The 144,179-nt window shown below is 38.7% G+C and overlaps 1 protein-coding gene across 8 annotated transcripts; it reads right to left on the bottom strand.

Annotated features, from left to right (window-relative positions):
* Positions 1 to 36,866: 36,866 nt before the first annotated feature.
* LOC131221353 (general transcription and DNA repair factor IIH helicase subunit XPD) lies at positions 36,867 to 85,585 on the bottom strand. Of its 8 annotated transcripts, none has more exons than XR_009159208.1 (14): positions 85,294 to 85,585; positions 77,735 to 78,705; positions 76,311 to 76,393; positions 75,484 to 75,887; positions 74,815 to 75,008; positions 74,237 to 74,417; positions 65,184 to 65,308; positions 45,838 to 45,927; positions 45,263 to 45,341; positions 45,075 to 45,151; positions 41,439 to 41,547; positions 40,763 to 40,937; positions 40,500 to 40,570; positions 36,867 to 36,990 (listed from the first exon to the last, which is right to left on the bottom strand). XR_009159208.1 is itself a non-coding variant. In XM_058216591.1 (12 exons), exons 2-12 carry the CDS (start codon positions 78,547 to 78,549, stop codon positions 40,824 to 40,826), a joined length of 2,271 nt encoding a protein of 756 aa, XP_058072574.1. In that variant the 5' UTR covers positions 78,550 to 78,705; positions 85,294 to 85,585; the 3' UTR covers positions 40,468 to 40,823. The 8 variants fall into 8 exon arrangements, 5 of the variants coding, with proteins under 5 accessions (XP_058072574.1, XP_058072575.1, XP_058072576.1 ...); XR_009159209.1 differs by having other exon boundaries at positions 36,867 to 36,999; XR_009159207.1 differs by lacking the exon at positions 36,867 to 36,990 and having other exon boundaries at positions 40,468 to 40,570.
* Between the last annotated feature and the right edge of the window lie 58,594 nt (positions 85,586 to 144,179).

A 144,179-nucleotide genomic window follows, 5' to 3' on the forward strand; every position in this document is an offset into this window, starting at 1 on the left:
TAACGCATGTCAGTGCAATAAAAGTCACAAACTTTCTTTTTCTAATTCTTCTATTGTGTCTTCTCGGCCTCTTCAAATCATCTTCTCAGATGTATGGACTTCCCCTGTTTTATCATATCATGGTTTTAAATATTATGTCATCTTTGTAGATCACTTCACTAAATACATCTGGTTTTATCCACTAACGCATAAATCTGAGGTTAAAGATGTTTTTATCCGATTTAAAGCTATAGTGGAAAACCACTTCACACTCAAAATTTGCACACTTTATTTAGACAATGGTGGTGAATATTTAGTTTTAGCTAACTTTCTTGCTATCAATGGCATCTCTCATCTCACTACCCCACCACACACTCCTGAACATAATGGATATTCTGAGAGAAGACATAGGCATATTGTTGAAACAGGCTTATCTCTTCTTACCCATGCTTCCATACCTTTAACCTTTTGGCCTCAAGCGTTTGCTACTGCAACTTATTTAATTAATAGAATGCCCACCCCAACACTTGATCTTTCATCTCCTTTTGCAAAAATTTTTGGCACTTCTCCAAACTATTCAAAACTTCGAATTTTTGGATGTTTATGCTACCCATGGCTTCGCCCCTATTCCTCACACAAACTTGATGCTCGCTCCAAACCATGTGTCTTTTTAGGTTACTCTCTAACACAAAGTGCTTATCTTTGTTTCCATCCACCCACCTCTAGAACATATGTCTCTAGGCATGTTAAGTTTGTTGAGTCAATGTTTCCATTTTCAAAAGCATCCACTCCTTCATCTCCTACACAACCAGATCTGGTGTCTACCTGGATTCCTCAACCTCTTCATGTGCCCTTGCCAACAGCTGCTTCTTCACCAGCAACTTCGCCATCAGATGTCACCCCATTTGCCGTGCAACCTATTAGGCAGCCCTTGTGTATGGGACCAACACATTCTAGTGGATCTTTACCCTCAGTCACAAACAGCCAATCTTTGCCACCTAATTCCACCATCATTGCATCCTCATCCGACCCACCTCCTCTCCATATCACCACTTCCATTCCCTCTACCCATCAACCAACTCCCACCCACACAATGATCACAAGAGCCAAAAATAACATTCGCAAACCTATTCAAAAGCTCAATCTTTCCACTCAACTTTCTCCACCACCGGACACAGAACCCACCACTGCCACCCAAGCCCTCAAGGATCAAAAATGGCGTCGGGCCATGTCTCAAGAATATGACGCTCTTGTTCGAAATGGAACGTGGGAGCTTGTGCCTCCTGCTTCCAGTCACAATATAGTTGGTTGTAAGTGGATTTTTTGAATTAAACGACACTCTGATGGTTCCATTGACAGGTATAAGGCCCGCCTAGTAGCTCAAGGGTTTCATCAACGTCCTGGTGTTGACTATCATGATACTTTTAGCCCTGTGGTCAAGCCAACTACAGTACGCCTTGTGCTCAGTCTTGCTGTTAGTCGTAAATGGTCTCTCCGCCAGCTTGATATCAACAATGCTTTTTTACAAGGCTATCTTTCTGAAGCTGTCTATATGTCACAACCACAAGGCTTTGTTGATCCTGATAATCCCTCTTATGTCTGCAAACTAAGAAAAGCAATTTATGGTCTGAAGCAAGCCCCACGTGCCTGGTATACTGAGCTTCGCAAATTTCTACTAGCCTCGGGTTTTCAGAACTCCCTTGCTGATACCTCTCTGTTCATTCTCAAACATGGTGGTCACCTTATCTATCTCTTGGTTTATGTCGATGATATTAATATAACGGGTGACAATGATGGTTTTGTTCAACAATTTGTGACTCTATTATCTCAACAGTTTTCATTAAAAGACCTTGGGCAGCTCTCTTATTTTTTAGGTGTGGAAGTTATCTCACATCCTCATGGTCTGTTGCTCTCTCAAAGGCGCTACATACTGGATCTTCTTGCTAGTACCAAAATGATGGAAGCAAAACCTGTTCTCACACCTCTTCCTACTTCACCACCAATCACTTTGCACTCTGGTTCTCCACTGAGTGATCCATCTGAATATCGTGCCATAGTTGGAAGTTTGCAATATCTGCTACTTACTCGGCCAGACATTGCTTTTGCAGTCAATAAATTATCACAGTTCATGCATAAACCAACCTCAGATCATTGGCTTCTTGTTAAGCGACTTCTTCGTTATCTTTGTGGCTCAGTTAATGAAGGTATCCTTCTCTACCGTGACTCTCCACATGCCTTCCCTGCTGCTCAATTACATGCCTTCTCTGACGCCGATTGGGCTGGGAACAAAGATGATTTCACTTCCACCAGTGCCAATATTGTTTATCTTGGTCGAAATCCGATTTCCTAGAGTTCCAAGAAGCAGCGTTCTGTCTCTCGGTCCAGCACTGAAGCAGAGTATCGGTCTGTTGCAAACACTGCTGCCGAACTCAACTGGGTCTGCTCTCTCTTGGATGAACTTGGTGTGTCTCTTTCTCATTCCCCAGTGATTTACTGTGACAACGTTGGGGCCACTTCTCTATGTTCCAACCCAGTTTTCCACTCGAAAATGAAGCATGTAGCTATTGACTTCCATTTTATTCGTGATCAAGTTCAATCGGGTCGTCTACGTGTTGCTCATGTTTCCAGTAAAGACGAACTTGCTGATGCTCTGACAAAGCCCCTTTCTCGGACACAATTTCTTACTCTCAAGACCAAGATTGGACTCTCTTCTCGAGTTCCATCTTGAGGGGGCATAATAGAGCCATCGTATCTTATCTGATATTGTTTTCAATAAGTTTTGTTTTTGACTTTGTATTTGTTATTTGAATTCTGTTTCATTGTATTTAGGAGGATCTTTCTATTTCCTTAAATATAGCAGTTAGTTTAGACAAGCTGTTATATTTGAAATCCTTAAATATTGATCATGGAAAAGCCATCAGCGTGTGGCCTTTATTTCCTTCTCAATCATCTACGTTTCTCAATCTCTTTAGAAAGGAAACATACCTCGATGCATGAAAAGGATAATGTCATAAATCTTGCATTGCCAAGCCCTCCAAGAATCTTAAGCACAAGGTAATGATAATCTTCCTTCGTTGAATAAGAATAAGGCGATCCTTCAATCTTAATGACTGCATTAACTAGAGATGAAAATTTCTCTAGATTATAGTTTTGTGCCATGTAACTTGCATACTTAAAAAATAAGAGATTAGGCGCATTAACCTTAATCTCACACCCATTCAAACCATGACAATCACAAATAATCAAGCTCTTGAGTACATAAGCGCAAATGGTTAAAATCTTGAGATTGTCCATCGCTCAAATTTCAAATTTTCAAGGACAGGACATCCTATAAAGAGTCCTCTATAAAGAGATCATCCGAAATTTCCACCTTCGCAAGATGCAGAGTTACAAGACCGTTCAAAGTCACTGTAGAGGGCAGTTTGAGTAGAGAAGAGTTTAAGTTCAGTTTCAATACCATCAAAGATTCGTAAGTAAATAACCAACAAGGCAATTTGGACGCTTCTCCTACTGGGAAGTCAAGATCAAGCTCCTGGAGCTTGTGGCCCACCGCAAAGCCAATCCATGCATTGACACGTGGGGTATATCTTCCACATAATCCAAATGAGAGACAGAATTTTTCTATATTCAAGCCGTTATGAAGAGAGGGCCTTATCAACAAAATGCACAAATTGTTCTTGTGTGCGTCTATTTCTTGAGAAATGGGTGAAGTTGAAGTCCAGAGTGATGACAGACAACCAAACATGCCTCCAACTTCTCGATAAAAGCATTGTCATAACAGCATCTTCCATTTGAAGGAAAGAGAAAATGTGTGTACGAATTCCTTCGGGTAAATTACTGATTCTATCTTCATTCTCAGGCGCCATTGCCTCGTTCGGAGAAGAGTTTTCTTCCATCAGCATTGCCCTTATTTGTTGCAAGTATTCTATGCTCGTGTCCAAGTAACTTCTTACCATAAAACACTTGAATTTCCCTGCCACATACACAATTTATTAGTGAAGAAAGTTTCTTCTTGGTCGAGCTTAGGCATGTTCTATACCCAGAAGGCCCTATAAAAATGGAGAGTTTTTTGATACTCTAGCAATCAGTGTATGAAGCTTGATATGCAAGTACTCTGAAATGATACATGTGGGCATAGATTAGCTCACACTCCACATGGTACTCGAACCCATGACCTCAATGTTGAAACACACTCTATCTACCAATTATGAGCCATGGGTTGGAACCCAAAAGACAGATTGGTTAACCAATCCAAATCTTGGATTGATTAATCAATCAAAAACTATGATTTGTGGACACTTGTTATTGAAATTGAACCATTAGATATTTTCCATTGGAAACCATCAAATAAATTTCTACCTTTTCAGTAACCAGTTAATTAAAAAAGCATAAGTTTTAGTTCATGATACACCAAAATGTGGACTATTAATTTTGGATAGTTATTTATATTTAATTGTATGCCATATGCAATCTCTTACTAGTTTTAAGTGTTTGTGTATTGTCTACAACACTGCCGGGTGATGTTGGTCTCTTACAAAATAAATGCCTATGTTTGTTTGCCTCTGTCATGGCTCAAGGTCCAACATGGATAGTGACCTCAATTTTGAGGCCATTTATCAACATGGATAGTCAATTTCTTTGGTAAATATATTTATTTTAACATAAGCATATCTGAGAATTATAAAGGGCATGGCTTCGGTGGAACCCCGACTGTGGGGCCCACTGTGATGTATGTTCCTTAAATCCATGCCGTCTATGCTTTTTGAAAGCTCATTTTAGGGCATGATCCCAAAAATGAAGCAGATAATAAGATTAGTGGACCACACCAAAGGAAATAGTGGTATTTAACCATTAAAAACCACCTGTGTGGGCCACAAAAGTTTTGATCAATCTGATATTTGTATGACCCCTTCATCTAGGTCTTCATGATCTTATCAACAGGTTGATGGCCAATAAACATTTCGGTGGCCCCCAAGAAGATTTTAATAGTGGATATTCAATCTCGACTATTTCCTGTGGTGGGGTCCACCTAAGATTGGATATGCTTCAATTTTTGGGATCATCGCATAAAATGAGCTATCAAAATGGATGGACGGTGTGAATGTAAGTAACAGGCCCCACAGACAAGGGTGCATCGACATCGGTTCCACCAAAGCCGCACCTAATTAGAAAGGCATTACATGTAAGGGTGGATAAAAAATTGATTTTGTTAGGCGTGCTTGCCAAATATGCTTACTTTCTTCAGACGAATCTAATCAATACACTTCCTAAACGCATCACCAAACTGGCCATAATGGAAAAGGTAAAAATACATGGGTAAGCTTAATTATTTCTTCAAAACTAAAATAAATTGTTAAAGTGTACAATAAACTATGCTATAATAACTATAACTTATTTATTTCACTGAAGATAATATATAAGAAATGAAAGATATGTAGAGATTTAGAGAGACCTCAACACATATACATCTTTAACAAAATAAGGAAATATGCTACCCTAGAAGATTAATCTACTCTAAAATTAAATAAAAGAATAGACTGCCTCTTTCTCCTCCTTGTTCTTCTCATATGCGAAGCAAGCAGATAATAAATTCAAAAGCCCTTTCTACAATTTATGCATTTTCCAATCCAGATGAAGATATGCTTAAACTTTTGGTAATAATAAATGACTTTGGGTTGACATGCTTTGCTTAGTTAAATATTATGAGGCTTATTTGATAGTCTGACAGGGTATGATGCTTGAAATACTGGCATTTGAAATTTGCATGTGGCATATATTACCTCAAAGTAAACCGTGTAAATTGTGGAGCCAACCGTAATAAAGTCATGCTATCAGAATCAGATTGGTTGAAGAATACTGACCTCTGATCTATAAATAAATGACCATTGGATAATTTCATCTCAACCATTCAATAAATGACCACCAATCCGATAGGTATCAAATAAGTCTCATTTTTATTTTTATTTTATACATCCATCCAAACTGGCACTCATAATTTGGACAGTTAAATTTAGATTATTTGTACAGTTTTTCGACGCCTGCTCTGCCAGAGTACGATATCAAGGGACTTGTCACTACAAATATCTTATATTAGAATTGTTTAGTAATCAGGCCGGCATCACCATATATTTTTATATTTGATGCTCTCTGCCATTGTGCACGTAGGTTATATATGCCTGAATCCTGACCGTCCAAGTAGGTGGCCTCACTGTAGATGCGGCATAGCCCCAAGAAGCGAAATGCTTTGGATGATCATGATCTCTGATTAATGAACTTTTTGGTGAATTCATGTGTGAGTTTTAGCCGTCTATTGGATGATCACCGTTCATCGGGTTAAGATCATGTATTCAACTTTATGTATGAGCTACCAATGGGGGGGGGGGGGGCCGGCGGGGGGGGTGTGATTGTTTAGACGTCAATGCCATGTGCACAATGGCAGTGTAGGACATATTTAGCTTTATTTTTATTTTTATTTTTTGCTTTAGTAGGACACATATTTAGCTTCACGTGAACTATTAAATTGGGTTTAGATTTATAGTTTTATCTTTAAAAAACAAAATAAATTAGTGGGAAGGAGAACACTTGGAGAAACACAGATCCAGGTTGGTATTTGTTTTTCTTTCTTTTAAAGGATAGATGACCTCTTCTTATTTTTATTTCATTATTGTTGGATTTATCAATTCTTAGAAATGTATGAGTTTTTTACCAGTGCATCTACCAATATTTACGGATTCTACACTGTCTGTATATGAATATTCATATTGGCCTTTGTGGAAAGAAATTTTAATACAACCCACCATGGACTGTTAAAGTTTTTTAGTAACAGAGGAATTTCAACCTTTATTCTTTTTTCTGTTAAAGTTTCAATAATGTTTACAGATCTTTTTTTTAAAATTTTTTATTTTTTATTTTTTAAAAGAAGGTTCACAGTGCTTATGGATCCTTTAGAATCACTGCTGTTCGGAAATGGGGGCCCTGTTCATGCTATCTGATATTCAAAGAGTCATGAGAAAGTGCTATTTCATCTAATGCATTCTACATCATTGTGATATATGTTCACACCCCAAGTGCAGGGTTGTGATGTAGTAATAAACTCGGTAAGACCGAGGTCGAATCCACAGGGACTGAAATCTGTACGTTATCTGAAAATAACCAGATCTAGAACTAGGCTAAGATGAAATCTAAACCAATTGTGATTTGAGGAATAATGGTGAAATATTAATCTAAACTTAAAGAATTCAGAGAAAGGGAACTAGAGATTCAGAGGATCCACTTGTAGAGATCAGGGAGATCTTATGCCTACTTCATGGATATTATACTGAACTTGATATAGTTTTCAAAAGATGAAAGGTATAAGAATTAGGTATGATTCCATCACAAATTCATGCCTAAGAGACAAGGTAAACAACAGAACTTAGACCAATCCATAACCAACTAAAAGATGTATGAGTGTTAGGAAGGATTCCATTATCCAACCATGTCTATGAGACGATGGCGAATAACAGGGTTTCCGAACATCGAAATAAAAGGAAAGGAATTATTCAAGCCATCACAGATCTACTGTAATTTAAATCACAACAAACCATTAATGACTAAAAGAATTTCTTAAATCAAAACAGAGTCAATCAGTTCAGTTCAAATCAAACCTGTAGAAGCTCCCATCACGCCACAAGCTTCACCTCTTAACCCTAGCTAAGAGGTTTAGCCTAACATAATTAGACTAAGTCTCAACATAATTCATAGGAAAAAGAAGAAAAATAAAGAAAAAATCTACAAAACTTCCAAACACTTCTCTCTCCGCCTCTCTTTCTCTATCTGACGTCCCCTATTCAAGCACACCCTCTTCTCCATGTTTGGAACTCTTTTTTTAGCTTTTGGAGTGGTGGAAATCGGATTTGGGAAGCTATCGCACGCGCAGCGAAAGCCTTTTCGCAGCCAAGTTCGGGGCTTCATAACTCTCGCGTTCCTTACGTTATTTCTGTAAAATCAACGTCTCTTAAAAGTATTTTGGCTGGCCTACACGATGGACGGTTCAGATCTGCCATATGATCAAAGATGGTGGGCCACAACTGCCTGAAAAATCAGATTTCGCGGATGTACGTAGCCTTTTCACGTCCGGCGCTGTCGTGATCGGTGGGCCCCACAGAGGTATTTTCAAGGAAATCCACCCTGTCCATTAGATTGCCCTCGAAATTTCGATAAGAAACGGATGGTTTTTCATGTCCATTGACTCACAATCAGAGAAGAAATCATTCAAACATCAATTTGAACGTTGTAGGGCAGTCCACTTATGGCCTCTGTATCGCACACGTGTGCTTGCATGGGTACAAACAATTAGCATAGGTTTGATGAATTCGTGGCCCTCTACACGATGGACGGATTGGATCATCCGTACGGTCATTCTATGGAGTCCACTAGCATCCGCAAAAACGGACGCCGTCCGTCCGTTTCAACAGCGTCAAACGGCAATTGCCATTTTAGGAAGAAGATACGAGTCAGCGCCTGCTGACCCGCCTTAGTCAGTTCGGTACACGGCGGAACGTGTGCACATTATGCACATACGCTGTACATACAGGGCCCATTATGATCTTCAATCAAAATTCAATCCATTCATTCAATTAGTCCCCCTATTTAAGGCATTGAGACCAGATTTTAGGCAGCTCCAGATATCAGGCGGGCCCAGAATCAATGGTTTATAGACTGATCTGTCAGTTGGGGCACTTCCATAGTGATCCGAGGGCTGAAATTTGATATTTACGGTTAATTTATGGCTCTCAGGCCATGTATGAAGTTTTGAGCCAATCAGATGGCGAGAACTATGTGATCTTGCATTTTTCACCAATTTCGGGCCTCTTTAACGTGAATGGTTTGATTTCCTCGGATCCTTGGCATGTAAATTCTTCAGTCTTGGTTCTCTGGAGTGCGTCCCTTGCTCTGGTAACTTCGGAGTGTCAAATCCACACTTCTAGCACCCTTTTTCAATCCATGCTGGTAAATACACTCTACATCACAAACACGATTAAATCGGGCCATTAAACGGTATCATGCTTGTAAATCCATACAATAACTGGGTTTGATATGCAATATTTGACCCTCAACAATATACCATGACTAAATTTCATCTACACCTCAGGTTTCTTATGTATATGATTTTGCAGCTCAACTGGCATATATTTGAATGATCAATCGCATTGGTTAAAGATTGGTATGATGGCAACTTTTTAAATGAGTAAATGATTTTTCTTGTTTTTTTTTTTTTTTAGTTGTTTTCCTTGTTCTTATTGATTAAAAAAAAAAAAGGAACAGCAAAAAACAAAGAAAAATAGGAGAGGCCTCAAGGTTTCTTATATTTATGATTTTGAAGAATTTTTGAAATGGGGATTTTTCTGTCACCCATTTTGACTAGGAAATGCATGCTTCTTCCACTTTGGTTTTTTCATTACAACTTTGGACAATTGTGTAATCTAAAATTTTGTACTATATAGCCAAAAGTGGTAAGGATGGGTGTTTATAGTGGCCCTAAAGAAAGCTTTCTAAATTAGTACAATGTTGCCAAATGTGGAAGAATTAAATTGCTTGCAAAGAAAGCTTTCTTTAGGGCTGCACATTGTAATGTTATTCCTGCTTCATTTTGCTTTGAATTTTCGTGGCCTAGAAAAACATGTTGTTTAATGGTTACCTAATAGTTAGACAGCCAAGGGCTTTGGCCAAATGACCAAGATACCTGATGCGTGGTTCAGATGTCCTGCACAACCGGCACATCTTACTTTGTTTAGAGGTTTTTGGGTTGCTGGCTGTGGGAATATTATGTTGGATCTTGTTAGATCTTGCGCTTGGTGGTATCATGGTATGTGAGCTTCTCGATTGTTGTGTTTATTGTCTTAGATGTACAACTCTCTAAGAGAATAAAATTTGTTAAATGCTATTTTTTGACTTTTTTTTTTTCCTTGTGTGCAGGATTTTAATCAATTTTGCCTAAATTTAGGTCATCTATCCTTTACGCACAGCCTACTGATACTGACTGTTCATCTGGTGGACCCACGTCTGTATATATAACCCGTACTCACATCTCCATCAAAGCTTACATAAAAGCAAGATAAACTCAATCCAAATAAGACAGAAAAGACTTGTAATCACATTACCATCCCAACTTGTAGTTTGAAAACCAAAACCCAATTAAAAATAAGAAAAAATGAAAAGATTACAAGAAAAAACAGGCCCACAAGCACCTAAAAAGCACTTTCAAATTATGTGGAGATTCGTGTATCTGACTGTCAATTGCTGGAGGAACAACAGTTCTTTTCACTTATCCCCTTGATTTAGTGGTGTGGGAACAACACCAAATGAGACACCTCATGAAATTCCCTAGGTGGCCTGATCCAAAAATTTGGTAGGCCATGGAAACTCCAATGCCTTTGATTTGCCTCCCAACACTAAATGCAACAAAAATTGGATTAAAAGACCTAATCTACTGCATGGATTAAAATTCATCCTATATCTATTCCAGCAAGAAACTAGAAAGAAAAGAAATTGAAGAGACTTGCATCTTTTTAATATATGGTGTGAGACTTGATCTATATGTGGAATAGGCCCACGGATCTAGCTGTGCATAGGACATGGTGATCAAGAGGTTCGATAGCTTACCTAGCTAAGACGCCACCATGGAAGCCGGATAAGAATATCATAATACCAGAATTCCTGTAGAGCTTAGGGTCTTCCTCTCCTTCACACCCTTTCTGCAATTCATAAGATGGGACTCGAATTTCTGCCATGGTGTAGGATCGGGAACCCAGCTCTCTTTTATAGAGACTGTGGAGGGGGAGTTTGAAACCCATCAAAACTCTCTCTCCCACGCTCCACATTGTTGTGTCCTAGTTCGACTTAAACTGTTGTCTGCATAAACAACCATAGCATTCTAGCCCTAATACACACTACCGCGCAATCAGAATTGCACGGCGAATCACATGAATTGGGCCCACTGGTCTACTCAATCATCTAGTCCAACTGAATGACAATTCAGACTGTTGATCAGTAAGGCCTACTAAATAAAGTTCTTACATTCTCCCACTTGGGCCTCATTGAGCAACATCAATGATAGTCATATAGAATAATTTTGAAAATAAGTTTTGATCTTTTAAGAAAATATCCAAATGGTTAACCAATGAAATAGTTGGACAATATGAATAATGTTATTCAATCTAGTCTATTAAGACTATCAATATCGAAATGAGGTAGTCGTCACAATATTTAATTTAGGCGAAGTAAGACTAAGCACGATCACAAGTACTTTCAATCTTAACGACATAGATCACGAACTAGGAAATGTGGTATAAGAATTATACACTTTAGTGTGATGATATGTGTTTATCCTTAAGAGGTCCTGAAGCTTTTACATGTCTCCAACGAGACACGACTGTAGTACTACTTACTCAAAATTTGTGCATATATATAGAGAAGTAAAAAATAAATCTTCATATCAAAATCATCTAAACAAACCGTATAAAATGAGATCTCTAAGTGTCTATGAAAATTAAAATACGCTCAACTCCTACTAACTGAAAACATCTGTGGGATCAATGACTCCCATGGATGTTACATGCTCCTGAAATGGCGTGATAAGGAGCCTTTTAGTGAGCGGATTTACAATCATCTGCTTAGTGCCGATGAATTCCACCGACACTTGATGATTCTGAACCCTTTCCTTTATAATAAGATACTTGATGTCGATATGCCTCGACCTTGACGAATGCTTGTTGTTACTAGAGAAGGAAATAGTAGCCGAATTATCGCAAAATATTCTCAATGGTTTTAAGATATGCTCCAGTACCCGCAAACCTGAGAAGAAACTCTGTAACCATAGTGTCTGATTAGATGCCTCATGACAGGCAATAAATTCAGCTTCCATAGTGGATGTGGCTGTGGTAGACTATTTCATACTTTTCCACGACACAGTTCCTCCCATCATCATGAAGGCGTATCCTGAAGTAGACTTCTTAGTATCAACGCAGCCTGCGAAGTCTGCATCTGAATATCCGATCAACTCCAATTGATCAGATCTTCTGTATATGAGTCCGAAGTTTTTTGTTCTCTGAAGATACCGTAACACTTTCTTTGCAGCTATCTGTAACACTTTCTTTGCAGCTATCCAATGTTGTATTCCTAGATTACATAGATATCTTCCCAACATTCCAGTGACAAAGGCAATGTCCAGTCGTGTACAGACTTGAGCATACATGATGCTCCCTAATACTGATGCGTATGGAAATTCTTTCATTCGATTCTTTTCTAAATCATTCTTTGGACACTGGAATAGACCAAATTTGTCACCCTTCACAATGGGCGACCTTCCTGAAGCACAATTTTGCATGCCATACTTTTCGAGTACCTTAGTAATATAGGCCCTCTATGACAGGCTGAGCAGTCCAAGTATTCTGTCACGGCGAATCTCAATGTTGATGGCGTACGAAGCTTCACCAAGGTCTTTCATTTCAAACCTTTGAGATAAGAATTTCTTGGTATCGCTCAACATCCTGGTATCACTGCTAGCCAACAGAATGCCATCAACATACAAAATCATCATAACGAACTTACTCTCACTAGTTTTAATGTAGATGCATTCATCTGCAGTGTTTTCTACAAAGCCATATGAGGAAATTACTTCATGAAACTTATAGTACTACTGTCGCGATGCCTGTTTCAACCCATAGATGGACTTCTTAAGTTTGTAAACCAAATGTTCTGAGCCAGTAGCTACAAAACCTTCGAGCTACAACATATACATATTCTCATTTAGATCCCTATTGAGAAATGCAGTCTTTACATCCATCTGATGTAACTCTAAATCCATATGAGCTACAAGAGCTATTATGATCCTAAATGAGTCTTTCTTAGATACTGGTGAGAAAGTCTCCGTAAAATTAATGCCCTCACGTTGGTTAAAATCCTTGGCAACAAGTCTAGCTTAATATCATTCGACATTACCTTTGGAGTCCCGTTTGGTTTTAAACATCCATTTACAACCAATCGACCTTATTTTAGTAGGTAACTCTACAAGATCCGATACTTTATTGTCCTGCATGGATTTCAACTCATCTTTCACGACATCAAACCAACGAGAAGGATTAGTACTTTGTTTGACTTGTGTAAAGGATTCAGGATCCTTTTCCACCCCTATGTCAAAATCGTGCTCTTATAAGTATACGATGTAATCGTCTCGATTTATAGGTCTTCTCTCTCTTTCAGATCTTCTCAATGGTTCAACTTATTGGGTCTGATCTTAATTTTCCTCATCAATGGTTTGTATATGAGGTTCTACGTGGTGCTCTGTAGTGACTGTAAAATCGACTGTATCATTAATGTCCACGTGATCTGGATTGACTATGACAGGAGTCACAGTCCTTTGTTCCTCAAATACAAAATTTCTTATGTTCGTGCTCCCACTGTTTTTAATGTCCTCAATGAATCTGGCATTCCCAATCTCAACAATCCTAATGGAGTGGGAAGGACAGTAGAATCGATAGCCTTTTGATCTTTCTGGGTATCCAATGAAGAAACAAGTTACAGTTCTAGGATCAAGCTTCTTTTCATGCGGGTTATAAATTTTATCCTCAGCAGGACAACCCCAAACAGGTAGATATCGGAGACTTGGTTTTCTCCCATTCCACAACTCAAAAGGAGTTTTGTTTATTGCTTTGCTGGGAACCCTGTTTAGTATATAAACTATGGTTTTGATCGCATCACCCCACAAAGATTCTGGCAATGTCGAATTACTGACCATGCTTTGCACCATATCCATAAGGGTGCGATTACGTCTTTCAGCCACTCCATTTTGCTCTAGAGTACCAGGCATAGTGTACTGAGCGACAATGCCACAATCCTGTAAGTATTTAGCGAATGGCCTTGGATTGCGTCCTGATTCGTCATATCTACCATAGTATTCACCACCACGGTCAGATCTGACAACTTTAATTCTCTTATCGAGTTGATTTTCAACCTCGACCTTATAGATTTTAAAAGCATTCAGGGCATCTGATTTCTCATTGATAAGGTATAGGTACCCGAAGCGAGAGTAATCATCTATAAAGGTAATGAAAAATTTGTGGCCACTCCATGAGGCTGTAAGGAATGGTCCACAGATATCTATATGTCTAACCTCTAATAGATCTACACTCCTGGTTGCACTTTTCTTTCTCGTTCTAGTCTGTTTCCCTTTTATATAATCAATGCATACTTTATAATCAGAAAAGCCTAGAAAATGTAAAATTTCTTCTCCCACAAGCCTGTCTAACCTCTCACGAGATATATGGCATAGCTGCCCGTGCCACAACATAGAGAAATTCTCATAGTCTACTCTTCGCTTGGATCCCACTACATTTCTATGCAATGAATTAATATTATAGACATGAGAGGCAATCAAATCTAACTAGTATAAGTTGTTTACTATAGAGCCGGTTCCAAGTAAATACTAAAACTTTTATTTCCAAAGTGGAATGAATATCCCAACTTATCCAAATAGGAAATTGAAACTAAATTGCGCCTTATAGACGGCACACAGAATGTATTTACTAAATTCAAAAATTGACCAGACTTCAACTTAAGCCTATAGACTCATATTGCCTCCACGTCAACCTTAACATCATTGCCTACGTATACTGAGCGCTCCGCATCAATTGGTAGCCTGGCTTATAGTAATTCCTGCATAGAAGTGCATATGTGAATAGTAGTTCCTGAATCTATCTACTAAGAATCTGCTGACACATCAGTTAAATTAGATTCAAAACAGACAAGAACCGAATGATTACCTTTCTTTATGAGCCAATTCTGGAAACCTTCGCAGTCTTTCTTTAGATGACCCGCCTTTTTACAAAAGAAGCACGGTTTACCTTTAACCCGTTTGCATTTAGATCCATTTTCAAATTGATTCTCATGGTTTTTAGATCGAGGACCAGAGAATCCTTTATTAGAACCTTGTTTAATTTTCCTTTTACCTTTATTCCCTTGCCCTTGCCCATGACCTGAGGTCACCATATTAACATTTTGAACTTTTACCATCTGCCTGAACCCGTCTTCTTCTTAGACATACTGAGTGATGATTTCATCCAATGTCCACATGTCCTTCAGAGTGTTATAGTTTACCAGGAACGTGCCGAATTGGGGAGGTAGATTATTCATTATCAAATGAACCAGTTGAGCATCAGTGAGTACAAGCCCTAGAGCACGGATCTTAGAAACAACCTCGATCTGCTCTACAATGTATTCACGGATGTTGTCTTTTCCATCGTAGGACGAGCGAGTCAATTTAGTCAGAAGAATGACCACCTCAGACTTATCAGATTTCTTAAACCTTTTTCCCATTTCAGTCAGGAAAACTTTGGCCTTATCTGTTTCAGGCATGGCGCCCTTCATAGATTCAAAAATCAAATACTTAATGACTTTCAGGCATGTATCATTTGACCTAAACTATACAACCCATCGATTATATTCAGCTTCAGTGGCATTATCAGATGATTCTGGCGGTTCTGGCGTTATCAGGGCAATATCTAATTGTAGACACCCCAGTACAACTTCAATAACGTTCTTCCATTGAGCATAGTTAGACCCATTTAGGGCAGGGACTTAATGTGTATTGGTGGGAATTGAGACTGAAATATAAGAGATACATATATACTCACATTAGTTCATTATTTCACAAAACGATTTCGTGATTGTAAACAAAGAATATCAGGCAATTCAATTTAGTTGCTAAGAGAGGCATCTACTGAATCATCTAGGATGACGATGGGCCCAACCATCTCATCCTAGTGAGAATCTGTTACATCATCATCATTCTACCTGTGGGCGGTAATAACAACATGTTAGTGATCCTCCTGAACATGAAGCTAAGTGATGTCAGTCATGTAAATCTGAGATACTCAACACCTATGGGTGAGATGAGTCTTTCAGCTTTACATTACCAACACCATTTACTTCACCCGTTCATGTGACTGCCAAATGGTAATCGTCTGTGTTTTCATTACCATACGCAGAAAATGTGAACGCAACTATATGCAATCTTTCTTATCCCAATGTTATAAGTCTATACTTGTAAAATTTTCATTGATTGAGGTCACTATGGTGGCTAACACAACTAAATCCAACTCTACAAATATAGACTTAGGATCGCGTTTATAATCCTGCCTCTTAATGGATTATATCTTAATGAGTCTGATGCGGCCCACAAGATGGTCGGTATTGATCATTGGAACAAATGGGAACTTTAAAAGAAACATACGTATAGGTTTCACATGACATGTTCTAATGGTCTATATCAACTTCCAAGGATGGGTAATGGGCTATAACTGGGCCGAATCAAGACTCTGTATGATAAATGAACATCACAAGTCTAACCCATGACATTCACATGATAGGTAGAATTATTTAACTGGATGGGTAGACCCATGCATAGGTGTCCATATGACAGACAAATCAAGTCATATAATATAAATCCATATCCTGAAATTTTGTATATGTATGGACATCTAGTGAATGAGTTAGAATTGAGAATGTTTAATATCACACACTGTACAATCACCTAGCCTTAATAGGGCCCAAATATAACTGGAGTGTGTCCATAAATTCGGACTAAAATTCGACGGTTCTTAAAATTAGGCCCAGTCAAGGACTCATGTCATAAGGTGATCTACTCTAAGGCCCGGTACAGGCCCACTTCCAGATCTAGAAATCCGGTTCTGGCCTAAAGAATGGCCTCATAACAGATCCGGACGTCCGGTTCTGGCCCAAAGAAGAGGCCCATAACAAATCCATTCGCGGGTCTAGAGAATGGACCCAAAGTCCAAATAAATCGGGTCTGCAGACCCAAATGTTAATAAGGTCATAAACGACCCATCTGAGATGCATTTCATCTCACTCCGCAAGTAACAGAGGAGAGAGATCGTCTCTCTATCTCCCTTACGATGGAAGAGAAGGCCGACCATCTTCAACCATGGCTATCGCACTCTCAACTATGACATCAGGATGTCAACAATGGTTGTCGTCCCTGGAATCACACCGATCTAGCTGAAATCCAAGGCTCAAGGGCAGATGTGATGGCGGAAGTCCTGATGGGGTCGTCAACTGCCATGAGATAATAATGGAGGAAAACTCCATCTCCTAACGAAGGCGGCTGGAGAAATTGAGTCACAACCTTCATGATGGCCTGCTCATGTATGATTCCAGCCCTAGATGCCAAATCAATCATTGATCTAGGAGAGGCAAATCGAGATTGAAAGGATCGACTGTGGGATAATCGGAAAAGGTGCGTATACCTTGATGATGTTCTTGATTGGGTGTTAAAACCCTACTTCTAATTTTGATATTCGAAATCCCTTTTCTGATTTTGAGGTTTCTAAAATCCCTAATTAAAACTGGATTTAGGATTGTAGGTCTGAAATCCCTATTTTGGATTTGGGGATTTCGAAAAATCCCTAATCTGAATTTGGGATTCGAAATCCCTAATCTTAGCTGGATATGGGTTATAGGACTGAAATCCCCAAATTAACTGGTTTTGGTGTTCAAATAATCCCTAATCAATGTCTGAATTTGAAGCCCCTATAATTCAGATGGTTAGGATGTAAATTCCTAATCGGATTCAAAATTTGAAATCCCAATCTATCTGATTTGGGAATTTGAAATCTGATCTGGAATTTGAATCCCTAGAGGATGAATCTGAATAGATAATCTAATCATCCATGCCTTTTGCATAGTGGCTTTGATACCAACTGTGGGACTTGATCTATATGTGAAATAGGCCCACGGATCTAGCTGTGCATAGGACATGGTGATCAAGAGGTCGGATAGCGTACCTAGCTGAGACGCCTCCATGGAAGCCAGATAAGAATACCATAATACCAGAATTCCTATAGAGCTTAGGGTCTTCCTCTCCTTCACACCCTTTCTGTAATTCACAAGATGGGACTCGAATTTCTACCATGGTGTAGGATCGGGGACCCAGTTCTCTTTTATAGAGACTGTGGAGGGGGAGTTTGAAACCCATCAAAACTCCCTCTCCCACGCTCCACATTGCTGTGTCCTAGTTCGACTCAAACTGCTGTCTGCGTAAACAGCCATAGCATTCCAGCCCTGATACGTATTGCTACGCAATCAGAATTGTGCAGCGAATCACATGAAGTGGGGCCCACTGGTCTACTCAATCATCCAGTCCAACTGAATGACAATACAAACTGTTGATTAGTAAGGTCCACTAAATAAAGTTCTTACATATGGTCCATGCATTCTAAGACCCACATCAAAACTTCATGGATCTTGTATATGTGCGCCATGAGATTTTGGCCACTGAGTGTTGCCTAGAATTAATGTGCGCCAACATATAAACAGCCTAGATCTAAATGATGGGTACCTAACCTGGGTGTTATGCTGACCTAAACATTAATATAGTTGGGTAATAGTGGCCATTGATTGGATGACTTCAAAAGATTATAATTGGACTGCGATCATGTGGTTTAGAAATGAAGTCTAAATAATAGTAACCATCTGACCTAGCATGACTTTCGACGCGCAGTCCACCCACGGCAGGGCACAACAAAGTCCAATCAACATTCAGCAATTAATTAGCATTTTTATGGAAGCCTAAAGTTAGCCGATGTATACAAATTTTCAATCAAACACCACAATCAGCCAAAAAGAATGTCTTATTTAAAGAAATAGAAAATGGGCCAAAACACTAAATTTGCATTCAAGAAAAGGCTAACTGTTTGTTGAAAAAGGCCCATACGATATTTTTCATTTTTAACTGTTTAAAAATATTCATAAACCCATAAGCATAAACCTCAGTTTCACTTTTTCAACACGTTTGTTTTAACTGCTACCCCAGTGTTTAGATTCCCAAAGAGAGTTCACCCCATTTTTAAAAAATGGTGTGGGGTCAGGAACATACCTTTACCATGAACACTATGGAATGCAAAGAGAAGCCAGACCGGCTCAATTCGAGTGTCGGTCCCTGACGGGGTCACCGAACCTGTCACGTACAACTATGATCAAAGCATCATCCTTACTGACTGGTGGCACATAAGCACCTACAACAATGTCTATCTTTATGGCCCCAACAAAAAGTAACTATGAAAGCACAACCCCAAAAGGCTTCCCAACATTGAAAAAAAAAAAACAAATACTCAAAACTCCATTCCCTTCTTGTTACATGCTTTCTATCAACAACATGCAACATAAGTGAATCAAATCACAGCCAGTACAACCTCCTCCCCACATTGCTCTCAGCCTTTTTAAAGAATGCTTCCCAACCCCCACTAAAAGAGTGTCTGCAAGGCAGATATTTAAATACTGTATAGAAAAAAAAAAAAAAAAGACTCACATAAATGAATAGAAGAGACGATGATCAAATTCTGAAAAATAAAAAGAAATGGAAAGGAATCCAAACCGAACAAATTCGTATTTCAAATTTCCGAACTTCTATTTCTCAATCTATCAAAAAAAATGCATAAATCATTCCTTCTACTCAAATACGGAACCGAATCCCTAAACAATATACTGAAATTCCTCTAAGAGACGAGAAACAGATACCTGATCATGTTCTCCGTCGAGGCTTAGATGAGAAACCCTAGCCTCCAATGGCTAGGATTCTTGGATGAATATCTCAGGGTAGAGCTTGCGGCTTTCCTCCATCGAAGAAGAGATGGAGAGCTTCGATTGAGATGATGCATCAGTTGGTTAAAATCACCATTGAAGACGATTGAATAAGCTCTTGGAAGAATCGGGGTTTTTCTTTTTCTCCCTCTGAAGTGGAGAAAAGCAGGGTATCCTACCCGCCGAAGGAACTTGATTGATGGCAAGGAAGAGAGGGAGAGAGAGGGGCATACCTCGCCTGGGTATCCAAAATATGGGCCATGGAGTTGCAGTAAAAGGTGGTTTGCCGCCAAAATATCGGCCGTGGAGCTGCAGAGAGAGAGAGAAATATGGGCCGTGGAGTTGCAGAGAGAGAGAGAGAGAGAGAGAGAGAGAGAGAGAGAGAGAGAGTCGGTGGCGAGGAGAGGGAAGGAGGGTAAACGAGGGTAGGGCCTTTTCTTTTCATATTTATAGAGAACCATTGCCAGCGCCCGGTTTTACTTAGCGCTGGCAAAGGGTTCCCCCAAACCATCGGCAAAGCTATACTTTGTTGTAGTGCCTGATGTGTGAGATGAAATCCACATGGACCATCCAATTTTTGAGGTTGAAAATTTTGGGACCTCAAATATTAGGTTGATCTGGCCATTGGTGGACCACATTGATCAGGTGATGATTGTTAACAAATCATGTAATTGATAAACTGTATGGGTCCCAGGAGATCTAAATCAAATTAATTCTTTAGCCTTACTTTAATTATTTGTAGACGGGCTAATAATCGGTTTGGATCTAACCCGTATACCTCAAGTGGACCATAGATTTAGATAAAGAAATATCCAAAAACTTTAATTCAGTTTGTCAAATCAGAGTTGAGTTCCGGAGTTTGTCGATCCGACCTATAGGATCGTCAGTCTAACCAAGAGGATCTTCGGTCCGACCAACAAAGAGGTACTAACTAAATTTGACAGAGCATATACTTTGTCAATTCGGGTCGGTCCGACCTACAGACTATAGGTCTGACTTGTAGGTCTGACCTGCAGGTTGTAGGTTTGACTTGTAGGTCCAACCTACAGATTTTAGGTCCAATCGACAAAGGGTAATACTGATTGATTTCATTACAATTTTTTAAATCTAATTTATTAAATTATTAAACTTATGACTCATAATTAATACTAATTAATGGGCTATTTAAATAACAAGCTAATGGTGGAGATCACTTTCCTCGATCGAGCAAGTTACACTTGAGATTGGGATTTTTTTTTATAAACCTGGTATTAAGGGTTGGATCTGAAAGAATCTAACTAGATTATATTGTGGATCCAATTTGAAAATTGAACCTAACCTTGATCGATCAAAGGTGGGCCCAATCATATGAATTCTTATAAACTAGAAAAATAATTATCATTGGTACACTATATTTAGAAAATTCTTAGATCATGTTGAATCTTTTTCGATTATTTTAACGAAATCCACTTCACCATATTCTCAAGTGAGTGATCCCAACATATTTTTCTCTTCATTACAATTAGGATAGTATTGTTGTGCCTGTTATACCTAATTTAATGTTTCATTTTAATGCGTGTTTGTTTTGGCTAATTTAGAACTATTTGATTTGATGTTCGTCTTATTGCATGATTCGATTCGTCTAACTTTAGAACTATCTATTTTCTTATTACATTGATTCACATGTCTCAATGCCTGTAATGTGTTGGTTGTAAGTTGGTCCTTTCTATATATGTAAATCAACGTGTTTAAAATTGTGAAATTACCATAGAGTATTAAGATCATGAAAACACAATTCATGCCTAGTTTATCCTTGGGGACCTCCCTGGATGAAAAGTTTATCTTGGTAGCCTTACTTCCAGATACAAGCCTTACACAAGCACGGTGGAAGCCTACCTAAGCGGCAGATGCAGGTTGACGATATTCCAACTTAAGTGGGTGGATGAAATCTCACCTGAAGCACTTATATATTTCATGCATTTCAACATGACAAATGGCTATTTCTTGTGCTTTATGTTTATTGTTCTATCTTAATCATAATGTGGAATAACCATGTTGGGAATTCTCTCTATGTCTAGCCAATTTACATTTTCTTGATGAAAAATCATACAGATGTAATTGAGGCCAAACAGTTGGCACAAGAACACAAGGATATGGTTGAGCCAATGAATGACTCATGGGACACATGGTCTTATTTGACTGAAGAAGAGTTGGCTGCTTTGGAATAATTTGTGTTGTTCATTCATGTTGATTAATTAGGACATACTTGTTATTCCTTGAATTAATTTTTTATTAATTGTTAGATTACATGAGCATATGGCATTATTTAGATTTTGCATGCATTTGATTTACGCTGGACATGGAGTTACAAATCTTTGATTTGACTATTTATTTTACGTTGAATAATGACCCGAAATGGGTGGGTCCTATGAGCCTTGATCCTTCAATACTTGGGTATTGGGTGTCCTCGGCCATTACTAGTTTTTTTTTTTCCCGATCAGTTGAGTGCTCACCCGTGTATTCACATGTAGTGAGTGGTTCTAGAGAGTGAGCAAGACCCTAATTTAGGAAACTCTGAATATAGTTGACCATGTGGATCCGAATAACTTAGAAACCTGCAAGTGAACTCGAACTCTAAAGCCCTAGAATTCCAATAGACGAGGTACATGGGCATGTCAAGCCATGTGTTGGTTAACCAAACCCTCTGATACCAATTGTGGGACCTGAATCATCATGCGTAGCTAATTATAACTTGTACTTAAAGCTAGTTAACCAAGCCTTTAGTCCTTGTGCAACCTAACTAGTCCGTTGGCATGTCCCACAAACCAAGGATAATTGGGGTCCCACCAATTCAGTGTTTAAACCCTAGGCTAACCCAAGAAATCCAATTGAACAATTTCTCAAACAATAGACCAACAAAGTACCCCCATATTGAGTAGAAACTAGGCTATATCGGTTCGACTGATTTAGTTATTGGTCTAACCGATCTAAGTAGCTTCCAGAACCTGAAAAATCATGTTCGGTCGGTCCGACCGATAGTTTTATCAGTCCCCATCCGTTCCTCCCGGTCCGATCGATTTTACCCATCAGTCCGACCGATAGGTTGCAATTTTGCACTTTTTAATATACTCACAATTTTGTTGTCAAAACAAATGTCTTAAATCTATCTTGCTCGACCAGTCAAGGAACTGGCTCGATTGGTCGAAGCTCGGTCGACTCGAAGTCTAGCAAAGTAATGTATTTGGATGTCCGGGACGCTCAACCAATCGAAGCCCTGGCTCGACTAGTCGAAGGTTACATAGACTGCGCGTGGACTGCATAAATTTGAGGCAGTTTTTAGATTTTTCTAAAGTCAGTGCATAAGTAGAGTTTCCTAAACTATAAATAGAGGTCCCTAGGGCCTTTATAAACCATTCAAAGGCTTCCTAAAGGTTTTTTAAGGGTTTCTAAAAGGGTTCTAGAGTTATCAAAGGGTGTAGCAAGGGTGAGATTCGAGGTTGTTCAAATCAAGTAAGTCCTTTCTCTTTGTAATTTCTATTTTTATAATGAATTTTTGTCGCTTTGTGCCGTGGTTTTTCCCGAAAGGGTTTTCCATGTTAGATCTTTGTGTTCTCTTGTGATTACTTGGTGCTCTTGGATTGTTATCCTAGATCCATATCTGTGTGATTCCGCAACACAAATCCTCAACAAGTGGTATCAGAGCAATCGTTAGGGCACAAATCTGAATCTGCGGGATTAATAATAATGGAAAGCGGCAAGTTTGATATTAAGAAGTACTCAAGTTAAAATAATTTTGAGTTATAGAAAGTTAAGATGATTGGCCTATTAACCAAGCAAGGCAAGATTAAGGCTCTTAAGTAGTGAAAATCTACCATGAAAGATGAAGAATGGAAAAACCTTAATAGTAATGCTTTAGCTTCTATCTGTTTATATCTCACGGATGAGGTTCTCTATAATGTTTTAAGGGAGAAAACTGCGACTAATTTGTGGGTGAAGTTAGAGAACAACTATACCAAGAAGTCCTCTGAAAATTGCCTACACTTCAAGCTACAGTGTTATACCTTCATGACGGCAGAGGGTAGAGATCTGGAGGCCCACATCAGCAACTTTAATAAATTGATATGGAGGAAGTGGTTGAAGATGAGGAACAGGCATGTTTATTGCTAAATTCTCTTCCTGCATCGTATGAGTCATCCAAGAACACAATGTGTACCGCAAATAAAATCCTGAGTGTCGACACCGTTATCTCAACCCTTTAAGGGAAGGCTATGAGAAAGCTAAACGGCAACATGGGGGCATCTTCCGATACATTGATTACAAGGGGCAGAGATTCTGAGCGAAGTAAAGGATCTTCAAGATGTAGATCCAAATCCAAGGGAAAGGGCAAAGGAAAATTAAAGTGTTAGAACTGTGGGATGTTTGGACACATGAAGAAGTATTGTAGAAATCCTAAAGAGAAGAAAGAAAATTCAGCAGCTTCTTCCAAGGATGTCAATGTTATCACATCTGATGAAGAAACAAGTGGTGGTGATGTTCTGTCTATTTCCATGATTGGTCACTTACACAACAATTATAAAGATGAGTGGATACTTGACACAGGGGCATCATATCACATGACTCCTCATCGAAGTTGGTTCACTAGTTGTAATGAATGCGATGGCAGACAGGTTTTTATGGGTAATGACAATGCCTGTAATGTTGTGGCTATTGGTACGGTGAGCATCAAGATGTTTGATGAGATGGAGCGTACCTTAATTGATGTTAGGCACGTTCCTGATATGAAGAAAATTCTGATTTCTCTTGGTACACTTAAGGCTATAGGGTGCAAGTTCACCGGTATTGATGGTGTCCTTAAAATTTCAAAAGGGACACTCATGGTTATGAGAACACAAATGTATGAAAACCTTTACAGGTTGATTGGGAGCACTTCAGCAGGTGGAGTGGCAGCAACTATTATAGACTCCACGTCTCTACGTATGTGACATACTCGTCTGGGCCACATAAGAGAGCGGGGCATGAAGGTACTTTCTGATCGATGTTTGATTCCAGCTTTTAAATTTTCTAATTTAGATATATGTGAGCATTGTATATATGGTAAACAATCGAGATTGTCTTTTAAATCTGAAAAACATGTATGTAAGGGAGTGCTTGATTATGTACACTCTGACATATGGAGGTCATCGCCAGAAGTTTCCATTGGGGGGTCATCATGGTTTGTTTCATTCATTAATGACTACTCTAGAAAAGTTTGGATTTACTTCCTGAAACTTAAATCTGAAGTTTTCACCATATTCAAACAATGGAAGGCAATGATGGAAAAATAGTCTGGGTCAAAAATAAAAGTTTTAAGGACTGACAATGTTGGAGAATTTACTTCCACTGAGTTTAATGATTATTAAAAGGATGAAGGAATCATCACGCACAACACAGTGCGCCACACGCCCGAGCAAAACGTTGTGGCTAAACGAATGAATCAAACTCTCCTGGAGAGGGCAAGATGCATGTTAAGTAATGCTGCATTGGATAAGGACTTATGGATAGAGGCCATTAACATGGCTTGTTATTTGGTGAACCGGTCTCCTTCAAGGGCAATTAAATGTAAAATCCCAGAAGAAATATAGAGTGGTCAGAAAATCGACTACTCAGATCTATGCATATTTGGTTATGAGGCTTACTCTCATGTACCGTCAGTTGAGAGAGATAAGCTATACCATAGAGCTGAAAAGTACATCTTTATTAGTTATAGCATTGGTGTGAAAGGTTACAGGTTATTTGACAAGGTCATACGTAAGGTTATCATAGCCTTGACGTCAGATTCGATGAAAGCTCCATAGTCCACAAGAATAATCAGGAGGAGAAAAAGGAACCTAAAAGGTTAATCGTAAACGTCTAAATTGATAAAGATAATACTCAAGCAGAAACAGATGCACAGACAGATGTACAGGATCAGGTGGAGAAGTCACCTGTGAGAAGGAACCCACCGCATGATCACAGGTTACCGGCAAGATACAGGGACGACTCTAATATTGCATATGCCCTCATTACAGATGAGGAGGACCCGCCTACTATTCAGGAGGCTCTCAATGAGCCTAATGCAGAAAAATGGAAGGCGGCTATGGACGATGAGATGGACTCGTTACATAAAAATCATACATGAGAGCTGGTGGAGCTTCCTTTGGGCCGAAAAGCGATCGAATCCAAGTGGTTATTCAGAAAGAAACAGGATAGATATAAAGTAAGGTTGGTAGCAAAGGGTTATGCTCAGAGAGAAGGAATCGACTTCACAGAGATATCCGCGCCGGTGGTTAAGCAGGTGTCTATTAGATTCGTGTTAGCGATGGTTGTCCAATATAATCTCGAGCTGAAACAGATGGATGTTAAGACTGTATTCTTACACGGGAAATTAGAAGAGCAGATCTACATAAAGTAACTAGAGGGCTACGAAGTTAAAGTGGCAGAAAAAAAGGTTTGCAGGTAATGAGGTCGTTATACGGCATGAAACAGTTGCATAAGCAGTTGTATAAAAAATTTGATTCTTTCATGGTGAGTTAAAAATTTACTCAGAGTGAATACGATCACTGCGTCTATTACAAGATACTGGGTGATGGTAGATTTATTATCCTAGTATTGTATGTTGATGATATGTTGATCGTCAGTCATTATATGTCTGAAATCAACGTACTGAAGACTCAATTATCAGGGACATTTGAGATGAAAGATCTGGGGCCAGCAAAGATGGTTCTTAGTATAAATATTCGTAGAGACAGGAAGAAGAGCAGGCTTTGGTTATCATAGGAAGAATATCTTGAGAAGGTATTGATCAAGTATGAGATGGACCAACCAAAGCCAGTGAGCGCTCCCCACGCGGCTCACTTCAAGCTTTCCTTAGAACAATATCCTAAATTAAATGAGAAAAAGTAGGTTATCGCTCATGTGCCTTATTCGAATGTGGTTGGCAGTTTAATGTATGTTATGGCCTGTACGAGACCAGATATTTCACAGGGTCGATGTTGTGAGCTGATACATGTCAAACCCCGTTAAGCAACATTAGAAAGCAGTGAAATGGCTACTTCGATACATTCGAGGTATGAAAGACTACGTCTTAACTTTTGAGAAGACAGGGATAAAATTGGTAGGGTATGTAGATTCCAGAAAGTCTACTTCAGGATACTCGTTTGTACTAGCAGGTGTAGTAATCAGTTGGATGCCGAAACTTCAATCCGTGGTGGCTCTTTCCAACCCCGAAGGAGAATATATGGCAGTGACGGAAGCATTTAAAGAAAGTGTTTAGCTCAGAGGTATGATAAATTAGTTGAGACTTCAGCAGGAGGTTGTGCCAGTTAACTGTATAGTGAGAGCGCTATCAATTTAGCTAAAAATTTTGTTTATCACTCACGTACTAAACACATTGATGTTCGTCACCACTTTATCCGACATGTGCTTGAGGAAGGAGGCGTAACACTGGAGAAGATTCATACCAGCATGAATCCAGCAGACATGCTTACCAAGGTCATTCCTACAAAGAAGTTCAAGTTCTGTACAACTTCTCTGGGCTTAGCGATGACGTAAAAGAAGGACGGAGTGTACACGAGAAGCATTGATTGAATCTATGATATGATGCAGAGATAAGAGAATAAGCCAAGAAGCTATATGGTTAAAGATTGAAGATATGGTGGAGATTGTTGTCAAAACAGATGTCTTAAATCTGTCTTGCTCGACCAGTCGAGGGGCTGGCTCGACTAGTCGAAGATCCCTTCGACCAATTAAAGCCCACTCGACTCGAAATCCACCAAGCAATGTATTTGGATGTCCGGGACGCTCGACCAGTCGAGGGTCAAGCTCGACCAGTCGAAGCCCTGGCTCGACTAGTCGAAGGTTACGCAGACTGCGCTCGGGCTACATAAATTTGAGGCAATTTCTGGATTTTTCCAAAGTCGGTGCATAAGTGGCATTTTCCAAACTATAAATAGGGGTCCCTAGGGCCTTTCTAAACCATTCAAAGGATTCCTAAAGGTTTTCTAAGGGTTTCTAAAAGGGTTTTCGGGTTATCAAAGGATGTAGCAAGGGTGAAATTCGAGGTTATTCGAATCGGGCAAGTCCTCTCTCTTTGTAATTTCTATTTTTATAGTGGATTTCTGCCAATTTGTGTCATGGTTTTTTTCCGAAAGGGTTTTCCACGTTAGATCTTTGTGTTCTCTTGTGATTGCTTGGCGCTCGTGGATTACTATCCTAGATCCATATCTGTGTGATTCCGAAGCACAAATCCCCAATAAATTCATCCAACCAAACCCTTGGGGCTATAAAAGCCCTTAATTTTGATTTTCATCTCATCTCCATTTCTCAACCCTAAGAGAGAGAGAGAGAGAGAGAGAGAGAGAGAGAGAGAGAGAGATAGAGAGAGAGAGAGAGGATGTGAGAGGGGAGGTTAATTGTCACCTCAGGGCCATACTCTAACGCACATGGGTTATTCAAATCCCCTCTAACTAGAGAATCTTCGAGTGTAGGCCACGTAGAACCTATCCTAGCCCGATGGCTCACCTTCTAGCCCTTGCATGTAAGCTTTCCTCTCCTTTCTTCGTCTATTTGGTGTTTTTCGTCGATTCCTTAGTTTTTTCAAAATTCTACACTTAAGGTTCCTACATGTTAGATTCCGAGCATTCCAACTGTCTAGAGATGGCAGCCAGGCTGTATGCATGCACCACACGAGGGCATGACGGTGTTAGACAATTTGATTATAGACGAGTTTGGAGCCGTGTCGCCATAGCAAACCAATTTAGGTTATCAAGTAGCATGATTGTCCTAATATTTCCAATTCAAGTTAATTTTGATTCTAACTGCAGCCTATGATGTTAAGATTAAGTTTCTCCTAATTTCTCTTGACTGGCGACCATGGAATCCATTGTTAATAGGATGATCGTGCCAAAGCGCTTGTAGCTTAGAAACCATCTAAGCAGAAATTAACACACTAAAAAAACACTTGGAGCTACTAAACTCCCTTACTAGAACTAGAGGTAAACTTGCTATTCAAGTTCTGCCTTATAACTGAATTATACACATTTATAGACGAAGACATTTCGACCAAACAATTATCAAGATGGATTTAAAATAAGCTAAAGTCTGAAAGCTTATTACGAATGAATCTTCAACAGAGACTTTTATTGGATTCGAAGTTGAAGTCTGAAATTTTATCTTGAATGAATCTTCAATAGAGGATTTTGTAATCATCTGCTATAATAGCATTCATACTGACTTTTTTCTACAGTAACTCTAACATGAAAATCCAGTCCTTGCCGGCTTTCTCAGCTCTAGGGCTTCATTATAGGTGCTTGGCGACTCGGCGGCTCCAAGGTTTCATTGTATTGAGTCAAGTCAAAACATGTCTGCCTCTAAAGGTGTCTGAGTTGAATCAAAATTAGATTCTCCATGGCGAGAGAATCTCACGGCTTGATCTTTAAGCAGGGAGATTTCATAACGTAGACTCTTGATCTCCTCAATTAGGGCTAATTGTTGTTGAGTATTGAGCTCTGCAATAGTTGCTTCTTTGAATGATTTCTTCAGAATAGAGGCAGTGGGGAGAGCTGTAAATTGAATTGGTGATTATGGTGGAGTAATGTTCCTTAGGCATGCAGAGATGTCGAACTTATCCCACAATTTTCCAAGAATTATTCTAAGAAGGAATGTATTATTGGGTTCATTTTAAAGTAGGGGAGGAGACTTGCTTTGTGGATGACTCTCTCTCTCTTCAAAACTGAAATTGGAGTCCATGGTCTAATTCGGTATTTCGAACGAATAATCCATGGAAAAGCATATTGAGAAAAACATTTCATTGTGAATTCCATTGAGGGAGGCATACATTTGTTGAATTTAGTGATAAGGACCATTTTATATTGTTGTGGAATAATGTTAAGATTATGGACAAATGAAGCCCACCACCTTTGCACGAACTAATTTGGGATGTTACCGAATTTTGGAGCAAAACTCAGAAATCATGAGTGAAAATTTATTGAATTTTGAGAGAGAATGAAAAACTCCCAAGAATTTTGATAGCCATAATAATTAAAAGGAAATTAAATTCCTTTGGGGCTGAGGACGGATTTATTTTAGCAGAGAGCAGGGCCTCAATTTGCAGTTGAGATTATTTTGAGAATTTTTATTTTTGAAAAGTCTATTTATGAGGGGTTATTTGATTTCTTGGTATTGGTTATGTAGGTTGATTGGGTTTGGATGATGATTGCTTCATAAAATTAGCAGGGAATTTTACTGATTGATAATTTTTAAGGATCATAAAAAATTTAGACTTTGATTTTTCCTTTGTTTTTTTGCATTATGGCCATACAGAAATTCATGAGACAGGAAATTTGATAAAGAATTTGAAAATCCTTTGATCAATTCAATTTCAAAGTCAAAGATTGCTAAAGGAGCTTGCCATCTGGCAAAGATTTGTTTGGAAGCCAAAATTTGAACATCATTTTCCAAAACACTTTTATCTTATTTGCAATCTATTTTTAGCATATATATATATATATATATATATATATATATATATATATATATATATATATATATATATATATATATAATCACTCTAAAATTTAAGCATACAGTTAACAGTAGACAAATTTTCATTTTTAATTGTTGACTAATTTTGTTGAGTCTGATTCCAAGTTCCTGAATTGAATCGGAAATTTTATTCTTTATTTTTATCATTGATTTGCAATAGGATTCCACCAAATCCTATCTCTAAAGCATCTATTTGAATAATTTTCTTGAATTTAAGGTTAGCAATGTTAATACATGAAAGTGTCATGACCTTCTCTTTGATCCGTTTTACCGCATCTGTATGAGAAGATTGTTAATTTTAATTATTGGATTTTTTAAGAATATTTTGCAAGATTTTTCTGTCCTTGGTTATGTCCTGATAAAAATCAGAGACATAGTTGAAGCAACCAAGGAACCTTTGTAATTGTTTCTTTTCTTTTATTTCATTACGAAATTTTTCTACAAATTGGATTACTCGACCAATTGGGGTGATTGTATTATTTGTGATTTGGAATCCTAAGAACCTGATAGATGTTTGAAATAACTTGATTTTTCTTTGGGATAGAACTAACCCAATGGTTTTAATCACATGTTCAAAAACAAATAAATGTTTCTAATGTTGATCTAAATTATTGGAAAAAATGATAATGTCATCTATATAATTGATTATAAAATGTTTGAAATGATTAAAGATTTCATTTATAATTTTTTGGAATTCTAACGGGGCATTTTTTAATCCAAAAGGCATTACATTCCATTCATAATGTCCTAAAGGAATTACAAAAGAAGTTTTATAGCGATCCTTAGGTTTAATTTAAATTTGCTGAAATCCTTATTTCAAATCAAATTTTGAGAAAATATTAGCATTGAATAGTCTTTTAATTTATTAGATCATTCTTATAAGGTATCGGGTGTAATGCCCCTGAAAATTTGAATTTGAGATCCATATCACTTATCTTATTTCGATCTTATCCTCTAGTTTATCTCTATCTTATTTTTATCCTGTTTTTATTTTCTCTATATTATCTATATCTTATCTTTATTTTATATTTATCTTATCCACTATCTTATGGTTATCCCTAATGAACCTTTCTTTTAAGGAGTGTGTCGTAAGAGAAATTTTACTCTAACTTAGATTTTAATAAAAAGACACTCTGAGATAGGGAGAGATAGTGAGAGGATTTTGGAGAGCTTAGATCCAGTAAGTTTATTGTCATTCTTTTAGTATTTTTTATGCATTTTATGTAATTTGACTCGTATATGCAATTAATGGTGTGAATCGGCCACATGTTCATTGCATTGATATGTGGGTATATACAATGTAAAGATAATGGAAGTCTAAAATTTAATGCAAAGTTTCTTGTCACAGATATTGATTGGTATGCATCTGGACAATCATTTTAGATATGTACAGATCATACAATCACTAAGGCCAAAATATACAAAAGCCCTAATTTCTAAATCAATCTATCCATCAGATGGGCTACACTAGTCAGATTTGAAAATGTTTAATAAGAAAAGCTCAACTTTTTATACAAGTGCTAGTATCACTCAAGATAGAATGTGTAAATGGGCCATCAGTATATGTGCGGTTAGATCCACACCATTCATCTAATGTGTAGAGGTAAATTATGCCAAGACCTCGAGAATCCTGATGATCCAATCATCCAGTGGGCCACCCCGATCAATCATTTTCCATTCAATTTCAAAATCTCTAAAAAAAAACAATTAAGAAAAAATTTAAAAAAAAAAAAAAAAAAACAACAACAACAACAACAATAAGAAAAAGAAAAGAAAGCTTAAATTTTAATAATTGAATTTAAACATTTAGGACTTGACCACTTAGGATGTTAATCAAAGGTGGGCCCCACCGTGTAATATAACCGAATGAATAATAATGTTTTTGATATAATTGATATGATTTCTGAATTCAAACCAGTCTCATTATCTTTTGGATTCTACACTACTAAACTCAAGTGAGTAACCTAACATGTTTCATGATTCATTATAATTAAAATAATTGTTTGTTATGGTTTGATTGATTAATGTACTGATTGGAGTGTTTTGTTACGATGTTGTTGATTTTAACTATTGTGAATGTATACAACGGTAAATCACATACTAATATGTGTCAAATTACATGAATTATAATAATTGTATATTGAATTCACTTATCATGACAAGTATCTATGACAATTATGAAAATGATGCATTTATACATCATCCATCATTCATTACATTTGCGTATTGCATATTCGATCCTAGGATCTCTTCCTGGAAGAAATGTTTATCCTAATAGAGCGTTACCAAATGCAGGCTATGCCTAAGCCTACCAAAAGGTGGAAGCCTACCCAATGAATGGATGCGCATTGACGATCTCTAACCCAAGCTAATGGACGATCATCTCATCTGATGCATTCATACATCATTTACATTCAGATCATTGTGCATACTCTGTTTCTATTATATCCTAATTTCAATAAGCATGAATCATGCTGAGTTTTCTCACTAAGCTTAGTCAGCGTACATTTTTATTGATAGAAAAATCATACAGATGAGCAATTAGCTAATGAGTTGGCATGGGAATAAGAAGTTGTGACTGAACTAGTGCATGACACACGTGAGACGTGGTCATACCTATCAAAAAATGAATTTAACACATTTGGACCGTTCCTAATTATTTAATTAGAATTTTATTTGTTAGGATGAGCTGATTTATATATAACGAATGATGATATTAGTTGTATGAATTTAAGTAATTGATTGGTTTTATTTAATTGAATTGTCCTAGGTTTGTAGCAAGTATTTATTGGAAAGTTATATTGACTAATGAATGATACCTAATTTATGTTGATTGAATGTTTATGGATGTTGAGAATGGACAAACATTGGTACTTAAATCATTTTGTGTAAATGATTGTGAATGGACCTAGTTGAAATGTAAAAATGAATTTACTTTTGCCTGTGAATAATCGTATAATGAAATTAAGTTAGTACACTTTGTATACGAGCTACGACTTGAAACTCGAGTCTGAGGGTGCACAATCTGTACTCAAATTTCAGAGCGTGACATCAGGTACCTAATATCTTGTAGTACTTTATTAAGAGATTTTTAATTTATTACAAGTGTTGTGGCTCCTTCTAATTCTGCCACATTTTTCACAAAGAAAGAAAAAAAAAAACAAAAAAAAAACAAACAAACAAACAAAGAAAAAGAGTAGCACACCTCCAAGGGAATTTTTATTTTTTGAATTAATTTTTTCTTTAGAAGATCATTGATTTCTTGTTCAAAGAGTTGAAAAATGCGAGATTCCATTTGAGTGGGGGCCTTACCTTGGTGTGAATGTTTCGCTCCTCAAATCCTTTTATTTAAGGAAGAGAAACTTGATGAATCCTTTAATGCCAAATGGCAGTAGGAAGATCTAAACAATATTGGTTTAATGATTTTTTTATATTATTCAATTTGTATTTGAGTATACTTTTGATTTTTATTGTTATTTTTATTTTTTGAAGGCTTAAAGTTCTAACTTTAGCTTTAAGGATTTCAAGATGGCTTTCTTTATATGTTATTAAATTAATTATTTCATTGATTCTTCCTATTTTAGGAGGATTAATGAATTCAAATTTTAATTCATTGTTATTTTTTATGGTAGTGATTCATGTTGATGAAACAATGAAGGGTTGAATTTTTAAAATAAATGGAGTTCCGAAGATTACATCGTAAGTTAGATTTTTACCGATGAACAAAGATGAGGGAATACATTCGTTATTCTTACATATATGGATATTATGAAGTTTATATTGAATTCTTAAACTTTGACCATTAGCTATTGATAATGAAGTATTTGTTCTTTCACATAATAAAGCATTATCAAATAATGAAGCATTTGCATTATCAAATAATGAAGCACATTTGAATTAAAGCATTTGCACAAGTTAAAGTTTAAGAACAAATACTTCATTATCAAATAATGAAGCATTTGCATTACACATTTGAATTATTTGATATTCAGAAAGACCATCAAGATTCCACTCATACACTTGATTTCCTTCATAATGGATTCTTGGAATATTTCTATTTTCTTCAAATTAAAGATCGACCGGAGTTAGTCTTTTATATATAATATTTTTTTTTAATTGTGTGAAAATTAATTTGTTTAGCTATGGGTTTTGATTGGTATCTTCATATTCTGAATGTTGAACATCAATTTTTTCCGTCTGGGTCAGACAATTGATGGATTGTGTTTATTTGAGATGTATTTTTAGTCAAAGTTGTATTTTTCATTTCCTTTGTTAATTCTTACATAAATTCTAGAGATATTTGTGTACCCGAGGATCGAAACATTACCTTTAGGACATATTTTGGAATGAACATGGAGGTTTTTTTTTATTTGTATTTGATGAAGAATGTTGATTTGATTGAGAGTCTTGAGTTATTTGAAATTTTTCATTTTTTATATTCTATTTTTTTATAGGGCAATATTAGTATAATTACTTTGCTCAATAATGTGTGCATAGTCCTTTTTAGTGGATGGCTACACTTCTTTGAACTGTGATATGTCCTTTACAGGACTAGCAGTGGTTTTCATATATTTAATTGATCTGAATGGGGGGAGAAGCTGAGATATTTTTTCGCCTCTAGTAGTTTTCCATTCTTGAATCTTTTTATGCATCATTAAAATGTTATAACATTCTTCTCTAGTACTTTCCGATTCTTGAATCTTTTTATGCATCATTAAAATGTTATAAGATCCTTCTGTAGGAAAGAAGGAAGAAAACCAATCAAAAAAGAAAGTATTTTGTTGATGGGTTTCCATATCTTTAAACTATTGGGTTTGAGATTTGTTCTCTCTTGATCATTAAATTTTGCAGAGAACCATGTTTTTAAAAGATGTGATTTTAAATCCTGAACTCAATAATTTTTTTAATCAATTATAAATCATTTTGGATTATTACATTGATTTGAAATCCTGCTCCGAAATCCTTTTCTGTAGGATTATAGGAATCTGGAGAATCTAGTATTTTATAGGTTGCATATGAAATACCAGAGGGGACAGGATTAGACATCCTCAATGATGAGAGTTCAGAAGGTTTTTGGATTGCTTTATTATGTTTCATGAAAACAATTTCGACTAATCCATCGGGATTTGCATTTATATGATCATATTCATTAGTTTCTTTTGGAGTTGGTTCTTGGGCTTGAGGAATTTTCTAATGTACTGACAAATTGACATTAGACTATTTGATTTGTTTGGGGATTATAACAAGATTAGTCATATTAATTTGTAAGAGGGTAGTAAGTCCTCTTGTTTCATTTGCGTAGGAGACGCATGGGGTTATTGTTTTTATTAATTTGTAATATACTTGGTATATTACAGATATGTTATCAAATCTTGGGCGCATATCAAAGCCTTGTGTTTGAATGCCAAGTCTGAGACATAGACCCAAATTCCTATCTATTAGGGAGATAAAATAATTTGGGAGAACATTTAAAAATGTTGGATCTATGGTTAGGCTTGCTTTTACAAGGCCCAATAGAGAATCCTCAAATTTATTGAATCTTGTATCTCAGACACAAGCCACCATGGTTGCATTCAATCATATTCTTATTAATGGTTTTATTGCCACTTGGACAAGTCAAATGTAGACGTAACTATATTTGTCTGATTGAAGTAGTTCCTGCTTGGTTAGTAAGGGAAGATCTTCATCTTCTTGAATTATGGGTCTTGTTTATTCAATTGTTTTTATTAAATAGTTTAATTCTTGATTTTCGATTTTCTAAAGTTCATTGTCTATATATTTTAGGGACTGGAACCTTGGGAATATTCTATTCATTAATTGTTTGCTCAACATTATTGTAATTTATTTCTTCTTTATTTTTTATTGAAATGGTGTCTTTTATAGAAATATTGTCTATGTTAAGAGATACATTGATTTCAGAGATAAGAGCATCAGAAGGAGAAGAAAAAGATTTTCTTGCTGAGAAAAATCTTATAAATTTATCAGATAATTTACTCTTTGATTTTTTGAGGATATTTTATTTTTATTATCCATTAATAGTATTTGTTTTGGAATAGTGGCATGTCAATAGTATGATTATCCAGACAACGCCTCAAGGCCTTTTGCGACTAGACAGCAACATAGGAGTACTACGACAAGAGGCATTGAACCTCTTCTAAAATATCCACCAGGTCGTGGCAATAGAAGCAAGATAGCTTGTAAAATTCAAATAGTATATTATCTTACAAATTAACAAGATATTGGTTTAAAGAGAGAGAACAAAAGAGCATAAGGAGATAGTAAAATTGTTTAAAACAAAGTTTACAAAATAAGATAAAAACAAATAATCATGAGGATCGTAAGACAACTTGAAGTGACCAGGGCTACCTTATGTCACGATTTATATAATTGTTACACTTAAAAATAAGTTAAAAACTTACAACAAAAATTTCTGCTCTGGCTCTGACACCAATAAGGCAAGATCTAAAGCAGAAATTAACACACTCAAAGAAGACACTCAGAGCTACTAAACTTCCTTTCTAGTACTAGAGGTAAACTTGCTACTCAAGTTATGCCTTACAACTGAAGTAGAAATTGCCCGCAATTCTTATTGCACTTTGGACGCAGTCTAAGAAGGACAAATTTGGTTTCAAGCTGCTGACTAACTCAGTCACGCCTTAACTCAAAACCAAAAGTCATCTTTACTATATTTTCTGATTATTTTGATTTCTAAGTTTTAAAAATAAATAAATAAATTGTCAACTTTTTTCAACACCAATTTCCAACAAAGTATCTAAGCTTTCAATGATATATGACAAACCTTCAGATCACCTGCCCAAATGATGAGTCAGCCACCATCTGCAAAAACTGATAATAATAAATAGTGCAACTAGAAAAATATTATTTAGCCCTAATTTCTAGCGCTCACTTGAGCTTTGAAAAAATATCAACCGTGAATTGGTCCACTTGAGGTTTGGATATTCTTCAATTTTGGGCTTATAAGACACATAAATCGTGGTGGGGCCCACAGAGTTTACTCAGCACATACGCTTAAGTCATGGTTATCATCATCTTCACTTTGGAAGAAGTATGCACCAAGCATCCTCCATACTGGAAGATGGAAACCATAGAATATTAGGCCTTTTGTTGGTTGATTGCTGAATATCTTTCTCAACGGTCTAATCGTTGGCTCCTATTGAAGGGTTTAATATTTTCTTTTCATTTAGGAGACTCATGGTGCATGAGCGACCCATACAAGGGCAGGGCACACAATATCAATGATCCGTGAAAATCATATTTCCAAAACTCAATGACTCAACTTGAAATTCGGCCAAGTCAACTCGACTCAACGAGCTGGAAATTTGGTCCTGACATAGACTTGGTTCGAACTGGAAAAGACACGGTCGATTCGACACGACATTGCAGTAATCCAACTCACTCAGTTTGTGAGGGGGTTTTATTATTATTTTTATTTTTATAAGGGTTAATCCTAACTGTGTAGGACGCATGTTGCAATTGATTGTTTTAATATTTTATATTAGTTTTATGAATTAAAAAATATAAACAAATATTACAAACAGATTTTATTTTTTTTAATTATTAATATCAAGTTTATTGGAGTTGAGTCTTCAGTTGCTAAACATTGAGTCGAGCCGAGTTTTCAGGTTTTTTAACTAGGTGAAAAGACGTCTGAAATCCAATCCGCTGCCTTGATCTGATTAGATTCACGTCTCGGGCCTAAAATATAAGTAGCCCAAGAATCAGACCGGACGATCTGTTAGTCTCGGAATGCAATTCATGGGCTAGAGAGAATCCCATTGATTGGATGATCATATTCATCAATAACATGGGCTTTTTTGTTATAGCCCCAGTTTTCCAAATCCATGGATGGGAAGGTTGGGCTTCTTTGATAAAAGTGATTCTTGAAAGTCACAATCAATCATGATGAGACCAGTGGACTACTCATATGATTAGTGCACCATCATTAAGCGAAACATTTTGTATGCCACTGATGGGAGGGAACAATACCTTGAATTTGTGTGAAATTTTCATATTGACCATGGAAAATAATTCAAACTAAATGGTTTGTTTAGATGCATGATTTGACTGTCCACACATTTAAAAGCATCAGACACGCTAGTAGCATCAGTGCCAATCCAAGGTTTGCTGGAATTGGCTCTTATAATTGCCGTCTTTCTTTATATATATATATATATATATAGCTAAATTGGCCTCGTTCCTCGATCATTTGGAAGGGTCTTAAAATGTCATAAGATGTAGTCCCACATCGGCAATAAACTATAGTTATGATGAGATTTACTATTGTAGTAAGAAATATATATTATATAGGTTTATAAATATTTAAAATAAAAAGAAAAAGCTCTGATACCATAATGAAAATATTAATATATTTCTTACTTTTATTAAAATTACATGAAAATAAATTTGCTTTAAATTTAAATCTCTTGATATGCCTTGCCGAAATCTATATGAATTTGACAATACAAAGTTCACACAAGGTTGCCAATAACATTCAATAATTAGAAAGGGTGGTAATGGGCCAAGCCAGGCCTGGGTAGCCCAGACACTATTAGTCCAAGACCTAAGCTGATCATGTGCCTAGCCCAATCCCAAACATCTTATGTTGGACCCATACACTCAAGTTGACCACCATGTCCAGAGAGAGAGAGAGAGTGAGAGAGGGATCTCAAATACCTATGCCAAAATTCAGCCCAAGCCGAAAGCCTGTTTGGGCTCACCTTGTCGATGGGCTGCCTGCCCATTGCAACCCTTGCTAATTAGGTGCTCCATGCAATTTTAGTAAATAGTACAGTTTTGTACAGTGTGATTATAGATTTCTTTGGATGACATTTTCATAGTTTGTTTCATCTAAGCAATATGGATTTCAGAGGGGCCGGACCATTGAAGAAGTGATCATTTCGATGGATGGCCTGGATCAGTGAGCACCTTTCACCAATAGGGGCGGTGAAGGTGAAGATCAACCATTGGGAATAATTCGTTTCGTAGTGCCATTGTTGGCAATCGGGTCACATTGTCCATTCCACAGACCACGAATCAGAGTCCACTCATCCAGCGGCCACAATTCAATATTAAACATAAACCAATGATCATCCATTTTCTAATCATCCATTTTTTTCTCATACGTGGTTCACAGTGTTGAGTCTTGAGCATCCAATCCTCATCTTTAGTTGAAAATACGAGATGATGGATGGCCTCAACAAGCACAAATATCACTAGTTGCCACTGCAATCTCTCATGGTGCTTTGGCACTTCATATTGGGGGTGTACATGAACCGAGCTAGCTCGGTTAGCTCGCTCGACTCGACTCGAAAAAGCTCAATTCGACTCAGTTCGAAGCCAAGTTCAAGCTGATTTTTTGAGCTCGAAAATGAGTTCGAGCCAAGTTCAAGCTGGCCCCAACTCAACTCGAATCCAGCTCGAATCGAACTTGGATCGATGACGCGGTTACTTTGATATTGATGTTGCTCACCAAGTGTTTGATGAAATGACTCAACCAAGTGTGGCTGCTGTCGTGGCTGCTGGCATGGAAGGTATGTACATGAAATACACTAGTGGGACAATGGGTGTACTAACAAGCTAACAAAAAAATAAAAAGGTATGTACATGAAATAAATACCCTTTTTTCTTGGGTTTTATTTTGCTTAGAAGGTATTTGATAAAACACCTTGAAAACCATTGCTGTTATTTCCCATACAGTGGGATTTTGAAGGTGCAATCCAGGTGTTTGTGGAAATGCTGCACAGGCGAACAGAGCTCATCTAGGCCCAAACTGGTCCGAGCTGCTAACCGAACTGAGCTGAGCTGGCCAGTCAGGCTCGAGGACCGAGCCGAGCCGAGTTCGAGCTGAGGTCAGCTAGTGGCTGAGCCGAGTCAAGCTGAGGCCAGCTCGACTCGGTTCAACTCGATGTACACCCCTACATATGCAAAGATCCCAACCTCGAGTGACAGAGAAGTTCAATTTTATTTGAGATCTCATACAATACAAGTTTTTTCTAAACATCGAAAGCAATTCCATATCAATTAATCTACTTGATTAGATTTTAATCCCTTCTATCTCCAAACTAACCTTTTTACTCCTATGCTAACCCCACTAAATTCAGTTTTTTTTTTTTTGCCAAATTCACTCCTATCAAGATATCTTTGGTTTCAATGACACTTAAACTACTGAATATGTGAACCATGGCCAACTAAACTAGATCACCCATCTGGTGGGGGCCTACAAAGTATGGGCCATGGCAGAAAGAATCACTTTAATGTGAATCATGTGTTTCTACTTTTTTCTTAAACTTTAAATAAAAATATAATTAAAATGGTGAAAAACTTACGAGTCTATTCATCAAAGTCTTGAGTTCCTGGTTTTCAAACAATGGTAGGCACACCATGAAAATTGCTCCACCTGCCGCAAAATCAGGCCAAATCCACTCAGTTGTAGCTTAGCAATATACAACCCCATTAAATCCCTGCCCTTGGATGCTTCTGACACACCCACACACATACACACAAAAAGGAATAATTCACCTAAGAAAGGAATATTTTACACCACCTATCATTAAATAATTTAACAAAGCTTTATGAAATGAGAAAGCACCATAGACTGTTCCCTGTAGAAACGAAACAGTGGAAACCGTTCTTCAAAAAGGTTTGGCTGCTCAAAACATCTCAGGTATGCCATCCCCCATCTTCTCCAAGTCTTCTTGTGATAGAAGGGTCTTCTTGCCGTTCGCACCGGCTTTATCATACGGCTGGGCCATCTTCCTAAGGAACTACATCCATCACAAAACCCAGTTTTAAATACAGCTTGCAACATACTGACTGAGGTGGTTAGTATCACTAATGACAATTGGAACTAGCACTAGTGACACTATAGGTCTACCATGTGCCGCCCAATTTACATAATTGTGACACATTTGAAAGTATGTGGCAAACATGCATGCCAATCAAGACCATCCAAATCACAGGTCACATGGTTGATGGACCACAAACCAAAAATAAAATAACATACTGATTGCAATCAGACTATCTTAATGCCATCAGATGATTAGTTAGAAAATAGTGGTCAATACCACAAGTTCAAACAGGTTGTTACGATTATCCGGTCTATGTTTACTGACTATGCAGTCCACAGTGAGATATTATTTTGGAAAGCCTGGATTAACTTGCATGCAACATGCATGACTAACACAACAGTGTAACCCCATGATATGAGTTCAAAGAAGTTGATAGTGGGTTTAAGAATGATGCAGCAAACCACCATAAAAACGTACCTCCCGTGCTATATGTAAAGCCATATCTGTACTCAGATTGAGATGCGCATCGCGTAAGTGTGATAATATCCACCCAGGCAATTTAGAACGCTTGTCATGGCGACTATACCTGCGAGACCCAAGTTTCTTATCAGACTCCACTCCAACAGATGAAATGAGTGAAAAGCAAAAGGCTCTGTTACAAAATGGCATTTTCCTGGTAACAACGGATTTTTTATTTTTATTTTTTTGGGCATCAGAACTTCATTGAAAGCAAAAATAGAGAAGCCCACATCAATGGAAATGAGATCCTGATATACAAAGCCTCATGCCGTGCTCCCTCTTTGGCTAATACATTGGCCATCTTCTTAGCTTTGCCAGATATAGAGGAATACAAAATGTTTTGCGTTGATGCTGACTCCCTCGAATGAAAACAGATATGTGCCTCTATGATTTGGTTAGTGTTCTAGCTTCCACCTCAGTAGACTCACCCAACCTGATGGGGCTGGCGAATGAGGAAGAAGATTACAGGCACTTGACGCATCAGAAGGTGAATGGTGTCCTGATGCCCCAGTTTGTGCATGTAGGCTCCCAACTGTTGATCTGAAGGAACCCAAAATGGATTGGTGATCACAAAAGAACCTCCAAGATTAGAAGATTCTAACCTTTGTATCAGTGGAATAAAAATTAATGGCCAGATGAAAACAAATCAATGGTCCAAACTGACCATCAAAGAGAGGACAGAGAGAATCATCCAATCTGGAAAACTTTTCAACTTCATCCATGGTGGAGTCAGTCATATCAATGCTCTGGATCACCAACCAATGGGGTCCACTCATGCAATGCTCTGAATCACTAATTGAGTCCACTTGTGCAAAATGGATGCATAAACAGACTATTAACATTCTGGTGCATAAGAACCTTGTATTTCTTCAGGAGAAAATATGTTCCTGTTTTTTGTATCTTTTTACATGCAACTAACCCCCAAAAGACCCAGATTGCCAAAAGCATAGCCACGAGACTTGGTTTCCAAATCCAAACTCCCAACAGAGTGCTACACCAAGGATATTTCTCCTGGTGATTCTTGAAAGCTGAATATCAATGGCTCTTTCTTGGACAACCACAACTGAACGGTGTGAATGGCGTGGTGACAAAGGTACCTTCCATTACTTGTAGGGCTGTCACCAGGTCAGGTTTAGGCCAGATACCACATACCTATATCCAGACCTAAGGTAATCAGATGCCGGTCCTCTCAGGTTTGAATACAGTTACTATATATGGGTACGGCAACTAAATTTGATTGGATTCTGGTATTCAATTGCTTCCAACAGGGTCTAATTTAGAGCACGAAATAGGATTTGAATGGGGCTTAGATCCAAAAGGGGGTCCAGATCCACATTCGAGCCAACACTGACCATGCCATTTGTATGATTTTTAAATATAATATAGGTTTGTTTGGAGAGCACTACTCATGTATTGCCTAATCAGATATAACCACCACTTTCTGTTGAGTTTTAGACATAACCACCCCATATTTTAAGGCCACTTTTGAAGAAACAACTTTCTGTAAAATAAGATTTATGGTCGAGTAGTACTTTTTTGAATTGGCGAAAATGCCCTTATTCCAAAACCCTCGCTCATCGTTTATCTTCATTTTTCTAAACCCCTAAAGGCTGTCCAGCAGCTCAAATCTCCCTCCAACCTGACCGGAAAAACCATCTTCCATCTTTTCTTTGGTTTATCTTTCATACTCTCATTTCTCTCAACAAAATTGAAATCCCCTCCCTCCATCCCTTGATCTATCTATCTTTATTTTCATTTGGGATCTAGGAACACACACACAATTAACAAAGAATAAGATGGTCTCATTGACAGAAAATAATGACTTGGATAGAGGTGATGAGAAGGGATATGAAGGCTGATTTACTTACTGAGGATAGGGCCTTAGATAAGAATCAACTCCAGAACAAAATTTGTAAAGATATCCCCAAAAGATCAGGACAAGTCTAGGATGGTGATGATAATGAATGTGATAATTGTGAGGGGGAATCGCCAGCCTTATACAGTTAGTTTTCACTGTATTGCAGTGCACAAACTGTATCAGACACATGAATAGAAAGACATTGATTGCAAATGTCACGTGGCCCCCCCCTCCCTCTTTAATGTGTCAACCATACTAAAATCAGACTGAATGAATGATCATAACCATCCAACAGTGTCTGTTTTCTAAGACAGATTGATGGTTAGTATCATCTGAGAGATCCTTGAGAGACACTAGGAAATCAAGGTGGGCTACTCCACGGACATCCAACGCATACTGACCATTTTGCAAGCTATGGATAGGATGGTTAGGATTGCCCGATTAGTGTGATTTTAGCTAAGTTGAATGAACCAAATAGACAGCCGAGATAATGATCAGATTATCAAGGAGCCTCATACAACTTATTTGCAGTATAGTACAATGCAAACTAATTGTAAAGAACCATTTCTCTTCTTACAAATATCATGTATCCAGTACAATATTAGAGGATAAAAAATGCTTAAAATTGACCAACCTATAAGCTTTATCATTCATTCATACTTTTTCTAAGTTTCCTTTTTCCTGTTCTTTTTTTCTTTTTTCTAAAATTATTCTAAAGATGAACATTACATATCACTGCCTCTATGAATGAGTATGCTGTCTCCAGCTGGGTAGCACAGCAGGTTATGGATGACTGCTTGCCAAGGCATGTCCCAGGTTCGAGTCTCTGCAGGTTTCTTGACCTTAAATTTTAAACCAAAACATTAAAAAAAAAAAAAAAAAAAAAAAATTTAAAGAAAAGAAAAGAAGGAAAGTTTAAAATAATAATAACGAGCTATGCTCACTGCCTTTTGTAATGAATCTTGAGTCTTCTTGACTTGAACAACCTTGGTAAACATATGAAAGGACTCGTCTTCTTTGAAAAACTAGTATAGCAAAATCAGCAAAAAAAAAAAAACCAAGTAAAATCAGTAAAGAAAGCTCACCTTTCTTCTTATCTTAAATAATCCTATATATATATATAAAAATCAAGAAAAACAAAATACACATTTAAAATCAGAAAAACATCACAAATAAGATTAACCCTTTTTACCCTTTTCCTCCTCTCCTTCGCTTTCATCAATTGGGAAATGAAGTTTTCAAGAGCACAGGGGAGAGAGGGAAAAAACCTACAGAGAGGCAAAGGGACTCAACCATTTTTACCCTTTTCCTATTCAAAATTTAAAAAAATAAAAAAATAAAAATTCCAAGAGTATACTTGGCTGATCCATTTTGACTTGCCTGAATCAACCAAGTCCTAGGTGGACTCGGGAAGCCAGGCCCTAGTTGCACACTGACCAGTGTAGGCCTTGTTTTCCCAACCCAGTGACCAGGTTCTTGACCAGGCCAGGTTGACTCGACCGGGTCCTGAGTCAACCTGCCTGATTTGAAAACTATGGTTCTAAGAGATGGACCTACTAACATCTGCTTTGATGTTTGCATCACTTACATTCATCATGAAAACAATGCAAGTGGTTGACCCACCATTGAACTTTGCCAACAACCAGAAGCTTAGGCAGGACTAGGCTATGATGTTGATGATGATGACAGGTGGTTGATGTGAAAGTATTGAGAGATAACAAAGAATGTGGAAACACCTCTTGTCGGCAAAAATCATCATCCCATAATCTGACTTGGAACGAATAACCCGACCTACGCACTGTGCAGCTTGCCTCTGCAAAGATAGAATTTTAGCCTATCAATGAAGCATATGACTTGGCACAAAAAGAGCTGAAATGGATTAAGAACCATCCAAATTTATCAAAATGGTGGTGGGAAATTATACCAATGCATCAAAAGTCAGAAAATCGCCTTCCTTTATTTGAAATGTGTCTCGTAAATACTCTAACCTGGCAAGCAATATCCTGCAATACAAAAATATAAACTTACTATGCAATAACAGTAATCAAATTTTGCAGAACTCTGTACCTCCCACTAATGTGAGAATAACTAAATCAAGGAAGAACCCACTGGCAAGCTAAGGGTGCATTTGGATGCGCATCTAACTGAATTACTATAGTTATTTCAAAGTGGAAATGACCATATTGCAATCACGTTCACCGGTTTTTCAAATTGAGAGATTATGCTTCAAGAAACAATATGTTATTCTTAGCTTGGACTTGAAAGAAATCTAGCTGCACACTAAGAGCTACTTCATTATGAATGATTGGAAACATCATTATAATTTGATCATTTTCCTTTGATTAAACTGGATGTTTACAGCTAAATTCAGCCATCTATCCAAATGCAGCCTAAAGCATATATATATATATATAAAACCTACCATACTCGCAGTAGCCAAACTTAAATTGTTAACATACGAATGATATGCATATCATAGAATAAGAAAGCATACGGCACCTGCTCAGTGTGTATTGGAAAGGAACTCCAAACATGATCACGAGTCTTCCATAATGTCGATCAAAATCAATACCTTCTGCTACTTTTCCCCTGAGAAAAAACAACAAATATTTTTTATTTTCACCTAACACCAAAGTTTTTCATATATATCCTGCTACTTTCCATAAAATATAGACTATTTGCATGTTGTCCTTAACAGTTGAATCTACTTTCCATAATGTATTCACACTTGCTGCTAGTTTTGGATGCTGATATGGCACTAAAATTTACAATTTTGAAAGGCTATATTTGCTGACTTTGGCACTTTGCTGATTCTCTACAGATCTTGGGGTTGTAGTTATGAATCTTGACATACTATTCTTCGGCAATTAGAAAATGGCCAAATTATTTTAGATAAGAGTTAATGCTACTTAGTATCTTAGAATAGATTTGATTAGATTTGATTTAAGCAATCAGATTTGATTACATTGATTTAAGCAATCTAAGAGTTGGAAAATCCTTCTAAGGATTTCATAGGATTCTAAAGTGTCTTAAGGATTTATGAATAGGGTTGTTCTAGGAGTTTGTCTCGACAACATAGTTCCTGGGCTTTGTTATCTAAGTACTTGTAACTAGTGACGAGATCTAAATTTAACAAATTGACCTCCTCTTTTTTTCAATAATCTTTTTGGTGTATGTATTTCATCCATTCAACTGATGTGAGTATTAGATTGCCAGTAATTTGATAACTTGATTGCATTATCCAATGACAAAGCAGGTGATTGTCAATGTTGTCAAAATCATTATCTTATTGCAAATCGTAATAAGGGTTTAATCATATCGTAAATCGTAAGACTTTTTTATGATTTTCTTAAAAATATGAAAATAAATAAATAAATCAGAAAAAAAAAAAAAAAAAACTTCAACACTATCATGACATGGTATTACTTGAAAATTAAATCATTCTTATCTTTTTTTCTTTTTTCTTTTTTCTTGTCTTTCAAGAAATTTTTCTTAAAAAACATACAAGGATCATTTAATAATTTATGTTCTTGGTACCTTTCTTGAATGTAGAATCGCATTGGAAAAGTGCCATTCAATTTCGTAGAACAATGAAAAAAAGATATTTTGATTTCTAGAAAAAAAAAAAAAAACCTTCAACACTATCTGACATGGTATTACTTAAAAATTAAATCATTCTTACATTTTTTTTTCCTTGTCTTTCAAGATATTTTCCTTGAAAAACATGCAGGGATCATTTAAAATTTATGTTCTTGGTACCTTTCTTGAATGTAGAATCGCATTGGAAAAGTGCCATTTAATTTCATAGACCAATGAAGCAAAAAAAAAAAAAGATATTTTGATCTCTAACTGTCAGTCCACAACATAAATGAGTAATTAAAAAAAAAAAAGAGTCAACGTGATCGTAACCATCCATAAAAACATTCCAGATAAGTAGTACATCAATTTGGTGTTTCGACCAGCTAAAAAGTAAAAAATCATAAAATAAAAAGCACTACGATTTAATCTTCTTATAAAGAATAAAATAAAATAATTACCTTTTCTAAATGATTCTTTTTTCTTTTTCTTTTTCTTTTTCTTTTTTGAAAGTTTCTTCTAAATGATTCTTAAAGCCCCGACCAATTTGAAAACATAAAATGAAAGCCGAGTGAATCTTAAAATAGAAGAAAACAAGTATAATTTGAATCATAAATCGATATTTGAATCATATATCGTAGGGTTCAAATCATAAAATCGTAGGATTCATATAAAAAGGGATTCAAAGGTGGGATTCAAATCGTTTTGCTTAAGATTCGACTCAAATCGTAAATCGAAGGATTTTGACAACGGTTGTGATCGTTACCTTACGATACAGGTTGTAATGGCCATTACAGCCCCCCGTATATGGCTGCTATGGTCACTTTTTTATTGAAAAAAATCCGAAAACACTGTATTAGCCCCATAATGGACTGTCACAGCCTTTAGAAGAGGGCATAACAGGCCATTACAAGGGTTGTAACAGTCGTTACAGGTCATTTTTTTCCATAACGGCCATTGCAACCCCGTAACGTGTAACAGTTGCCACTGTTACCTTTACATAATGGCATTTGCAGACTGTTACCTTTACATAATGGCATTTGCAGCCCCAGTGCACATATATAGTAGGTCGTATCACTAATCAAGTGAGATTCCTAGCACGTGAAAGGAACCATCACTGCTAGAGATGATAGGCAATCTCTCTCTCTCTCTCTCTCTCTCTCTCTCTCTCTCTCTCTCTCTCTCGTATCACAAATCGTCGTATCATAAATCATAAGCATTTTTACTATTTTCTTAAAAATTTGAAAAAATATGAAAATTATAAATATATCGGAATTTTGTTTTCAGATTTGTTTTTAAAAACTCATCAATCTTCCTTTTGCCATCAGTGTGCACAAAGTAATACCATGACGTGATAGTATTAAAGGATTCTTATCAAGGAATGCCAAAACGGTTGCGTATCGGCCGTTACGGCCGATACGTAACGGTAACGGTACACACCGTTACCCGATTCGGGGCCAAAACGGCCGATTCCCGTTTTTGTACCCGTATCGGCCGATACGGGCCCGATACGGGCGTAACGGCCGTTACGGGCGTAACGGTCACCCGTAACGGTCAGCGCCGTAACGGTCGAAAAACGGCCATTTTTTTTTGCATTTTAAGGTCCGTTTTTGATGTTTTTTCGAAATTTCTTGCTTCCAAACTCCTCCTCACTCCTTCTACTGCTAATTTCGACCAACCTTGGGTGAATATTTGAGGAAAAAACACATTATATTGGCGGATTTTGTTGAATCAAAGCTTGGTGGGCCATTTTTCATAAATTTGTCAAAAATAGGTATTTATACTTTTTTTAATATGTTTTGCTGTTTTAATTATCTCATATGATGTGTTAATCATAGTAGAACATGTTAATATGCATTTTACAGATTTGGGGTGCCATTTAATATTTTTTTAATATTTTTTTCTATTTACGCATGAATTTTGCCCCTTTTTTTTAAAATTCAAAAAATCAATTTTTAATGATTGTTTTGCTGTTTTAATCACTCCATATGATGTGTTAATCATAGTAGAACATGTTAATGTGCATTTTACAGATTTGGGGACCCATTTTATATTTTTTAAATATTTTTTTCTATTTACGCATGAATTTTGCCCCTTTTTTAAAAAATTCAAAAAATCAATTTTTAATGATTGTTTTGCTGTTTTAATCACTCCATATGATGTGTTAATCATAGTAGAACATGTTAATGTGCATTTTACAGATTTGGGGACCCATTTAATATTTTTTTAATTTTTTTTTTTATTTACGCATGAATTTTGCCCCTTTTTTTTAAAATTCAAAAAATCAATTTTTAATGATTGTTTTGCTGTTTTAATCACTCCATATGATGTGTTAATCATAGTAGAACATGTTAATGTGCATTTTACAGATTTGGGGTCCCATTTTATATTTTTTAAATATTTTTTCTATTTACGCATGAATTTTGCCCCTTTTTTTAAAAATTCGAAAAATCAATTTTTAATGATTTTTTTGCTGTTTTAATCACTCCATATGATGTGTTAATCATAGTAGAACATGTTAATGTGCATTTTACAGATTTGGGGTCCCATTTTATATTTTTTAAATATTTTTTTCTATTTACGCATGAATTTTGCTCCTTTTTTTTAAAATTCGAAAAATCAATTTTTAATGATTGTTTTGCTGTTTTAATCACTCCATATGATGTGTTAATCATAGTAGAACATGTTAATGTGCATTTTACAGATTTGGGGTCCCATTTTATATTTTTTAAATATTTTTTTCTATTTACGCATGAATTTTGTCCCTTTTTTTAAAATTTCGAAAAATCAATTTTTAATGGTTGTATTACTGTTTTAATCATGCCATATGATGTGTTAATCATAGTAGAATATGTTAATGTGCATTTTACAGATTTGGGGTGCCATTTTATAATTTTTTAATATTTTTTTCTATTTACGCATTAATTATGGCCCTTCTTTTTTAAATTTAAAAAATAATTTTTTAATGATTGTTTTACTATTTTAATCATGCCATGTGATATGTTAATCATAGTAGAACATGATAATGTGTATTTTACAGATTTGGGGTGTCATTTTATAATTTTTTTCTATTTTCGAATTAGTGACTTTATGTTTTTATTTGCTTATATTGGATAGAGGTTTTGCCTTGGAGCTTCTTAGGGTTTAGTTAGAATATAAAACCATCTTTATTAACATAGGTCATACACTCATACTCAAATCTAATTATCTAGTGTCTACCTAAGCCTAAAGAAATGTCTGGATCTGGCCAACAACAAGTTAGTGATGATATTGGATGGCAACATTGTGAGAGGGTTGGTGATACTAGGCACCAAATTAAGTGCAAGTATTGTGATAGACTAGTGACTGGTGGAATTACCCGTCTCAAACAACATTTGGCACATCGAAAGGGTCAAGTTGCGCCATGTAGTAGAGTACCGAAAGAGATAATGCTTTTAATGCAAGCTAGTCTGGATGAGTCGAAGGGTAAACGTGCTGCTGTACAAAAGAAGAAAGATGATATTTTGGATGCAGCTCGACAGGAAGTGTTTGGTCCTGAATATATGGGCATTCGTGATGAAGATATTATTGATTCTGACGAAGATTCAGATCGAGAACTTACTATAGCTAGGAGAGAGAGCTTGCGTCTAGCTCGTGAAGAGGAAGAACGTCGCCGCATGTTTGGCACGCAAGGGTCAGTGCGTGATACAGGGGGGGGGAGTGGGAGTGGGAGTGGGAGTGCGACTGGAAGTGCAACTGCTTCTGCAGGTGGGGGTGGGGGACCTGGGGGTGGGAGTGGGGGGGGTAGGTTTGGTGGGTTACGACGTATGTTTGGGAGCCGACGACAGACATCTTCACATGATGCCCCTATACGTTTGGATGAAGAAGTAAATGAGCCTAGGAGACCCTCTATTGATCCAATCCTATTTAGGAAAGAATCAACTAAACAAAAGAAGATAAAACAAATGTGGAGTAGAACTTCCGTTGAGAAATTAGGTAGAGCAGCAGCAAAGTTATTTATACATGCCAACATACCTCCTAACGCAGCCAATTCTCCATATTGGCAGGTGGTAATTGATGCAGCAGCAGAAGCAGGTGAAGGAATAAAAGCTCCCACGGCTAAGGAGATTAGGGGAAAATGGACAGATGCAGAGTATGCGGATGTGAAAGCATACGTGGCTACCTTTAAACCTGTATGGCAAGCCAGAGGATGCACAATCATGTGTGATGGTTGGACTGGCCCAACCAGACGCAGCATGATCAACTTCATGGTATATTGCCACTTAGGAACTATATACCACAAGTCAATTGATGCCTCAGAGGCAACAAAAATTCTACTTATATTAATGGACTAATGGATAAAGTTGTGGGACGAGATTGGAGAGGAGAATATAGTGCAGATTGTGACCAGATAATGAAGCAACATATAAGCTTGGGACATATGTTGATGGATAAGAGAAAACATCTTTTTGGGTCACTATGACGCCCATTGTATTGATCTTATATTGGAAGATATTGGGAAGAAGAAGAATGTTAAGGAAATGGTCGAAAGGGCAAGGGAAGTGACGACGTTTATTTACAACCATAATCAAATAGTTGCAATAATGAGAAAGTTTACGAAAGGACGAGAGTTGTTGAGGCCTGCGGCGACTAGATTCGCAACAAACTTTATAGCATTAGAGAGTTTATTCCAGCATAGAGAAGAGTTGAGTGAGATGTTTGCTTCCCGAGAATGGCTCAACACAAAACATGGGAAGAAGACATCAGGAATACCGATTGAAGTTGTGAACACCATACGGGACAACAAATATTGGAAGAAGGTCAAGGCGATCCTAAAGGTGATGGAGCCACTAATGAGGGTACTCCGTCTTGTTGAATCCGATGAAGCACCTACCATGGGCTTCATATATGATGCCATGGATAAGGTAAAGCTTGCAATTCAACGTGATTGTAGAAGTTGGCAGACTTATTGGAAGATGATCGACAAGAGATGGACAAACCAACTCCATCACGATCTTCATGCAAGTTACTACCTAAATCCTAGGTATAGATATGCCCAATCATTTGTTGCGGATGATGAAGTTCGTGTCGGGCTAAAAATGTGATAAAGAGATTAGAGCGACTTAGATCTGCAAATAAAGGCATTAAATGAATTAGATACATTTGGAAATCGCCTTGGTAGCTTTGGAGATGCTCTTGCACAGCATGTCAGTATCTAGATTGCAACCGGCCGAATGGTGGATTAATTTCGGAGAGAGTACGAAGGCTCTCCAAAAATTGCAGTAGAAATTTTGAGCCAGACAACATCTTCATCTAGTTGCGAAAGGAATTGGAGTTGTTTTGCGCTCATTCATTCAAAGAATAGGAATAGATTATCGACTAGAACATTAGATAGACTTGTCTTCATGCACTACAATATAAAACTAAGAATGCGACGACATCATAGGAGCATTACAACTGCTGATGACGGAGACTACTGTCCAATAAACTTGGATAATATTTATGATGAGGATGACCCACTTCTACCTTGGTTGGAAACAAGGGAAAAACAAATTGAAGAGGATAGTGAAGAATTGGAAATTGATGACCCAGAAATACGCAGAGCGCAACAAGAGAGTCGTGCAGATGTGTTGGACCCAGTAAGAGGGGCAGCGTTTATGCCACGTACAGATACGGCTCAAGATCAACAAAAGAGTACGAGCAGTGGTAGCGTGACCGTGTCGGATGAAGACGATGACCCCCCTGCCCCTGGTGCTGGCACTTCTGGTGTTGCTCAGTGCCCTATACAGCCGTCTACAGATCATGATGTCGATGAACAGCGACGAGGTGGTACACGAGGTCGGACTTATGAGTGTACCGAGTCACGATACAGCCAGCAGGAGGTGGGTACATCTAGTGGTGCACCGGTTCGAGAGGTTCGGAACATCAGCAGGCTCATGGTCTTGGTTATTATGATGGATATTCTTATGGTGAATTGAATTATGATGGTTATACTGAGCCTGTTCCATCACATTCATGTTGGAGTAGCCCTCCCAATCAATATCCATATGATTATAGATATCCAGATCCAAATCCAAGTTACTCATCACAGCAGACGCACTCTCAATCTAAAGATTCTCAACACTGAGTATGGGCACCAGTATGGCTATTCGACGGGCACGGGTAGATATCCTTATTCCGGGTCAGAGTCGTTGCCTAGTCAGGATCAGTCATCCTCTAGTTTCGTTGATCTAGTATTTCCTTATGGCACTGGATATTATGGATATGTAGCACCTACACCTATCGGACAGCCTCGGCCTGATGGTGACGATGACGATGATGTGGAGGTCGAGCAACCACAAAAAAGCAGATTTTCATTTTGGTGGTGACTTGTGAGTATATATTTGTGTTAAGGTAAGTATTTGTTGCAGCAGACAGCTCAACAGTATTATTGCAAGAAGCCATGCACACACTTGACACCGCCGAACTTGTATTTAAAATAGCTCCCCCGACAACCAATCAAGTAATCCTTAATCAAGTTGCAGGGAGTATATCAGACACTACTAATTTTTTATTTTTTATTTTTTAATATGAGGATGTTAGGTCATAGAAAGGAATCACACTATCACAGTCACGTGCACCACACTGCACAGGACCACCGGTATGTTCGAGAAATTCCTCAAAAATAATTGCAAACACCTGATGTAAGATATTTTCATTTTACATTCATTCTAATATATCTATCATTGATAGTAGATAGTTAGAAAATTAAATATATGATCAAATTCAGGTTATCTGGTTCATAAATTCATCAGACAGTCCGATACAACTTCTCACCAAAGAGTGGACCGTTACACCACCATAAACATGTTCCAATTTATAAATGAATGCATATTTGGAATGCTTAGAATATTCTGGATTTAATCCATATTTTTTCATATTTTTTTGGCAAAAAAAAAATTTTGCGCCGTTACGCCCCCGTATCACCGTTACGCCCCCGTATCCGTATCGGTTTTGGAGGACACCGTTACGCCAACCGATACCGATACGGGATACCTTGATTCTTATTCCCTTTTCTTTTCTTTTTTTTGTCTTTCAAAAAACTTCCCTTAAAAGAATACATGGATCCTTTAATAATTTATGCTCTTGTTACCTTTCTTGAATATAGAATCACGATGAAAAAGCGGCCTTTGATACTGTACACCAACGAAAAAAGATATTTTGATTTCCAAACATCATTCCATAATACATATAAATCAGTATGATAGTAACCATCCATTAAAACATTACAAGTCATACATCAATTTGGTGTTTCGACCAGTTAAGAAGTAAGAAACCACAAAAAAAAAAAAAAAAAAAAGAGCTACATGATTTAATGTTAAAGAGAATATATATCATTTAAACTCTTATAAAGAACAAATAAAATAATCTACCTTTTATAAACGATTCTTAAAGCCCCTATCAAATTAAAAACATAAAATGAAAGCCCAGTGAAGCTTAAAATAGAAGAAAGTATAATTTGCATCTTAAATCGTAATATTCAAATCATAGAATCGTAGGATTCATATAAAAAGGGATTCAAGGTTGGATTCAAATCGTTTTGCTTAAGATTCGACTAAAATTGCATATTGTAAATTGTAAATCATAGGATTTTGACAACACTGACAAATATCACTGATATTATCGCAGATGCTCGGAAATGTATCGTTGACTAAGGGAAACATTGGGGAAACATGAGGAAATGGTGGAATTTCTCAATAAAACTTCAAGAGATGCTAATATATACATATTTGCATATTTAGGAATCAAATAATTGCAAAAAAGATGCAAGCATAATAAGTTGCTCTTTAAAGGGAGCCAAAAAGCATGTAAAGTTGATTCAGGAAAAAATTAGAGGAACACGAGGAAAATGGTGGAATTTTTCAATGATATTTAAAGAGATGCTAAAATACACGTATTTGCATATTTAAGAATTAAATAATAACGAAAGAGACATATTTGCATATTTAGGAACTGAATGATAAGTTTACCTTTAATGGGGCCTAAATATATGCATCTTTGACTCAATGAAACATTGGGGAAACATGGAGAAAATGCTGGATCCATCCATCCATGCGTGCACATACATACGTAAAAACGTACATACATGATCCATTCATCCATGCATGCATGCATCCACACAAACACATGGATATACATGCGCGTGCGCACCCGCACGCACACATCCATCCACCCAACCATCCGACCACCCATGATCCATCCTTTCAGGCATACATATACACACATACAAAGATGTACTTCATCGCACAACCATGCACCCATATAAAAAAATCTGAAATGGAAAAATTTTTTAGTAAACAGATTTTTGGCGATATCGATACATTGGCGATATTGTCGAAATATCGCCACTTGCATTGGCGATACAAGAGATATCTAGAATTTACACAATCGAAAATATTGGCGATACAAGTGACACCTAAAATTTACAAAGTCAAAAATATTGGCAATACATTCGCGATAACAATGAATTGGCGATACTTAGCGATATATCACCAATACCTAGAATTTTCGATACTACCAGTGTTATTAGAATTGCCAAGCTAGAGATACGGATAATATCATGGATATTATTAATAATATCAAGGATACTCCGAACAATGAGTAGAAGAAGGTGACCCTATCGTCACTCCACTGCAAATCAAAATGAAACAAGCAACAAAGAAAATCCCCCCCCCCCCCCCCCCCCAAAAAAAAGAACAAAACATCGGCCATGAGCACTGGCCATATACACAATAAACAATTGAGTCCCAATTGCTTCGAACATCAGCAACAAGATCCCTAAAAATTTAGGGAGGCTAACGACCCATCCCAGAATCAAAGAGACAATAGATAGGCCACTCTTGCCTTCAAAATTTCTTACATTCCTTTCCTTCCATAACCCCCATATGATGGCAAATGGCAACACAGCTATAGCATCTTCCCCACGCTAAAAAAGGGCCACGGGGCCTGCTAGAACCTCAAACAGAAGCCTTTCTAGTACCCATCTAACTCACAAGTTGAAAAAATGGTCCCAATTGTCGTTGGCTACAGAAACAATGAGAGAGAGATGATCAATTGATTCTTCACTTTTCCTAGACATGATGCATACGTTAACCATCAAATCTTTCAAAAAGACTCCAATGGTGTCTACAAAGTCAAGATTCCGAGTAAGGGCCTTAGTCATAAAAAGGAAGGGGTTGAGCACACTTGTTGATGCAATATCAATGCATGAACCAAATATTATGTGAGATCAAGCAACAAAATTAAGGTAATTAACCAAAGAACATAAAACTTGTCATTATCATCACTGATACCAAGTAAACCATAAGAACATCATGCATAATCCTAGCTTAGGTTACCAACATCGTAGTACAAGATCATTAAATAAAAGTTACTATGATTTAATGGATGTAGAGATATCCAATTAGCATAGGGTAAAGCCTTTTTTTAAACAGAAGACCTAATACACTCTAGGGTGAAATTAGGGTTAAAGAGATTGAGAAATATAGGAATAAATTGGGTGAATTGGTTAAGGGATTGATGGACTTATGTATTGGTAGAGGGGAATTAAGGTTTTGGATGAAGAGAAGTGAGGGATTTTGAGAAAAAGATAAGAGGGTTTTGATTTAAGGGTGATAGGAAACCAAAAGGGTCAAGGTGTTGTCGTACAGTCACACGTGTGTCTAGGTTGAATGGGTTTAGGTCTTTTAGGATTTGCATTGTCAATGGGTGTGGGAAGGTTAGGTTTAGGAGAAGATAAAGAACTGGGATGGGAGAATCGAAAAACTTCGAAAAAAATACCTTGATGGAGAGTTAAAGGATGATGATGTGGGGATAGATGGAGACCCCGCACCTCCATTGATGAAGATTAGCCTCACACCAATCTCCCTTCCAAATCACACGGACATTTTCAAAGCTCATAAAGATGGAAGAAAAGAAGAAAAAGGAACAAAGCTTCTTTAATTTTTTTTCACAAAATCCAATGAGGGAGAGTCACACGCCCACCATCTTTTTATAGCTCTAACAAGTTTCACTAATTACAAAAAACACCATGTCTTATAAAAGTTTAATACAAATGGCCCTAGTCTACAGAGAATCTACTAAATCACTCATAAAGGTGTCCAAACATAAAATAATCAAAACTAAATCCTAAAATATGATAAAATCTAAAAAATTGATGTGAATGATCCACGATCAATGACCCAATCATGTGATCCATGCAATCCAACGGCCCAATCATCACGTCCCTCCAATCCAACGGTCTAGATCACTCCATATAGCAGCCCATGTGCATCTTCCCAGTGTGGGGTCTTCCGGATGCTCGCACATACACATGGGGTCTCCAACTCGATCACAGGTAGTCACCTAGCCACAGGGAAATCAATGTGGCCTGCCTCTCCTTTAATACGTAAGAGAAGGTGTATGCGAAGTGATGTCCTCATCACTTCCCCACCTGTCTCATACATGGTTACTAATTGGGTGAGAAATGAAATTTCTAAAAGGGAATGTTAGCAAGGTCTATTTTGTTGTTGGCTTAAAAAAGACAAGGAGAATTTGGAGGATTAGAAGTAGAATGTAAAATGAGAGAACAAGATAATGAAATTCAAACAGCCTTGTGGTGGATTGGACGTCGGAGCTCCTCCTTTTAGTGTTCTTGCTCTCCTCCTCTACGTGTTTTAAAATCTCCCTCTTCAAATGCTCTTGATGTCCATAGGAGGGTCTAGTCATGCTTAGTGTCTCCTTATGAATCAGGCCGACTCAAGTTAGACCCACACACTCCACAAGACTATCCACGCCCCAGTGTTCGAGTTGTCGATATCGCTACAAGTTTCGTTGGCCAGAGATAAAGATATAATATCGTTATCGCCGATAATATCGTTGATAACCGGAAATGCAAGGAAAGAGGAGGAAATATGGAGAAAATGGTGGAATTTTTCAGTGAAACTTTAGGATATACCTAAATACACATATTTACATATTCAGGAATGAAAAAATTACAAAAAGAATGTATTGAATAATAAGTTTCCATTTAATGGGGGCCAAAAGTCATGCATTGTCGTAAGAAATCACTCAAATAGTAACCACATGAGTTTATATAATATAAGTATAGCTAAAATATAATAATTAAAACAAGTAAAAGTAAATGAATTAAAAAAGTTTCTGGATAGCTTTGAGACAATGCTGCTTTTCACTTCCCTCGTCCAGATGGCTTGGATCGTACAATTGTTGTTGTTAAACAACTAACATCAAATGGGCCACTGCCAAGAAAAAGGAAAAATAAAAAATAATCCAAAACTTTTGTGGCCCCATGAATGTTTCAATGGTGGGGCTTTAATTTGCATTATTTCCAGTCATGTGACCCACTTTGAGTTTTGGATATGCCTCATTTTTTGGCCCATGTCCTAACATGATCTAGAAAAATAGATGGGCGGAGTGGGTTTCTCACAAATATCACGGTGGGTCCACCTACCATTCATGGCAAGCCCTTCTTTGAAAGTTGTGTAGGAGTGGATTGCAGACCGAGCAACTCTTAATGTACTAAGTAAACTCCATGGGGTCCACCGTGATTTATGTATTTTATCCACTCCGTCCATCCATTTTACCAAACGATTTTAGGGCTTTATTCCAAAAATGAAGCATATCCATTGTTTATTCCAAAAATAAAAAGTACAATGGGCCTTAAAAAAATTTTAATGGCAAGCATTCAATCACATTGTTTCTCGTGGTGTGGTCCACCTGAAATGTGGATCTAACTCATTTTTTAGCTCATTCCATAAAATAAGTGTCCAAAATAGATGGACGGAGCAGATAAAATACGTTACATCATAGTGGGGCCCATAATACTGTAAGTAGCTGCAACTCACGATTGCAACATGAGCATCATCAGCGTCCCCAAAAAAAAGGACGCAGACTAGATACTGACAGGTTGAGTAGCGAGTGGGCTACTGAAGTGACGTCACCAAGTTCTATGGGCCCCATTGATGTATGTGTTGTATCCACCCCGTCCATCCATTTTGAGATATCATTTTAGGGCATGAACCAAAGAATGAGGCTGATAAAAAGCTGTAGTGGACCCCGCCACCGAAAACAGTAGGGAAAGTGATTCCCACCGTTGAAACTATCCTAAGGCCCACCATAATGTTTACTTGAAATCCAACCTGTTCAAATGTTCCAAAAAACATGAAATAAGGGAAAACACAAATATCAGTTGATCTAAAACTTTTGTGGCCTTCAGAAGTTTTTAATGGTGGGTGTCACTGTCCCCACTGTTTTCTGTGCTAGGGTCCACTGGAGCTTTGGATTTAACTCATTCTTTCGATATTGTCCTAAAATGATATCTACAAATGGATGGAAGGTGTGGATACAAAACATACATCATGGTGGGGCCCACGGAACTTGGTGACGTCAGCTACTAAACCTGCCAATAGCGAGTCTAGCTACTAAACCTGTCAGTAGCTAATCCGCCCCTGAAAAAAAAGGGGTCTGATGCCATTTCGAAAGGGGAATAGGGTTTCCCGTTTCTATTTGGAACCCAAATCCCAATCTGAGGGTTTCCATTTCGAACCCAAATCTCCAAATCAAACCAAAATTCCCAAGAGATCATAGATTATTCGCCGGAATTCTCGTTGATTTTGAAAGTTTTCATCCATTAGAAGAAAAAAAGAAAAAGGGGAGGTTTTTTCGTACCTGCGGAAGACTGAAACACAACTATTGTCGATCAAGGCCCACCGAACTCTTCTTCCAATCAAGCGTACCTCTTCTACAGGTATCGAAATCACCTTCTTACAATTTTTTTATATTTTATATTTTATTTTTTGGCATTTACGATGCTCTCCCCAAAATTTCTAATACTGCCTTTTTATCGGCGAAATGGAGTTGGTAGCTACAACGAATGTCGCCCGACAACTCTGATTATCGCGAAAACTCTAAAAAATCACCGATAATTCGCTGAAAATTGGCAGAGAAACGAAAAAAAAGGGGTTTTCAGTGTCGCAACGCTGGCGACACCGATAGTATCGTCGATATTATCGACTTTTCGCCGATAACTTAACACTGCCAAGCCCAACCCAATTATAATCAAGAGAGATTTTTAAGCCCGGGCCCATCCCTCTACGCCTAATCATAAATCCAAGCCTTGCCCATGACAAGATATCCCAACCCACTGATAGCCCAAGGAATAAGCCCCATTCTGAATACAAAATGGATTACGAGTAACGAACTGAAGAAGTTGGGCTGAAGCTCTACTATATGTATGTAGTATGAAATCGCCATAGTGAAATTCTTTCTAACCCAAGAAGTGTCACCTCAAGCCCAACACCCACCACAAGGAACATGTTGAATTTTGTATTGTTTGCTGCTGGTTTTATGGGCAGAAATTCTGGTACTAGAAGTAACTATTTTTTAAATATTATATTTTCTGATTTTGAAGATAATAATTGCAGATTTTGCTGACTCTGAAGATTTTGGGGATAGTTCTATGAATCCATACTATTTTAGGACATTACAAATTTCACCAAATCTTTGTAGATAACAATTATTACTACTTTGTAGATCATCTTGAACAAATTAGATTGAGTTGAAATTGCTATAACGGTGGGGAAGTTCTGGTTAAGGATTCCATTGGGATTCTAGACTGCCTTTAGGGTTCATAAAGAGTATTCTTGTAGGAGGCGCGAGGAGGGTACCCTAGATAGACCAAGGTTACCTGGAACATGGGTTTGATTGGTAAACGGTACGGGAATGGGTATGCGGCTACTACCTCCAATACATGGTACATTAGAGGTAGGATCATGCACATGACTCTAAAGCATACATTGTCTATGCAATATAGTTTTGTGCACGAAATCGTATTGCAAATTAGATATGAAATTATGAATGTGATTGATATAGATTCTTCATAGTCAGTGCCATATTATAACTAAATAAATAAAGATACAACCTCTACATTGTCAATATAAAATTGCATTGAATAAATAAAGATATAACCTCTACATTGTCAACATAAAATTGCATTAACTTAATCAATAATAAGAACAAAGAGCACCAATTTGGGCTGCTAAAAATATCGATATGGATAAAAAATTACCCATGATCCGGAACACTTGATCCAGAATGTAAAACACAGGGTTTCTACATAACATTGAGATAGGCGATTTACACAACCAGCACTCCACTCTTTTTAGTAGGGGTGTCAATAGGACAGCTTGGCCCATTGGGTTTCCAGCCCTGGCCCATCTCATGCCACACTCATGGTTGAAAATAAAGCTCGTTTCAAAATCGAACCGGGCTTGGACATAGATGCTCAAAAGCCAATAAAGTCTGTTTCTATTAATTGATTGATGAAAAAGAACTTAGTTTAATTGTTTATTACTGATATTGGGTTTTAGACTGATGATATTTCATCCTTGTATCTCTTAATTCTATCTACATATGCAATGGATTACACATAATGTTGTTTTTTCTGAGAGAGGTTTGAAGTTTGGGATTTGTAGTTTGGTTTTCGCATGTTTTGCTCAGGACTAGCACAATGTTGGCGGGGGGTGCGTTGAGTGTGAAAATTGCAGATCTCCCCCTTATTGTGCATTGGTTTTATAAGCATAAATGCGCTAAACTGATCTAATTACGTGTGCTTTGCTATGCGAGATGATTTGGAGAGATAAGATGAAAATAACAATTAAGATGAAAATTTAATGCTCAAAGAATGATCAGGGGAAGGATTGGGTCTATGGAGGTCAATATTGAAGAATTAAAGTGTCAAAGATCCAGGAAAACCAAGTGCAAATGAGAGAGAAAAGGCTGGATAAATTAAAAAGTGTATTAACAAAAATAACAAACTGTTCGGTCCCACCTGAGGTTGGCTCGGTCCGACCAAGAAAGTGCATATAACAGTCTAGCAATAAATTGTGATTTTCATATGTAATTCGGTCCGACCAGAGGGAGACAAGAACATTAGAAGAAGGGTTCGGTCCGACCAGAGGGAAACAAGAACATCAGAAGAAATTTGAGGAAATTCGGCTACAACCGAGAAGCAAATTCGATGCAACCGAAGTGATATTCAGTGCGACCGAAGGCTACAGTCAATGCTGCCAAAGTGTAACAAAGTGCAAAATTTTGAAGTCGGTTCAAAGCTAGTGCAAATCGAGTATATTTAAGGGCGTGATTTAGGCTCTCTAAGTACGATTTAGGGTTTGGGAGAGAGAGCAAGAAGTTGCGGAAGTTTACGGAGCCATTCCTCCTCTCCAATCTTTTGGTTCCAAGTTTTTTCATATTTTTCGTAGAGTTTAGTTCAATCATGACGATGGTTGGCAAAATCTCTTAGATAGGGCTAAGAGGTGAAGCTTATAGTGGTTTTTAATGTTCTAGTTTACTTTGATTCAAGTTATTTGGTTTGAATGTTGAAGAATTCATTGATATTGATTTGAATGAAGCTTTATTTTTAGTTTACTTTGATCAACTGTCGACTCCGGGCACTTTGGAAGCTTAGGAAGGCTAAGATTGGTTGCTTATCTATTTTGCAATGGATTAATATGTAAAATCCAATGATTTATTGTAGACTAAGGGCACGATAAATGCTTTGAATTCCCTGCAATCAATACTTTGGTGCTTCATGTGGGAACTGAATCAATTGAAGTTCAAATTTTATTTTTGGTTTGTGAATAATGAATTAAGCACTCTATTATCAGATTGGATAGGATAGGACTTCGATTCCAGTTTAGTTATCTAACTTAATCGAGTGAATTGGGCATTAAGGATGGCTAGAAGTGGATCCTTGGCACTTTAGTGCTTTACGTTTATTGATATCTTCTTTATAATACTTAATTTCAATCATTACTTCTTATCATCCAATTCCATAGTTTAGATTTAATTCTAGTTATAAAGTGTTTTAGAGAACGCACAAATACAAGTCCCTGTGAATTTGATCTCGGTCTCACCAAATAAAAACTACATCGCAACCCTGCACTTGGGGTTGTCATCCTTTTGGATAGATCACTATCCGAGAATGAGGTTATGGAACAATTTCGAGTTTTTGTAAAGTAAATATGAGAAGATGAGGGAATGAAACCTTTCCCTAAAATACCAGTGAATGTGACATATGTTGCCTTTACTTTGCTAGGTATAGAATAGGTGGAGGAAAAGACATTGGACATACCGGACATGTGGTTGGTGGTACCTGAGTCAAGTACCCAGAGAAAACCACAAGTAATATGAAGGGCGGAAGGCTTTGTGCCTGTCTGCACAAGGTTGGAAGACTCAGTCACAAAACCCTTGAGACTAGTAACCATCTTTTGGAGCATAGTCATATTTAGAACGAGGGACCTAAACCACATCATTAGTGGGAGTGTTGTCATCTGTCCAAACAAGAATGAAGGCGTCTCTTGTCTCAACAGTCATGTGATGGACTTCACTTAGTCATTGAAGGCAGCTTACGATGTAGCTTCCAACAAACATTGACAAAAATGGTTCCTTTGCTTGCAATGGGTACAGAAGCGTTCTACTTTGCCACGACCACCACGAACCCTTCTCTTGGCTAACATTCTTATCATGACCTAAAGATCCTTAGGAAATAAGAGCAATTTTTTTGTAGTCGGAATTACCAACCACTTTTCCCCCATTGCTCATCTCTAAGAAGTAAAGCTATGCATTGTTGAGGCTAGAAAGGGTTTGTTGACCAAGAATTTGAGCACGAATGGATTAAATCAGGATTCAGATAAAATATTCTCCGCTTTTCCATTAAATTTTTCTGGGCATCTACATCTTTCGAGGAAGCAACTGGACATCCTCAAAATGTTCCAATTCTTGCCAGGACCTTTTAAATTCTGTATAACATTCAACAACCAATTTTTCCCCCTAGCGAAGAGAAGCAATATCCTGATGTAATTTCAGAAGAAGATACAGATGCAATGACTATTATGCTCCCTATAACTGTCGCTACAGCCTCATAAAGATTGAAGGTATTTTTAAAGGAAAAAACAAATAGGCCCTGTATCTGCCACGCATCGGCTCCTTACAGGCCCATAACAGTCGTTACGACTGTTACAAGCCCATTACAGGCCTTTTTTTAATTGAGCATTACGGCCCCGTATCATGTAACGGTCACCGCCGTTACCTTACATAACGGCCGTTGTGGCTGTAATGTAACCATTTTTAAATACCATGCAACAAATCTAGATTCCCACAGATCTATGAAGAAAAAAAAAACACAGACTTCAACCAGCTCAGGAATGAATAGTGAAAATACCACAGATGATACCGTTCAGATCTGATCGAGCCACCAAAGAGAAAAATATCCAGCAAGGAAAAATTTTCATTCTAGGCGTGTGCAGACATCAATAGATGACTGGACCAGAAAACCCATGGAATGGATCCCATTCACTGATCAGCCTTCATACACATATCTGGCAAGGAACCCAAAGAATCAAACTGAGATCTGATTGAGTGACAGAGATAAAAGATCCAGATGAAAACTGAACAGTTTTTCTAGATATGAGAGAAGAGGGGGGAAATTGACAATTTTTTAAGGAAAAAATGCAGTAAAAATTCCAGAAGTCTTGAATGGCCATCTCAATCAAAAAGTAGATGTAAATCCAGTCACTGATCATCCAAAGTGAGCCTGCAGTAGATCAAGGGGCATAGCTGAACGTCATCTCAAATAGAAGAGAAAAAGGGAACCTTAAGCTACAATACTATGATGTCAAATAAAAGAATGAAGAGAAGGATGGAAGATTAGAGAAGATGATTTGGATGTGTTGTTTTATTCTCTCAAGAATACAGCTTTATAGAGAGGAGATTATCTATATTTAGGAAAATAGAAGCTATGTCCTAATAAATACAAGATATTACAAGAATGGTACAATAGAGGAGAAGAGTAACAAAGTGCCCTAAGATACACAGTGTTCTGCAGAAGCATGCACGAGATGAACTCCAACACAACCTTCATTAAGCAGCAGAGAAGAACATTCACGAGGCATTTTCAAATAGAAGGCAAATCACAAAAAGAAGCATGGGTATGTGGAAATGGCATCAAATGGAAGCAGGCTAACAATAAAATTGAATTTGTTTCTTTTTCTTTTACCAATCATCAACTCAGAAACTAAAAGAGTGTTGCATTCATGTTCCGTTTTTCTCTCTACAATCTGAATAGTTAAGACTCTAAACAAGTAATGTCCACCATCAAAAACAAACATCCTGCTTGGCAGTTATATCTAGAAAAATGTTCGAGTTGGAAGATGTTAGTATGCATTTGAGTTCTCAGCTAGTTGGAGGAAAAGTACCTGGCAACAGAGAAAAACACAGCCCCCCTTCCACAATCACAAGCCCTACGATAGTTGTCCAGAGCCAGTGTAGTTTCTACGACATCCTGAGTTTCAATGAATACTAACTTATGCTGCATCACATCCTGCAAAACAGGGAGACATTGCAATTGACTAAAAATGAACTGGAGATTTTGTAGAGAAAAGATGCAATTGTGATACAAAAGAAGAAACCAATTAACAAACAACTCCAATAGAAATGGCTTATAATACAAAATGTGATCAGCCTTTACACAATTCAAGAAAAACTTCCATGAGCAAAACAACAACCAAAAAAAAAAAAGGAAAATAATGAAGAAGAAAACATGGCACTTTTGAGAGCCTTGCTGATGGCATCGTGCTGACATCAACAATGGCAACATATGCCATGATGTGAAGAAACTGGTTTGGGTTATATTTTAGGTAGTTAAAAAACATGAAGAGTGTAGTTTGAGGCCTTTCTGTTGGACCGGCAAATTCTCGATGTGGCTCTGTTTATGCATGAATGCAATGGTTTAAGACACAGAAAAGGCAAACCAAGGTTGATTTTCAAACTGACATGGAAAAAGTGTATGATGCTATCTATTGGGATTCCTTCTTCACACGCTGAGGATGGGCTTTGGCGTAAGGTGGAAACAATGGATGGCAGACTGTTTCAAGTCAGCTCATTGTTGTATCATGATAAATGAAATCCTAAAGGATTCTTCAGGGGGTCAGGGGGCATCAGGCAAGGGGATCCCTTATCGTCCAACCTGTTTGTGGTGATTGCAGAGGCTTTGAGCAGAATGATCATATGAGCTTTTGAGGCTGGTTTGATGCCGGGGTTGAGTAGAGACGACTCCAAGTTGCCCACCCTCAACTTTAGGGTTGAGTAGAGATAATAATCACCTCTCTTCTGATGCAAACTGGGATCAGGTTGCTGATCTTACTAGAAGAATGGAGACAAGTGAGACACATTGAAGTAGCATCAGATCAGAAAATTAATTTGAGAAAGAGTGAAATGTCCGGGGTTTGCTTGAATGAGGAAGGGATCTAAACATTGGCCAAGGTATTCAAATGTGAGGCTACTTGTCTTCATACGATGTATATTAGTTTACCAATATGCATAGGAAAGCCTGCTAAAATCACTATTGGACTCAGCAATCGAGAGCGTAGAACGGAAGCTCTCGGCCTAGAAGGGTAGGCATTTATCCTTCTGGGTGGATTACGCTGATCAAAGCCACCCTATCCGATTTGCCCATATAATGCATGTCCTTGTTCCAATATCCAATTAGAGTTATGAACCAAATTTTGAAGTGACTTCTTGGGGAAAGGTTTGGAAGGAAACAAAAAACTACACTTGGTGGGGTGGAGGGGCATGCAAGCCAAAGAAGCTAGGGGCATAGACATTACAGTTCTGAGGGTTACGAATTGGAAGCTTCTTTGGAAATGGCTCTGGAGGCATGGGATGGAAGAAGAAAGTCTTTGGAAAAAGAATTATTGTCAGTAAGTATGTTAATCATGGGGGTGGATGATTTAGCATTGTCTCTTCTCAACATAGGCCTTCAAGGATTTGAATGGTAATAATGGGGGGAATTGAGTTTCTCAAGGGATATTATATGTGGTGTGAAACAGAGCTCGCATCATATTCTGGGAAGATCCACAGTGTGGTGATACTCCACTTCGATATGGGGTATATTTAGTGTATCATTTGGTCAATGGCAGTTCATCTGATAGTGTTTCTTAAGTGAAGAGAATTCGGTTGCACGGTCCCTTGATTTTGCTAGAATCCCACGGACGAGGAGATTAATTAGTTCACTAGTTCATAGGATCGCATTAACCTCATCATTTCCAATTCCTCAAAGGCTGATTCTTGGTGTTGGAAGTTTGTATTGACAGGGTAATTTGTTTGCTCCTACCATATTCTTAAATGTGGTGTCACAGTTGTGTCATGGCAACTTCAGCTCCTTTATGGCATTACCCAGCCCCCCGTGGTGGTATTTGACTAGTCAATAGCAAAGGATAAATCCATTGACCACTTCCATAAACAGGTGCTTAATATGCCTTAAGTGTTAGTGTTGTGCCCTAAAAAACCAATATTCATGTTCTAGACCTCATTAATTGTTTATGAGTGAATCATTCATTTGCCTCATTAACGTGTGTGAAACTTTATAAACATGTGGAATTAATACAAGTTACAGACAAGATTTCCTCTGGTTGTCCTTAAGGGCCCGTTTGGCCGGTCGGATTGGAAGGTATTGGAGGGTATTGGAAGGGATTGGAAGTTAAATCCCAGGATTGGCCGGGCATGCCAAACAAAGTCGGTGATCTGATCCCAATCCCATGGGTCTTGAGACAATCCACTGACGACAGCATCATTACCTTTAAATCCCATCCAATCCACATTAATCCATACAAATTTGCCTGAGACGTGTTTGGTTCGAGGGATTCAACGGGATGGGAAGGTTCAATCCTGGGATTGGCCGGGCGTGCCAAACAGACTAGATATAGCAATCCAGGGCAGTAGCAATCCCGTGTATCTCAAGGCAATCCACTGACAACACCATCATTACCTCGAAATCCATGCCATCCACCCCAATACCATTCAATCCCTTTCAATCCACCCGGCCAAACGGGCCCTAAGGAACATGAGTTTGGACCAGTGTTTTAAATAGCGGTAGCGTGATGCGTAGCGCTCAGCCCTCTATAGCATGTAGCGTAAATACGTAGCGTGTAACGTAAGCTACAAGATATTTCTATATTTTAATTTAAAAATAGGACAAATATAATAAATAGTGAAAAAAAAAAAAGGAAAAAAATATAAAAATGCCTAAAAGATGATTCATTTTATCAATTATAAGCATGTTCAAAAAAGTTATTAGTTATCATTTATCAAAAGCCAATCCACATATATAAGCCAAATCAAATAATTATCACATCAACAACTTCCTAAGCAAACCACTTTAATTAATAATGTCTAATTGAAACCACAAGTCACAATTATGAAAAGAAATAAAAATCCCATAGGTTAAAAGTATCAAGTACAATACAAGTGTCACATTCCTCAACATTAGAAACAAAGAAAATGTGAAAAAACAATTAAAAAAACTAAAATAGTAAAAAAATACATTGTAGCTTATGCTACGGACGCTACGCGCTACATAGTTGTAGTGTACGCTACGACCCCTGTAGCGTGCGCTACAGGGGATATACGCTATTTGGGACGCTACGTAGCATACGCTACGGGCGCTATTTGAAACACTGGTTTGGACAAAATGACTACTGGCCAAGGGATAGTTGGGGCCATGGGTCTCAGAACCCAAAATATCCATGACTATCTAAGCAAGATTGGGCAACCTATGATTATTCACATATGCCCATCATGTGTGAGGGAACCAACTACGAGTCTTCACCATTGGGCTCAATGATGAGTCGGTGCCTTTTCCTACCCCACATAGGAGCGTGTGTTCATAAATATGGGATACTACTATTAGACCCTTTGGACACTTACATTGGAAGATCACTTCAGTCTCTAGACTAGGAAACCCATCATCCCTAAACTAGCCTAACTTATGTAATAGCTTTGACTAATCCTCAAAACTAAGGAAGTGTGGGAAGTTCAAGGTCTTGGTGTAATGTGGTTTGGCTCACTTTACATCAACGGCCAACATGTGAGTATGGTTGGGTGCATGCATCAGGGTCCGGTTGAGGCTCTCATGATCCAACAAGAGATCCACTTAGTTACCTAGGATATGATAAGTGGATTGATCTCATGTGCTGGACCATCCATCAAATGATTTAAGCTTGTTCAATATAATGGGAAGTTTTTAAATGATTATGAATGCTATCAAGCGTTGATTTTTATTTTTATCCATTGATTTTATTTTAACCACTCTTGATGGACATCTAATGGTTAATATTCGTTGACCCATACCTTGTACCTGCATGGGATAGGATGGTGGCCACAGTAAGTGGAGGGATTCAATCAATTTGGGTAATAAATAAGGAGGATCTTGGACTTCAAATGTAGTAGGGCATACCAAAATCTTTAGGGAAGAGGAGCACCATAACTATTGCCTCCCTTGAAACTCTAATTCCTCCTTACATATATAGATCCTAGCCCCATCCCTAGAACGTGGACGTCTCTCAAGTGCACAAACCCCCAATCCTATTGTGGGGGTGTGTGCAAGGCTTCTTGCCCACCTCTTATTTGGAATAGATCGGAAAGAGACCTGCTTTGGAGGATTGTCACCAAGCTACTGCATCTGATTTCACGGCATTGACCACAAGTAATCCTAGTTGTAGGATTTTATCTTTTGTGGATTTGATTACATCTATATGGAGATCCTAAATCCTAATTAGTATTAAAATATAAATTTTCTAAAAAATTTTGCCTCAGCTTTCTTTACAAAAATTCTAACAATGAGGACATGGTATTAGTTAATCACTTGTTTTTGTTATCCAGGTCACATGGAGCAAACTACTTCACCTCTTTGGAACAATTTTGATTTCTCTAGAGCCCATCGACACTTTCATTCATTAATGGAATTGGAGATAAGGGACAAAAAGAAGCTCATTCTTTGGTGCCTCTTCCATCTTGGCAGCGGTTTGGTTGGTATCAGTGTGGGAAGAGCGCAACATTAGGACTTTCAACACTATATCGGAATCTCCTAAGGCGATCTTCTCAAGAGACAAAGGCTGGTGATTTATTAGGCTTCGGATCTTCTCCAATAATAGGGACGATTCTACAAGGCTGTTGAATGTCTTTATATGATTCCATTTTAGCCTCTGGATGATCCCTAATCATCCCTGTTCTCTTGTTTTCGTTTCCCTCATTTAAGTGGTAATAATGAAGCTTTGCATTACCACTAGAGAGTAACTATGAGTTTGTTTCAATAGCCAGACATTCTTGGCCAGGTTTCAGAATGGAAGAGAAGTCATGGAAGGAACCGAATTGGCCACACACGATGAATGGATGGACAAGAAAAAGGATAGTTTAATACTCAAAGATCTTTATTTATACTAGAAAAAGTTTAAGATGGGGGTATATAGAAAAGGTAAATTAGGGTTTTTTAGATGTCCTTTACGGGTATAGACAAATTAGGTGGAGGGTCCAGATTGCAAGGGAACTTAAACGGATAGTTGAGGGTTCTAAGTCTCTCTCAATTGAACTTATGAATATGAACATTCTTTCTAGTGGAAAAAAAAAAAAACAATAATAATAATAATAAAGATAGATGACATTATTAAGGAGGCAGATACTTCAAACTTTTAGTGATTCATCTACTGGATAGGATGCGCAAGTCGAATGTTATCATGTTAACCCTACATGTGAATGCATAAACCTGCAAAGTTATTTGAGTTCCATAGAAAAGGGAAACTAGGTTGTGTTACATGTCTTTCGAGGGTATGACCAAGGTATTCTGTAACGGCAACAGTGGCCATAACATCCACCACCATTACCATTCTGATACGGGCCATAACAGCCATTACAGCCCCTTTTTTCTCTAAGAAAACTTGCATCGGCCCCGTTAAGGAGCCTGTACAGGTCATTTTTTTTCCGTAGCGGCTGTTATAATGCATAATGGTTATCACTGTTACCGTTAATTAACAGCCATTAGGGGGGCATAATAGCTGTTACGACACACCATCGGTATGACAAATTAGTTGGATTGTCTAGATTGCATAGGAACATAATATTTAAAAATGGTTACTTACAGCCGTTACATAATGGGTAACAGTGGAAGCATTACATGAGACGGGGTTGTAATGCTAGTTCTGAAAAAAAAAAAAAAAGAAGAAGAAGAAGGGCCCGTATAACCCCTTTAACAATCATAACAGCCCATAAAAGTCAGATATATTTTCTTCCTTTAAAAAATTTATTGACAATTACAAGGCCTAACAGCCGCTCTGAAAAAAAAAAGGGCCCATAATAGCCCCATAACAATCGTAACAGCCTGTAACAATCCGATATATTTTCTTCCTTTAAAAAATTTTTAGACCATTACAAGGCCATAACAGCTGTTAACAGCCCATATCGTAATAACTGTTACAGCCCATGTCATAATGGCCATAAGGCTGGCAATTATTTAATAACTCAAACAGGAACTTTAGAGGATAGTTTAGGGTTTTGAGTTTCTCACAGTTGTGACTTACAAATATGAACATTCTTTTGGTGGAAAAAAGATAAAGACAGCTAACATAGTTTAAGTAGAGAGATACTCTAAACTTTGAGTTGTGATTCTCCAATTGGGTGGGATGCCCAAGTTGGTTGTTATCATGTTCACCCTACATGTTGTTATCATGTCTCCAGTTTGTCAGATGAGCTGGCGAAGACTGTATTGTGGGTGAGTGATCCAGGGTTCAATCCCTAGTAGTGTTACCTTTCCAATATAAAAAATCATAAGCCTACAAATTTAGTTGATATAGAACAACCATGAGTTCTATAGAAAAGGGAAACTGGGTTGTGTCAGATGTCTTTAGAGGGTATGACAAATTAGTTGGAAGTCATGAATTCATAAACCTACAAATTTAGTTGATTAAGAATAACCATGAGTTCTTGTAACAGGGAACACTACCACGTAGGTGTCTAGACCAATGTTATTAAAATCGTACGATTCACAATATGAATAGTACAATTCATAACGTATTGTATGGGTGTAAGATTCAAATCGTACACCCAAATGCAAATCCTTAATAATCATACAATTATCGAATCATACGAATCATAAGATAATTGTAGACTGTATAAATGGGCCTAAAAAATACTTTAAAAAAGCAATTTATTATTATTTTTTATTCAAATTACTTAGTACCCATTTGCTCATAAAATATGAAAAAGGCTCTCCTATTAAAAATGTCCTATTTTTTTCCTTTTGGGGATTTTGATGTTAAAAAACCCAAAATAAAGAAATCAAGATATCTTTTGATTCACAATGGAATTGAATGTCATGTTTTCTAACATGATTCTACACTCAAGAAATATACAAAACAAAATTGTAAGGACTCCGGTATGTTTTTTAAGGTAAATTTTTCGAAAGACAACAAACGAAGAATCCTTTACTATCATGATATGTATACCATATACATTTTCTCAATTGATAATATCATGGTATGTATACCATATACATTTTCTCAATTGATAAAATCATGATATGTATTACTTTTTGATATACCATATATACATTTTCTCAATTGATAATATCATGATATGTATTACTTTTTGATACATGTTGATGGTAAATGGATGATTGATGAGTTTTTAATCTTTTATGATTTACATATATCTTTTCATGTCTTTTATGTCCATTTTTGTAAATCAGAAAAAATCTTACGATTTGCGATTCGATACGATTCAACCCCTATTACGATTTGCAATACGATAACGATTTTGACAACATTGGTTAAGACAAAAGAAACAAAGTTGTTTTAGGCATCCACAAGGTATGCAAAAATGGTTATGTAATTGTAACCGTGGGCACTGTTATGCGGACAGGGTCAAAATGGCCGTTATGGAAAAAAGGCACATAAGAGCCCATATTGTAACAGTAACAAAGGTAGCCATTACAACCACTGTTACTGTTATTAAATACCTTGGGTGTCCCAGGGTGTTTGGATTGGTGGAAATCCATGGAAAGAAATCAATTCCCATAATGTGACATTTTCCTCTGATTGTGCAAACACAATTAGGTGTGGAGATCAATTTCCATTTACATGGTTTTCCTCAAAAAAAAAAATAATAATAATAATTGTTAAATGTAAATTTCTAAGGTAATGAGGGATAGCTCTAGTTGTTTGACCATCGACCTTTTAACATTTCTATCAATAAACACCAAATCCAAACCAAACAATAGAGAAACTGTTGGATGCTATTGTTTCCCTTTTTCTTGAGGATTCCATAGGGGTCTTCCATGTGCACATTTAGGATTCTCCCTATCCAAACAGACCCTTATAGATAGATTAGGCAGATAGTACAGATCAAATAAGAACTTTAGAATATAGTTTAGGTTTCCAGGTATCTCACAACTGCAACTTGAAAATATGAATATAGGTAGTGAAAAAAAAAAAGCAGAGAGTTGATGGTTTTAAGTGGCGAGATACTATAATTTTTTACTAGTGATATCTCCATGTTGCTCAGGTTAGTTGACATTAATCCTACTTGAGTTGTGAATTCATAAATTTGTGGTATTGGTGCTTTAAATATCATTCTTGGGGTGTTAAGGATTAAGTGAGAGATTGTGGCAGACCATCATCCCAACAATCCCACAAATAGTTATATTGTGTATGGCTGACAACAACCTAATCATAAAACCAAAGGTCATAACTTGTCAGATCTTCATCGGAATTTTCCACTTAGAAGATTTTCTGAACATGGCCCAAGAAGCATCACTTGGAAGAGTTTTTATGCATCATCTTTGCATTATCAATGCATCACTTGCAAGCTGCATTGATAGTTTGCTCAAGCATGTCCAAATGTTTCAAAGGAGACGGATACAGAATCCAAAATACATTAAAAAATAAATTTTCAAGTTCAAATACATAACTCGCAAAACATTATTTTTTTTACCCATCAATCAACAAGATAGACTACAAAAGACAGAAAGAACAGCTAATCAACCATAAAGACTGGTGACAGATTTCACATGCTTTTGTTCTTTCCTATGGCAAATCAGCCCTAACTCAATCAAAGCATCACCTTTCTTTGGACAAGAAAGCTTTGATAAATATAAAATTAAACTTTCTTAATTCAGCAATTTTTCTCTGTTATTCAGCGTAATTTGACTATTTAGACTGCCTACATTAATCAGAAGTTAATACAATTTTGATTGTTTTGTAGCTTTGGTCTACTTAACTAAAAACCGCAATTTAGCAGTGATTATGGATGCTAATTGCACATGACTTGAAGAAGTGACATTAGTACCCATGAGATATTTGGCATACATGTACTACACATGGTTCTTACATTTTCTTTTTCCAGCACATTAGACTTTAAAGAAAAACATTTAAAACACCCCAGTGCATACGCATTAAATACTTTTTTTTTCTTTGATGAATACCTGTAAGATACCCATTTCATTCCAACTATTGACAATTCCATCCATATATGAGTAACTGACGAAGAAACAGACAATGCCATCTGGGACAGCAGCCACCATCTCCAGCAAGAGCCGCCCATAATTCCTCACCACACCAGGATCACTACGCATATCAAACTTTGTACTTACTGGAAGTTGATCGCTGAAATAACATGGGGAAAGGTAATCAACACAAAATAGTCTAATATGAAATAAAAGATAATGAAAGAAACATCAAAGATCAAATGCTACAACAGTAGAGAAAAGTCTCAAGAATATTGTGTTGATAAAGGCATTGAATAGAGAAACTCGGTTGTCATTTATGCAACCTTAAAACTCGAGAAAGAGAACTAGCTTTTGAAGCACTTTTTGAATTCAGTCAAAATCATAAGAGAAACAGGATAACTTTTAAATTAAGGAGCAACAATGGCCCCAATCTTCTTGCATACAAGTGTTACATTGGAATGAGTGGGTAGAGTAGAATTAAGAATCCATGTACAAACCACAAAAAGAAGTCCTATAACAAGAAACAACTACAGGTTAATCACAACAGGTCATACCTGCCACGAGTAAGAACCATCGGACATATGCAATCCCTTGTCAAAGACATTGTAAAACTTCGACTGATAACAGGATTGAAGTTAAGAAGACGAGGGTATAGATCAATTGGGCTTAATGTCCCAGAAGTTATTATAACTGACTGGAAGCGTTGGAATACTGGCTGTATAGCAAGAGAAGCATCATGACAGCTAAGCTGGATCACCATAACACAAAAATGAAAGACAGTCACAAACATGGATAGAAAGGACAAATGTTGTGAAGCCTAAATACATCATTATGCACAGCCAACCTAGAAGACTATGGGATATCGGAGTCATGCCCCAGGTAGGCACCACTGTCTAGAAGACCTGGGCCAAAGATCAGGCAGGTCAATTCATCAGGTAGGCCACACACACGAAAACAGTGGAAAGTTGAAAAAAAAAAAAGTTGCCAATAGATCAAATTAAATGTACACGTGTGACCTGCTTGATGAGTTGAACAGATTCTTGGGAAAGGTCATCTACATGGTGGGCCAGCCTGATACAAGATCCATATGTCCCACTAACATGCTAGGTTGGAACATGGGTCTGCACGTAGATGTTCGTGTGGACTTCGTGTGGACTTCACAAGAGTAGGATTAGATAGGGCATCTCGAATATTAAACATGAAGCACAGAGGCACAACACTACCTGCAATACAGGGTCTGGTATATGTGGCATTCTCTCATCAAAAGGTTCGATAATGATGGAAAATCCCTGTGTATATGTCCCAACCAATGTTGCAAAGTCACAGACAGTTTGGATATGTAAAAATTCATCTGTGTCTGTTATTTCAAGCGTCAACATGAGGGAGTGTAGGCGATCGTAACAGAATTTCAGCATTTTCTGGTCGATTCCAGCCTGAGCATTTATTGAAGCAACAAATGCAACAGGCCCTTCAGTCTCCACATTTTCAGTTTGCAAGCGGCCCTTCAAATACTGCACTAATCTCCGTAGGACTGATAGAAAATGCTCTGCACGTCGAATGTTTCCAGGCACAGCCTCCTTCAGGATATCATCTGGCAAGGCAGGATTGGCAAGCCAGGTATCCGTTACTGCAATTAGAGAGCAATGAAGGGTCAGCAATCCTATAAAGGAAACCAAATGACAAAACAAAAGGGACAGCATTTAAGGCCATGCCCATGTGCCAACAAATGCCAAACTATCACCTTTGGGGTACATCTGACATCAGGTTGGCTCCATTTCATAGATTACCAGCCCAAGAATCAGGATGTTCAACACATCAAGCAGGCCTATTGTGTACAAAGACAGTGGATGGTTTAAAAGATTGTCAATCATCAATATTCAAAATACACATGTGGCCAGCAAAAATGCCCAGACCGATCTGATTTTTGGACCAAGGTCATCAACACACTGGAACCCACCTCATGCATGATCTGATGTCACACACATGCCGCATGTGGCCATGTGTAGACGTGTGTGGGCTTAGAAAATCTCAAATAGCATATCGTACATACAGGGTAAGTTCCCTCTTTGTGCTAAACCCTCGACAAGCCGATTGTATTCTGCACGCAACCTGCCCGCATCTGTGGCCTTGAACCTTCCTACCAGATGATAGGATTGGAGAAGAATCAATCATCGGAACTCTGTAACTGAGAAACAACACATACACAAACAGTCTCACAGAATACCTAAACCTGAAGGCCTCAAACCTTCAATCTTACCAGCATTTTTGTTTTAGAACACTAACCACTTGTACAATTCAGTCAAAGAAGCACAAAATAATACCTGATGTGGAGCATCAATTAAATAATGCCCTTACCCATAAGCCCTGTTAGTGGATCGTTAAACACAACAGCATTGAAAGTTACACACATGAGGAAAGATTGGTCTAATTTCAAATCGGCAATGCTACAATAGTCCAAGGTTTAGGGAAATTTGAAAACGTCTTATCAACATGCATAGCTTGCACAAAATAAACAACAAAATATTGATGCACTAAAACATCTCAATCAAGCATACAATAATGCAGTAAAATTATCTCATTCATAGATTCCATGCACAAATGAATGAAGAAAAATCAATGCACTAAAGTATCTCGACTACCCTCCCTCAGAAACAGAGAAATTTTTCTCTATGAAACTTCGTCCTAGAACCTCCCTCCCTGACTTGTCTGCATTGAAATCTCCCTTGAAACTTTCTGGATCTTCCAAAAAAAATCTCCCTTGGAACTTTCTGGATCTTCCAAAAAAAATCTCCTTTGGAACTTTCTGGATCTTCCAAAAAAAATCTCCCTTGGAACTTTCTGGATCTTCCTAAAAAATCTGTATTGGAATCCGGACGGAGATCTATTCAGTGTATGCAGCTGTACATGGAGCTAACAACTCACAGGGAAAACTCTCTCTCGAAATGCTTTGTTGGAAACTACACTCTTACACGTGCCAAGATCTGTCCGTTACTTAATATTTTCTTAAATTTGACTCTTGATTCGACATGCCTGAGTCTCTGGTGCACTTGACTTGCCAAGGCTTCAAGCAAATCCAGTTTTCAAGTTTTTAAACACTGGTTTGTGCAGCATGGTAAATCTCAAGCTTTTTTATTGTTTACCAGAACTTTTTTATCCTAAAAGGTAAGTGTTTGGTTTCTACAAATCGTCCAAGGTGGAAAAAGCAAAGACGCTAAAAGGTGTGGTTTTCAATTGTTTTCCATCCATCTCCCGCTTGAAACAAAATGGATAGAGAGTACTCAGTCAGATTCTATCCGTGCTTACCCCATCCAAACAGAGGCCCTTGGGTTCTACTTCAAAATTCATGAAGGAAAAGAAAGCATCCAACAAGATTTTTCTTAACATTGTTTGATCAAAATAATATTGACGTAACTATCAGGGGAAAAAAAAAGACAGAAAGAAATCCAGCAGAATCAGAGGGAAGAAAGGCATTACCTATCGATCTCCTGTGCCATCTTGTTGAGATTCCTCGTGGCCCCCTCAAGCGTCTGACGCCGCACACTCACGCTAAGAGCCTCGATGCAGACATTATCAATATTGTGGGCCTCATCAAACACCACAACGCATTCCTTCTGCATCTCCTTAGATATCACACCTGCAACTTTTGGATCGAGCAGATATTGGTAGCTGTAGACAACGACATTTGCAAACTGTATCATATGGCGTGCCAAGAAATATGGGCACCAGCCTTTTTCCTTCCCAAAGTTTCGTAGATCCTGTAATGTGTAGACACCAGGCGGGAGGATGACCTCAGAGTTGACCTTTTCGTAATTCTCAAAGAATGGGCAGGTGGGTATGTTGGGGTTCTCAGCAGCAAGGGCACGGACCCAGCTTGCTGTGAGCTTGCGGCAGCCGGCATCAACGGAGTCACGTGTGGCTGAGGAGACGACGGTGGGATTGATGCAAAGGTTCTTGCGGGAGCTGAGACCAAGGGCGAGGATCTGAGCAGAGGGGCCAAGGTGGCGTAATTGGTAATCGTAAAGGAGGCGAAGCTCAGCTAGAGTTTTCTCCATCTCATGGACAGTTCGAGTGCAGTACAGGAGCTTGGGAGTGTTGGAGGGTTTAGCAAGGGCATAGCTGGTGATGAGAGACAGGAGAGCTATGGTCTTTCCGGTGCCAGTGGGCATTTCCAAAAGGCAATGACCTTTGGCATCTAAGGCACGCTTGAGGTCTAGCATGTAGGAGTATTGCTCCGGATAGATGTGATCGTATGGGAAGTAGACAGTCACGTCTTCCATCTGGAACTTCATGGTAGGCTTTATTGCTGCCCTTTCGTTTCTAGCCCTCTTTTAGGAACTAAATTTTTCCTTAAGTTGCAAAAATCTTCAACTCAAGGATTGCCTCTAGCTTGCTCTTCAGAATCCCATAATTACACCTAAATCTGCTCCTGCTCTCACTTATGCATTCTGCAACTAGGATTTAGTCATGAGACCTTCAGATCCATTTCAATATAAGCATTTGCATACACTTAAAACAACTAATTGCTTATGTTACAATCAGTAGATTTTAAGAAAATATATGTAAAAAGAAACAAGAATAATTAAACAAAAAGTAACGACTTGTATATCAGATGACAGATGAGGATAGTAAATTAACAATATTCTGTCCATTTGCATATAAAATGAGACCATAAAGCAAAAGAAAATCATCATCATGTTTGAACATAAAATCCAACACAAACAAAACATAATCATCATCGTCATGGTCTTGTCCCAGATAATTGGCATCAGCTTTATGGATCCTGTTTTTCCATACATCCTATCTAAAGGAAAACAAAATACGCAACAAAAATCACATGCCACGCAGTTTTATTAAAATGCCAAAAAATTACAGAATTTTATAATAAGAAAACCTAAAACAAACCTAAAAATAGAAGTAAAGAGTAGATGGGTGCAGAGGACATGCTCATCTAAAGGTAACAAAGTTATTCAATTATAACAATAAAGATTTATCACAATTGTACTAATTTTTCAAGATTGTATGTTCTAGTAGAAATACAAAGCATTTCAATACTACATCCATTCTTTTTTTCCTTCTCTCAACAGACAACCAGTCTGCTACTAACAAACACCAAGAGAAGAAAAAGACCTTCACAAATCACCTTCATTTTAGCAAAAATAATGCAGGACATGTGATTTAACTATTTGGATGCGGAGATTATTAATGGATTAATCGAAGTAATTCAAATAAGATAACATGCTATCATACCATGATTAAAAGAGTACCAAAGAGGCAATAAAATTCAGATTTACATTAACATCACAATCCCACACAAGCATGAATCATGTAAGCATGTAAGTGTGAGAGTTCCAATCTCTCATGGGACATAAGGCTTTCATGCTTACATGATTCATGCTTGTGTGGGATTGTGATGTTAACATAAATCTGAATTTTATTGCCTCTTTAGTACTCTTTTAATCATGGTAGGATAGCATGTTATCTTATTTGAATTACTTCGATTAATCTATTAATAATCTCAGCATCCAAATAGTTAAATCACACGTCTTGCATCAAATTTTGGTACCAGAGCTTAGGATTTTAGCATAAGTTTACATAGGGTCAGCACACTCATCACATCTAAGGTTTTGTTAGTGCATTCATTGCATATAGTCTAGCTTTACATATTGTGGCATCTAGGTTGGTCACTTTTCCTTTGTCTTAACATAGTACCTAGAGTCTTAAATCTTAGGTCCCTTAGTTTGTCCCTTGTTTATGCCCACGAGTTCTGGGGCAAGGATTTGGTCTTCACACTACCACCATGAGCCAAGATCAAATTCTCGAAACTAGGGCTGAAAGTCAAGCAGGTTCAACCCAACCGACCCATGACCGACCCGACATTGGGTTGGGCTCGGGCAGGATGTATCAGGTTCGGTCTCAGGCTTGGGCTATACAAACACCAACCCGATAAAACTTGGGTCAGGCTCGGGTTGAGGTCTCAGGTTGCCCAACCCAACCCGACCCTGATCAATATATTACCCAAGAAATCAGTCCATTACCAAACTCAGGTGGACCATGTCATGCGATTTATCAAATTTAGACATGATTGTACATAGCAGTGTTTTAAATAGCGGTAGCGTTATGCGTAGCGCTTAGCCCTCTAGCATGTAGCGTAAATACGTAGCATGTAGCGTAAGCTACACGATACTTCTATTTTTTAATTTAAAAATAAGACAAATATAATAAATAGTGGAAAAAAATATAAAAATCCTAAAAGATGATTAATTTTATCAATTATAACCGTGTTCAAAAAAGTTATTAGTTATCATTTATCAAAAGCCAATTCACATATATAAGCCAAATCAAATAATTATCACATCAACAACTTTCTAAGCAAACCACTTTAATGAATAATGTCTAATTGAAACCACAAGTCACAATTATGAAAAGAAATAAAAATCTCATAGGTTAAAAGTATCAAGTATAATACAAGTGTCACATTCCTCAACATTAGAAACAAAAAAAAACATGAAAAATAATATTTTAAAAAAAAAAGTAAAAAAAAATACAGCTATTTGGGACGCTACATGGCACTACGGCTATGCTACGGGCGCTATTTGAAACTCTAGTACATAGCACAGCCCACCAGTGTTGTGGATCGGGTTGAGTTTTGGGCTCAGAGTAGAACATGAGGGGGCATAAACGATGGACGGATTAGATGCCTTGCAAACATTACGTTGGGGGGGGGGGGGGACCACAAACCGCATGGTGTAATAAGCTTTTTCTAAAAATGTTCTGAAGGATCCAGCCTCAATTAGGTATTCACAGACAGTTGCCATGGTATGATAATTGATATACATGTACTCCTAAATTGTATGCACAGCATACATAAACTCGAACTAAACCAACTAAATTGCAGAGTGCACCGTTTCGAATCACAGTCCAGAAATCAGAACAATCCAAACTTCTGATTCGGGGCTACTTGTTTGTTGAAATAGGACCATTGACCACAGTGGTGACTCATCCTTCTAACATGTGGCACTTAAAATACAGTCATCCGCATTGTCTAAATGGTTGGACACATTGTGGATGGAGCATATCATTAAGATTATAGCCATCAACAAATCCTAACCATCTTATTGGGACTGAACAGCTGATATAAACCAACACGGTCTGTCAAAAATAATTTTGAACCTTGGTCCACAATATTGCACATGAGGTCCACAATATTGCACATGACAATCATGCATCCATCATCCATGAACAACCAAGTAGGAGGCGAAAAGGTCTCATTGAGATGACATCACACCATTCTTTTATCCTAATGAATAAGTCACCTAACATCAACAGGTCACTTGTATAGGCTCGCCACTTATTCTACAACCTGATATGATTGTGTGCACCTTTCTGCTCAAAGTCAGAATTGACTGACTGCTCCATATGAAACAATGTTCAAATTGCTGCCATTGTTGACGATGACCTTGATAGTCTTTCTTTCATATAGGTGCCCCATGTATGGAAAACATGGGTGCACACCAATTCTAATGTCTCCTTAGATAAAATCACAATCTGTTTGGTCATACACAACATATAGAATCATTTGCCTTTAACACCATCCTCAACTTCCTTATTAGCTTCATATACCTCAACTTCCTTATTAACTTCATATACCGGCGCTTCATCCTCTAATAACACCATCCTCAGCTTCGTTATTGAATTCATATGCTGGCTCTTCATCCTCTAATAACACCATCCTCAGCTTCCTTTGTAAGTTCATATGCTGGCTCTTCATCCTCTTATTTGTCTTCTTCTTCAAGAGGTCCATGATAATAATTGAGGTTTTTGGTAGGACACGCTGTTGCAAGATGTCCTATACCTCCACATTTATCACAAGAAAAACTTCCAATCTTGAGTTAGTTTTGAGGGAAACTATCTTTCTTGTTCGTTAATTGGATTTGCAGGCATGTGCTGCCATCAGTCAGGCATGTGTGGCAAGATCTATTTTATTTTATCATCTTCTTTCCTGCCCTTTTTTCCCCGCATATAAAGACTATCCAAATTGCGCATACCATTATCGATGGAGTATATCTCTAAAATCACACTGAAAAGAAAGCCAAATCACCATTGGCAAAATGATGCCAAGCGCATGGTTGAGAAGTCAACCATTTTTTAAATGGCGCAAAACTAACACAAGAGTTTGGCCTTAAAACATAAAGGATTTTAAAAGAAGTCGTTTGAAGGACAAATGCAAGGACACCCTCACCACTTGCCCCTCACTTAAGATGCTCGGTTCTCTCAATCGACAAAGCAAGACTGAATTTTAGCTGTCACATCCCCAATCGCCGCTAGGAGAAGATCATTTGTCTAAATTTTTAGGGGCATTGGAGCCAAAATGAAACAAATGAGATATAGTTCCTCCTCTTTTCCAATCCAGCATCCGTACAGTTGATTAATGCATCTGACTTCATCTTTTCTAAAGCTCAAGACAGAAGTATTTTAATATCCTTAATCATCCCCTCTTGTTTAATTTTGGATGAAGATTTAAAGTTTTAAGCTTTTTCCTCCATCTGATTTTTAGCTTATGCTACGACATTTATTTATGTGGGGCCCACTATGGTGTGTGTAATGACATATTGCCTTCCCAGGAGGTTCTATCCAACTGTCATGCCAACCACCATGTGATTTGGGGGTTTTTTGGGTGGTTGTGGATTGTTTTCTAAGGTGTGGCCCACCTGATAATTGGCTAGGCCTGATTTTTGGTGCATCTCATCATCATGGTGAGGCTCATTGCGTTGGTCGAACACATGCATACAATAGAGTGGACCCCTGCCATTGAGAGTTTGAGAGCTGAGACTATACTATGTCTGTTGTTGATGTTTCATTAAGACATTAACTAAGGGTCATTTGGATACCTGTAATTTTTTTAGTTGTAAACACATTACACCTGAAAAGAGTTTTAGGTGTAATCAGTTTACATGCTATTCCGTTTGGCTTTTAAGTAGTAATATGTTTACAGGTAAACAGATTGTGTGTTTGGCTAGCCTGTAAAGTGTTTACAATGAATAAAGTAGGTATTCATACTAGAGAGCTTGGGCGGCAAACCTTCCAAAATCTGCAAATTACATAAGAAAGACTTGGTTTTTTTTCTTAGGGCCCCAAGAGAGCATTAAAGCATGCACATACTAAACGGATTGGATGTCTTCCACCCATCACAGTGGGCCCCAAATAAAATCTAGAAGTTTTTAATGGCGGACGTCCCATCCTTACCTCGTGTGGTCCATTTGATAATCGACGAGCTGTTTTTTGGGCCACAGGAGAGCATCAAGGGAAGTACATGATGGATAGATTGGATGTACCATACACATTACGGTGGGCCCCACATATCATGAGTGTATATTAACCATTGTGTTCTAACATATTTAATGCCTTTTTAGTTGTAAAGACTTTACCTGTAATCCGAAACATGGCTTTTTACCAGGTTTCAAATTACAGCTAAAAGTTGTAATCTGTTTACATCCTGTAAAGCCTTTATAGGCAAATACATGCATCCAAACAGCCCCTGTAATCAGATTACCTGTAATCCCTTTACAATTTAAGGACTTTACAGGCACCCAAACGACCCCTGAGTTAGCAGGCTTAGAAAATTATTGGTATGTTTTTTTTGGCTTGAATATGGGTTTTGGCTTTTCATAGCTTGTTTTGAATATGCTTTTACTTGAAAAATCAAGCATATCTTTATAATTTTTTTTCTTTTTTGAGAAATGATGAGATATTGGTTCCATCATAAGTTACAACACAACTACTGCATCCCCGCAACATGTTACATGTATAGAATATCCAATCTGGCAAAATGTGTATCATGCCATGATTATCACCTCAAATGAAAATCAAGCTGATTCACTCATCGCATGGGCCACACCAATACATTTGAGTCATTCCATTGGTTGTCCATCGATTTTGATGTTGTGTCCTGATTGATGAGTTGATCAGTTAAATTTCAAATGATCATCATGGTGTGTCCCACCTTTTTTATGGTTGGATTTTCTATACACATGAAATGTTGACAGGAAATCCATGGTTGTTTCATAACTTATGATCAGTGTTTTAAATAGCATGTTTAGTGTTCAGCCCTCTATAGCATGCAGCATAAGCTACATAGTGTGTAGCGCAAGCTACATGATACTTTTATTTTTTAAACATAAAAATAGGGAAAATATGATAAATAGAAAGGGGGGAAAAAAAATCAAGAATATGCCTAAAACTAAGACCACCACATTACAGTTCCCCACCTCAAATGAAAATCAAGCTGATTCACTCATCGCATGGGCCACACCAATACATTGAGTCATTCCATTGGTTGTCCATTGATTTTGATGTTGTGTCCTGATCGATGGGTTGATCAGTTAAATTTCAAATGATCATCATGGTGTGTCCCACATTTTTTATGGTTGGATTTTCTATACACATGAAATGTTGACAGGAAATCCATGGTTGTTTCATAACTTATGATCAGGGTTTTAAATAGCCCTCTATAGCATGCAGCATAAGCTACATAGTGTGTAGCGCAAGCTACATGATACTTTTATTTTTTAAACAAAAAAATAGGGAAAATATGATAAATAGAAAGGGGGAAAAAAATCAAGAATGTAGAGAATACAAAAAAAAAAAGACCAGCACCATTATCACATGGACACTACACCACAGGGCAGCCACTTAAAAACCAAGATGTGGCCCATATGATGGACTGGACAGGTTAAATCCATACCATACACATACCACAGTGGGCCCCACATGGGCCAAACCATAGAAAACAATGCACAGCCACCTAAACACCTTCTAAGAAGCATGGGTTGCATCCATGCCATACAAAAACCACAGCAGGCCCCAGAAACAAAACAAGAAAAAAAAAATTGCATAGCAACCCCTATCATCAAACATTGCATAGTAACCGGCATTCTAAAATGAAAATTAAAAATAAAAAAATCCAAAAGAAACCATAAATCTTCATCCGAAATGAAAAGGAACTAATTAACAGATATTAAGGTGCAATAACATACTTCTATCAAGCCCGAGGAGACTCAATCAATCAAAAAACTGAATTTTTGAGATTCGTTGTCGTAAGGATATGAAAAGGAATAAATTTGATTTTCTCCTTTGTTTGAGCTCCAATAATCTTGAAAATACTGCGAAATGACCTTCTTGCACGGTTGATTGATCGGCCGGGATCCCCCCTTCAATAGCTTTACGGATCAAGAGAATCGAAGAAACTTATTTGGTGCGGAGGGGTGCTTGCGTCGACTGAGTGTCTCAAAGGAAGCCTTTCGAAAGCTCGAAAACCCTTTTGTTGGAATTTAAGGGGCCGTTTGGATGCCTGTAACTTGTGTAAAATGTAAGAAAGTTACAGGTGACTTTCTTACAGTTTGTGTTTGGGGGAGAAATGTTACAGGTAACAAAGTCTCAACCTGTAACTTTCTATCAGGTAAGATTGCAAGAAATGTAACAGAGGAATTAGGTGTTTTTCAAGTCACAGGTTACTTTGTTACAGGCAACGGCTATCCATTTCGAATTTGGGGGAGGGTGGTGGAAACGCAGCTGCATTGAAAGTGCACCAACCTGCTCTGACCCAACGTCTCCTTCTTCCTCTCTCAGCGTCTCCTTCCCTCTCTGCTCTGGCAACGGAAGCCCTAACCCTTACTGATTTTCTTTTTTATTTTTTCCTCTTCTTCATTTTTTTATTTTGCGTAAGTGCGGCACGGGGCTGTTTGGCAGCCGGTTTCGGATGCCTAGCTGTGGGGCCCACAAGGATGTACTTTCCTTACATCCACACCGTCCATCCTCATTGAAAGCTCATTTTATCATATGGTCCAAAAAATGAAGCTGATCCAAATCTCAAGTTCGCCACACCACAAGAAACAATCTTAACTAAATTCCAACAGTTAAAAACATCACGGATCCACTAAAATATTTATTTTCCATCCAATGGAAGCGGGCTTGCCTAGTGAGTAACTCACTGCCCTAGTAAACTCTACTAAGTCCACCAGATTTATGTAAGCGTGTATAACTTTTCAAAGGACCACACCATAGGAAACAGTTGACTTGAACTTTTACCGTTGAAAATTTCTCAGGGCCATAGAAGTTTTGGATCAAGCTTATATTTTTGTTTTCCGTTCCTATCCATGTCTTCCGTTCCTATCCATGTCTGTATAATCTTATAAACAGGTTGGATGACAAATAAACATTACCATGGAGCTTATAAAGGTTTCATAGTCGGAAATCATTATCCTAACTATCCTGAGGTATAATCCACTTCATCTTTATATGTGCTTCAATTTTGGACTTAACCCTTTAAATTAGATGCAAAAATGGATGGACAGTGTGGATAGACCATGTACATTCAAGGTGAGCTTAACTGAGTTTACCTAGTATAATAAGAGCGTAATGAGTAACTCAGTATGCAATCCGATTTCTCATCCAACCTATAGACAAGGAAATCAGATCTCTTATCGTACTGAGTAAACTCAGTTGGGCCCACGGTGAATGTATATGATTTATCCATGCCATCCATCCATTTTTCCAGCTTATTTAGTGGTTGAGACCAAAATTGCAGCAAATCCAGAGCTCAAGTGGATCATACCACTGGAAACAGTGGGAATAATGATTTCCACCATTGAAACCTTGTTAGGCCCCACAGTGATGTTTATTTGTCATCCAACATGTTCACAAGATCATAGAAACATTGATGAAGGGAAAAATCAAATATAAGCTTGATCCAAAACTTCTATGGCCCCCAAGAATTTTTCAACGGTAGAAGTTCAATTCACATTGTTTCCTGTGGTGTGGTTCATTTGATATTTGAATATTCTTCAATTTTGGAATCAAGACTTAAAATTATATGGTAAAATGGATGGACGAATTGGATACAATACACAAATCATGGTGAGCCTTAAAGAGTTTACTGAGCACGCAATCCGCTTCCGTCGATAAGGTAACAAAGACTTAGATGAAGATACCAAACAAATATCATCTTGATCCAAAAACTTTTGTGCCCACAAGAAGTTTTTAATGGTCAATTACCATTGTTTCTTATACTATGATCCACAAGAGATTCAAATCTTCTTATTTTTTGCATCATGTTCTAAAATGAGCTTTCAATACTGATGAACGATGTGAATGTGAGAAAAATACATCACAACGGGCTCCATAATTTGGGATCCCACACACCTCAATGGATCTACTCAAGTTTAACTAGCGACAATAGCCAATAACTATATCACTACTAGTTGGTGCTTTGTGAGCCTCACCATGTTCCCTGTGTTTTATCCATGTTATTCATCATTTTTTTCATATCATTTCAGGGCTTGATTCCAAAATGAGCAAACATTGGCAGATCTTAATCTTAGGTGTTCATAATTAAAAACCTCATAGTGCCGACTATAATGTTTATTTGATGTCTTACCTCATGATTAGGATATAAAGACCTAGATGAATGGAGAAACAAATATTAATTTGATTTTAAACTTAGGTTAGAGGTCGTCAACCCACATCCACCCATTGAGTAGCCTTCCACCTTTCGGTAGGCTTGGGCATAGCCCGCATCTGGTAAAGCTCTACCAGGATCGACATTTCTTCCAGGAAGGGCCCCTATAATCGACCATGTATTACATAAAAGCAATGAATGAGGGATAATGTATGAACGTATCATTTTCATAACTACTATATATAGTTGTCTTGATAAATAAATTTAACGTACAATTATAAATTTATACAATTTGGCACAGATTAGCATATAATTTACTACATTATAAAATATTGTAACAAAACATTCAAATCAATACATCAACTTACTTAATCTGCTTTAACCAATCTTCTGCTATTGATGGGTGAGATACACTATTGAATACTGGTCGTCGCAACTTCATAAACTTTTCAAGTAAACCTACCTCATGAGGCTGATCAAACCTTAGTGGAGATGTGTTCCGATGATGTTGGGATGTCTGGTTCAAGATGGCTAACATATCCCACTGAATGGCGAACTGATTATGTTTTTGTTTTAGCATTGTTGCCATCCGCACTACCAACCCAAAGGTAGCAGCATCCCACGGCTGAACATTTGGTTTTGCAATGTTAGCTCGAATAGTGGTTGTGAATAATGAGAGTTGCGTGCTATGCCCAACATCTGCCATGTTAACTGAATGTGGTGGTGGTGGAAGAGCTAGCCTTACTTCATTGACTTCATTCTCATCTTGCTCGTCAAGAGCTGTTTCAGATTCTACGAGAATGTAAAGATTTGGTAAAGAATTATTTGAGAGAAGTGCACTTGCAGAGAATATTAAATCACGAACACTACATGTCTTCTTAAGGGTGAAGACTCCTATAAAATGAACTAACATGCATGGTTGCATATATGAATATGAATGTATATATGTATATGTATACATACATACATATATATATATATATATATATGTATGTGTGTGTGTGTGCGTGTGTGTATGTATATGTTATGTATATGTATATATATATGTGTGCATATATATGTATCTATGTATCTATGTATCTATGTATATGTATGTGTATATATATGTGTACATGTATGAGTGTATACGTATACATACATACACATACACACATATAGACATACACATACATATACATGTATACATATATACGTACATACATATACATATACATATGTGTGTGTATATATGAATACACATACACACACATATACATATGCAGACATATACACACATATATACATATATATACATATACATGTATACATATACATATACATATGTGTGTGTATACATGCACACACACATATACACACACGCACATATACATATATACATATATATACATATACATATACATACACATATATACATATATATAAACATATATATACATATACGCATGTGTATGTATATATATATATATATATACAGACACATATACATATACACACACACACATATACCCGCTTGCGGGGAAACTCAAATCCTCCAGGTATAGCATAAAATACCTGCGTACATAAGACCTAACATGTATGAAAGCTTTTATTTAGACTTATATTTTATAATAAAAATAATGTTTCTCACATAATGATTAGTTTAGCTTTAGAATCAGTCCACCTAGTCATATAAATGAGCTTAATAAAATGACATACTTTTATCCAAATTTTTCTATGTGACAATTTGATTTTTTAACAATTTCATACTCTAAACTCCGGTTGGTGTGAATATAAAATATCTTACATGTAACTAAGTTACAGGTTATCCAAACATAAAAACTAAATCACCTGTAAGTTAGTTATAACTTACACCCAAACAGGATTACCAGTAACTTTCTTTCACGTGTTAGTAGGTTACCTGTAACTTAGTTACAACTTAAAAAACTTACAGGCATCTAAACATAGCCTAAAGTTTACAAAATGCAAGTATTTACATCCCGCTGCCTTAAAAAAAAAAAGATTTCCAATAAACTACATGTGTAAACGAGCTGGGTAAGGGCCGCCCCAAGCTTTTGCCAAGCCCGGCCCGCAATATTGAGTGTAAGTCCAAATTTGATGCCTTGCATGCCAGCCCCACTTTATACATAGACCCAGCCCGAACCCGACCGTGGAAGACGCCAGAGAGAGGAAAAAATACCCGATTTGCAAATGAAAGGGCGTTCTCAGCTGTCCAGGCACGAGGCAAACGTGGCAGGAGATCGGACGATTTGTGGCAGAAACGGACTGGCTACTCCCCCAGCTGGTGGTCGGTGCTCTGTGGGCCTCACCATGATGTATGTCTTTCATCCAATCCGTAAATATATTTACCATGATGTATGTCTTTCATCCACTCTCAAAATATATTTTTCTAGATCACTTTAGGCGTGCTTGGACGGGCGGATTGGAAGGGATTGGATGATATTAGGGTGGATGGCAGCAATTTTAAGGTAATGATGGTTGCGTCAGTGGATTGGTGCCAATCCCATGGGATTGGTATATCCCATGGTCCAATATGTGGCATGTTTGGTTAGGCGGACTGAAGTTGGGATTGCTTGGGATTGCAACATGTGGGCGTGTTTGGTTAGGCATGGGATTGCATGCAATCCCATGGATTGAATCCAAAGGCTGCCAAGGGTGGACAGTCGGTTATAACCGTCTCTGGACAGGAAACGGATTGGCTTCTCCCCCTGCCACCAGCTCCGTGGCTGGTGGTCGGTGGTTTGTGGGCGATACCTCCCAGATCCTTGATATCAAAGTAGGATAATGTAATCAAGTCTCTTGAGTTTGGATCCATGTAGGCTGAAATTGTTGTTTTCTTGACGGATTTTCTTCTTTTGAAGAAGTAGAGACCAATTTCGATCTGAATTGCAACAAAGGCGACAAGCGTGCCTGAGACTGCTAGAATAAGACAAGGTGCACAAAACCCACGGGATCGTCTGAGTAGAGGCAACTGCGGGGAAGATGGGGAAGATGTAGGAAAATTGGTGGGCAATGCATCAACTAGATCTAAACAGACCTTTATGTAAGAGATTGATGCTAGGGAGGGATCTTCGTAAGCAGTAATGAAGGGAGTTTTTTTTTGTAAAACATCGACCGGTGCCATCATTGGCTACTGTCATAGAAGTGCAAAGTTAGTCTTGCAGGCATGAGTTCCTACTAGAGCTAAGCATTGGACCGAGTCGGACCGAATTGGGTCCAACTCGACTCGGATCGAAATTTGCAGGGCCTGACCCAAACTCGATCCGATCCAGGGCCGAGTCCGGGTCATCTGACTCGAACCGATCCGAATCCCTCCTGGCTTGAACCGATCCAAGTTCGACTCGGTCAGGAAAATCGAGTCGGATCGAATTGGGCAAGGTTCGGATCGTCCATTTTTTTCAACGGTGTGGAAATCATTATTCCCACTGTTTCTTATGGTGCAATCTACTTGATTATTAGATATACTTAAAATTTAGCATCTATCCTTAAAATGATCTAAAAAAACTGATGGACGATGTGGATAAACCAAAAAAAATTCAAGACGTGCCCACATAGTTTACTCAGTGGGATAAAATAACTCAGTATGAAATCTGCTTCTTAAAGAAGCTTTGTAATTCCATCAAGTACTTACTGTATATAGCTCACACCAACTATACAACTGCTCTAGGTACGTGTCGTGCGAAGACTAGCACTGATGCTCCTCAAGTTCTGAGTTGTACGAACGGTTCAAAGGAGATCAAAGTTACATGGCCCCACAGTGATGTATTTAGTATATCTATACCATTCATCTATTTTTAGAGATCATTTTAGAGCATTATCCAAAATATGAATCATATTCAAAGATCATCTGGACCACACCATAAATAACAGCGAAGATGATGATTTTCATCGTTAAACAATTTGTAGGGCCCGCCATAACGTTTATTTTCCATCCAATCTGTTCGTAAGGTCACGAAGACCTAAATGAAGAGGAAAAACAAATTTCATATTGATCCAAAACTTCTGTGAATCCAAAAAGGGTTTCAATGGTAGACGTTCAATCCCCCACTGCTTTCCGTAGTGTGGTCCACTTAATAGTTAGATCTGTCTTATTTTTTGTCTCAAGCCTTAATACGATATTGCCAAATGGATGGACAGTTTAGATAACACATACCTCATAATCAGACCCACAGAACTTGCTAACGTTACACCAGCCAATCCACTTCGTATACCACCCAATATGCTTCTGTCAACTTGGGGTCTGATTGTCAAGACGACAGCCTGTAAACAACTGTATGCCAACCACCTGCTACGACTCTCTCTCACTCTTTCTCTCTCTTTTATACACAGCTATACACCATTTCTCAATGTATATCTCTCCAACCGAGAAATCCCATAAAGCTCTAAAACCTAACGACTCTCAATGTATATCTCTCTCTAATAGAGAAATCCCATAAAGCTCCAAAATCCAACAGCGGAAAGAGAGGGATTTGATCTACCGCAAGACATCTAGCTACCATTTTTCTTGCCTTCTTCTTCAATAGAAAAGGAGAGACAGATATAGGGAGAGACAAATATAGAGAGAGAGATAGACAGATATAGAGAGAGATAAAGAGAGATAGAGAAATAGAGTTGGGGGCTCAAGTGTACATTGGGTGGGGTTTTTTGGTGCCAAACGAAAAGCTAAAGATGCGTGGGTGGTAAAACTTTATTGAGAAAGAGAATTTTGCAAAATAGAGGGATGTTTTGTAACACCCCGTACTTTCCAGTCCTCGAGTGTTACCATGAAGTTTAACTTGATACGTACATGTGTACGACACCAACCTACCTATCCTGACCTTACGTCCATTCCTTGACACGAATCTATCAATTGGGAATGATCTCCATTCATAGATCAAGCCATCTGAACCTTGAATTTCAAAACAGGGCCATTCGTCCCGTGATTTGATGTAAGAACTTTCCCTTGAACGGAATAACGAAGAAACTCCCTATCCATAATGATTTAGATATATGTTCTTTTATAAGAATTGCTTAGAAACATACCTATAACCATGTGGGGTCATTAGATTTCCCAAAACTCACAGATCAACAATAATTATGAAAACGCCATTGACCTATACCCTTGATCACTCAGAAAACTCACTTTGTGATCACCCATTCACAAAACTGACCATACATCCACCCTTATGCATGGTTAGAGTGCTAACCATAAAACTTTCTTATTTTTAGCAAGTCACCTGACCATCCATTAGGTTTGGATCCGCCAAATGGGCCATTCGAATATCAGGATGAATTGGTCATTATGAAGATCTTCAGGTTTAAGTCCAAACTACCTGGTAACTTGTCGATCGGAGGTGTACAAATGTTATTTTGAATTACGGAGTGTGTAAGCCATTAAAGGAGCATCTTGGACATACTTAGGAGATCGGGGCCCAAACTGGACGAAGGGAAAGAACACGAAGAATGAAGAATGTCCGCCAAAATTCAAGAAATTCGGGCGGCTCACTTTGATGTAATGGACGTCAAAAGCTGGTTGAGAAATGAATGGCAAGATTGTAAATATTCATGAATATCATTACATACTACCGTTGAAGCTAAAACATGCCGTGCGGCCCACCCGATCAACAGATCGGTTCTATTTTCAGACCCTTATTTTAGCAGAGTGTGTTCGACACGATGAACAGGGCGGATCATGAGACTAAAAATAGTACAATTCACTCCACACAAAATGAATTAATTCACGTGGAATAACGTATTATCACAGAGACGTCCATGGGTTTCAACGGTGTGAGTAATTCACACACTTGTTAAAGGTGTGACGCACCTGGAACTCAAATCTGATTCGTACTTTGACCAATGTGTCAAAACATTATGACAAAGGTGGTGAAGGGTGTAGATTTTTTAGAAGGCAATTACAAATGGCCCCCCCACCTATTTTGGGCAGCAACATGGTTTCACCTTAGTTTTCACGGTGGGTTTCACCCACATGCTTTTGCAACATATAGCCCACCTAGTACTGGGTTATGTTTCATATTTTGGCCCCTTGGCCCTTTCCAACCGTTGACGCTCAATCCCGGGATGATCCAACCATTAGATTGTCAGAAACCCACCGTTGGGAGTAGAAGTTTAGGTGTATGGCCTACTTACGAGTTAGGTCAGCCCCATTCTCGAGATCATGGCATTATATAAGTAAAAGAACCTAGTGAATGGAGTGAACCTTATCCAAACATCACCATGGGTTCCACAAGGGCGTGTATGTACACCAATGCAACAATACTTAAAGTGCACCAGGCGCCCCAAGCTGATCAGAGCACGCTTACCTGTGCCTGCCAAAAATGAGAGATTTCTCTCTCCCGCCTACGGGTGTTTTTGAAAAGAACGGGCGGACCCTGTGCTCGATCTATGGCCCACCATATGATCCCACCTTCACGATCTAAATCGTCCATCTGACTTGGGTGGAAGGCTTGACCAAAACCCTAGCTATTTCACGTGATTGTGTGCACGTGTGTGGGCACAAATCCAGGTGTATCTTAACAATAGAAAACCATTTATTTTCCAAAAATGGAAACTGCCACGCTGGCAATCCGCGTGAGCTTTGTCTCCTCTAATCTCGGCCTTCCACGTGGCATAATCTCAACCAATCAACTACCTTTCACATGGATTTTGGTTCTCATAGAAAACCAGCAACAAAACCACGTCTGGTTTTGGCTTTTCCACCCACCGAATTTGGAGGTGGTTTTAGCTGGATCAAATCCAAGCCGTGCACTGTCGATCTAACGGCTCTAAATCAATAGGGTGAACCTTAAAACGAGAAAGGATCAGCAAAACAACCCATTCTCCTCTTCTCGTGGCTGCCCAAGAAGAAAAAAATGGCCGCAGCCTTCAAGTGGCAAACCCGCCATGGAAACCTCCCTGGAGCTTCACTCCAACCACTCTCCAAGCTTCTCTGAGTTCATACACACCACCTGCAACAATCACTTCAAAGAAATAAAACCCCGTTGGCAATTTGCCATTAACGCTTGCATCTTCTTCCTCGCCAAGCTGCACAACATCGAGCCGAGCCGTGAACGAAGTTCAAGCTGAAAATGGACCGAGACATGCCTTCATCAAAACTCGAATCAGGACCTACTGGATAGCTCAAACGGATCAGTTTGACTGTCCCTGCTAAGCAGCGCTGTCTACAAGTCCTGCATGTGGGAAGCGGAGGCCGACCCTTCCACCATTTCTGTTCCACGTGAACTTCCCGCCAACACAGGCATAAGGTGAGTCAATGCACCCCCACCCCTTAGAACTATCTTTTAGGAATCTGATGATTAAAAAAATTAAAAATTAAAAAATAAAAAATAAAAAGAAGAAAAAGAGTTGGCAATCACCATGTAAATAGATGGCTAACCACCTCATCAATGGTTGTGGCTGATAGATTACAATGGGATGATGGACCTGATGGACGACTCAGATTGATTGGTTGATTGTCCCTGTATCACTATGGGCGGCTCAGATTCCACTTAATGAGTTGTCAAGAACACGTTTACATTTTTGTGACAATGGGTGCTCTTGCCATCTTCTGACATGCAGAATAGGCTAGCTTAATCAAGCTCATTTTTACCGTTCATTTGCTAGGACCTAGCCACCAAACCAAGCTATGTTGAGGTCTAAGAACAGTCCCAAACATGGGCTGAAATCACCCTTCAGCGGGCCCACAATCTGGACTGAAAGTGGGCCATGGATCTGAGCTAAAGCTAGGCAACAGTTGAGCCTTCTATTCAAGATGAGAATAGGCCATGATACCAGCTGAAACCAGGCCTAGAATCGCACCTGGAATAAGTCTCTACTTGGGCCTAAACCGGCCCAAAATCTTGAACCAGGATCAACCAAAACGGTGTGGGCCTAGGGGCAGCTCCACATATACAATGGGCCCCACTACAAATCTCCGTGGACCACATATTCTAATGGGTGGGCCGCACTTGTACAGCAAGTGGGCCATGCCATGTCTAAACATCAGGTGGACCGCACCTGAGGAATGCCTCAGTGGGCCATGTCATAAATCACAGTGGGACCGCCAGATATAAAACTCGGTGGATCGAGGTTGGTATGCAACTAAAATCCAATCCCTGTACACATAGTCATGTCAATTATTTATTTAGTAAGAACTAAGTTTCTACCTGTTTAGAAACTGAAATTTGTAAGACAAACAATGGGGCAAACTAAACTTCTTCATGATGACGGGGCCCAACAAGTTCAATCTGCTAGGTCGAACCCTTTAAATCCTTCAGGCTCTGTTCTTAACTCACCCCAAAATCACTATCTCTATTTCTTGCAAATCTGTCAAAATTCATGATCCATAGACCCTGAATCCAACCATAATTCAGCTTGCCACAAATGAAGAAAATACCAATTAGAGAAGTTTTGAAAAAAAAAAAAAAAGACCAAAAGAAAACATTTATATAGCCTTTTAGGGAGCCCATGAAATTTAGCTAATGAGCCCCATAAATTAAACTAACAGATGGTGGACTGGCTCAAATTGGACTTCCTAGAACACCATGAAGTGTAGAACCATTTATCCAACAACTACACTAAAACTAAGGAACCCATGTTCTAAAGTAGAACATTTGTCATAGAATCCAGTATCATGACTAGATTTACTAATGATGGTTACAACTATTAACATTAGAAAATAGTTATCATTTTCCTTATGGAACAAGTATAATGCCTGTTAGCATGATTATTAGTATTAGCCCTTATTACGTAATCGTTAGTGAAGATTCCATCATTATTACTTGTATTACTTAAAAGATTTTTAATCATCATAAGGATATTAGATAATGTCGGTACCTTTAAATAGGAACTTAGGAATCATCATTAATAATAGTGATGGAATTAGTATTCCTTTTGTGAATATTATTTAGCCCATTGAGCAACACTAATAATAATAATAATGGTAACACTAATCTAGGATTCAGATCCTAGGATCTATGCATTTAACTGAACCCTAGGATGAAAACCCTAAATCTGCATCAAAGTCCTTGGTAATCTAAACCCTAGGTTAATCTAGATCATAGATAGCCTTGTAGAACCTTGAGTTAACCATACAAGTTCATAATCTGTGGTAGGATCAAGGTCTAAGGGCGTGCGCACTTCCCCATGATATTAAAAGGCAAGTCGACAAATAAGGTGATGATTCTTCCCCTTGAGCTTTCCATTTTCCCATTAGCTTAAGTTATAGTTTTTATTTTAACTTATAATTGATATCTCCATTTCATAGTCACATATGTTAATTGTTGGAATTAAATTGCTATATTACATGCTTAATGTTTATCCTGCATATTTATGCATGCTTGTGGATTATTTGTGGATTGCTTATGGAACTTGAATTGGTACACCAGTGGGAAACCCCTACCTATATGTGTACACCCATACTTGAGATGTAACCCGACTGGTTGTGATAGTAATGGACATTCGGCTTAGTGGTTATTGAATGGTAGTTTAAATTAACCAGTGATGTGGGCCTACCATCCAGGGTTGTTGTGTCCAACGGTTTTCAAGCATGGTCTTTTATCGCATGATTTTGATACTCACCCTATGTGGCTTATTTTGATATTTGCCTTATGTGTCTTGTTTTGATATCACCGTATGTGTTATTGTCCTGGTATTTTTCCTATATGGGCTCGATGTTTTTATACTGTGCAACCATACGATGGCAAGCCCTATATGTTGTAATATGATTGACCACTGGTCGACGGTTTTCCATTAAACATTCTAAGGTGGTAGCCTCATGAGCTAGGGATGGTGGTAATATGAGACACTATGCCCGAGTTGTCGGCCTACGCTGGGCTCTGAGCTCCCCGTAGTGACCTTGAGCTTACCTAAATTGGCTGATTGTAACTGTACTAATAACGGTTTGGCTAATCATGCATCCATAGCATATTGGCGATGACGGGTGGCTAATCTGGATGCTGTAGCACGTGCTCTTAGGATCTTCGGGGTATCGTTTCGCTAGCTCTTAGACCACCGACTATCGACCCCTGTTCGATTGGATATTTTCCCAGGTCGATGATTTACATGGGTGACGAGCTCAAGTCCGGCTGGATGTGCATCCCCAAACCAATGTGCATTCATGCATCCATGCATTTAAAAAGATTGCATCATATATTGTTTTAATTGCTTTGTTGTTTTATGACTATGCTTACCTAATGCGGCGGTGTGTAATCTTAAGGGAAATTCACACTGAGCTGGCCACTCATCCATCAAATATACAATCGTACAGGTAAAATATGTGGCCCAGATGATGTATATGTTCAGGCTTAATGAGGAGCTGTGCAGGTGTCATGGATGCACGACTGTATTTCTAAGAGGAGCTGTGTGGTCATGCGGCTTACATTTATATGCTTTCTATTATTTCTTATGTATGCAAATCTTGTAATCGTTAATGTTGAGACATTAGTTTGTATAAGTCATTATGGGCTGCTTGTATATTCGAATGATAATGAAATTTCCCCTATGTTGGTTTGTTCACTCTACGCTCATCTGCTTACTCTGATAAAGGAAAAAAAAACTTGAATTTGACCATCCTTTAAGATTAACACTCGGGTTTTCGGGAAACGAGTCAAATACTCGGGTCCTGAAAACATGGGGTGTTACATATTTACATCCCGAGTTGGGTTGGGTTGGGTCGGTTCGGACCCTTTCGGTCCAGATTTTCGGATCGGTTCTGTTCGAATACACCACTATCCGAATCCGACCAAAAAAACGAATGGATCTGGATGGACAGACTCGATCAGGGCCGATCTAGGCAGTCGGTTCTATTCAGAACAGTACCGAGTCAGGTCGGATCCACCAGATCGAGTCCAACATGCCCACCTCTAGTTCCTACATTGTTTTGAACTAGTTTCGGTGATTAAGTCATTTGGCGGATAGATTCTATATAAGAACATATGATCGCGAGCAACCATGGTGTAACCAGAAGTGCACTTTGGTTTGAATGGTTCCAGGCAATTAGGACTCAAATCAGTCGAAGACCCAAATGGACATTTGCAAAGCATGGTTCCTGTAAGGGTGAAGACACACACACCACAGTGACCACAAAGTAGCGAAAACATTGCACTGATTCTTCATTGCTTGCCATATCGACCTCCATGACTTTGATGATTCAACCCATGAATACATTCAGAGATTCCCATCGACATCCAGCCTGAGAAACTGAAAATCCACTGACAAATTGTTGTGATCTTCTCCAAATCTTGACCAGACTGGTCTGAATCTTTGGTCGAGAAGTTGAAGCACTCCATCTTTTGTGAATGTGGCTCCGATCATATGTAGAGAAGAAGTTTCACTCTCCCAATAACTGACATCAGTTTCCCAACTCAGTCTCAGGAAATGGATTTCAACTCTGCGGGATTTCGCAATCTAGCAAAAAGTCTCCCAAATTCGGTGATACCTCCCATCCGTCTTTAATCCCTCACCGCCCAAATAGACCTGCATACGGACGGGATTGGATTCGAGAACCTTATCCCACCTACTCCACCCTACTCCAGCGTAAGACGCCCGTCCAAACATGCCCTTAGGGAATGAGACAAAAAATGATGTATATCCCAAACTCAAGTGGACCACAATACATGAAATAGTGTTGACCATTAAAAACTTTTTAGGGTCCATAAAAGTTTTGGATCAAGCTGATCTTAATTTTTTACCTTCATCTAGGTCTGTATGACCTAATCAACAGATTGGATATCAAATAAACAGTACAGTGAGCCTTAGGAGGATTTTAATGGTGGATATCAAATCACTATTGTGTTTTCTACCGTGTGGTCCACTTGAGATTTATATCCCTCTCATTTTTGGGATCAAGCCATAAAATGATCTTTAAAAATCAATGAACGGCATGGATGAAATACATACATCATGGTGGGGCCCACAGTGCACCGACCACCAGCCACAGGCGGGTAGCGGGGGAGTAACCAATCTGGTGCTATGTGGGCCCTGCCATGATGTATTTGTTTCATTCATTCTGTCCATTTATTTTTCTAGATCATTTTATGGTATGAGACCAAATATGAGGTATATCCCAATCTCAAGTGTACCACATTACAGGAAACCGTTTTGAATGAATGTAGACCATTAAAAACTTTTTAGGGGCAATAAAAGTTTTGGATTAAGCTGATCTTTGTTTTTTTCCCTTCATCTAGGTCTGTATGTCCTAATAAATAGATTGGATGTCAAATAAACAATACAGTAGGCCTTAGGAGGATTTTAATGGTAGATATCCAATCACTATTGTTTTCCTGTGGTGTGGTCCACCTGAGATTTATATTCCTTTCATTTTTGGGATCAAACCTTTAAACGATCTAAAAAAATGGATGAACGGAATGGATGAAACACATACATGATGGTGGGGCCCACATAGCACTGACCACTAGCCACAGGGTTGGTGGCAGGGGGGAGTAGCCAATCCGTTCCCCCATTTTTGGTAGGGCTGAAAGTCGGGTGGGTTGGGTCAGGTTGGTGCTCAACCCTAGCCCAACCCAATGTTCCTATACCTCAACCTTAATCCAACCCAACGCAAGATCGGGTTGGGAATTCTTAACCCAAGCCCAACCCAAGCGGGTTCAGTTGGGTTGGTCGGGTAGATATATGCTAATATTTTCATTATTACATTAGTCTATTATATTTTCAATACAAGTTTTATTTTGTATGCCTATAATTGTATTAATTATATATATATATATAGTTATTTATCATAAAGAACATTTTTTCTAAACAAACAAGCTAAAATATAGGACAACTACTCCTTTAAAAGTCGTATTGTGTATCAAGCAATCTATTTGGGAGAGAGAAATCCGGTGTATCTTGTTAGGTTGAGTCATCGAAAATGACGTGGACCAATGAAACCTGACGACATTGGAATTTCCTATGCCTTCAACATAGACGATCCGCACTCAATTATAATTAATTTATAAGGAACTTATATATTGATCGGGTTCGAGTTGGGTCAGGCAACCTAAGACCTCAACCTGAGCCCAACCCAAGTTTTATCGGGTTGGCATTTGTATGATCTAAGCCCGAGACCAACCCTATACATCCTGCCCAAGCCCAACCCATTGTCGGGTCGATCACGAGTCGGTCGAGTTCAACCCGCCCAACTTTCAGCCCTAGTTTGTGGTGCCTTTGGGGAGAGTGCGTGAGTGACTTCCTGTTTCAGAATGCAGACTGCCTGCGAAAGGCTTTCGGAAGAAGCTCCTGCACTTGTAAGAGGGGGACGTGGATTTCCCTGCGAAAGCCTTTTACAGGCAAAACTTAGGTGTATCTAAAACTCAAATGGGCCACGAGAGAGGAAATAGTGGTTATTCAATGAGAACCATTGAAACATTCTTGTGGTCGTAAAAGCTTTGTGTCATGATAACCTTTTTTACATTTTCACTTCATCCCAGGGGTAATGAACTTATAAATGGTTTGAATGCCATATAAACATCAACGTGGAGCCCAGAAGGTTTCAATCCGCAGTTATTGAGTTTTTAATCTGCATCATTTTTTCTCTCTTGTCCTAAAATGATCTCGCAGAAACGAATGAACGGGATAGATTTCCCATAAACATAGATGTGGAACCCACACCGCATCCTTGGGCAATAGCTTACTTTGGAAGGCTTTGGCAGGAAATCCGCGTCCCGGAAAGGGCGGCAGATGGACGCCGATTTCGGAAACGGTTTGGCTACTCCCCTGCAACTAGCCCGTGGCTTGTGGTCGGTGATATGTGGGCCCACTATGATGTATGTATTTCATCCATTCTGTTCATCCATTTTTATAGATCATTTTAGGGCTTGATCAGAAAATTGAGACGTATATGAGTCTCAATGTACCACACCACAGGAAAATAATAGTGATTGGATATCCACCATTAAAATCCTCATAAGGCCCATTGTACTGTTTATTTGGCATCCAATCTGTTGATTAGGTTATACAAACCTAGATGAAGGGAACAAACAAAGATGAGCTTGATCCAAAACTTTTTTGGCCCAAAAAATTTTTAATGGCCGACGTTCAATGAACACTGTTTCCTGTAATGTGGTCCATTTGAGATCGGAATATACACAATTTTTGGTCTCACACCATAAAATGATATATAAAAATAGATGGACGGAATGGATGAGACACATACATCATGTTCGGTCCACAAATCACCTACCACCAGCAGCCAATCTGTTTCCGCCGATTTCCTGCCAAAGGCTTCGACAGGAACTTCCTGTTGCGAAAGTTAGGTGGGCCCCACCATGATGTTTATGGGAAATCCACCGTGTCCATTAGTTTTGTAAGACCATATTAGGACATGACCTAGAATCAACGGAAATCCAAATCTCGTATGGGCCAGAAAAACAGAGGATTGAATTTTCACCATTGAAACATGCGTGGGGCTACAAAAGATTTGAATCAGGATAATTTTTATGTTTTCAGTTCATCCTATTATTAATTACTTTTATGAATGGTATGGATGGTATATAAACAACAAGATGGACATAGGAAGGTTTAAACGGTGGGAATTTACATACACACGTTTACTTGATGTACGACTCACTTGAGTTTTGGATTTAGATAATTTTTGGGCCCATCACCTAAAATGATCTTGCAAAACTGATGAACATGGTGGGTTTCTCATAAACATTACAGTAGGTCCCACCTAACTTCCTGTCGCAGGAAGTTCCGAATCCGCGTCCAATGAGGATTCACCACTGAACTAGACAATAGTGAATCTTGCTTAGGGGTAGAGCTGGGCATCGGTCCGAGTCGGATCGGATTGGGCCCAACCTGATCCAATCTGAAATCTAAACAACCTGACCTGAGCTCGATCCGATCCGGGACCGAGTCCAGGTCGCCTGACTCGAACCGATATGAAATTTGCATTGCATGATTCGATCCGAGTCCGACTTGGTCAGGAAAACCGAGTCAGATCGAATTTGGCATGGTTTGGATCGGTCCAGATTTAATTTTTTGAAAAACATATGAAGGGAGTGGATTTGTCACAAATATCATGGTGGGCTCCACCTAAGTTAATAAACTTTCATCTTTCGATTTAAATGTCCACCAAACCTCATAGTTTAAAGTCTCCCATTGATTGATGACATTGATTGCGGTGACAACCCATGATTGATGGCTTTTGGAAATTTACCCGTCCTAGATCATTTTAGGGCATGAAACTAAATATGAGAAAGATCAGAAGTAGAGGTGTGCAAGATGGACCCAATCTGGTGGTTCCGACCTGATCCACCCTGATTTGAACAGAACCGATGGCCTGGATCAGTCAGGTTCGAGTAGGATCGGGCAGATCCGAATGGTATTCGGATCAGATTCGGGTAAATAGCAAATCCGACCGAACCGAACTGAAATCCGATCCGATTCAATCCGGACCGAACTGGGTTTAGTAACTAGTAAATTACAAGTTTACCCCTCCCCCATATATATATATATATATATATATATATATATATATATATATATATATATATATATATATCTTTACGTAATCAAATTTAATCATACTCGCCCCTCTCTATCCGCACCTGAACCTTAAATCCCTCAAAACCCTCTCGTCCCTACCCGAACGCCAGCCACTCCTGATCCTGATCCAGTTATTCAGAATCATTCATCAGGTAGGTGGACCCACTTGGCCACTGTTTATTTACATTTTTATTTTTTTAAGAGATGGCTCGCTCGTCGACCAGCCATGGCCACTGCCCGTTGGTGGTCCAGCCACCCAAGATCGTCAACCAGTCATGGCCGCTGCCCGCTGGTGGTCCAGCCACCTAGGATCGTCATCTCTAATCTTTAGATTTGAAGAAATCAGATGAAAACAGTGCCCGCTGGTGGTCCGGCCACCCGCTGGTGAGCCAATCACTGTACCCCTTGATGGATTTGCAGATGTTGAATCTGCCAGTGTGGATAATCCCTCATATGAATCCTGTTGAGTGTTGATGTTGAATCTCTCTCTCTCTCTCTCTCTCTCTCTCTCTCTCTCTCCACACACACACACACACATACACACACACACACAAAGAGAGCACTACATAAAGGTGGTCTTATGCACAAGTCACAACTAGTTTTTTTTTTTTTTGGGTTCGACTTGCTAACTTCATCAGTCTATTTACGAGTTTTTTTTTTGAAAATGCTGATACATGAAACTATTCCTTTCTAAATTTAGTAATGAGAAAGTGGTACATTTGTGATTCTTAAATATAATATATTCATTGGAAAATTCTCAGCTGCCACTCGTTTGAGTTGACACAACGATTTGTGTTTATGAGAAAGCATTACAGTGAGGTGAGGGTGAGATTCTACTAAAAAATTACAATGTAACATATGCATGTAATAATCATCCAAAACCAAAGTAAGGCACATATTCTACAACCATTAACAATATCTGTACTTTTTCTTTGTCATCTCAAAACTTACATCCCAAAAATAAATAAATAAATAAAAAGGGCTGATGACTGATGGTGTTTTGAGAGAGATCCATTGCTGTGAAATTGGTTTGCACGTGGTTAGATGGTGGGCCCATGAAATCCATCAAAAAAGAAGAAAAAAATACAAGTGAATTTGAATGTGTAAAGGAAGCTGTGATTCTAGTCATCTCCATGAATGTAAGAACAAAGGAGAAAAGTGGTGCAGCGGCGCATTATATATAGACGGGATCGTTGTTCCTTCACTAAGCGAGAGCACGTCCTGCTAATGCCTGATCCATTCCCTACGTTAGGAGATCAACTGACAGATGCCATTCCCTACGTTGGGAGATCAACTGACAGATGCCATTCCCTATGTTGGGCCCCACTATCATAACACTTTCATCCAACTAGTTGCATGTGAAACGTCACAGATGCACACATGTACAAGGATGTTCACCTGGAACTATTTGGACAGTAAGTTATCCTCCAACTAGCACATAATTTACAAGTAGTTGGTTTTTCCCCCTTCACAGAATTTGTTTTTTGTTTTTAAATATCTGTTTGCTTCTTTACTTAATTTATATAGAAATACCGTTTGGGATTGTCATTCTTATGTGTTTGTCTATTTTTCCCATAAAAAAACATATTTGGGATTGAAATGTTTTATATATGTTTCTTTTCTGATATGGGGTTAAGGGTTATATGCTTGACATTGCTTTCTTTTAATCATTTGTCCCAGTATATTCATCTTTATTTGTTTCTATTCCTTTCTCAGGTTGAAGCAAAGGAACAACCTGAGATTTCAGAGTCGTCTTTGGTTTCAATAGTCCCTTATGTCGCTTTTCGTAAGGTCAGTTATTTTTATTTTTGGCCTCTCTTTATTTCTTGTCTTGATGCAAGCATCTGCGATTAGGGTTATTGCAAAACAAACCAATGAAAAAAATGAATGGAAAAGGAATATGGGGAAATAAATGATGGATCAAATGGTTATGAATTTTCAATTGGTGTATTTTGGCCCTACAACTCTTCCAACAGGTGGTCCACTAATTGTAAGATCCGTATCCTAGCCCGTACCATTCCTTAGGCTTCTGCGGTCTCTCCAGTCGAATTCCAGCGACCCGCGATCTATTATCGGTGTTTACGCGCGATCCTGAGATGTGTCCCGTATATCAGAGTCGGCTCGACCTGAGACTTGTACCAGTGCGACCGCGCCGTCGCCGCAGTTTCGATGCCGTGTCTCGCACGTCGATGCGATACCCAGGCCAAGAGATGTGGGCACGCGTTCAGTTCGAGGAAAACACCGCACGTTATAAATTCCAAGAGAATCCATCACATCAAATGTCAAGTACACTCCCTTCACTCACCATCACTCACACCCATCCCCAAGTACAACACCCATTCCTAAAGTCAACTCTCACCCATCACTCACCTATCGCTCATCCATCATTCATCTCTCTCTCTCTTACAACCTCTCTCTCTCATCACTCTCTCCCTCATTCTCCAAGCAACCGTCCATGACTTCCATGGGAGAGGAGGTTGTGTGGCCCACCTTCCTATCTCCCATGCCCACCCTCCAAAAATAATCTCAACCGTTGAAGTTCATCCTTTGGAGCTCTAGATCGCATTGGCAAAAGAAGGAAGAGGAGATCCAAAGGTGGGTGTTCATTTCATTTAATTTTGATGTTAGGTCCACATGATTTGGGACCCACTCGATGTCTGCATCGTATAGGGAGGGCCCATAGTGGCGGGGTCCCTCCCTCTCTCTATCTCTCATTGATGATAATGATGTGTGGCCCACCTGATGTGCAGCACATCCAGACCATCCAGGATTAATAGGCCCACCGTGATGCATTTTATCCATATTGTCTGTCCAACATGGGTCATCTTGCTGCCCATTTTTGGACAGGCTTGGATGGTGTGGAACTCACCTATTTAGAGTAGATTTCCAGCCATGTGGACCCCCCATTTGTGGACCACACCTTGATATATGTGTTCAATATCTTGGCTGTCCAAACCCATCGGTCCAGATCCAAATCTCTGGTGGGCTGCACGTCAGCGGCAACGGCAGGATCGTCCACCTGCTGGTTGCCTGAGTGAAGGAAAAACAATTATTAGCCTGGTCCGTGGGGTGGCTCACCCTTCTGTGGACCCCAACATGCATGCGTGTCATCCTGACCGTCCATCCGCTCACACGTGTGGACCACCCCCTGGCGTACGTGTTTCCAAACCGCCCATCTACATGGGACCCACATGAGCTACGTTTTATATCCACGCCATCCTGAATTTCTATCATAGACGGAGGATGTGTGATGCCTCACGTCCAGTCCCTGGACGTGGGACACCACCAGCATGCATATATTTCATGTACCTCACACGTGTGAAGATTGGCTAGGATGTCTTACACGTGTGTAGATTGATTGGTATCCCTCACCCCATGACAGTGTGTGGGGTTGCCTTAACTTGATGTATTGCATCCACACCGTCCAATCCATGGACGGTGGATGTTGTTTGGCTGGAATACTTCACACCAGCCGTTCTGCTGATGGTTGACGTCAGCAAACTCTGTGGGGCCTACTGTGATGAAGTGTTATATCCTCTCTGGCCGTCCAGATCAGGTGGGATCCACACCTTTTGTATGCGTTGCTTACACATCGTCCGTCCATGCAGATCATGTGGACCCCACGATGTATGGGTTTTATCTTGGCCATCCATCCTAGATGACGTGGGGCCCACATCATTCAAGTGTTTTGTCCAGGCCGCCGTCCAGGGGCGTGGACGTGTGTATATTTATTTACATATAATATATATAGTATTGGATGGTGGGCCATGCGTGTGGGCCCCGCCATGATGCATGCGTTTTATCCCCACCGTCCATCATCTGGACGGTGGGCCAGTCACTCACACACCAGTTTTATAGTTGCTGGGGACGTCAGAAACGTCCATAGGTATGGTTATAACCATAACCGTCCATCCATTTCAGTGCACGTGTGGGCCCACCCACGCATGCTGTATGTGTGGGATGGGACCCACTTGGATATATGTTTTGTATTCCTGCCGTCTGTCCGTTCTGAATAGGCGGGACCCACTCACTGTATGATTTGTATCCACACTGTCCATTCATTTGACGAGCTTGTCTTAGGCTTGTGGGCCACATACGTGGACCCCACAACATGATGTATTGTATATCCACTCCTGTCCATCGATTTTGTTGGTGGGACCCACCTTGTATTAAATCTGCACCGTCCATTGATATGGTCGGTGAGTTCCAGCTTGGCTGCTACCATTGACATCATCAAGTTATGTAGGGCCACCGTGATGCATCTGTATGCTGCACCGTCAATTTGGACGGTGTTGTGCAAGGGGCCACCGTGATGTGTTACATCCGCACCGTCCAATCCATAGATGGTGGGAGTTGGATGGTTGGGGTACCTCACACCCGGCGATATAGCTGTTGTACATAAGGTTTGTAAGTTCTATGGGCCCCACCTGTTTTGACATCACCAGGTTCTATGGGACCCCACCATGATGTATTTATTCCATCCATACCGTCCAGATGGTGCTGGATGGTACTAGACAATATTTAGACGGTGTTGTTCAATGTTTGGATGGTGTTGATTCTCAGGGACAATGGTTGGATGATGCTGATTTAACTAGTCAATGTTTGGATAGTGCTGATCATCATTAGTGGGTCATGTGCCCCATGGAATAATAGTGTACAGTGATACACATGTTACACCTACAACTATTTAAATGATTCGTGGTGTGGTCCAAGCCTACTTGAGGACCATTGGTGCAGTTCATCTATGAGCCCCATCATGATGTATATTTAAGGCCCATGTGCAGGGCCCACCTGTGATGTATATAGGCCCATGTGTAGGGCCCACCTATTGTGCATTTGAAGCCCATGGGTTGTGGCCCATTGTGATGTATTCGAGGCCCATGGGCAAGGCCCATTGTAATAGGTATTAGGCCCATGATGCGTGGCCCATTTGATGTATTTGAGACCCAGATACGTGGCCCATGGGTTGTGGCCCATTGTGATGTATTTGAGGCCCATGGGCGAGGCCCGATGTAATGTATGGGAGCAATGTTGGTTAGATGTCCACATTGATGGGCAATGATGGTTAGATGTCCTCATTGTGACCTTCCCTTAGGCCTAGTTAAGCCCATTCTTACCAATTCTGATTGTCATGACCGATTGCTGATTCCGATTGACGTGACCGATTTACCAATTCTGATTATCGATCGATTCCTATTGTCATGACCGATTACCGATTCTGATTAATGTGACCGATTTACTGATTCTGATTATCGATCGATTCCGATTGTCATGACCAATTGCCGATTCAGATTGACGTGACTGATTTGTTGATTCTGATTATCGATCGATTCCGATTGTCATGACCGATTGCCAATTCCGATTGACGTGACTGATTTGTCGATTCTGATATCGATCGATTCCGATTGTCATGACCGATTGCCGATTCTGATTGATGTGACCGATCTGTCGATTCTGATTATCGATCGATTTCGATTGTCATGACCGATTGCCGATTCCGATTGACGTGACCAATTTGTCGATTCTGATTATCAACCGATTTTGATTGTCATGATCGATTGTTGATTCCGATTTGTCAATTCTGATTATCGATCGATTTCGACTGTTATGACCGATTGTTGATTCCGATTGACGAGACCGATTTGCCGATTCTGATTATCGATCGATTCCGATTGTTATGACCAATTGTCGAATCCAATTGACGTGACCAATTTGCCGATTCTGATTATCGATCGATTCCGATTGTCATGACCGGTTGCCGATTCCGATTGACGTGACCGATTTGCCGATTCTGATTATCGATCGATTTTGATTGTCATGACCGATTGCCGATTCTGATTGACGTGACCGATTTGTCGATTCTGATTATCGATCGATTCCGATTGTCATGACCAATTGCCGATTCTGATTATCGATCGATTCCGATTGTCATGACCGATTGTAGATTTTGATTATCGATCGATTCCGACTATCATGACCGATTGTCGATTCCGATTGACGAGATCGATTTGCCGATTCTGACTATCGATCGATTCTGATTGTCGTGATTGATTACCGATTCTGATTATCGATCGATTTCGATTGTTGTAACCAATTACCAATTTCGATTATTATGACTGATTGCCGATTCTGATTATCAATCGATTTCGATTGTCATGATCGATTGCCGATTCCGATTGACGTGACTGATTTTTTGATTCTGATTATCGATCGATTCCAATTGTCATGATTGATTGCCAATCCCAATTTTCGGTACAGATTGAGGCCAAGTATCGAGACCGATTTTGATTGCCGAGGCCGATTATCGAGGCCTATGTAATGAGGCCCATTGTGATGCATTTGTGGGCCAAGCGATGGAGTCAATTATGATGTATGTTAGGCCCATATGAAAGGCCCATCGTGATATGTATTAAGCTCTTGAGTGAGGCCCATGGTGTTGTATATCAGGCCCTTTGTAAGGCCATGGGTCCACTATATGTTAGGCTCTATGTGGGCTACTCCTTGAGGGTAATGTTGGTTAAATGTCCACATTGTCGATGTCGATTGTCGATGCCAATTATTGATACCGATTATGAGTATGTGACAGCATAACATCACGATATATGCCCATACGTATCATCTGCATGTTTGTTATGAGATGTGGTTGACCATTGCATATGACATTGGGCATGTTGCTATGAGACTCCCTGATAGGCGGAGATTGTCTCACATGAGTACACGGTATGCACAGGATTGATGCATGACTGGATTGTATGACTCATGCATTTTACATGGTGTGTTGTGATTACTGTACGCCCTAGCGACATTAAGGTTATAGCCTCCACAAGCTTATCGTGGATGGCTAGACGGGACACCGAAAATTTGTTCTAGCATCAGGCTGCCATAGATGGCCTTGGGTGAAAATTTCTAAACTCTCTTAGTATCAGAGGACGCCCCAACGTCGAGACCGAGTGGATACATGAGCGCTTGAGTGCCAAATCCCAGGAAGCCGCGTCTTCCACTGTGCTGTGGTCGGTTGGGAGGGGGTGTGGCCTTACCCCCCCCCGAGTGTAAGGGGCATTGCTAGGCTGAGTTTGACCAGCTCGTGAATGAGTTCGCTATCGACATGCCGAATAGGTATTGGCAGACTATTGGCCAGGCAGATAGTGAGGTTTCTTATGCTCACTTGGATTGTGCGGCTGGGAGAGCGGCAGTGTCATTTGGAATGTACTAAACCCCGGTGATGATCCCTGAGATAAACAGTACTGATATGTGGACTTATTGAGCAGGAGTTGCATACTCATTCATTCATTTATTCACTATCCACTCGGGCTGGTGGTGCATAACTATTTGTTACGTGTACCTTCATAATGGCCAGGATTTCGGTTGGGGCGCGTGACTAACTTAAGATCAGGAGTTTATCACAATGAGTCTAACTATCCAAATTTAGGTATGGGACTGGTTTGGATAAAATTCCCTTGTGATAGACCCCGTAGCCTGCGATACTACGTACTATCATCCCGACATCACACTCCAGCATGGTCATTCCAGTCACACCACATATTGCATTATGTTCGCGGCATATGGCATTTTGGGTTACTGTTTTTCTGCATTTATATGGTCTAGATACGTTTGACACTATTCGTGAACTCATCAGAAATTGCATATTGCATCGCATCCTCGGCATCTGATATTTGGCTCTTTATGACTCCTCATTTGCATAGTTGTCCTATATTGCGTATTCCGATAGTGATTGACTCATGGACTTGTTTATATTTCCGCTTACTCTGTTATCGTATAATTCATGATTTTGACAGTATTTCTGCTTATTCCGATATTGTACGATTATGGATTACCAGTATTTTCGGTATTGTATGATGATGACATTGTATTGAATATTTGACACTTACCTTGTGCGCACACTTACACCACCCTCTAAGCTTTCTATATGTTTATGCATGATAGATATGTGCAAGTGATGTTAGGTTGTAGAAGTGTTGAGCTTGGAGCATGCAGCGATATTCTGGAGCTTGATTTTCGATTTATGTATTTCCCTTTCAGCATTGTACTCAAATGATTATATTAGTGGATATATGATGATGATGTTGCCTTTGTGAATTGGGTAATCTTGTGGTTATGCTTATTACGAGTTAAATGTATATTGAAAAAAATCCTCCTTATAGAATCTCAGGATCGGAATCTGGTGTATGGCCGCTGGGAGCCGAGAATGGGGTACTATGGAGGCTGTCGGCACTGAATTCGGCGATCGGGATTCCTATAAATCCAATTTCCGGGTTTGGGGCGTGACACTAATTGAATGGTCTGGGTCCACTGCCAAATTGCACTAGTCGATAGATTGTAGGGTTGTGATTTTTAGTTTATAGTATTTGTCACATATTAGATCCTGAATCTTTTGGCAAACAAGTACATGCCAAGATTTAGAGTGTGTTTGGATGCATTGTCGAGTTGAATTGCAATCACTATCCTAATTGTAGTTTCCTTGCATTTGCAATTACATTAAGTTGGACTTCAAAGTAACATAGCTGTAATTTGAGGACTACTTCCTGATTTATGAATGCCAGGAAAACATCACTTAACTATTGTCATTTCTTCTTAAAAAATGTGAGTGATTGCAATTCAGTTCACTCGTACCACCAAACATGGCCTTAGACATTTGTAACAAGCTTTTTCAATTATATCATGTTGATGCAGTAGAGGAACAACTTCCATTTTTATTCTTTTTCGACCATTTTCATTTTCAAAAGACAATCCATAAGATGGTAAAAGAGAAAGCAGGAATAAGTGATTTAAGATTTGGAGTCCTGATTTTGTCTAAAATTTCATGATTAGTCTGTCTAATTTGGTACAAAATGTCATGATATTTCATGAAATTTGTGCAACCAAACATGCGCTGAGATAGAAAAGAATCACATTCACTTAATTCCTTTTTTTGTTTAAATTTCATGGCAGTTCTTTTTTATTTTTGTTATACAGCAGTGTATGTGGGGAATTATTGAGATCTTGTTTGATCTTACAATGTTATAACTATAATATAAGTAGAGCATGTTTCATAAATGGACCCGAAAGCTATGTGCCTTTGAGTCTCTTATTGTGTTCAGCCCAGAAAGCCTTATCTGCCAGTAGTTTGGCTCATCTAGAGATTACCCAGGGGCATGGTAGATTTTGAGATCTTCTATGAGAAAGGACTTGCATTTGAGATAAATTTATTTACAATGCAGATTATAGGTTGATCTAACAACCCATAGATTGATTACTGACTATGTACTCTAATCTTAATATGTACACTGCTTTCTTTACTTAGATTATCTCATTATTGCTTTCTTTGCTTAGATTATTATTGTGACTTCTGACTTGTGATTGTGATTATGATTTGTAAGTTAGATAAATAGTTACTCGTTTGAGGATTTCTATGTGACCATACATTGATATGGAGTGTTTTTGGTGGTATAGAAATCGCTTAAATTGTCACATTTTGGACAGTTCAAGGTTAGATGGATAGTATGCTTTCATATAGTCTATTTAAATGTTCATGCTTGATCCGCAGTCCATCTCTTCATTTCTCTCTGGATATATTTCTTCCGTTTCATATCCAATGTCAAATATCTTCACATTGCTTTAGATATTTGACATCGGAATGTAACGTAAGATCAACTTATCTTGAGAGGCATGGGGAGATGCTGACGGATTTTCGGCGTGGACGTTTAAATGAGAATATGAAAGTATTACAATCTATCCAACCTTGGATGAGTAACTAATTTAGGATTTAATTGTTACTTATAAGTTAGATAATTAGTTATCCGTTTGAGGATTTCTATGTGACCATACATATATATGGTGTATTTTTGGTAGCACAAAAATCGCTCAAATTGTTCCATTTTGGACAGTTCAAGGTTAGATGGATAGTATGCTTTCATATAATCTATTTTAATATTCATGCCTGATCCGCGGTCCATCTCCTCATTTCTCTCTGGATATGTTTCTTTTATTTCGTATCCAATGCTAAATATCTTCACATTGCTTTAGATATTTGACATCGGAATGTAACGTAAGATCAATTTATCTAGAGAGGCATGGGGAAATGCTGCCGGATTTTCAGCGTAGACGTTTAAATGAGAATATGAAAGTATTACAATCTATCCAACCTTAGATAAGTAACTAATTTAAGATTTAATTGTTACTTGTAAGTTAGATAATTAGTTACCTGTTTGAGGATTTCTATGTGGCCATATATAGATTTGGTGTGTTTTTGGTGGCATAGAAATCGCTCAAATTGTCCCATTTTGGACAGTTTAAAGTTAGATGGATAGTATGCTTTCATATAATCTATTTAAATGTTCATGCCTGATCCGCGATCCATCTCCTCATTTCTCTCTGGATATGTTTCTTTCGTTTCATATCCAATGCCAAATATCTTCACATTGTTTTAGATATTTGATATCGAAATATAACGTAAGATCAACTTATCTGGAGAGCCATGGGGAGATGCTGCCGGATTTTCGGTATGGACGTTTAAATGAAAATATGAAAGTATTACAATCTATCCAGCCTTTGATGGGTAACTAATTTAGGATTTAGTATAACTCTGTTAGCATTAGATTGCTAATGCTAATACGATATGGTATATTTCAACTATCAGATGGAAAGTGAGGGTCTTTCCAATACCCCATCCCCGGCCCCGAGTGGTTGGTCAATTACATCACCGATGATCCTTGAAGATAAAGGATTAGGTCTTGAACATGAAGAGATGCCTGTCGACGTCGTTTATACTAGTACCACACAGTTGCATGTTGCGGGAAAAATGAAAAACAGGTTGCCAGTGTTGGACGATTTTGAAGAAGTAACCCTGAAGAACGGCCAAGTGAAGATACAATGCAAGTACTGCAAGAGTCAGTACGCTAAGCAATCAGATGGTTCGACCACAACGTTGAAGAAACATATTTCAAAGTGTCATAAAAAAGTGAGAAGTGCGGTAACGCAACAAACACTTTTATTTTCGCAACCTGCAATGAGTCCGTGAGTGTCCATCTACAAGTATGATAAGGAGTTGGTGAATGAGTTAATGGCCAAGTTAATTAATGAAAGACCATTTCAGATGGTAGAGAGTCCTGCTTTTGTTGGACTAGCCAGATGCCTTAACCCCAGATACGAGAAGGTCTCTTGTATAACAATCAAGAGGGTGTGTATGAAAATATATGAAGGTGAGAAGGTCAAGTTAAAAGGAGAGTTGGAAACGTAAGCGATTTTCTAAATTAGTCTAACATCAAATCTGTGGACGACATCCAATCAACGAAATGGGTATATGTCCCTAACTACTCACTACGTTGATGCCGAATGGAAGCTTTTCAAGAGAATAATAAACTTTCGTTATCTTGCGCCTCTTCATAGTGGTTTGATGATTTCAGATTGCATGCACAAATGTCTTATGAAGTGGGGAATTGAGAAGAAGATCTCCATAATTACTCTAGATAATGCCTCTGCAAATGATAACGTGATAATGAATTTGCGCAACCAGTTTAGGGCCATCGGTGACTTGTATTTTGGTGGAAAGATATTTCATGTTAGGTGTTGTACCATCCTAAACTTGATTGTACAAGAGGGCCTTAAAACAATCAATCCCACCATCGAGAACATAAGAGAGAGTGTGAAGTACATACGGGGGTCACCTTCACGATTATATGTATGGAATGAGATCGTGAAGCGGTTGAATTTGTCAACTCAGAGAACGATGAAGTTGGACGTCACGACATGCTGGAATTCAACTTTTGAAATGTTGGATTCAACGATAAATTTGATACTTGCATTCTCTCACTATGCACAGCATGATAGTGCGTATGTTTGGCTGCCTTCTGAAGATGATTGGTCAGTAGCTGAATCATTTCGTAAGTTCCTTTCTGTTTTTGCAACAACACAAAGCAATTTTCGGGCAGCAAGTATCCAACATCAAATATTTTTTTGCCTGAACTTTGGAAGGTAAAAGATGCCTTGCGTAAAAATAGTATTGCACAAGACTTTTTTCACTTTATGACCATGGGTATACAGGTAAAGTTTGATAAGTATTAGTCTGAGTGTAGTTTGGTAATGGGTGTTGCGGTCGTTCTTGATCCTCGATACAAGATGATTATGATTGACTTCATATGTAGTAAGTTGTATGGTGTGATGGGTGTTGCTGAGGTCGAAAAGATTTCTGATGCAGTCAGTGATATTGTACAATTTGTATATGTGCGTTGCAAAAGAACAATCTTTTCATGTGGGTTCTAGTTCTGCAGTTGATGAATCACAAGAAGAACAACAGATGATTTCATGTCTTACTATGCACAACGAAAAGAGATACAAATACAGATGCCTAGATCAGAACTTGAAGAGTATCTCAAGAAGGATCTTCTAGTTGTAAAATTCAAAGGCGACGATTTTGATATTTTGGAGAGGTGGAGGACGAGATCTGGTAATTTATAGTACCCTGTGCTCTTGTTAATGGCACACAACATATTATTAATTTCAATTTTAACTGTGGCTTCAAAATCTACTTTTAGTACCTTGTGCTCTCATTAATGACGTCGACGGGCATCTCTTCATGTTCAAGACCTAATCCTTCATTTTCAAAGATCATCGGTGATGTAATTGACCGACCACCCGGGGCCGGGGATGGGGTATTGGAAAGACCCTCACTTTTCATCTGTTAGTTGAAATATACTATATCACATTAGCATTAGCAATCTAATGCTAACAGAGTTATACTAAATCCTAAATTAGTTACCTATCCAAGGTTGGATAGATGATAATACTTTTATATTTCCATTTAAACGTCCACGCCAAAAATCCGGCAGCATGTCCCTATGACTCTCTAGATAAGTTGATCTTACGTTACATTCTGATGTCAAATATATAAAACAATATGAAGATATTTGGCATTGGATACAAAATGAAAGAAACATATCCAGAGAGAAATGAGGAGATGGATCACGGATCAGGCATGAACATTTAAATAGATTATATGAAAGCATACTATCCATCTAACCTTGAACTGTCTAAAATGGGATAATATGAACAATTTCTATACCACCAAAAACACACCATATCTATGTATGGCCACATAGAAATTCTCAAATGGGTAAATAATTATCTCACTTATAAGTAACAATTAAATCCTAAATTAGTTACTCATCCAAGGTTGGATAGATTGTAATACTTTCATATTCTCATTTAAACGTCCACGCCGAAAATCCGATAGCATCTCCCCATGCCTCTCAAGATAAGTTGATCTTACGTTACATTCTGATGCCAAATATCTAAAGTAATGTGAAGATATTTGCATTAAATATGAAACAGAAGAAACAGATCCAGAGAGAAATGAGGAGATGGACCGCGGATCAGGCATGAATATTTAAATAGATTATATAAAAGCATACTATCCATCTAACCTTGAACTGTCCAAAATAGGACAATTTGAGTGATTTCTATGCTACCAAAAACACACCATATCTATGTATGGCTACATAGAAATCCTCAAACGGGTAACTTATTATCTAACTTACAAGTAACAATTAAATCCTAAATTAGTTACCCATCCAAGGTTTGATAGATTGTAATACTTTTATATTCCCATTTAAACGTCCACGCCGAAAATCCGGCAGCATCTTCCCATGCCTCTCAAGATAAGTTGATCTTACGTTACATTCCAATACTAAATATCTAAAGTAATGTGAAGATATTTGACATTGAATATGAAACGGAAGAAAGATATCCAAAGAGAAATGAGGAGATGGACCGCGGATCAGGCATGGATATTTAAATAGACTATATGAAAGCATACTATCCATTTAACCTTGAACTGTCCATAATGAGACAATTTGAGCGATTTCTATGCCACCAAAAATACACCATATTTATATATGACCACATAGAAATCCTCAAATGGGTAACTAGTTATCTAACTTACATGTCACAATCACAAGTCAAAAGTCACAATAATAATCTAAGCAAAGAAAGCAATAATGAGATAATCTAAGCAAAGAAAGCAGTGTACATATTAAGACTAGAGTACATAGCCAGTAATCAATCTATGGGTTGTTAGATCAACCTGTAATCTGCATTGTAAATAAATTTATCTCAAATGCAAGTCCTTTCTCATAGAGGATCTCAAAATCTACTATGCCCCTGGGTAATCTCTAGATGAGCCAAACTACTGGCAGATGAAGCTTTCTAGGCTAAACACAATAAGAAACTCAAAGGCACATAGCTTTGAGGTCCATCTACGAAACATGCTCTACTTATATTATAGTTATAACATTATAAGATCAAACAAGACTCAATAATTCCCCAGATACACTGCTGTATAACAAAAATAAAAAAGAACTGCCATGAAATTAAAAAAAAAAAAAGAATTAAGTGAATGTGATTCTTTTCTATCTCAGCGTATGTTTGGTTGCACAAATTTCATGAAATATCATGACATTTTGTACCAAATTAGACTGATTAATCATGAAATTTCAGACAAAATCAGGACTCCAAATCTTAAATCACTTGTGCCTGCTTTCTCTTTTACCATCTTATGGATTGGCTTTTGAAAATGAAAATAGTTGAAAAAGAATAAAAATGGAAGTTGTTCCTCTATAGCATCAACATGATATAATTGAAAAAGCTTGTTACAAATGTCTAAGGCCATGTTTGGTGGTACGAGTGAACTGAATTGCAATCACTCACATTTATCAAGAAGAAATGACAATAGTTAAGTAATGTTTTCCTAGCATTCATAAATCAGGAAGTAGCCCTCAGATTACAGCTATATTTCTTTGAAGTCCAACTTAATGTAATTGCAAATGCAAGGAAACTACAATTAGGATAGTGATTGCAATTCAACTCGACAGTGCATCCAAACGCACTCTAAATCTTGGCATGTACTTGTTTGCCAAACGATTCAGGATCTAGTATGTGACAAATACTATAAACTAAAAATCACAACCCTACAATCCGTCAACTGGTACAATTTGGCAGTGGACCCAGACCATTCAATTAGTGGACCACCTGTTGGAAGAGTTGTAGGGCCAAAATACACTAATTGAAAATTCATAACCATTTGATCCATCATTTATTTCCCCATATTCCTTTTCCATTCATTTTTTTCATTGGTTTGTTTTGCAATAAGCCTAAGCGCAGATGCTTGCATTAAGACAAGAAATAAAGAGAGGCCAAAAATAAAAATAAATGACCTTACAAAAGGTGAAATAAGGGATTGCTGAAACCAAATACGACTCCGAAATCTCAAGTTGTTCCTCTGCTTCAACCTAAGAAAGGAACAAAAATAAATAAAGATTAATATATTGAGATAAATGATTAAAAGAAAGCAATATTAAGCATATAAACCTTAGCCCCATATCAGAAAAGAAACATATATAAAACATTTCAATCCCAAATATATATTTTTTTTGGAAAAATAGACAAACACATAAGAATGACAATCCCAAATGGTATTTCTATATAAATTAAGTAAAGAAGCAAACAGATATTTAAAAGCAAAAAGAAAATTCTGTAAAGGGGGAAAAACCAACTACTTGTAAATTATGTGCTAGTTGGAGGATAACTTACTGTCCAAATAGTTCCAGGTGAACTTCCTTGCACATGTGTGCATCTATGACGTTTCACACACAACTAGTTGGACGTAAGTGTTATGATAGTGGGACCCAACGTAGGGAATGGCATCTGTCAGTTGATCTCCCAACATAGGGAATGGATCAGGCATTAGCAGGAGGTGCTCTCGCTTAGTGAAGGAGCAACGATCCCGTCTATATATAATGCGCCGCTGCGCCACTTTTCTCCTTTGTTCTTACATTCATGGAGATGACTAGAATCACAGCTTCCTTTACACATTCAAATTCACTTATATTTTTTTCTTCTTTTTTGATGGATTTCATGGGCCCACCCTCTAACCACGCGCAAACCAATTTCACAGCAATTGATCTCTCTCAAAACACCATCAGTCATCAGCCCTTTTTATTTATTTATTTATTTATTTTTGGGATGTAAGTTTTGAGATGACAAAGAAAAAGTACAGATATTGTTAATGGTTGTAGAATATGTGCCTTACTTTGGTTTTGGATGATTATTACATGCATATGCTACATTGTAATTTTTTAGTAGAATCTCACCCTCACCTTACTATAATGCTTTCTCATAAACACAAATCGTTGTGTCAACTCAAACGAGTGGCAGTTGAGAATTTTCCAATGAATATATTATATTTAAGAATCACAAATGTACCACTTTCTCATTACTAAATTCAGAAAGGAATAGTTTCATGTATCAACATTTTTAAAAAAAAAAAGAAAAGAAAAAAAAAACTCGTAAATAGACTGATGAAGTTAACAAGTCGAACCCCCCCCCCCCCCCAAAAAAAAAAAAAAACTAGTTGTTACTTATGCATAAGACCACCTTTATGTAGTGCTCTCTTTGTGTGTGTAGTGCTATCTCTTTGTGTGTGTGTGTGTGTGTGTGTGTGTGGAGAGAGAGAGAGAGAGAGAGAGAGAGAGAGAGAGAGAGATTCAACATCAGCACTCAGCAGGATTCATATGAGGGATTATCCACATCAGAAGATTCAACGTTTGCAAATCCGTTAAGGGTTCAGTGATTGGCTCACCAGCGGGTGGCCGGACCACCAGCGGGCACTGTTTTCATTTGATTTCTTCAAATCTGAATATTTCAAATGACAATCCTGGGTGGCCGGACCACCAGCGAGCAACGGCCATGGCTGGCCGACGATCCTGGGTGGCCAGACCACCAACGGGCAGTGGCCATGGCTAGCCGATGAGCGAGCCATCTCTTAAAAAAATAAAAAAGTAAATAAATAGTGGCTAAGTGGGTCCAACTACCTGATCAGGATCGGAAGTGGCTGGCGTTCGGGTAGGGACGAGAGGGTTTTGAGGGATTTAGGGTTCGGGTGCGGGTAGAGAGGGGCGGGTAGGTGGGGTTAAAAAAAGAGTAAAAGATATATATATATATATATATATATATATATATATATATATATATATATATATATATATATATATATATGGGAGGGGTAAACTTGTAATTTACTAGTTACTACACCCGGTCCGGTCCAGATCGAATCGGATTGGATACAAACGGCTCGGATTTCGGTTCAGTTCGGTCGGATTTGCTATTTACCCGAATCCGATCCGAATACCGTTCGGATCCCCGATCCTACCCGAACCTGGCCTGGAGACCGATCCAAGCCATCGGTTCTGTTCGAATCGGGGTAGATTGGGTCAGATCGGGTCGGATCCGCCGGATCGGGTCCATCTTGCACACCTCTAGTGCTAACCTCATAATAGAAGAATCAGCAAAACAAAAGAGTACTTTCAAAACAAAATAGATTCCCACAGATAAAAATACATCAATGATACAATTAACATCCCATTGATATAGCTAAAAGTAAAGTAAATTGTACAAGGACAGCTGAAACTCCTTTTATAATTGTAAATGCTCCAAGTGCAGTTCCTGAAAGTTGTGGTTAGCCTCTTTAAGGTCACTTCTCTCCAAAAAAATTTAGGTAATGTACGAAACACGTGATGAACTCTTCTTTAGTTCCCATTGGCAAAGAAGAGCATCTATAGGAGTACAAGCATCAAGTCAAAGGAATAACCTGCAATTGATGAGCATTAAAGCAACTACGCTAGTTAAAAAAAAAAAAAGACCAACTCCATTCACCTGACTGAAGACAGTGGAGTGTCTCCAATCTTCGAACGAATTGCTGGAAAAAAAAATAAAATCACATAATGATATGAGTGGATCGTTTCAATATCTCGTATTATATCAATAGAGGAAGTCCATCATTACCAGTGCGAAGTTGATGCCAGTCATAATCCTCGTTGTCTTGGTTGAAACTTTGATATCTTGACAGAGTGGGTCTAGACTCCAGAGCTACTCATGGGTTCCTCTACTGGATAAAAGATCCGAAAAATCAGAAATGACCACAAATCCTTAGTAATGTAATCAGGAATCAAAAGATTGGTTTTAGAAACCAAGTTTCGGAGATTGAATATATAGACAGTATTAAAAGACATTGCTTTCTGGCTATGATGTATGAAGAAGGAAATTTGAACTTGAGATCTACCAACGTCACCTTTTACATAGATTTGCTCCCCTCCCTCAGTTCTTTCTAGCAACAATGAAATATGAAGTGAAAGAAAAAAGTAGAAGTAGATCTAAGAGTCACATTTCAATTCATCCAAAGATCAAACAAATAAAACCCAATTTAACTTGGAAAAAAAAAATCCAATTTGGATCAGAAATAAACATATGCTCCCAAATCATAGATCGGTGAGAAACCAATAAATATGGAGAAACCCAATTGAATAACCAAACCGACAAATGCTAACTATGTGATATGGGTGATAACAAAATCATGTAACTGATTTGCAAAAGCATGTGTGAAACTTACTCGAAGCCTATAGCCAATACACACTGGGCCTTGGATTGGATGGCTACATGTCAACTTTCACACACATCGCTTTCTTTCTTATATGTTCCAGGCACTTCACTGCTTTGTGATGAGTATCTTTCTGTTGCCTACCGTTGAGCAAGTACAAGAAGAAGAAAAATATTGGAAAGTGAAAATCAGCCTTTTCAAGGAATTTTCATGACTTTCTTAAGATGTTTACAATACAATTAGCTTGAAATCACATAACTAAACTTGCATCCTAACGTGAGTTCAAAACATAGAAGCACATTACAACAGCACCAAGAACTGGTTGTTGAAATTAAATTTTACATGGAGATATTTAATTTTTTTCAACATGAATTTCTCCCATATATTTGCTTTTTAAAAAAAGGCGAAAAAGAAACTTGATGATGCCTTTTCTGTCAGGACTCAAATCTTTAAACTCCTATGGTCATCCTGCTACCCTGAATCATGATGCTTTTCATCAGGCACCAATCTAACTATCCAGGACAGAAAAGGCCTAGACATCTGTCTTACATTAATGGTTACAACTCACAACAAGCTTACTGACATCATTGGGAACAAGAGATGGAAAGACATGCACTTGTGAAGATTAAAAACACAAGAACTGATAAAAGGAAGACACACACCCACAAACATTCAAATGTAAATGACTAAGAGAAAGTTTCGAGAGATCTAACATCCTGAGAGAAATTCCAAGAATTGATGGTTAACTGATTTGACATATGTATGTAAATGCGAGCTGTGATCCATTGCCTCCATAGGAGGAGTGATTGCTGAAAATGCATAAACAGATGCTAAAGGCTGGTATATGGATGATTTGCATTTTAGTGCCTGAATAGATTTGCCTGTCTAGCATGTATTTTAGGTTCGCATCAGTGAAACAAAATTAGCTTGGACCTCAAGAGTCTTGCTATTTTATTAATCGGCTTAACCAGGATCAAAGCATTACAATCCCTAGCACTTCATGATTCTTGGTCTTTTGCACATAAACTGTGTGACATTTTTTCTACAGATTGATCCCTCAATTAACCCCAAAACTAACAGATCTTAAGAAATATATGGAGAACGGGACAAGAAATAAATATTAATACCTATATGTTCAAATACAGATATTCACATAAGTAATTCTAGGGGCTGTGAGAGTCCCTTTGCCTCTTGTAGAATTAGCGCAAATGAAAAAACATCCACTTTTGTGCCGTATTCCTCATTTAGGAAAACTTCTGGAGCCACATACCGGCCTGTTCATAAAACAACAAATGTATATTTTGAGGAACAATTGCAGCTGATGAAAAAATCAAACTGGCCAACTGCATTGCAGATTAGATAGACTCGAAATAAATAGAACTGGATAAGTGAATGCAGGTGGGTATCAAAATCAGTATGCAGGGGATGCTAACTAACTATTTGAGTGATGCATCTGGCTTTGGCTTTTAAGCAACATTCAATATATGAAATCTTAGACTATTGAGAGCTTCCAAACTCGAGATCCTACCTGGAGTGGATATAGCTCCTTCAGGGATGGGTTCTTAAATAAAAATCTGCTCCGGAAACAATCCCATGCTAGTTGGATTATTCTTGATCAAAGGTTGAGAAAGAAAATGTCCGATTTGAGGGCTAGATTTGTAGCTTAAGAAATTCTGTTGTGTGGCATTCAATGAGGTAAGAACTAGTTCTTGAAGGTTGTAACAAATTGCATTTGCTATTACAAAAAAACAGGCTTAAAATCTACAAATTACTATATTCTCAGTCTAGCTAGCTATGAACTTGTGTGCCTGAAGTCAGTCTGAGTAGGCCTCAAAAGAATGCATGTGGTAGAGAAAATCTCTCATCGGTTAGCAAATCATTGATAAATAAAAAAAATTTATTATTTTAAAAAAATCATTGATTCAATTTCAAGAACAACTCAGCCAAAACAATGAGAAGTTTACAGATTTGAAAAACATCGTTCAAGCAGATGACGAACTTGACTAGTTAGTTATTGACTCAACTTATCATATAGATGAAGTCCAACAAAACCAACTCCAAAGCCTTTATTGAAAAACAGGAACAAGTGTCATAGCCAAACCAATTCCAAATCCATCTAAAAGCCTTGTGATGAGGACATCGTGCACACGCACGCCCGCACACCATCACCCCTATGCATGTATGTATGCAGAAGGAGGACCCTACCATCGATCTGGTTCGATAACGATGTCCAGGGAGGGCTTCCTAGATAGAAGGCAAGTTTTGGTTCAAAAAAAGTGGGCCCAATAGTCAAGAAAAGCCCATCATAGGATCTCATGATCATGGCCCACTCGTCGAATTGATTTCATATTTTAGGTTTTGCTTATTGTTATTATTTAGAACATCGAGAACGATTTAGATTTCTTTGTTTGGTTTTTATTTTAGTTTACTTCATCGCCAAGTAATAGGTTGCGCACATGGTGCGAGTTTTTGGGGTATAGGTTTTTTCCTATAAATAGGCACCCCTTGTATTTCTTTTCATTTATTCAAGTTTAATAAAAATTCTTTCTTTATTTTTCTGCTCTCTTCGTGAGTTGTAGAAGAATTCAAAAGTGGGTGCGAAACCTTCCCTTTTCGAAGGGCTAACTACGTGGTGTGAAGCCACATCTATCCCCACTCGTCCCTATCCTATCCCATCCATATATCCTATCTTCTATCATTATTATTGCTTTGAATTTTCCAGCTTTTGCAGCTATTTATCCCCCTACAGTCAGTTTCCAGAATTTGGACCTGTAGGAGGGCCGAAGCTTCGGCGAAGCACTACACCTTGACCTTGCGTCGGATCATTGTCAAACTTGGAGGGATTGGAGGTCTCCCCTGGCTGACTAAGGCCTAGGTGTCACTTTGAGGAGACGGGTTTCCATCACACGTGCGTCAGCCCCGGGCCACCATCTGCACGTAGGAGCTTTCTCCGGGTTAGGTTTTCCTCTAGTTTTCATCTTTTCATTCCTATTTCCTAAACCATAGCCTTAGTTTGTATTAGCCTTAATTTATGTGCCCCTTTTTTTTCACCCTAGGGTTCCTTGAATTGAAATTGGGGAATCCCTTAGATTGGGGGCTGATTTTTATGCATGTATAGTTGATTTCTATTTCCCTTTGACATCGTTTGGTTTATAATTTTTTATTGATCCAATCCTAACCTGTGTCGGCCTGGACCCGCATAGATTCTCCTTTTTAATTGAATGATTTGGATTGTCATGTGGGATGTGGAATTTGTGTAACTTTTTCTGAATTGGTATTATCTAAGCCTGAATTCTTGCATCTCATACTTAAATTTCATGTCTTGCATCAAATTTGGTATCAGAGCTTAGGGTTCTTATAGGGGAATACATTACATGTTTAGGGTTAGTTTGTTTGAGTCCATCATGCCTTCAGTTCATCATATGTAGCTGTTAAGAGTCCATAGTCCCTAATATTAGTTGTTGAAATTTCTGTTAGTAGGAAGTTAGCAATTTACATTGCCATAACTTTCTGTTATTCTTTTATTTTGATGACCATATTGCTAGATTTTGGTAGCATTGCATAGTACTTAGGTTGAGCAAGTCAGTGTATGGTCACCCGTACGGGTCGTGGTTTTGGTTTGCACCCTCCATTAAACATAGAGCAACTGCAGGAATCATTGGCCAAATTAACCCAACAGGTTGATTCCTTGAGTAAGCGCTTGGAACAACGCATAGATCAATGCATTGACCAATTTGATGATCGCGTTACCCAACTAGAGGCCTCCCTCGGGGCACACCCCACCATTGGGGAAGATGTTAAGTCTTAGGCAGGTGGTCAAGAGATTAGGTTAAGGAATGGAGGAGGCTAAAGTCATGGGCGCGTACCTGTGCACCCACCCCGTGAGGGACATCATGACCAATTTGACCCGGATGTGCAATTCCTCAAGGGAGTTAGAGTAGACGCCTCTACATTTGATGGCCACTTGGACCCTAAAGCCTTCTAGATTGGCTGGCGGATATGGACCACTATTTTGAGTGGTATGATATGTCAGATGCTCGACGAGTCCAATTCGCCAAGATGAAGCTTGTGGGTTAAGCGAAGAGGTTTTGGGCGACGGTTGAGCGAAAGAAAGAAAGAGCGAGGGAACTCCCAATAGTCCATTGGAGAGAAATGAAAGAAATGCTAAAAGAGAAGTACCTCCCTTTCTCTTATCGCCTGCGGTTGATTGAGGAGTGGCAGTCTCTTCGACAGGGTGCCATGAGTGTTGTTGATTATATTAAGAAATTCGAAGAGTACTTGACCCGCTGTGAGATTGATGAGGACCCCGTACTCACCCTTGCTTGTTTTAAAACGGGCTCCGTCTTAACATTAGGAGAGAATTGCTAGCCAAAGACATAGACACTATCGAACAGTTGTATCAAGTAGTGTTGGACGTCGAACAATATCTTAAAGCATCTGTGGGAATGTGGTTTGATTTTCGTGAATCTAGTGTTAAGGCCAATCCCTCTGGGGCTAAACCTAACACTGGATATCAAAACAAACCTTCCAACAATTTGCAGCCTAGGTCCAAGGATGATAAGGGTAAAGAAATTGCCGGGTCTAGTTCATGGGGAAGTGGACCTACTAGGTGTTTGGTGTCATGGGTTTGGTCATTTTGCTCACCAATGCAGCACGAGAGAGGGCACCAAAGTTTTCTTTATTGATGGGCAGGTAGAAGTAGTGCCCCCAGAGAGTGACAGTGAAGAGGAAGAATATGAGCCCGTAGAGACCCCTAGTGATGAAGAAGAGGGAGTTCAAGAGTCTGTGAGCCTCGCGATTGTGCGTTGCGCTTTGGCTCAAGCCAAGAACACTAATGACTGGAGCCACAACACGATCTTTTACACTTGTGCAAAATATGGAGAAAAGAGTTGTAAATTGATCGTAGATAGTGGTAGTTTTGCCAATGTGGCATCGATTAGTACTATGAGCCATTTGGGCTTGAAGCTGGAAGCTCATCCTCAAACTTATAGAGTTTCCTAGGTTGACGAAACATCCATTCCAGTATCACACCGTTGTCTTGTTCCTATTTAGTTTGGATCTTATAAAGACATGCTTTGGTGTGATGTTATTCCCATGGACGTTGGTCATATTGTTCTGGGCAGACCATGGCTCTATGACAGGGATGTCACCATATTTGATTGTTCAAATATGTGTACATTCTGGTTTGAGGGCAAGAAGGTCAAGCTAAACCCTCTGCCACCCAAGAGTATGACTGGAAAGGAGTCCACCACATAGAGTGGTGTGAGCGGCTCGAAAGAAGCATAAGAATCGAAGTCCAAGTCCAAACCGCTCCATATTCTGAATGCCAAAGACTTCGAGCGAGAGACGGAGGCGGACGCAATGGTTACACCCTTGTGGCTAGGGAGAGTGTACCAGAGGCTAGCGTAGAGTTATATATCGAGGCCATTCTGGTAGTACATGAGTTTCGTGATGTCTTCCCTAATGATCTACCGAATGAGCTTTCCCCTATGAGGGATTTACAACATGCCATCGATTTAATTCCTGAGTCGACTCTACCAAACCTCCTGCATTACAGAATGAACCTAAAGGAGCATGCTGAGTTAAAGAAGCAGATTGATGAGCTCCTAGAGAAGGGCTTCATTCGAGAGAGCATGAGCCCATGTGCCGTGCCCGCCCTTCTTACACCTAAGAAAGATGGCACATGGAGGATGTGTGTTGATAGTAGGGCCATCAACAAAATCACAGTCAAGTATCAGTTTCCTATACTGCGTCTTGTGACATGTTGGATATGATGGCTAATGCTACTATCTTCTCAAAAATTGACCTCAAGAGTGGTTATCACCAAATCTGTGTACACCCTGGTGATGAGTGAAAGACGGCGTTCAAGACAAAGGATGGGCTATACGAGTGGCTAGTTATGCCTTTTGGGTTAAGTAACGCCCCAAGAACTTACATGCGTGTGATGACCCAAGTGTTGAGGCCCTTCATGGGAAAATTCCTAGTCGTATACTTAGATGATATCTTGATTTTTAGCATGACCAAGGAGCAACACCTCAACCATTTGAGGCAGGTTTGTGGGATCCTTAGGGCCGAGAAGTTGTATGCCAACTTAAAGAAGTATGCGTTTTTGTCTAATAGTGTGATCTTCTTAGGTTTTATTATGTCAGCTGAGGGCGTATCGACAGATCCCGAGAAGGTCAAGGCCATCGTCAATTGGCCTGCACCCCGCAATATTCATGAGGTGCGCAACTTTCACAGCTTAACCACCTTCTATAGGCGGTTCATTCAAGGTTTCAGTTCCATTATGGCTCCCATCACAGATTGCATAAAAAAAGGAGAGTTTCAATGGACAAAGGCCGCCTCGAAGGCCTTCAAGGAGATAAAGGTCAAGACGATCGAAGCTCGAGTCACACGACTTCCAAATTTTTCAAAAGCCTTTGAAGTAGCATGTGACGGATTAGGAGTCGGCATAGGAGGAGTGCTTAGTCAGGAAGGGCACCCTATCGCCTTTTTTAGTGAGAAACTGAATGAGGCGAAACAAAGATATTCCACCTATGACAAGGAATTCTATGCGGTAGTGCAATCTCTGCGCCATTGGCGTCATTACCTATTGCCGCAAGAATTCGTCTTATTCTTAGATCATGAGGCCTTGAGATATCTAAACCTCAGAAGAAATTAAACCCTAGGCATGCCAAGTGAGTTTAATTCCTTCAAGAGTATACTTTTGTGCTTAAGCACAAGGCCGGTGTAGAGAATAAGTCTGTCGATGTGTTAAGTCGTCGAGTCGCTTTACTTAACTTCATGAGCGTTGAAGTAATGAGCCTTGAGCATATCAAAGAAGAATATTCTGAGTGCCCCGTTTCAGAGTTGTATACGTGTTGTTGTTGGAGAGTTCGTCAGGAGCGAATAGTGAATATTTGATGTTAAACGGATATTTGTTTAGAAGTGACTGCCTATACATACCACGCACTTCCCTCCACGATTTTCTTGTGTGGGAGTTACATTCAGGAGGGGTCGCGGGTCATTTCAGTCGTGACAAGACCATTGCCGTAGTGGAGGATAGGTTTTATTGGCCAAGCCTCAAGTGAGAAGTGGCCAAAATTATAGGGCAGTGTCGTACTTGTCAACTGGCAAAGCAAGAGAAACAAAATACAGGATTATACACACCTTTGCCAGTCTCATTCATCCCTTGGCAGGACATCAGTATGGACTTCGTGCTTGGACTTCCCAAGACTATTCGGAAACATGATTCCATATTTGTTGTTGTGGACCGTTTCTCTAAAATGTCCCACTTCATTCCTTGTTCTAAGACCTCTGATGCATCTCATGTTGCCAAGCTGTTCTTTAGTGAGGTCGTCAAACTGCATGGGTTACAAAAAACCATAGTGTCTTACCGCGATGTGCGATTCATGAATTACTTTTGAAAGACACTATGGCACATGATGAGTACTAGGCTCCAATTTTCTTTTGCCTATCACCCTTAGACCGATGGCCAGACTGAGGTGGTTAATAAGAGCCTAGGGAGTTTGCTTAGATATTTAGTTGGGGAGCATACCAGGACAAGGGACACCGTACTACCCATAACCGAGTTTGCATTCAATAGTTCTGTCAACAGGTCCATAGGTCTGAGTCCTTTTGAGGTCGTTACTGGTTACAAGCCTAGGAAGCCTATTAACCTTGTCCTTATGTCATTGTCCCATAGGCCATCAGAGTCTGCAGAGTCTTTTGCGCATTACATACACTCATTGCATTAAGAAATCAAGCGAAAGATCACTACTAGTAATGAACATTACAAATTTTCTGCAGACCAATATAGATGTTTTAAAGAATTCAATATTGGGGACTCTGTGATGGTCCGCATCAGGCCCGAGCGGTACCCTCCAGGGGCCGTTCGTAAGTTACACGAGTATAGCGCTAGGCCCTTCAAAATTAGAAAGCGAAACGGTCTCAATACGTATGAGGTAGATCTTTCAACTTCCATGGAAATTAGTTCTACAATGAATGTAGATGATCTAGTTGCTTTTCAGGAATTGACTGATACTTTGTCCGGCTCTTCGCCCACCCATCCTCATTCCCCAGATTTACCCCTTGATCCATGGCCTCTTTCTGACCTTTCATCCCAACCTCTACCTCCCATACCTAGCCTTCACACACCCAGAGTGGAAATAAAGGATATCCTGGACCATGAGATAGTTTCAACGTCGGACGGTTGGTTTCAAAAGTATCTAGTTAAATGGAAGTCACGCCCCGCTTCAGACAGCACGTGGCTCATTAAAGAGGAGCTTTAAAGACTTCATTTTGACATCTTGGAGCAGTTCAGGAGTTTTATTTCGCTAGTGGCGAAATCTTTATAGCCGGGGAGAGTTGATGAGGACATCGTGCACACGCACGCCCGCACACCACCACCCCTACGCACATACGTATATAGAAGGAGGACCCCACCATCGATCTGGTTCAATGACAACGTCCAAGGAGGGCCTCCTAGCTAGAGGAGAAGTTTTTGTTCAAAAAAAGTGGGCCCGATAATCAAGAAAAGCCCATCATGAGATCTCATGATCGTGGCCCACTCGTTAGATTGATTTCATATTTTAAGTTTTGCTTATTGTTATTATTTAGAACATCGTGAACACTTTATATTTCTTTGTTTGATTTTTGTTTTAGTTTACTTCATCGCCAAGTAATAGATTGCGCACATGGTGCAAGTTTTTGGGGTATAGGTTTTTTCCTATAAATAGGCACTACTTGTAGTTCTTTTCATTCATTCAAGTTTAATAAAAATTCTTTCTTTATTTTTCTGCTCTCTTCGTGAGTTGTAGAAGAATTCAAAAGTAGGTGTGAAGCCCTCCTTTTTCGAAGGGCTAACTAAGTGGTGTGAAGCCACATCTATCCCCACCCGTCCCTACCCTATCCCATCCATATATCCCATCTTCTATCATCATTATTGCTTTGAATTTCTCAGCTTTTGCAGCTATTCACCTCCTACAGCCAGTTTCCAGAATTTGGACCTGTAGGAGGGCTGAAACTTCGGCAGAGCACTACACCTCGACCTTATGTCGGATCGTTGTCAACTTGGAGGAATTGGAGGTCTCCCATGGCCGACCAAGGCTTGATGTCACTTCGAGGAGACGGGCTTCCATCACACGTGCGGCTAGCCCACCCACGCACGTGCGTCAGCCCCAGGCCACCATCTGCACGCAGGAGCTTTCTCCGGGTTAGATTTTCCTCTGGTTTTCATCTTTTCATTCCTATTTCCTAAACCCTAGCCTTAGTTTGCATTAACCCTAATTTATTTGCCCCCCCCCCCCCCCCCCCTTTTTTTTCACCTTAGGGTTCCTTGAATTGAAATTGGGGAATCCCTTGGATTAGGGGTTGATTTTTATGCATGTGTGGTCAATTTCTATTTCCCTATGACATCGTTTGGTTTATAATTTTTTATTGGTTTAGTCCTAGCCTATGTCGGCCTGGACCTGCATAGATTCCCCTTTTTAATTGAATGATTTGGACTGTCATATGGGATGCGGAATTTGTGTAACTGTTTCTGAATTGGTATTATCTAAGCCTGAATTCTTGCATCTCATACTTAAATTTCATGTCCTGCATCACCTTGCCAAGAGGAGCAACATTGGGAGACCAAATCATCACTAGACCACTAATGAAGTAGAGCAACAAGCTTCAGACAATCAGTCTAATAAAGTCAAATAATCACAAATTTGTGGACATCCTAGAAATAACATGATGCAACAAACATTAGCATGCAAGTCTAATCAAGGGACATTTCAGAATGGTAGGTTGTTTTAGAATCTATAACATACATGCCTGCTACACGCCCACAAACAAGAAGGTTCCACTAACGTTGGAAGATCTAAAATAATAAAGAATCTGCATCATGACATGTTCAGCAAGATGCGTGAAGTTTAAAAAAGTGCATGCTTGTATGTATGTATGATGGATGGATCAGATTCAGTGGGTGAGTTTGGGACTTCCAAAAGGTCAGAATCCTCCTTTCAAGAAGCCCTATGGTTTGATGAAGATGTGGAAAGTCGGGTTGCTGATTGCCATGATCAAATGCAAATCCAGAAATCGAGGTGTCTCCAAGATAAGCTGACTTCCAAGGAGATCGATTTGGTTGGGTGTATTAATTGAGCAGTGAGAAAGTGTTACTCTGGAAGCTCGGTGGTGAGAATGTGGCATCTAATGTAACTGAGATGAGGCTCAGCGATCATGGGAAAAGAAGAAAAACTGCAACAGATAGCAGTTCTGATTATGACGTCGATGGCTTGTAAGATAAGGGTTCTGTTTCGTTGAAAGATGACAGGAGAAATCCACATTTGGTGTAGTGAAAATATAGCACCTTCCAAGTTGTATTATTTAGACATGTATCTTTTTATTTAATATGACTTTCAATTAAAAACATTATTATACAAATATTAATTATACGGGGTGTATTTCTTGAAGGTATTACAAGCATCTATCAACAAAGGACGTATTACAAGCACTGAGATGTACATCACAAAAAAAGGTATCACTACGCTACTGATAAGGTGCATCACCATGCAATTAGCATGTGGCATCGGAGACATGGTCATAACAAACTCATACCATTCGGTGCTTGTTATTTTCACATAATCAGTTACTGATATTCTACCAGATTCCTGCACCAAAACAAGTGTTTTTTTAGAGAAGCTGACTTATTACAACAGAAACATGGATTATTTGATTTTACCAATTCCAGTTGCAAATCAAAGGCTGCTTACCACCATTGTATACCAGATCAGATGCATCCTCTCTTCAATACCTGAAGTATCGGAATGTCAAAGAAAAAACGTAGAAGCAAGAAGTAACAAGTCGAATGGCAAAAGGTTCTCTTCAAGTCAGGGCATTGAAGTAAACTCAGACATACCATTGATACCATTCGGAATCTTCCGAAAGTCATCAATTCTAAAAGCTTTCTGTGTGGAGTTGTGTTCACTCCCCAAGTATAGGGTTGTGATGTAATAATAAACTCGGTGAGACCGAGGTCGAATCCCAAGGGACTGATACCTGTACATAATTTAAAACTAAATAGAACTAGAACTAGACTAAGATGTAATCTAAATCAAGCGAATATGAGGGAATAATTGTGAATAGATTAATTAAAAACTAATAAAAATAAAGGTGGGAACTAGGGTGCCAAGGATCCACTTGTAGCAGTTGGGAAGTTACCTTGTATTCATTCAAGGACACAACTGGAATCAGAGTCCCATCCTATCTAGTTGGTAAGAAGAGATTTGTCAGATCTCTAAATATCTCATGGATCTAATCATCAACAAATACGATTGGTGTAGATTTGGAAGTGATTCCATCACCTAACCATGCCCAGGAGACTATAACAAACAACAACAATTTACCAATACCACAGCCAATCACAAGAGAATTGTGAAAGTTAGGAAGGGGTTCCGTCACCCAACCATGCCAAGGAGACAATGGTGAACAACAGGGCCTCCTAAGTTCACAATCTCATAATGAAAAGAACATACTCAAAGCTATTGCAGATCTACTGTAATTTGAGTCACAATAAACCATTAAAAACTAAAAGTATTCCTTAATAATCAAACTAAAATCCACAAGAGTTCAATAACCATGAATCAAAGCAAAGCTAACAACCCAATCACACTACAAGCTTCACCTCTTAGCCCTAGCTAAGAGGTTTAGCCTATCATAATCATGATCAGACTAAAGTCTCATAAAAACATTAAAAGAAGAAGAAAAACTAAAAGAGAAGAAAGAAGAAGATCTTGGCCGACCACTTTGCCTCCACGGCTGCCCACTCTCCACAGTCCAAGAGATCCCTCTCTCTCCTATGCTTCACGTCCAGCCCAAAGATGATCCCTCTTCCCGTTGCTGATCTCTCTCTTTATAGCATGTATGGGATGGTGATTGCGTCGGTGGAAGGTGTCGGTTCACGCAGCAGGAGGCGGTGAAGGAAATCACGTTGTTGCTCTGTTTTTACGCAAGAAGTGCTTGCATTTGACCTGCGTTTGGTGCGGATTGGCCAACCACTTTGGAGATCTAACTTCTTGGGTGTGGTTAGATTAGACCTTGCACAGGATTGAATGGTCTAGATCGTCTGTCCGATCACAGCTATGGATGTACAACGACCTAGATCGTCCGGGTCTCTTGGACGCTGTCACTGCGTAACATATGCGGAAAAGCTGATTTTGCGTTAACTGTGGGGCCCAATTCGTCCTTTTTTCGAGAAATCCACACCGTCCACCAGATTCCTCTCGAAAAACCAGTCGACAATGGTCCATTTGGACTTGCATTTATGTGGCCCATGGGATATTTTACGCCACCGTCCGTTCTGTGTTTGAAAGTACATCCGTGTGTGTGCACATGCATGGGTCCGTAAGACCTCATATGTACGGTCGGTTCAACCACCTGGACTACTTGGATGGTTCGGATCATCAACCTGGATGATGATGGTGGGCCGGAGAATTTGTTGGTGCGGACGCTGGTGGAAGAAGCAAAAGAGGAAGTTGCTGTTTTTCGGGCTCTGTTGATCAGAAGTGGTTTGACCGTCATTGCAATTTCAGTGCACGGCTAGTGCACATGTGCACTATGCACATACTACTCAAGGTGGGATCCACTGTGATGCTTGTGAGGAATCTGTGCCGTCCATCTGTTTTTTCGCCTCATTTAAGGCGTTGAGTCCAAAATTGAAGCATATCCTGAGATCAGGTGGGCCCCACTTAAGGATTTAAGGGGCTGATCTGTCCGTTGGGCAACTTCTACAGGGATCCGATGGCTCAATTTTGACATATATGGTTCATTTATAGTCCTCAGGCCATGTATGAAGTTTTGAGCTGAATGGATGGTTGAAACTCTGTGATCTTGCATTCTGGACCAATTTCGGGGCACTTGAGCTTCAGTTTCTCGAATTTCTCGGATTTCTGGCATGTAAATCCATCGATCCTGGTCCCCTGGGGTCCGTCCCTTGCCTTGGTGAATTTTGAGCATTAAATCCATGCTTTAAGCATCCCTTTCGGTCTACACTCCTAACTTCACATTGCACCACAAACACGATTAAAGTAGGGTGTTAAACGGTATCACATTCATAAAATCAGGTAATAACTGGGGTCTGATATGCAATATTTGACCCTCAACACAACCCCTAATCAACATCTTGCTAGTCCCGAGCAAATTATGCGAAAAATAAGTTGAAAACTACAAGACAATCTCTAAAAACTCGAGCGATTTTTGAAAACAATCAAGATACTAGAAGTCTAAGATTCATGAATGTTGGGCATTATACTCACTTATACTCAAGCACACAGTACACTTCATAATCAAGTTCAAAGTATTAATCCATGAATGAGAAAAAATTCTAAACATTAAGTTCCATGGGTGTATATTGTAATTTCAGCTTATCATCATTAAATTTTACTTCTCTATTTCATGATATCATTAGTAACCAACAAGAGAATTTATGATAACCAAAACTTGCCTCATAAATCATTTTTTCATTCTTCCAGTTTTTTATTTTTTCATTAAAAGTAACTCCAAGAAAGGGAATTAAACCCTCACCTATAGGGAGCAAACCTATGGTGAAGACTGTACACCCAACCCTTTTCACATATCATCCATGGGGAATTAAATCTACACCTATAGGGAGCAAACCTATGGTAAAGATTATTCGCCCAACCCTTTCCAAAGGTATCTGGTTTTTTTTTTAGCTAGGTATTTCTTCTTCTTCAATTGATAATGACAGGCAAATTCTCCAGGTTGGTTCCTTATATGCTTAGTGATTACCAAGTTAACCCTTTAATATCAAACTGAAACCTTAATGTGAAAGTGAGATGTGACATGTGAAATCATGACTCAATCAATTTTTACAACTTCTAATTCTGGATAAAAATTCAAACATAGCTGTGAAATCTAACAGATATTGAATCTAAGAGTCATAAATTACCGACATCACGTATCTTATAATTCTAAATCAAAGATGGCCATCAAAATCACTTCGAATTCACAAGAAATTCTAAAAAAATTAAAAATTTTCACAATTTTTGCTCAAGACCAAGAAACTACTGATTAGGTAACCTAATCTCCCAACCCCAACCTAAAATCTATATTGTCCTCAATGTAAAACATGTATGCATGCAATGCACATGAGTCAACGAAAATAAGGGAAAAGTGATGGAAAGATAGTATCTGGACGAAGGAATCAGAAGCTTTTTTCCAAAGATATCATTGTAAGAGTGGGTTAGCATAAGAGAGAAACTAACAAAAGCAAACTATCCTAAAACAAAGAAGGAATCAAAGTAACCTAACGGCATAAAGCCAACTATCCTAGAACGACATCAAGCAAACTATCCTAGTCCTATGAAAGCAGGGGAAAAGCTACTTAGTCATGCTACAAGGTTTCTCTTCCGGCCAATATCTTGATAAGTTTCTCAGTAAGTTCCTCAACAGGATCATCCAAAAGCCCTTTTTGCAATAAGCTTGGACGCCCTGGAGCATGACTTTCCAGAGAAACTTTTGTACCTCATCAAAAATTTGTTGTCGATTCGCCCGAAGTATCCAGAGTATATACGATTCACCTGTGACAGAATAAATTTCAGTGTTATTATCCCATAGTGAATCAGAGACTACAAGTAAATAAAGTTCAGAAAACTTCGCAAGTAGTAATGTAGTCTCAACACATTCCGACGTATTAGACTTCGGTTCCATTGTCAGCTCCTCATCCTTTAATGGTAAGCATTTAGGATCAGGGGAAGAAGGGGTGTCAGAATGAGGGTTCTCTCGGTCAGTGATGACTACCAAGATGTCGTCGTCTTTTGACATGGGATCATTTGAATCTGCAAGGTATGTCAAGTAATCATCCAAAGAGTTGGGAAGTTCAGCTAAGCGTGACTTATTTTCCACATTAGAGCTCGTGATGATCTGCTCAAGGAATCCATCATCCTTGAAAGTGGACAGATGTACACTCTCTTACTCCAGTCCTGCATAGACAGATTGAAAATTAATAGGGGAAGCATTGATGTGATCACTTTGTTCATCGAAACTACTCAATTGAGGTGTTGAATTGTCAAACATGTACAGCTCAGATGGTGGCCTCAATTGAGTGGTTTCAAATTCTAGGGTCGTAGCGAGCAACTCGTCCTTCTCCCGAATTACATCATCATTCAATTCAGGGGAGTGGTTTAAACATATCTCACAAGAGATAGAAGGGTCGGTTGTAAGCAGCTCCTCCACTTATAGATCAGACATGTCAGGTGAGTGGAGTAGCTCATTATGACCGTTCTCTTCATGTACTTCTCAATCATTGACCTGGACCAAACTTGAGATTGATTCTAGAGGAATTTGGGCTACTCGTTCATGATCATCATCTCAATACACATCCTTGTCTAATTCCGTGCAGTGCACACTTGAGATGGGATCACTTTCCTCACATTCTATACCTAAATTCGGTTGAGGTTCGAATAAACTAACCTCTACCTCATCATTGAGATCCTGTGTGTCATGTAAGGAAGGTGTGTTATCATCACTGTATTTGAAAGAAACCCATGTCTCTTCACCATTCTTTTGAACAGTCATCGAGATCGACTCATCAGGAAATTGAACCGTATGCTCATTAATGGAATCCAACTCCTCATTCATAATTCTAGAGTTCTTCAAAGGCGAGTTAGGATCACTTTCCTTGCATTGTATTTCTAGAATGAATTGTGGCTGGGATGACCGAGCCTCCTCTATCTTTTCAAGGTGCGAAGTAAGCGCTTCAAACGATTTTCTAATTTCCATAAGACATGCCATGTTATGCTGAAATGAATCATCTTGGATCGTTTCTAGTTGGATCTCAATGGTAGGAGATCCAAGAGAATAATCATTATAATATGTTGTTGGTTCATTTTCTCAATTTTGATATTTTCACTGATTATAGTCATACGGATCATAGGTGGAAGAATCTAATGGTTGGTAATACATATTATCACTCATAATATGATTGCGCACTGTTTTCTTTTTATCGGATGAGTGATAATAATTCTCACTTCCATATTATGATAACCCCAACACTCACGTACTATTTTGTTAATCCATGGGTTGTAATTGTTCTCTTGCATATGATCACGTAAGGACTTCTTAACCGGTGGATCTTTATATTCCGATCGGTTCTCGATGATAGTTTCAGAAAAGTTTTGATGCGTAGGTTGTTTTCTATCATAATCATCATCCCAATATATGTTATTCTTCTCAGCATACTGACGTTCCCACTCATGCATATACATGGTGAAACCTGAACTCTGAATCTAATCCTAAGAAAAACAAAAGAAAAGATCCTACAGCAATATGGAAATTAAGAGGAGGAGAAGTTAGAAAGAATGTACCAAATGAGAAGTTCCTATGTTAAGATCCTACAAAAGAAAAGAAAAAAGATTAGTTTCTAAAATAGAAAGTCTAAAGTTAGAAAGTTCTTACAATTGAAATAGAAAGTTAGTTTCTAAAAAGGGAAATAACTAACCTAGTTTCTAAAAACAAAAGAGGAAAGTTTCTAAAAATAAACTAGTTCCTAAAAATAGAAAAATACTAGAATTAGAAAATTTCTAAAAGGAGAAAATAAAACCTAAAATTAGAGAGTTTCTAAAAATAAGTAGGAAAGTTCTAAACCTAAAATTAGAAAATTCTAAAAAAAACATAATCCTAAAATAAAAAGTAATGTTAGTTTCTAAAAAGGGAAAATTTTCTAAAATTAGAAAATAGAAACTTTCTAAAATTAAAAGAAAGCCTAGAATAAGAAAATTTCAAAAACTCAAACCCTAATTCTAAAAATAGAAAAAGTAGAGGAATTAGAAAGGGATTACGAATTTAGAAGTTATTTCAGGATCCTACAAAACAGGAAAGCATGTTAGTTTCTAAAAATAAAATAAAAAAAAAACCTTTAACCTAAAATTAGTAAAATCCTAATCTTAACCTAATTCTAAAACTAATTAATCTCAGAAAACATAACCATCAATCCCCGGCAACGGTGCTAAAAACTTGTTCACTCCCCAAGCATAGGGTTGTGATGTAGTAATAAACTCGGTGAGACCGAGGTTGAATCCCAAGGGACTGATACCTGTACGTAATTTGAAACTAAATAGAACTAGAACTAGACTAAGATGTAATCTAAATCAAGCGAATATGAGGGAATAATTGTGAATAGATTAATTAAAAACTAATAAAAATAAAGGTGGGAACTAGGGTGCCAAGGATCCACTTGTAGCAATTGGGAAGTTACCTTATATTGATTCAAGGACACAACTGGAATCAGAGTCCCATCCTATCTAGTTGGTAAGAAGAGATTTGTCAGATCTCTGAATATCTCATGGATCTAATCATCAACAGATACGATTAGTGTAGATTTGGAAGTGATTCCATCACCTAACCATGCCCAAGAGACTATGGCAAACAACAACAATTTACCAATACCACAGCCAATCACAAGAGAATTGTGAAAGTTAGGAAGGGGTTCCGTCACCCAACCATGCCAAGGAGACAATGGTAAACAACAGGGCCTCCTAAGTTCACAATCTCATAGTGAAAAGAACATACTCAAAGCTATTGCAGATCTACTGTAATTTGAGTCACAATAAACCATTAAAAACTAAAAGTATTCCTTGATAATCAAACTAAAATCCACAAGAGTTCAATAACCATGAATCAAAGCAAAGCTAACAACTCAATCACACTACAAGCTTCACCTAGCTAAGATGTTTAGCCTATCATAATCATGATCAGACTAAAGTCTCATCAAAGCATTAAAAGAAGAAGAAAAACTAAAAGGGAAGAAAGAAGAAGATCTTGGCCGACCACTTTGCCTCCACGGCTGCCCACTCTCCACAGTCCAAGAGATCCCTCTCTCCTGTACTTCACGTCCAGCCCAAAGATGATCCCTCTTCCCGTTGCTGATCTCTCTCTTTATAGCATGTATGGGATGGTGATTGCGTCGGTGGAAGGTGTCGGTTCACGCAGCAGGAGGCGGTGAAGGAAATCACGTTGTTGCTCTGTTTTTACGCAAGAAGTGCTTACGTTCGACCCGCTTTTGGTGCGGATTGGCCAACCACTTTGGAGATCTAACTTCTTGGGTGTGGTTAGATTAGACCTTGCACAGGATTGGACGGTCTAGATCGTCTGTTCGATCACAGCTATGCATGTACAACGACCCAGATCGTTCGGGTCTCACAGACGCCGTCACTGCGTAACATATGCGGAAAAGCTGATTTTGCATTAACTGTGGGGCCCAATTCGTCCTTTTTTCGAGAAATCCACACCGTTCACCAGATTCCTCTCGAAAAACCAGTCGACAATGGTCCGTTTGGACTTGCATTTATGTGGCCCATGGGATATTTTACGCCACCGTCCGTTCTGTGTTTGAAAGTACATCCGTGTGTGTGCACATTCATGGGTCCGTAAGACCTCATATGTACGGTCGGTTCGACCACCTGGACTACTTGGACGGTTCGGATCATCAACTTGGATGATGATGGTGGGCCGGAGAATTTGTTGGTATGGACGCTGGTGGAAGAAGCAAAAGAGGAAGTTGCTGTTTTTCGGACTCTGTCGGTCAGAAGTGGTTTGACCGTCATTGCAATTTCAGTGCACGGCTAGTGCACATGTGCACTATGCACATACTACTCAAGGTGGGATCCACTGTGATGCTTGTGAGGAATCTGTGCCGTCCATCTGTTTTTTTGCCTCATTTAAGGCGTTGAGTCCAAAATTGAAGCGTATCCAGAAATCAGGTGGGCCCCACTTAAGGATTTAAGGGGCTGATCTGTCCATTGGGCAACTTCTACAGGGATCCGATGGTTCAATTTTGACATGTACGGTTCATTTATAGTCCTCAGGCCATATATGAAGTTTTGAGCCGAACGGATGGTTGGAACCTTGTGATCTTGCATTCTGGACTAATTTTGGGGCACTTGAGCTTCAGTTTCTCGAATTTCTCGAATTTTTGGCATGTAAATCCATCGAACCTAGTCCCCTGGGGTCCGTCCCTTGCCTTGGTGAATTTTGAGCATTAAATCCATGCTTTAAGCATCCTTTTCGGTCTACGCTCCTAACTTCACATTGCACCACAAACACGATTAAAGTAGGACGTTAAACGGTATCACATTTATAAAATCAGGTAATAACTGGGGTCTGATATGTAATATTTGACCCTCAACAAGTTGAATGTACAATGATCTGTTCCTACAAGCTGCGTGTCAATTAAAAGCTTATGAGAGAATGGGTATTTGAGTACCTTTTGGACAGCCAAATACCTGGAAATCAGTAAGTTGACGGAACATAAATTGAGAGGAAAGCTCATTGCACATGTTACTGCACACGAGTTCCATGTAGACATGAAAAACCATACCAGAACCAGAGTGGTCATCTGCCAGCCCTCACCATGTATGCACCAACACCCAAAAATCAGGACAGTTGGATAATGTGAATCGGAACTGAGCAAAATATGGGCAGTGGTATCAAAATTGAGCAGTTAGGATCATCAATCCAGCTTGATTTTGGGACAGCTCACGTATGCAATGGCTGGGTAGATGAGCAGTCGGGATCTTGTATATATTTTACACGTCCTCAAGGGCAGTGGTATCGAAATTGAGCAGTTAGGACCGCACTAGAAAATCGCAGGAGAGACCACTCGCTTGGGCGTCAAAAAGAGATAGTACCGATTTTTTATATTTTATATTTTATATTTTTAAGCTGTAAAACGGTGGAAAAACGTTTTAAATTTGAAAGGGTATTCATCAGTTCCTAAACCAAACACTTTGCCATTCCTTGATTCATGAATTTGGTATAGTGTGCTAATACCATTCCACATCATATCAAAGAAATTTAACGAGTTAAGAGCTGAATGTTCGTTTGGCATACTCACACTAATCAAGGGCACCGAGTTGAATGTTCTTCTCCCTTTGGTATTTCAGATCACCTCATTGTTAATAGGGGTGTTCATTAAGTCGAACCAAGTCGAGCTGGCCTCAGCTCTACTCGGCTCGGCCACTAGCTGACCCCAGCTCGAACTCGGCTCGGCTCGGTCCTCAAGCCTGACTGGCCAGATCGGCTCGGTTTGGTTAGCAGCTCGGGCTAGTTCGAGCCGAGATTGAGCCAAGTTCGCTTGTGCAGCATTTTCACAAACACATGGACTGTACCTTCAAATTATACTCCAAGTCATGGTCTCACATTCCAGTCCCTCCAGAGAGGCCCCTCTCCACCTTCCGAACCTTCCAATTGCACCCACATCCCGAAGCCAGGTCCCGACTGCTAGATCCTTGGCAAGAATTTTGTAGGACATATTCACATTGGATCTCCTAACTGATGAGAAGGACTTCACGTCTGTGGGTAAGACACGTGTGGAGAAAACTCCTCTTTAACAACCGTGTCCTTGAGTGTCTCTAATGGAGATTCCTTCTCCTTTTCTAGCTACTCATTCTTCTTTACTTCTCTTCTTCTTCTCCTTCTTGTAACCTCCTTCTCCTAATCTACATAAAGCAGCAGTTCTTTTACAGGTATTTTATCAAACACCTTCTAAGCAACATAAAAATCAAGAAAAAAAAGGTTATTTGTTTCATATGCATACCTTCCTTGCCACCAGCCACACTTCGTTGAGTCATTTCATCAAACACTTGGTAAGCAACATCAATATCAAAGTAACCGAGTCACCGAACTGGTTTGATCCAGTCGAGTCGAGCTGGGGCCAACTCGAACTTGGCTCGAACTCATTTTCAAGCTCAAAAAATCAGCTCGAACTCAGCTTCGAACCAAGTCGAATCGAGCTTTTTTGAGTCAAGTCAAGCGAGCTAACCGAGCTAGCTCGGTTCGTGTACACCCCTAATTGTTAACACATCCAACAGCCACCAAAGGAGCTAAGCGTAGAGCAGAAAAACTCTGTCTCTGTCAATTTATGATAAATATGGAGAAATGCTCTGTTTCTATCACTGGAATACCTAGATAAAAACAGTCCGGGAAATAATACCACCTGACCAGAGTTGAATACTGGAACTAGAGGCTTGCCCATCTGCATGGCTATGCATATGAATTCCTTTCTTGATTTCAGGAAGGCAACCTACAAGGACAGTAACGCATATCAGAAACCACCAATGACAAACTTATTTGAACTTAATTGATGAAGATCAAGATTGAATAACAAAACATATCAGCTAGGCTACTATCAATGGGAAAACCTTGAAACTATTAGAAGAAGGGGAGTGAAAAACAGAACTGCAGCACAAGTTTGGAAAGTTCTACCAAACTGCATATGGAGATATGTGAACCTCCAAGGACTAGGGAGTTTTGGGACCTACGTAAAAAGAATTCTGTAACTTCCAAAAATTGCCATGTCAAACATGTGGACATGGCATTTTAGAACCATGCACTATATGAACAATCTTCCAAGCATAAATAGAGGTTAACTAGAGCTAGGTGAATATTATAAATCTAATACCGAAAAAAGGAGGGAAAAAAGACTACGATTCTCTTGATAACTGTCATTTACAACACGTACTCAACACAAGAACTTCTAATAAAAATTTAAATAGAAATCCTATGTTGAACATGCTCGAGTATATAGCTATAGTTTTACCCTTACTGTTTGGTGGAGAGGCTTTCTGCTTAACTGGAGGAGAGTATTTTTCAGTAAATACTTTAACTAGAAAGCATATTCCTATGATGAGGATGTGAATTTAAATAGAGAGAATTTTCTCCTAGATGCAGTTTTCTTCTGAAAGCAATTTTATCAAATAGTTTTCATTTTTTTTTTTTTTTGAAAGATTAATTATATTTTTTTAAAAAAAATGAGAAAAACAAAAGAAGGGAGCTACTGAGACGGCAGACCCTTGAGACAAAAAAAAAAGAAGAGAGATCTACATTGGTCCCTTCCTTATAGGACACCCATTCAACAATAAAGCATTTGACAAAGGAGGAAACTAAGTGGGAAGGCTTCGCTACGTTCTGAAAGCATCTGTTGTTCCGTTCCAACCAAATAGCCCACCAAATCGCCAAAATTCCTAACCGCCATATCCTGGATTTGAAGTTGCCTAATCTGACCCCATGCCAAACTTCAAGGAGCGTATCCACATCCTGAGGAAAACACCAACTGATTTTAAAACAGGAGAGAAAAGCAGACCAGATAGAATAGGCAAAGGAACAGTGGATCAACAAGTGGTTCACCGATTCTTCAGTAGACATGCAGCATAAGCAGATGTTTGGCAGGATCATTCCTTTTCTCCTAAGATTATCTAGAGTGAGAATTCTATTGCTCCCTCAGCCAACCGAAAACTTGAAGTTTAGGAGGAGTGACGTATTTCTAAATGAAATGGGGATGATGATAGGGACTGGTATAAACAGTTTTCATTTTTTCTTGCAAAATAGCATTCCATTTACTCTTGTATGCCGGGGCTCAACTTGTCACAAAGCGAGGACAAAATGTGGATAGGTCTCACACCCGATGCATTGAGCTCTTCTAAGGACAGATGCAGAAGAAAATGTATTAGAAGGATTTAATGTAGGGGCATTTTCACACTGGGCTCGAGTGGGGTCGCCTGTTGGATGCAGGGGCACACTCGGGGTGGGTGACCCATGCGATTTGG

This window comes from Magnolia sinica, chromosome 12, assembly GCF_029962835.1.
Source record: "Magnolia sinica isolate HGM2019 chromosome 12, MsV1, whole genome shotgun sequence".
Lineage (NCBI taxonomy): Eukaryota > Viridiplantae > Streptophyta > Magnoliopsida > Magnoliales > Magnoliaceae > Magnolia > Magnolia sinica.

Excerpts from the sequence above, each read along its gene's own strand:
- LOC131221353 (XM_058216591.1), bottom strand. The coding sequence starts at position 78,549 with ATGAAGTTCCAGATGGAAGACGTGACTGTCTACTTCCCATACGATCAC. Across the intron at positions 76,394-77,734 it reads ATGGCACAGGAGATCGATAG|GTTCAAGGCCACAGATGCGG; the intron begins GTAATGCCTTTC and ends TCTGGTAGGAAG. Across the intron at positions 45,928-65,183 it reads GTGTTTTTCTCTGTTGCCAG|GGGAAAAGTAGCAGAAGGTA; the intron begins GTACTTTTCCTC and ends GTTTTTTCTCAG.